Raw genomic sequence first — 144179 nt, 5'->3', positions numbered from 1 at the left:
TGTCCTCGAACAGTATTTTAAAATGAAGTTTCAAATCTTAAAAGTGTTTATAATTACTGTCTATGCTTAATGTGAAGAAAGGTTTTAATATCTAGCAGGTATAGTTCATACACATTTCAGGAAATGTAAACTTGCTCGTGTTAACTGAATGTGGTAGAAGCTCAACATACAGAACTTTTCGTCCTACTTGCTCTTACAGACTTTTATTTTGTCCAAGGATGAAGAGGATGAGTACCAGCCAGAGAATGTGACATTTGCACCAAAGGATGTAATGCCTGTAGACTTGACTCCCAAAGATAATGTCCATGGGCTTGGCTACAAGGGTTTGGACCCCTCACAAGCTTTGTTTGGTGCATCTGGAAGAGAGCACCTGAATCTTTTCACAGGTGGTTCTGAAGAAACAAGCAATTTACTTGGTGATCTGAGACACAGTAAAGGAAGAAAACTAGGTATTACAGGTCAGGTAAGGACATTCTTTAATGTGTTTTATGATCAGTGCAGAAAAATCCACATCTATTTTGTTTTTTCTTAAGTGAAAAGCTCCTGGTCATTGTAGTATTATTGTAAGAAATGTTAAGTGTGGTTTGAGAATAGGATTTTTTTAAAACTTACATTGAAGATGTGGAAAAATCCTTAGAACTTTCAAATGCCTTCACTTACTGAGACTATAAAATGCAACTATAAAAACTACCTAACTCTGAGTAGCTGGACAGAAAAATGTTCTGTGTTACTTTGATTACATGAAGTTAATATTCAGTATGTTTTTAGTTCGTAATTTTTGTCTATTATACTTTCAGGAAGGCTGTTTCTGTCAGCTAGAGAGGTTTTGTGTTGCTGCAGGGTATCTGTAGTTCTTATCTAGAAGCTCTGTCAGTTTGTATTTTCTGAGAATTCTGCTTGTTTAATTTCCCTTCTGACTGACATATTTTTTTTCTTTTGAGAACTTAACCTGCTCTTAGATTGCACAAGTTATTTTGGTGGAACTAGTTTGCTGTCCTTGTCTTGTACACACCAAACTTGCTGTCCCTCCTTGCCAAGGGAATGGAATGTGTTTGATTTGTGCTCACTGAGGTGTGGGGTTTTTTTCTGTGGTGAAACTGTACATTTTTCCATAAATATATAAATACTTTTTTTTTTTTTAATTTTTTCTTTTTTTCTTTTTTTTTTTTTTTCTTTTTTTTTTTTTTGTGCTGTAGGTTTTATATAGATGGATAGATAGCCATGTAGATGTGTTCTAATATATGACTTAGAAGTATTTTCCCACTTTTGAGTTCTCATTTAAAATATGTATTTTAGGCTTTCGGTGTAGGAGCTTTAGAGGAAGAAGATGATGATATTTATGCAACTGACGCATTGTCAAAATATGATACAGTTCTTAAGGATGAGGAGCCTGGAGATGGCTTGTATGGCTGGACAGCACCAAAACAATACAAATCCAAGAAAAGTAAGAACTGTGGTTCTCTTTAAAGAGCAAGTGTAATATGGGTGGGGAAAAAAATAATTATAGTCTCTGTTTGTTATGTATTTTAATTTTCAACCTTGGTATATGAAAATTCAACCAGTCTTCCTTCTATATTGAGATGTTCAATTATGGAAATAATTTCCAAAGTTCTCCATTAATCCTAGTGTATATTAAACCCTAACAAAAGGAGAGTATGTGCTGCTTTGTGAGCTACAGCATTCAGTTTCACTGAAAAAAACAAGTGGTTGTCAATCACAGTTACAAAATATGACCTGGCACTTAAAAGGTACTTTTTTTTAGATAAACTTCTGTATTTTCAGATAATTTTTGGTGTCTTGGTACCACTTTATTTTTACTGTGCTGTGCAAGTGCATGGAATATTATCATAATTTCTGGAGTACATGTTCACATAAGTTGTACACATTAATGGCACTGATGTTGTTAGCTGTGCACAGTATGGATACTGTTCCTTCACTAGAAGCCATGTTCAGCCTGCAGCAATCACTCTGGTAGCAGTTCTCAGTTGTATAATACTAACCAAAATCAGAACCTTTAATTTTAAATGAAAGATGGTGAAGGCAAACTGCAATTATGATTAATAATAAATGGTGACATATGGAAAATATTCAGAAAAAAAATGCCTAATACACATGTTTTAAATATTGACCAGCTCTGTGATCATTTTGTAGGGCCTGAAGGAGAGGTTAAATATATAGGCAAAATCCTGGCTGGTTTTTCCTTGGCATCAAAACCATCAGCTCCAATCAAGGTAAGCAGATAGTGAGATTTTATATATTAAGAATGACATGATTCATCATGTGAGCTGTGCAGACTCTACTGCTTCTCAATGTTTCTCTATTCTTAGAAGTAAATGTTTTGGTCAGCAGTAAAAATTGCTGAATGAACAAAAATATAGGACTGGGGGCTGTTCAGTAGAAACCCAAAATTTATAAGACTCCTGAAGGTATTTCAGCTTTGCCTGAGTACTGGCTTTGAGCAAATGTATTCACTGCTACGTGCCATAAAGTTGGAGGAATGGTTTAATCTAACTTAAAAAGAAAAGAAATTACATATTTTGGTTCTAGATCTTTCATATGTAACAGTCAGTTTTCTGTAAAAATCAGACCTTGTCCATTTTTGGTATTTTGGTGACAATGTCTTAGTTCAGTCTTCAGGTTTACATAATTTATGCCATGTGTATTTGCATAAATTATAATGACAAACAATTGTATGACAGGGTCCTCTTTCTGAGGAAGACTTTTTGTGTGGTATAGAAAATTGCATCATGTAGGGAACACAGAGATAACCTTTTAAGTAACAGCTTGAATGAAGAACATGGGAAAAGCACTTTGAAAGATGTTAAAATAAAGCAGCACAGAAGTACTCAGTAGTCCAGTTAATTGATTCAAGCATTTGACTTCAGTTTAAAAAAATTAGTAAGTAATATTAAGAGGTATTTTCTCAAATAAAAGCAGTATATCCTAAGACTCTTGTTAATGTTTCCGTTGCTTAATGTGCACATTTTCGCATTCTTTCATAGTTGTAAATATATTGTCAATATTTTTGTTCCCAGAGTTTATATTACAATGCCACTTAGAGGCTGGGTCTAAAGGCCTTGGTAGCTTGTACTATCTGTTTCTGCTGCTGAGATGTAAATTGAGGAATTCTTAGGTTGAGCTGACTTTTTCTGAAACGCATTTTTAAGTGTTGCATATAAAGTTCTCTCTCAGTGGGTTTTTTGTTTTGTTTCCCCTTTCCCCCCCACAGATTTATCCACCACCCAGCCTGCCACGAAATTACAGACCATTTCATTACTTTCGACCTGTGATAATAGCTGGGAATGAAAACTGCCATTTACAGAAGGCATTGGAGCAGTCAACTGGGAAACTTGAGAGTGACCCAACACACCAGAGCAGGCATGCTTTGAATGCAGCTCAGAGGAGGGAGCAGCTAGGAGAGACTGAGCTGAAAGGTATTAAGACACATCACCATAGCTTTGCTTGTGTTTCAAGCATGTTTGTATATTTATTTATAGAACAGTAAGAATTTAGTCTGGCCTTCAGTGCTTGTTTTCTAACATAAATATATCAAATCTGTTTACCATAGCTAGTTACAATTTAATTGTTCAGTTTCCTCTCAGCAGTTGAATTGTTGACATAACTGTCTGTATTTTCATTTACTTAAATATTTTAAAGACAAAAAGTATATGTTGGATTGTGTTTTGTTGGGGAGGGTTGTGGCCTTTTATGAATATAGTAGGCTGTGATGATTTTTCTCTGTAAAAATGATGTTTCACTGAAATACATGCAAATATGCTAAAAAAATAATTTGTAACTGTGGCTCACATTTGTATCTACAATAGCAAACTTTATTGAGTTATATGTAAATACCATAAAAGGTGTAATAGTGGCCAAATTTTTATTTGCCATATATGCTATTTTATTGCTAATTTCTGCTTTAGAGCATTTTATCTGAATGTATGTGCTTGTAGTTGGGATTTTTCCTCTACTAAAGTGGAAGAAATAGCTCTAGTAATTTTTCATTTCTCTTTATCTTTTACCATTTTTTTTCTGCTTTAGGCCCGGCTCCTTCTATTTTGGAATATCTGTGTGAGAAAGATAGAGAAAGACTCAAAGAAGTGAAACGAGCAACTGAACAACAAATGAAAGCAAGAGTAGAGTCTCAGCAGTCAGCAAAAGTAGTGTCTCAGCAGCCAGCAAATAGCAGATTCCAGTCAGCCCCCCCAGAAGATTCTGCTCTCAAATGGCAAAAGCTGTTGGAGGGGCAGTTAGCAAACGCTGGTTCTAGTGACTTCAAACCATTTGCAAAAAATCCAGAAAAACAAAAAAGATATGAAAATTTTGTGAAAAGTCTCAAACAAGGAGAAAAAGGTAAAATATTTCTTGAGTAATTTTTTTTACTTCTCCCCTTTTTTTTGTCCCAATGCATTTTATATTCGCTCGGAGTTCTCTTTCTGGATTCCACAGCATTTTTCCTTTTACTTCTTTTCAGGACTAATGTTAACAGAAATCTTTACTGATAGTTAATCGTGTTGATTTCAGGAGAACTGCTCAGTTACTCAGTTGTCAGCAAGTCATGATTTTAGACATTACATTTTATACTTCTATGATGTAGCAGAAGTGAAGTTCTACTTAATTTCCTGGATTTCCCTTATTTCATTTGCCAAGGTACATTTCAGCTTTGGTCAATGGAACAAGCCTTTTAATTGTGTTTGTTTCTCTTAAAGGAGTTAAACTGATAGATCATATAAAGTCAGAAAGATGTTTGGGTAACAGTAGAATCAAACCCCATACCCTTTGCAGCAGGGGAAGAGAGAACCCTAAAGTGAATGAAGTATTTCACCCTTGTCAAAGCTTGTATTGTATGTCATTTGGATACTCAAACTTCTGCTGTCACTTATGTTCTTCTCAGAAAAATTTTTGACTATAAAAACACAGCATACATGCAGAGCTTTTAGTCAAAACCAAAAAGCATCCAACCTCCTTCATCATGTCTTTTCATGCTGTTTCAGTCTCCTTCTATTTTGTTTAGGGTTTTGCTATTAAATGATACTGTGATGTATCTTTGATGTATCTTAGATTAAACTTGGCACTTGTGGTGAGTTCTCCAGTACTGTGATTTTTCTGTAAGAAAAATTGGTCTAGGAATTGGTCTAGGGAGTTCATCATCAGCCCATGACGTTAAATTGCTTTGAAATAAACTTTTAAAAAAAGGGTTGGGTTTTTTTCAAACTTTGAAGTACACTGGATCTATTGGGGAAGAAGAAAATGGGAAAATGGGCACCAGGGAAACTTGACAGAAGAAAGCATATAGTGACAGATAAACAACAAACCCAGGTTTTTTAATTGTGGTTTGGGGGATTTTTTTTGTTGTTTTTTTTTTTTTAAGACCTTTTCATTATATCAAATAAAATAAATACTTTCTGGGTCAGTAGCCTCTTCTGGATACCACATTGAGACAGACTACTTGAACTTTGAACCCATAGTCCTTCTGTTCAGGACTGGGATTTTCCCTGGGTAAAATTGAGTGTTCTCAGTTATGACTGTAAGTGCCTCCCTAGTCATAATGATGAAAATGTAGAAATGTAGAAATAACTGGACTGGTTAAAGGTCTGTTTTACTGTAAGTGTATTTGCTTTGCTGGTGTTAATTTCTCTTTTATTTGGGAGAAAAAGTGAACCTGTTGCTGTAGACCTGTGTGCAACCTCTGTATTTTTCAGTGGGCACTATAGACCATAAAGCAAGTTATGAGAAAGCCTAGCCAGGCTTAAACTCTTTCTTCCTGTGTTTTAGTTATTTGATAAAGCCTTAGGTTGTACTTTTTGTTTTAAACACATGTTAAATCCATTAACTATTTTGAACATCCTTTAAAGGGCAATGAGTAAGAAATCAGTTCTACAAGCAACATTATTTAAAATACCGATTTTGCATTTGGCAAATACTGTCATTCTTGCTGTCTTGAAAGACTTCAACCATTTATCAGGGATTAACATAGTTGAAATTAATACTACCCTTAAGCTAAATACTCATTAAATACTTGCAAGAACGCTTGCTTACTACCTTATATTTTGTTTGAAAAGTGTTGACCCAAAGTGTGCTGTCATCTCTGCTGAGCATTTCTCTCTTTATCTTACAGTGGAGACACTGGAGCGCTTTTTAGACCCAAATATGACAGAGTGGGAGCGAGGAAGAGAACAGGAGGAGTTCTGCCGTGCTGCCATGTTCTACAGATCCTCCAATTCAACACTGGCATCCAGATTCACACGGGCCAAGTATGAAGATGATGTTGATAAAGTTGAAGTTCCTCGAGACCAAGAGGTACATGCTGCCTGCAGTGTTTTAATGCATTGGAGCTGCAGTTGTTGCTTTAGCCCTGACCTCCTTGTTCTTAAACTCTTAGCAAGATATGTCACTCGTTTGTTGTCCTTCTGTTTACCAGCTTTTGAAAACACTCAGTGTATACAGAGTAGTGATTTGTTAAACAGCATTTAAATATTCATGGATTTGTTCTGCTCATAAATCTTACAACAGTTCAGTCAGTTGTGACTTATCACCTGTAAATGACTTTTTCAGAATGACATTGATGATAAGGAAACAGCTGTGAAGATGAAGATGTTTGGCAAACTCACAAGAGACACATTTGAATGGCATCCTGATAAGCTGCTGTGTAAAAGATTTAATGTTCGTGATCCATATCCTGAGTAAGATAATTGTGACTTATCTTTTTAAAACTTTTTATAAATTCTGAGTTTTACATTTGCTTGTGGAAAATCTGCCTTGATGTTTTCTTGTGTCATAAGGTGATACAGGATTACCCAAAGTTTTTATTTGTATAATGAAATATAGTGACCTCTGATAAAATAGCATGCATTTGAAGGATTAATATAGGGGCTTCAGTTGTTGTAGCTAATTTGAGGACTTTTCTGTGTTAAAAAAAATTAATCAGCAAATGATTTTATTTCCCTCTAGTTCTTCTATAGTGGGTTTACCAAAAGTGAAACGAGACAAGTATTCTGTTTTTAATTTCTTAACTGTGCCTGAGCCCACCACATCTGTAACTCAAGCAACAACCAAAAAGATCCAAGAGAGCAACAGTGTCAACAGTAAGTTTGTTCTTACTTTATTAATTTAGCTATACATGAGATAAAAATACAGAAAAAGCATCTTTTTCTAGCCACATGATTTTTTTTAATTTAAAAAACCCAAACAAAAGAACTGAAAATAAAAATTCAGTGACATAAAAACTGAAGTTAGTGATACAAAGCTAATTTCTTTTACCTAAAAGACATTTATAGGTCAAGTATTCATTAGAAAGATTTAAAAAATGTCAAACTGAAGAAGGAGAGTAATTTAAAATCAAGTAGGCCATGAAATGCAGAACAATGTGGCATGCAGGTGATTTGAATATTTTGAATGTTTTAGAACCAAAGAAATCTTCAAGATGGGATGTGTCAGATAAAGAGCAGGAGAAGAAAGATTCCATCAGTGAATTCATTAGTCTTGCTAGATCAAAAGCAGATAATCAGCAGCAGCCACCAGTGCCAGCAACAGAGGAATGTGGGGCTGGGACAACTGAGAGTCTTCCCTCTGTGGTGAGTTTACAACTGGGTTTGAACTTAAAGGGAGTAGCTGTAAACATTGACAACCCAGAAATAAGATGGGTTAACATATGAATTGTTCTAATACAAATTACTTCACACAAGAACCAGCTCAGGATGAGCAAAGCCATAAGATGGCACTTTGAAGAATTTTGAGGTTATAAGTCTGGGATGCAAGATGTTTGCAGCTTACCTCTGATTATACTTGAAGTAGAACTTAAGAAGAAATTTAGCTCAGTAGTCTGGGAATTAAATTCAATAACTTTACCACCACTCTTCTCACAGGCATAGAATATATTTATTTCTCCTTCCCATAGAAGAGAGTGTGTATTTTGTTTTCCTTTTGCTTAAATTTAGTATTGTATAACTTGTATTGTATAATTGAAGGTTTAATTAATGAATTCTAATTTATAATAGCTGGGGATCTATTTTCACAAACTGCACTACTCTTTCTAGGACACTGGCTTAGTTCCTCAGTGTTTCAGAGCTTTACTATTTGGGACTAAGATTGTTTATGTCACAGATATTGTGCCATCCAGATGTTTTATAAATACCTGTCAGCATGCTTGAAATTATTCCTTATCAGAGAGAGATTGTTAGTGTCTTTAGTGTTTAAATATAGTTTATGATGCTGTTTAGCAGGTAGCTGATGAAGATAAGAATCAGGAGGAAGAAAGTGGACGACCACCCATGGACTTATTTAAGGCCATTTTTGTGAGCTCCTCAGATGAAAAATCATCTTCCTCTGAAGAAGAGAGTGATGAAGAACAGCAACCAACTACTTCAGAAAGACAGTCAGAAACCACCAAGCAAGTTGACATACCAGACAGTTCTTCCTCTAATTTACAAGGTAGTACTTAATGGATGTTCATTTTTATGCAACATAGAATAAATACTTTGTAAAAGTTTCATTTTTGAATTGCACATTCTTGGACATTTAGGACAATTCTATGCTCCTGTGGAGATGATCTAAGACTGGTGGAGCTGGTTGTGTAGAAAATGCAAATAATACAGCACTGAATGAGGCTTTGCATGTTACAGTATTATTAACGTTGCTGTGTACCTTTTGTGCAGATTTTACAAGCAAACTGCTTATGGAATATGCCTATTATACAGTGGGGGGAACAAAGCATCTAGTGTAAAAACATACTTAAAATGAAAATACTTTGTTCACTTACTGTAAAAGTTGGTTCTGTTAACATTTAATTTTTAGTCTTTATGAACCTTATACATCTCTTTGGAGTTTTTTATTCGTTCTGAGTAATGGAAAAATAGTACTGTTACAAAAGGCAAACGAGCACTGATAGTAATTTAATTAATAATTTGACAGTTGAAAATGTAAATTTTTATTTAAAGGAACAAAAAACCTGCAAGTATGTTGACATGTTTCAGAATGTCAGCTATTCAGTTGGCCAAAGCAGTCCATAGAGATAGAGGATGATAACAGTCTGCCTACTTAAAGGTTTTTAGAAAGCCTCCTTGAACTTTCTTCAATACTTCTTGGAAAAAGTATTTTCTTATTTTCCTTTCAGATATTGCAAGTTTGTTTTTTTTTATAGAGACTGTGACTGCCACAGCTGATTCTGGTATTTCTTTGTTGCCTGCTTCAAAGCAGGAACTGGATTCAGCAGAGGAATTTGGACCAAAGTTGCCACCAGCTTTTTCTTCTGGTAGGTTCTGTAAGCATCTAGAATGTAAATTCTGAATGTCGAAATTGTATATAGAATACATAATATCTCTCTTTAAAAAAAGCATTTGTAAATAGGCCATCTATCTCTTAAATGTCTGCTATGTAAACAAGCATCAGCAAATGTTTTGTTGCCAGACTGTGACCCACCAACAAGAACCTCTTTGCTTGAGTACCAGTTTTGTTTTAAGTCTATTGAGGCAAGGATAAAAAACGGATGTAAAAATATAGGACAGCCTTGCAATTTCATTTTTTAACAGATTGTGAAGGCATTTAATTACAATAGGGATGTTGCAGGCAGGAGTTTTAGACATGTAACTTCCTTTTTAAAATTAGGGGGTTTGTTTATTTAATTATCATTAGGTTAAAATTAATACAGAATGTAGTAAATAAATTACCCTATTTTTGTCTTTTTTTTTTGATTCTTCATGCATTTGCTTTGTACTTTAGGCACTACTTGGCAACAACAAACAGTGGTGCCAGCAACTTTTCCTGGGCCTAGTAGGAAAGAAAAATATAGGAAAATCAGAGAGAGGCACAAGACAAAGAAAGAGCGCAAACGGAAAAAGGAAAAGGTATTAAATTTAAATACTGTTTTTTTATTTCTAGATTCTTTGATCTGTCTTTCAGAATGTTTTATTATTTTAACTTGGTTTTAGAAAAAATATATACTGGGACTAGAATTTAATCAACAGAATTTCTCTAATGTTTTGAAGCCAGAAAATTATCTCACTATGATGCTGCTTTTTCCATATACATGCATGTGACTACAGGTACAAGGTTGTAGGTAGTTTCATGTTCTGTTTAGAATGTATCAGATACATTCTGGGAATTGCATTCATGGCTTATATACAAGTAAATGTAATGAAACATCTATTTTAAGGAGAATTGAGTGTTGGATTAAATGAATTTTGGCTTACAATTTTTTTTTTAAGCTTAGTCTGAGTAGTGGAAAAGAGTCATTGATAAGTGTTCTGTTTCACTTAAGCTTTGAGTCCATACTGAAATTAACTTCTTTGTTGACATTCAGAAAAATCCAAGTATTTCACAAGGAGATAAAGGATTATTTCTGTTCTTTTTACAGAAAAAGAAGCACAAGAAGCAGAAAAAAAAAGGAAAACACAAGAATAAAAAATCAGAAAAAGACAGCAGCTCAGACACTACAGATAGCAGTGACAGCCTTAGTGATATGGATACCACAGGCTTGTCACCTAAAGAACTTCTAAGAAGGTAAGCAGAAAGGTTATTTAACCACTTGCACATTTTACAGTGAATAACTAAAACATCGATTTATTTGCAGCAAATGTGAATAAGCCAGTTTTTTTATGAAGATAAAATATTGCTCACTTTGGTGAGGAAAGAGTACAAATATTATACATTTTAATCTAGAGGATAATTCATTTTAGAATAGAAACCTCTTAAGGTAAAGATCACTACACACACAAGCCTAGCAAAACTGGTGGACATTACAATTAAAGATGGCTGATATTTTTGGAAAGTATTTTGAATTGGAATTAGAAATTGAACTAGTACAGGTGGAAACTCATATTTTCATTTATCTGCTTCTCTTTACTTGGGAACATTGGAAGAAACATTGTCTGCTAAGATTCCATTCAGATAGATCTGTTGTGTGGCTGATGCTTAAGCTAGTCTGTGCTTCAGCAAGGGACAGTGAAGCAAGCAGAACAGTGCTTGAGTCATGTACATGTCTTCTAAATTTGGACTGTGCTATTATTGCATTTTTCTTAACTAGACTTGAAGATAGTGCTAACATAAATGTGAAAAGCACATTTCACAATATTTTGCACACATACTTGAAGTAAAGTAGGAATAAACATAACTGTCTCTAGTGGAGCTCACAGTCAGCTTCAAAGATGTCCCATGTGGAGCAGTCACTGTGTTGGTTTCTGTATAGTTGTTACTAGCTGAAGAAGGTGTCTCAAGGCATTTGTTGAACATCACATCCACCTGATCTAATGGCAGAGTGATTTGGGTTGAGGTGTGGAGTGCAATGGGCAGGGACCAACTGGCATTTGAAAGGACTCTGCCTTCCATTCCTTTGGGACTGAGTGTCACTTATGTATAGGTGTGTTCATACTACTTGGATTTCTGAATGGTTAAAATTTATTTTTATACATTTTGCACAAAATAGATTTATTTGTACAAGCAGTTATTTTGGCATCTTCACATTTGCATGTCTCTCATCAGTGAGAAAACGTTTTTATCTAATACAACTCAGATCTCTGTCTGAAACTAAGGTTTAAGAATGTGGTGTGTGACTGTTTAGTGTGACCTTTCTTCTTTTTTTCCTCCCTTTTAGGTTAAAACAACTTCAGCATTGAAGAGCTCTCTTGCATTCTTCAGTACTGTGTGACTTGATCTCAGATTTTTGATCTCCTCTGTGATGGCAGATCAGTGGTGTATAATGTGAAGCACTATAGATACAGTATTCATATTGAATTTCTCTGAAAGTAAATGTGCATATGTTTATTTTATGATGTTTCATGAGTTCAAAATGTATGGATTACAGAACATTGAAAAGACTCCTTTCTGAGAATAATAATCTGAAGTACTGTAGGCTTTGTTTTAATTAATTAAATAAAGCATTTAAATAAACTTATTGCAAATAAGTTTTGTATAGTGATATTTTTTATGCCTAGGACCTCTAAAACACTGGAGTAAGTTTCAACCTAAGTTAAGTTAGGAAGTTAAAACTAAAGCAGTGTAAAATTTTTATTGGGTGCAGTATTTTTATTGAATCTAATGCAGAATTTCACACTGCAGTTTTTGAGTATCCAGCTGCTATTTTTGCCTCTCCAAACTGTAGCAGCTCTAAACCAATAACCTTTGATAGAATCTGCTGAGTTGAAAGGGACCAATAAGAAGGGAAAACCAAAAACACAGTCCCCATCCAACAGCAATTTTTTCCTCAAGCAGCTTCTGTATATCTGCTCCAAGGTAGAATCAAGGATGTGAACTGTGCTCAGCAAGTAGAATTTGGAGTTTTGGATACTTTCTCCTACAGTTCCTGCTTTCATACTCCCCCTTGTGGACTAAACTAAGTTCTGTGACCCTGTGAGTGCTGTGCAAGCAAATGAGTGTGCCTGTGCTGAGCAGGGGCAGGCATTGAGATCTGCCATCCCTTAAGCAGTCAGGACTTAATATAAGAACTGATAACCAGTAGTAGTGCATTAATGTCATATGAATTCAGATGAAACAATTTAATAAAGTATCTAAAATGTTGATTATGCAGTGCTATGTTTCTACCATAACCAGAAGTTCTTCCAGGCATACTGAGAAGGCCCAAGAAGCCCAAAAGCAAAATAAGTCCAGACAAGGTTCAGCTTAGCAGCATTGTTAGCCAAGACCTGTGGATGGCTAGCTCAAAGAAACCAGGAAATGTAGAAAGAAAAATACATCTTTTAATGGCAAATAAACATATGGTGACTTCTAATACTGTAGATTGGAGATACAAAAATGTCTCAATGTGTTAGTCATGACATGTACAGTTCAATAACTGTCAGATTGACTGTTCCAAACTTTCTGCTTTGAACTCAGAAGTGCAACTTTTATTCTTCTGTGTTCAGTGAAATGCTGTTCAGCTCTCTTAAGTACAAGTAAACTGAAATAAAGACCAGAAAATAAGAAGACAATCCATTAATTTTTTAAAGTATAGATCCTTGAATGTTTTTCTTGCTGAAAAGGCTATATTGTGCCACTTGCCCAAAGTGTCTAATTTCTATTTAAGAAGTTTTATCTAATTTTTATTTAATGAAGTTTTCTTGAACACTTCTTGAGCAATATTTACTTTTCAGAATCTATCTAAAAGTATTTCCCTGAGTATTGGGAACTTTCTGACAGTATAGGCAAGATTATTTAAAATATATTAGGCCTAATTTCCTCCCCTACAGGAACAGCTGAAGCAATTAGAGTTCAGGAGAGTATGGTGGATTTGGATCATGGGGGACTAGGCCAGCCTGACAGTTTTCACTCTGGTGTTCTCTTTTTTTCCCTTTGAAAGAGTAGTAACCAAATGATGGCTGTACTGAGAAAGAATTTTAAGATCTTGACAACAAGCAGTGTCTCTGTGAACTGACAGTCTGTGTATCTTCTGTAAAACAAAGATTAATTGTGCATGCAGCAGACAAAGACTGGGTAAGTCTAGAAGGGCACTTTTGACTGCAAGACTTTTTTGACTTGACAGAACATAAACATACAGTAGCTTTCATCTTTTTTTTCTTTCATCTTAGAGACATTCCTAATCATTCTGGTGTCAGTTAGTACATTGTCACACACTGAGAAGTGAAAAAGAATTTTACTTAAAAGTTTTTGTCTGTTGTCAAGAACTGCCAAGTTATTAGGATAGCTCCTTCCAGTGAAAGTCCTTGTGAGGGAGCAGCTCTAGGTTTGGCTTGGTGTCAAAAAGGGCAGTTATAGTCAGAGGTACAAGATTTTATTCTCATATTGAAGACCAGTGAAAGAACACATCATGAAGGGAGTTTATGTTGCCTCCTTTCTGACTGATTCTAAAATCTCTTTGTACTTACAAAAATCAGATTGAAGTAATTGGGTTAACCATGGAAATGGAAGATGGTTTACCTAGGTGAAGATATGATGCCTGATGCTGTGATACTCTGAAATGTGAGTTACTCTGCATGTCAGCAGTCCTCATGGCATTTTGTGGTAGATGCTTACAGGTGAGCACTATAATCCATTTGTAAATTTTGATTCATGTTTTGATTTGTTTTACTGAAGAACTTCATAGAAACATAGAATTGTATGGGTTGGCAGAAGCCTTAAAGATCATCCAGTTCCACCCCCCTGCCCTGGGGAGAGACACCTTCCACAGTCCCAGGCTGCTCCAAGCCCTGTCCAGCCTGGCCTTGGACACTTCCAGGGATGCAGCAGCCAAGCTGCTCTGGCCAACCTCAGGGCCAGGGCCTCACCACCCTCACAGCAGAGAACTTCCTCCCAATATCCAATCTAAACCTGCCCTCTTTTAGTTTGAAGCCATTTTCCCTTTTCCTGTAAGTAAGTCTCCATCTTTCTTGCAAGCTTGCTTCAGGTACTGGGAAGGCACAGTTAGGTCACCCCAAAGCTTCTCCAGGCTGAACAATCCCAGTAATCTCACTCTTCCCCCATAACAGAGCTGCCCCAGCTCTCTGATCCTCTTCATGGTCTCCTCTGGACCTGATGCAGCAGCTTCATGCCTCTCCTGTGCTGAGGAGCCCAGAGCTGGAGGCAGTTCTCCAGGTGGGATCTCACCAGAGCAGAGGGGCAGGATCAGCTTCCTTGGTCTGCTGGTTGTGCCTCTTTTGATGCTTTATTTCAAAGCTTTATCTATGGGCTAGGGCTGCCTCATGTTTTGAGTATCATACAGATACAACAGGAAGATAACCCTTTTCCTGAAATCACTGAACACTCTGTGACAGGGTAAGTAGATAGAAGGTGATGGAGAAGTACAGGGGCCTCAGGTTTCCCCATTGGAGGTTTAATATGGATATATGAAAAAAAATTCTTCATGGAGTGACTTGTAACAGGGCAGTGGTGGTGCCATCATCCCAGAGGGGTCTAAAGGGAGGGATTGTAAATGTGGCACTAAGGGACATGGTTTAGTGGTGGACCTGGCAGCAGTAGGTAATTGGTTGAACTTCATCACCTTAGAAGTCTTTTCCAACCGAAATGATTCTGTGGTCAATGAGCCAGTAATTCAATATGGGTCATCATCTCAACACTTCAGCAGTCTGTTGATTGCTACTGCAACAAAACAAAATGATGTGTAAGTAGCAATGCCTTAAGTTTTAGATTTTGTGTTTTTCAGATTCTGTCCTGCACTAGTGTGTAACTGTGAACTCCATATAGTGTGTTATTGGAGAATTACTTCGGATGGGAAATTCAATCTGAAACATCACAAAGTTCGTTTTAAATTGCAGTGACTACTGCATTGTTTCCTGTAAGACATGCTCATAATCTTTTCCCTCTCTGTAGATTTCAGAAAGCAGTAGAGTTCTGGAAAATCCAGAATTCTTTTGACTGCTTTAAGAATTTTAATTTAATGTAGAATTTTTTAATCTCTTCCCCCCCGGCAGGAGCCAGCAGCGCCCCTGCCGGCGGGGCCCGGAACTGCAGCCAGGGGGGGCTGAGTTTGGGGTTTGGTGCTGTTTGTTGGTGCTGCTGTTTGTTTCTTTGTTTGTTTCCCTTATTATACATACATACATGTATAAATTCTAGTAAAGAACTGTTCTTCTTTTTCCTTTATCTTGGCCTGAAAGCCCAGTGATTTCAAAATTACAATAATTCAGAGGGAAGGGGGTCATATTTTCCATTCCAGGGGAGGCTCCCACCTTCCTTGGCAGACACACATCTTTTGAACTGAGATATTGTGTGTTTGCTAAATGTATGTGTTAATATTTACAAAACTAATACTATTAAGAAGTAGCCAAAAGGAGCAACTACTGTCTTTATAGGGCATGACTAATAGCTAATTATTTAATTTTTTCTTTTTAATAAATTCTTGACTTTTTAAATTCTTGTCTTTTTGTAATTCTTGATACGTTGGAAGGCGCCTTTTTTATTAGTCTGTGCGACAAAGCAAAGCTGAAACATGGTTCAGAGTTTACATGTAAGCATCACTTACATCTGGCATATATGACAAAATCATAGCTTCAGCTATATAGCTTTATAGATATGGGCAGGAATATTCACACAGTCCATAAATTATTCAAACATTCTTTAATTGACAATGATAATACCTTTATAGATAATTGCCTAAAAATATACTTTCTAGGAAATTAAATCACACAAACCCAGGATATATGTGTATATCGTGCTTTCATTTTTCATCATTAGAGACGATTTTTTGAACCCGATCTTCCCTTTGTATCCCGTGCATGAACCGCGGGCAGCCGAGGCACTGCGGGATGAGGTAGGGCTGAGCCGTTCCGCCTATAAATGTGCGAAACGCCGGCATTTATGCATTTTCCTCATTCTCCACGTGTGTTGTGCCAAAGCCAAACTGCGTGTGCGGTTGGCGGTGACACGCGCGGCCGGGCCGGAGCGGGCAGGGTCCAGCAGCAGGCCCGGGCCGCGCTGGCAGCTCCATGAAAGGCGCTCTGAAGCCGCACTCAGCGCACGGCGCCGTGGCTTAGTTGGTTAAAGCGCCTGTCTAGTAAACAGGAGATCCTGGGTTCGAATCCCAGCGGTGCCTGTGCGGCAGCGCGGCTTTTTGCTGTGGGCCGGTACCGGAGCGCGGCCCGCCCGCTCTGCTTTATGGCGCGGAAAACCAGGCTCGCTCTCCCGCAGGTTTGGAAAGTTTTGGTAAAAGAGAGAGACAAACAATGAAGCGAAAGGTTGTAACAGCTGGGTGCTTGACATTCAACCAGGATGCTTTGGACACACCCCGAAAATTCATCAGCCTGTTGCATATCCATACACCTGTCAGGCATTTTCAAACTCATCTATAAACTATTTCCAATATTCCAAGAACATGCTTTACATGGCCACTCCTTGAGTCCACCCTTTTAGAGCATGCATGTTTCTTGGCTGTGGTTTTGATTTCTTTTTCTTATCAGTCTCAATTTGGGCTGTGGTCTTCAATTTCTCCAGTCAGTCATGTTGGTAGCTGGTGTATCAGCATCAGGTGTCTCCACTGGGTGTTATCCAACCAAGCAGGCAGTTCACTCACTACAAACACACTTTATCAGCCTATCTTACTCCTATAGAAAATACCTTAAAAACCATTCCAACACCACATATACAGTATTCACCCTAAAATTTGCCAAAAGCCAATACCATAATATGTATTTATAACAATTTTTCCAGGAGTGTTTATTTACATAGAGTCAGGAAAATCCTTTTCACAATTATTTTTCTTCTTATTGCTACATCCCCAATAGCCCCTAGGGTAAACAAAGCTATTATTGCCTGATTTTCTCCCTCTTCCAGCTGGAGTGCCTGCTGACTCAGTGTTTGCTGTGAGGGTTTTTTTGTTGTCCATCAGCACTGAGGCCCTCCTTTCCACTCTTACCTGCTGTCACCTGCTGTCACATTTAGTCTGGATTTTCCAAGTGCAAGTTGCAATTAGCACTCTGTGCTACCACTCATTAGAGACACAGCAGAGGGACAAAGGGTTTTCCTAGAAATCCTGAAAAATCAAAAGCCAAGCCTTGCTCTGTTAGGCTCGGGAATTAGGTTCAGTGAAAATATTCCAAATTTGTGTTACTCTAAAGAAAAAGGCAGAATCCATCCCTAAACCTAAAGATAAAAGGCTTAAAAGCAATTAATACAAGTTCCAGCCTAGCAAACATATCCTCAGGTACTTTTCTTGTGCTCACACAACAGTGATGGGAGTAAATGGATTCACAGCCACATTTGGGTTTTCAGGAAACCTTTCACAAAGGTTTTCAGAACTCAGGTCACAGTTGTTGGTAGCCTCAAATGTAATGTATAAGGCTTAATGTCTAGGATGAACATTTTGGTTATAACATTTACCTGCAGGAATCTTCTTTGAGTAGCACTTAGAGTAAAAATGCAGGCTAGATAGTATTTGATATGTCATAATTATAAGTAAACCATTTTTTTCCTTTTTCCCTATGATTAAGGCTTCAGGTGTCCTCCTTCTGTTACAGGTAATATTTAGTTCCTAAGATGAGAGTAGAGGGAGCATCCAGAGAAAAATACTCACCAACGGGATTGTGTAAAGTGCTTTAATGCATATGATTTCAAAAAAACCTCTGTTAAAACATCAAGATACAAAGAATGCCAAAAGATTTGGTATTGCTTCTCATTTGACTTTCTACAAAGTTTTTAAAGGTAGCTTAAAGCTACTAAATAAATTACTAACTCTTAAGGTAAATGGATATGTTGAGTGTGTATGGGGGTTTTGTTTTTTGTTTTGCATTTATATGTGGGAATAGACCAGAAGCAGGATTGTAGAAACAAATTTGTGACTATTGTTGAAATTGCATTAAAGCTTCTACATGGTGTGCCAGGTAGCAGGCAGTAACAGCTGTCATTGCATAAATATTTACTTTTTTATTTTTAATGTGAGCTGAATAAGCTTCCTTCTCCCACTCCTCACCGAAATGCTTTGTCATCACATCAATATCCAGTGAAGCAAAGCAGTTGTACTCTGTATATAATTATATTATCAACTGCTCTAAAATACAGCATGTGGTGCTTATAGGCCCCTGGCCCTCGTGCTGCTGTTGTTTGCAGGGTTGTATTTGACAATCCCTATGAACTCAGCTGTGATCTGTGTAATTTCCAATGAGCAAGAGCACCTGCTCAGAGCAGCCCTGAGCACCACGAGACCTGTCCTTGCCCCTCAGCTGCTCCTTGGCTCTGCTCACTCTGCCCTCAACTTTTCATCTCTTCTGCCATCTGCAAAATTACAACACCACCTCCTGCTCTCACAGAGTTGCTGGGAGAGTTAATGAATGTAGTATGAAGCACTCTGAGCTTTCAGATGAATCAATGGTATTAAAACCATGTTTTTGTTTTTCTCCTCAGTGAGCTCAGGTCATGCTGGGACGAAGCCTTTTCCATAATGCTGGCAGCATTCACAGATGCATTTAGACTGTTTCTGAGAAAAGGGGCCTGACTGACTTCATCTCACAGATGAGATGGAAAATCAATAAAATAAAATAATAAAATAATTTATTTTGCAAATAAAACTTTTGAAATTATTAAATAAGAGAGTTAATTGCAAATTCAGCATGTAGGAATGTTTTAGCCTTCTTGTTGAAGGTGCTTATTAACTGTTCAGATTATTTTATGTTTATCCACAGAAATATCTGTAATATATGCTTTCACAGGCCAGGATTTTTCTGACAAGATACTTCTCCTACTTTAACCTCTCAAAATATTGCAACATTTTACATGGAGGTGTGTGATTATGATGTCAATATATGACTGATATTACCTGAGAAGGGTTAACTGTAATATATAAGTTATCATGAGTATTTAAGAAGCACTTCAAAATCTTTCCAATTGCAACATTTAAACCAAATGGCCACAGCCTGTTAGAAAATAGGATGAATACCCAATTTCTTATGACATGTTCCCATTATGAGTGCCTCCTTCAAATGGAAGCTTAAAATGCTCTCCATTATCTATCAGTCCTGGCTCACCAGGGAGCTCCCAGAGGACTGGAGTGCCAATGTGAGCCCATCCCCAAGAAGAGCTGGAAGGAGGATCTGGGAACTCCAGACCTGTCAACCTGACCTCAGTGCCCAGCAAGGTGATGGAACAGATCACCCTGAGTGATCACACAGTTACAGCATGGCCAGGGATCAGAGCCAGCCAGCAAGGGGTTAGGAAAGGCAAAACCTCCCTGACCAGTCTGATCTTCTTTTACAACCAGGGGACCTGGCAAACAGATGAGAGAAAGGCTGGGGTGTGTCTACCTGGACTTCAGCAAAGCCTTGGACACTCTCTCTCACAGAATTCTCTGGAGAACCTGCAGCTCATGGTTTGGACAGTGAATCTTCACTTGGTTAAAATCTGGCTGGTGGCCTGGCCAAGGGAGTGGTGGTTGTCCTGGTTTGGAGGACGTCTGTCTGCCAATAAAGGCAGAAACTTCTCTTTGAAATGGAGAATGTAAATCCCCTCCCTCCAAATTATTGTAATTTTGAAATTAAGGGGCTCTCAGGCAAAGATATGGGAATTAGGAATAACAGTTCTTTACTAGGAAAATTGAAATAGAAATACAGTGTTACAAAGAACAATCCCAAACCCTGCCAGAGTCAGAATCCAAGCTGACACCCATCAGTCAGTCAGGGTGTTGGCAGCAGTCCCATTCAATGGTGGCTGCATCCTCCTGCAGTGGCAGATGTGGTTCAGCTGGAGCAGTGCTCCTGGAGAAGGTGCAGTTTTCCTCTGAAGCTCCAGGGATGATGTGGAAAGGTCTGACTTTCCTCTGAAATCCAGTGGAAAGAAGGTACCTTGCTGACCAAAATCTCAGTTTTTATCTGGGTAGGAAAGGCTTGGCTGCTCCCCTGGCTGGAGCATCTCCCAGTGAGATGATGTAATTTTATCAGTCATGCACTGGGACTCAATGGGCCAGCAGCAGATGATATCTTCCTGGAGGGAGGATGGGTTGTGGAAAAGACAAAGATGGTTGCCCCAGCTGGTTTAAAGATAGCCCATTAGCAGATGATATGTGCCAGGAGATCAGGGTCACTGCCCCACCCAACTCAACAGATGGTGACAGAATACACATTGCTGGCCACATCCTGTATTGCAACCCAAGACAGTGGTGAATGGAGTTGAATCCAGTTGGCAGTTGGTCAGTCCTGGAGCCCTCCAGGGCTCATTGCTGTTTAATACCTTTATTGATGACCTGGCTGAGGGAATCAAGTGTAACGTGGGTGACACCAAGCTGGGTCAGAGGGTGGATCTGCTGCAGGGCAGGAGTGCTTCAGAGGCTGGACAGGCTGGAGCCATGGGTAAGACCCTGGCAGGAGGGTCCACAGGACCAAGTGCCAGGTTGTACCCTCTGGCCACATCAGCCCCCTGCAGCTCCCAGCTGGGGGAAGAGTGGCTGGGAAGCTGATTGCCAGTGGCTGAACCTGAGCCCAGCTGTGCCCAGGGGGCAAGAGGCCAATGGCACTGGGCTGGATCAGCAGCAGTGTGGGCAGCAGGAGCAGGGCAGTGCCTGCCCCTCTGTGCTGGACACTGCTGAGGCCACACCTCGAGTGCTGTGCCTGCTTCTGAGCCCCTCAGTTCCAAAAGGACACTGGGGCCCTGGAGCGGGTCCAGAGAAGAGGAAGATGATGGAGGGCCTAGAGGATAAGTGTGATGAGAAGCAGCTGAGAGAGCTGAGGAGCTGGGGAGGGCTCAGCCTGGAGCAAAGGAGGCCCGGGGGACACTGTCACTGTCCACAGCCCCCTGACAGGAGGCTGCTGTAAGGAGGGGATCACGCTTTTCTCACGGGCAGCCAGGGACAAGACAAGAGCACACAGTCTCAAACTGGGCCAGGGAGGTTAAGCTGGACATCAGGAGGAATTTCCTCACAGAAAGGATTCATAAACATCAGAAGGCAGTGGCAGGGAGGTGGTGGAGCCACCATCTCTGAATGGCTCAAGGACCAGCTGGATGTGACACTCAGTGCTCTGGTCTGGTTGACAAGGTGGTGTTTGGTCCAAAGTTTGACACACTGATCTCAGAGATTTCTTACCACCTAACTGATTCCTAATTCTTTGAAATTAACACCACAAAGACAGGGAATCCTTTCAGGTTAAGTATGATAAATGCTTTTGTAAAAGGATTTTACAAGAGCTCCCATATTATCCTGACCAATCTATATAGATAGACACAAATTCCTAGAATTGTTAACTGTTGTCTTTTTATCCGCAAAGCACACACTGTTCTACAGTTTTAGACCTATAATGAATCTCTGAAATCATATTAAGGTGGAACCAAATAATAATTGAATTGCCAATAGCAAGAATCCTGTTAAATTATTTGAGCAGGAAGAGCAAACCCTCCTGCCTTTTAAAATTTATAATAAAAGTTAATGGTATAAGTTCTTCAGCAGCAGTTGTTTGGGTTGTCTGTGGATATAACACACAGGTAATTTAACCATGATTTTCTTGAATGGTTGGTAAATTGCACTGTGTTTTCTTAATCATTGCACATGTTTTTCCAAATTTTCTAGCTTGTGTGGGCAAGAACAAGATTGTTCACACATAATTTGTTACCAAAGCCTCATGTCAGTCACACAGCACAATCTCAAGCTCAGGAAAAAGATTTTCAGCCTAGAAAAGCAGAGCTTTTACAATCAAATGTTACCTTTATGTATTTAATGGTTTTTTCTATGATGCCTGCCTGTGATTTGCTCTTGCATGGTTTAAATGCAAGACACTCAAAGTACATGCCAAAAGTCAGGTGGGTGCAGCCTGAGCCAGGTACACCAGTGCTCTGGCCAGAATATTTTTCATGTTTTCATATTTTCATGTTTTCACATGACATTCTCATCTGTTTCAAGCTGAAAGTGAAGATTTGTCTTGAATTAGTCTAATAAAACATTTTCTGCCTGGAATAGAAAAGACCATAATTCCAATCTTTTATGGAAACCTTACAAATTAACTTAGAAAGTATAAATAAAAGATCATTTCATGTATGTAATTGGAAGAAAATTCTGTGTTCTAGTACCTTCTCCTGATTTATTCTAATGTTGACAAATTTATTGAAATGAGAAAGAGTGAAACAAGGAATCTGCCTGCCCATATCTTTTGTCTTGTTGTCTAACAGCAGCTGCATCACTGGAAAATGTGTTCTAAGGAGAATATTTTTTTTTTATAGAAGACTAAACTGCTTTATAGAGTTCTGGATTCAGCCAAACGACTTTTAAAGCCCAGAAATTAAATTTTGAAATGTGTCAATTTAGATTCTAGTTTTGTTTTCAGCTGCTGCTGGTTTTCTCTTTTGGTGTCTAACTGACATACTGTGTGAACACTTAATAAATAAGTTGCACATGAGGTGGGGGGAAAAAGATGATACATTGCCATACTTTCTTTGACTTAATCACAGCCTATGCAGTACCTCTCTGTAGGGAATAAATTTAATTTATCCTGATAGGTCTATTTTTAATAAGCTTTTACCCTAGACAATTGCCAGAATGTGATCTGTATCTGTTATTGATTAATAGCTGAATTAAGAGCACTAAACTAACCAGTTCTTGACAATCAGCTCCTGGGATTCTATCAAGTTGCTATGGAAGAATACCATGTGAAATAATATATTACCAGCTTAGTATTTATATAAAAATTTGAAATGATGAAATAGAAAGCCAGTATCTGACAATTCAAAGAATTCTTAAAGTACCAGAATTGCTGCAGAAGATATTTAACTCCTGTGTTATTGTGATTAATAATTTTCTTAGGCATTTTATAGCCAGCTTGCTCTGTGAAATTGTATCCAGCACTTACCACAATAACAGTTCAGTATTACTTAACATAAGGAAGCATCTGGACTCAGCTGAATCAGACTGACAGTGTATCTGGCCCAGTGTCCTCTCCAATAACAGTGCCCAGCAGCACATGTCTAGGGCAGAGCAGGAGCACAGGGCAAACAGGCAGCAATATTTTGCCAGAGTACCCCACCAGCCTCTGGGCATTTCCAGCTCGGGGTCTTGAACTTTCAAACACAGACCTGATCAAATTTAATTTTTCATTCTTCCATGTCTGTGAATAGGAAAAAGTGAAGTGACTCCTGAAGGCAGATTTGCTTATTGGAGATATCTTTTATCAAAGTGGCAGTTGCCTAAAGAAGGGAAGTATTAGAGGCTGCCAAATGTTTAGTGGCTGTTTATTGCAACACTGACTACAGGCCTGGGGGAAGATATCTCCAGCTTGCCTGGGAGCTGGCATTGCTGCCTGCACGTTACTCACAAGGATTGGGGTGAAAACATTTGATAGAAACATCAAGTGAAGCCACACTGCCTGTTAACCCCGTTTTCAGGGCTGCTTTTCTCTCTCCTGACATGCTGTGCTGTGATGTGTCATCCCTCAACAGGCATGTTCTGCTCCACAGTGCCATGGCTGCAAAATGTGATGTGTGAGCTGTGGAAGGATTTGCCACAGTGTCAGCTCTGACTTTTGGGGGAGAGGGAGGGGAACAACTCTCTGGGACACTGCAATCTGCATATTGGAAAACAAAGACAGTTCCCAGTTATTCCTTTGCTGCTTGTAGAAAATATTGATATGAATAGTTTAATCTGCAAGTAATTTGCACAACTTATACCTATTGCTTGTAAGCTTGTTTTAAGGTTTTCATTGTCTATTCTTACAAAGTAAGCAATGACATCAGAGTGTCTTATTGAGAAAAAAGTCACTTGCCTCCATCACCCAGCAGAGAAGTCCCTGATGCATTTTGCTATTGATGTTTACAGATAGATGTTTACAGAGATGAAACTGGCCTGTGAACTTGGAGATAGACATGGTGGAAATCCCATAGTGTCACTTAAAAAATACAACAGAGGCCAGGAGGAGAGAGAGCAAGGGGACACTGAGCAATTTAGAGTCTTTAGGACCTGTGCTGCTCCATTCTCCAGGCAGCCCAGCTCATAAGTACACCAGATTAAAAGAAAGAAAGCTTGGCTGTATTTTGGTTCATAATCAAACACAAGTTTGTTCAAGCAGGGAGCAGATTGCTTGTTGTGTGCCTTCCTGCAGCAAAACAGGGGTTTTTTTCATCCAAAAGGCTGAAATCCATAGCCACAAAACTTGAGGTTCTGGGGGGCTGATGGGACAAGTGAGGTGGTGTTGGAGGTGTTCTTTGACCTCCTTGAAAGATGTTTTTTCATTAGCTGTGCTTGGCTCATGTGCAGAATTTTGTCTTTGTGTACACTTCTTACCTTTTAAATGTCTATTACCCCACCTTGGCAATTTGTGTTTGTATTTTTTTAAGTGGTGAAGCCATTACACTTCAGTTTATTTTCAGTTTACCCTTCTACTTTTATTCCAGTGGGGAAGTAGTCTATAGGGATTCAAATAACAAGCAGTCCAGTGTACAAACAACAACAAACTAAAAAAAAAAAAGCAAAAAACCAAAAAACATTGAGAAGATTTCCTGGTACAGCCTCCAGGCTAGAGGAAGGGAAGGGAAAAAACCTTGCTTCAAGATAGCAAAAACCAAATCCAACCAAAGGAGCAATGTAGTGCCCCAGAGGTTTGCAGGGAGCCTGCCCAGCTCTCGGGCTGCAGCCCCCACCCTGGCTCACCTTAGAGCTACAGCAGCCTGTCTGGCCATAAAGCAGATGCTTAGGGCATGGAGCACCATCATAAAATCACCCCAAAATGAGGTAACCTGATCCCAGAGCACAAAAGGAACTGGGAAAGTGGAAACTCAGCTCTGCCCTGGGAGCACAGGGATGGGAGTTGAGAGGAACAACCACCACAGGAAATTCTTCAAGGATGCCATGGAGACCTGCAGGGGCAGAATCCATTTATTTCTGGGCTGACAGGGGTATCCCCACAGCTGACTGCTGGAAACTGAAGTGAGCCTGACTAGGAATGAATGGCTAAAACCTCCATCATGGCTCTCAAAGGCCCTGTGTGTATCCTTGGCATTGATTCCCTCAGGAGAGGGCATTCCAAGGTCACAAAAGGGGCATCACTGAAGTTTGGGATTGCTTCTGTGGATACAGAAGAAATTAAGGAGCTGAATCCTTTGACTGCTATGGGGCTGCTGAGGCTTGAGGAACAACAGGCACTGATGGCCACCCCAATATCCCCTGCCAGCAATATGGCACTGACTGGGATTTTGGACACCATACATGGGATGATCCATGAATTGAGAGATGGGAGTGCTCAGCAAGACTGGCATAAATCCACTGAAGATTGAGAGTGGACTGAATGATGTCATAAACCAAAGTAAAGTTAAGGAACCTGCCCAGGAAATTCAGTTTCTAGGAATGAAGCAGCAAATAGACATCATCAGATTCCAAAGGACATGATTAGCAAAATCTCAGTTATGTCCCCACAAACCAGCAGGAAGGAAACAAAGACTCTGTGGTGTGGGGGGCAATGGTGGAAATACAAATAATGGGCTGCTTTGGAAAAGAAGGGCGTTCCCTCCTGTTGAGAACCATTTTGGACAGAACAGTCTGGTGTTTTGTTTATTGTTGGTTTTTTTCCAAGTAAGTTGTGCCTTTGTCTTACACCTTTTGTTATTAGTATTGTAGCTGTTACTGTATGTTTTCTTACCTCATTGCTGTTTTCAGTAAATTTGTCTAACCTCAGCCCATAATCTTTGCATTTTGTGCTTCCAGTTGGAGGGGATGGGGGCAAGTGAGAGGCAGTGATGCTGTGGTTTTAGCAGGAGCACTAAATTGGAAATACTATCCCTAAACCACAATCCATGGACAGTGAGCATGGATTGCTCAGGTAACACTTGTGAGCTGCTGGTGCAACTTGCAACCACCAGACAGCACACACTCTCCTCCCCTCCTCTCTTTATATATATATATTTATTTATATGGGGTTATCCAATACCACCCCACACCTCCTGCAGTGGTGTTGTGCCTCCGTGGTTTTCTGGAGTGTTTGGGTGGCACAGGGTTCTGTAAGTGATTGTGTGTGAATAGTTCCTCTGTTTTGTACATGCTGTTATTGCTATTCTTGTTAATGTTAATTTTCTTACTTTGTTGCTCTTTCTAGGAAATAGTCTTTAACTCAGCTCGTGGTCTTCACATTTCTGTGCCTGCAATTCTCCTCTCTGTCCCACTGCAGGGGGAGGGAGCAGTGAGGGAGTGGCATGTGTTCTGGGTTGTTTCATTAGGAAACACTAAAACTTTCCTGAACCATGACACAGGCTCTCCTACATGTAGCATTCCTGTTTGGCCAAAGAACCTTTCAATCCACAAATGAGTTTAAATTTGGTATATCTTGAAGGCATTTATTAATGGTTATGGCCTCTGTACATCTCTTTCATTATGATAGAGAGCTGCAGGCAGACCTGTGGAACCTGCAGCACAACTCTTGCAGGTTCAGGGCTTTTCCCTAATCCTGGAGATGTAAGGTTGCACAGATTGCATGGGTGGAACACTGAAGGGCAGCATGCATGGTACTGTGCGTTCAGAACTGTCAGAAAGCCAGCAGCTTCTCTCTGTTTCACATCATTTAATGGAAATACAACACCTGGGGGAGGCACCTTTTTTATTTTTTTTTACAATAGAACTTTTCTTTCTTTCAAAATCTGTAGTTAAGCTGTGATTAAGGTTTAAATACACAAGGTTATTTTTAATATAATTTGGAGAGGTAATCAAGCAGTGACCACACGTGATGCCAAAACTCCCACGGACTGAGCCATAGTGAGCTTTTCATTCAAGAAAAAGGCAATAAAGAGTCTGATTCACAACGAAGGGAGGAAAAGATGAATCAATCCAAGCTGTGTGGGCATATTCTTTCCTGTGCTGTTAACTGTGCAGTGCCACCAAAACAACAAGGTCTGTCCTTATCTCCTGTGGTATTTATGGTTATTCTTTATTTACAAATGGCTAAACAATGAGCCCCTAGAATTAGCAGTTTCTTATCTATGGAAACTGTTGAGTGATGGCTTTTTCTGAAAAACCCCTTTTTAATCCTTTAACATGAGAAATATTTTGAACTTTTCTGAATTACAGCTTTTTAAAAATGATGCAAGTCTTCACCATGTATTTTTTGTAAACATTTTTTAAAGCAAATGTGGTTTTAGTACGTGTACTGTATACATCAGAAATCTCTTTTTTTCTCCAGTGGTAAAACAATAGTTAAGATAATTGTTATAACCATGATAAGAGCAAACAATATGACAATTTATACATATTATTTCATTTGACATATCTTGCTGAATGAACATGCTAGAAGGCAATAGCTCAGAAATAATTTAATATAGTGTCCCTAATTGCTATGTATGGCTTAATATTTGAAAAAATTACTGACATGAACTATTCAATTAACTCTGCATGTTTATTTCTGGTTAATTATACTATATCTAGTGCTTCTTTATTAAAATAAATACTTACTGTAAGTAACAAATATTCAAACACAGGTCTATTGGCCAGCCCTGTGGTTTATTCTTTCAGTACTAGACTTAATTTTTTTTTAAATTAACATTTTTATTTGCATGTCATTTTCAGGCAGAACAGAATCATTTTCTTTTTTTTCCTTCTTATGGGTTATGCTCTTTTATTATGTGCTTCTCAAAGTAATTTGCATTACCTTTATGATGCACTATCTTAATTGATCAGGGTACCATTATCCTATTATTTCACTACCTTTAATACAAACAAAACCAAATCCTTATTCAGTATTATCTATACTGCCTGAGTTCTAAAGTTTGCATACTGAATGAAAAAACCACTCAAGACTTTTACTTCTCTACTCTAACCAGCTGAAAAGATCCTCTGCAGTTCTTTGACTACAATCTTTGAAAACTAAAGAGTTGGGGGAATAGTTAAATTGGGACTTTTAGTCAAAATGAGAAAACTGCCTTGGTTGCCATGGCCAGAACCTTCTAAGAACAGGATGAACTTCATGTGCTACTTAATATTGTTTCCCATGAGGTCAATTGTGATTTCTTTTGGCATTCTCTCTGTGGAAACAAAACCCAGAAGATTAGGAGAGAATCAATGAATTAGTAGTTGCAAACACAAATTTGGAATTATTGGAGCCCAAGGGTGTCATGAGAGAGCACATCTCCCAAAAAAGGTGCTAGTTAGACCTATAGCACTGTTGTTTAGATACTGTGGTCCAAATTCAGTGTCACATGACTATAAGAGGATTTAGTCACTTCTTTTGATACCATCTTGTTGAATCTCTGACTCAATAGTTTCCAAATGTTTTCACATAAACTGATTATGCAGCTGCTGCTGGTTTCTGGAGTTCAGCAGCTCTAAATGTGGGGCCCTTAGGAGAACATAAAAACAGATTTGGGGCTGCCTTGGCACTACTGGTTTTAGGCCAGCCTGCCAGTGATCACAGCTAATGTGGCTGCAGAGCTCTTGGTTGGTACTGTACAATCTGAAATTGGGCAACATATTTGCTCTGCATCTGCTCTTCCCTGTAAAGAACTTCAGGAAGAATATTAGTAATGACCATGGCAGTGAAAATTGCCCATAAGGAAGAGGGGCATATGTTATGCAGTAAATACAAATATTTCTGAAATAAAGTTACATTGTGGGAATATTAAGATGGCAAGGTTTGCATATCAAGATTTACATATCACTGATGAGTTTTGTGTTAACTTTTTGTTCCCTTGACCATGGATAGACCTTTGCAGAAATCCAAGCCCTTCTGAGCTAGGATGCCTCAAGTAAATTACCAGCAAAAAGAGTGAGACTGATGCCAAGCTAAATGTGGGCACTGCAATGAATATTTGTAATTGTTTCCAGCTGGGATTAATATACTTACAGTAGATGTATAGACACAGGATGAAGTATTTGAAATTGCTTGACAGTTAAATATTTGCTAGTGTGGCTTGCTTTTGAGAAATAGGAAGCCTTTGTGATTTTTCCTTCTGGGTCACTGTAATAAATGGACACTGCTTTGCCATTAAGTGCAGCAAATGTAGGATTGAGAACAAATTAACTCATCACTATACCCAGTTCTTTACAATAGGGGAGGCAAGGAGAATTGAATTTGTTGATTGCTGTACCTGTGACTGTGGAAAAGGATCAATGCCATGTTGGCTTATTAAATAATAGTATCAAATATTATCTCTTTTAATCACTATCTTTGTTCAAGCTAGTACAAATGCCATTTTTATAGACATAACTTGTAGTTACAGCAGAAGAGCATGATTAAAAAATAACAATTGTTGTAATTACTGTCATTTATGAAAGCTGGCAAATTCCTATAGTAAAGGAATATTTTAAAAGGAGTAGTTTTTCCTAAGTTACATGACAATTATATGTGAACTGCCATATTTTTTGTAGTCAACAACACAAATGCATACACACACTTTTGTTCATTTGTTCCAAGAGGTTCTGTGAATAATGATAGAGTCATAAAAGCTAATTACAGTTAAGTCCCAAAACAACTGGTTGTGTGGGATAGTAACTGAAAAATCTATAATCATCTCAAGAGTCTGTGAGAGAGTCTGACAAAGTGAATACAAATTTAAGTATAAATTAATACTTGGGTATTTTATTCAAATAGCTTTTAAAACTGGTTTAATCTTTCTACCACTTCCCCTGACATGGACCAAACAAACACTCTGCTGCTCTAATGAAGCACTAATTTGAACACTGATCACTGTAGATGCATGCACCAATCTGGGGATCACAGGGTTTTCTGTGCTATGTATACTGTGTTACCCTGGAGTCCTCTCAAATCTGTCCAAAATCAAAGAACTTCTCTGTTAGCTACTTTTAATTTAGAATTTGTGACCCCAGTGGCTCTATCAGCTTGATTGCTTTGTGTTTGAAATAATTCATAAATGTGTAATATATAAATATAGAGCAACATATGTATAAATTGATTTTATTATTGTTGCCTGCTGCAGGATTTTCCCCTGTGCCCTCTGAAATATGATTGGTTCTGAGATTTTCCAGAGTGAGAACTCTGTACAGAAATTATTTATTCAGAAAAGTTGTAGTTTCCTTCACGTAATTCTAATTTCAAGTAGGTACACTTTTGCAACATTCCTGTTCATTTGCCACTACAGGCACTGGTGGATACTCCTAAGTGGTTTCACTGCAGTTTTCTTTGATTTTATTTCCAAATTTTTATTAAAATAGTATTTTTCATTAATTTAGTTGGCTTCCCTATCTGGCACCTTTATCTTCAAGTAAGGAAATGGCTGGAATGCATTGAAGCCACATGGATTCTCTCTTGGGGAGCACTGCATGCAGCCCTGCCACTGCTGCCCTGCAGGAGAAACGAATGACAGGCAGCTCAGGGGAGCACCACTGATCCTCCTGAGAGGCTGATGCATATGAAAGAGGATCTCAGATCACTCAGCCTTCAAAAACATGGAAGTGCAAGGGCAGAAATTTTATCAATTTTGTCATTCAGTTTCTGACAAATATCTCACTGCCCCAGGCATTGGGTTTACATATGATGTTGTATCTTAACAATATGTATGGTTAAACCTTTGAGAAAAAAAAGTACCAGTGCTCTCTTAAAAGTTTTGATCATCCAAAATTTTAGATGATCAAAATAAATGAGATCAAAAAATATGAGATTACCCTCATATTCAACTTTTTTTTCCTTCTCTCTAGGCACACTTACAGCCTATATGTATATGAACCCACAGGGCTGCCAGTCTTGTCCACTCATTGTTGAACTGTTGAAATGATTTTCCCTTCTTATTCTTCAATCCATTTATCACAGGCTCTCCTTTTATTTTCATGCTTTGGTTGGAACATACAAACTAGGATCCAGAGCTCTGCTGCACAGACTGTGTCATAGTTAAAGGGAATATTGGATTACAGGGTTTTCTTTATGCACAAGAAATCTGACTTCATGGTTTTAAACTCCATTGAATGTTGAAGCAGCTTTGATTATTCTACAAATCTCTGACAGTAGTTTTGTTCCATGGTTTATGCTTATCCCATTTTTTTTCCATCCTCTCTGTAATGTGGCCTGAATTAGCATGCTGATTTATAAAAACATTACTGGGTTTTATATTAAACAGATACCACTTATATGCTTCAGACAGATAGTACTTTTTAGAAATTTTGTACAATGTGCCATAATAAAAACAGCCTAAGCAGCATGGAACAGAGATGAAAACATGACACCTTCAGAGCAGGTGTAATTTCCTATGCCCAGCTGTGAGCCCACCATCCTTGATGACCTGCTGCCAGTTTTTTACCATTCTAGCTGTTACTGTCAACAGCTGGCAGAACCACTGAGGATCCAGAAAGAGAGTGTTTGTTTATCCAGTGTGACAAACCAAAGAGAGCAGAGCATTTTGTGTAATAGAAATCCACCCCATGACTTAGGAGCAATGGACTTTGACATGCTCTGTGTCCTGTTCCTGGTAGGTGTTGGCTCACAGCCTGTGTCAAGATCTGACATCCACACTTCAGCAAGATGGAATTTCTTATTTTCTAGTGCTTTAAACTCATTTTGTCTTTTAGTGAAATACCTAAACAGATTATTGTCCTGATGCACCAACATTGTAATTATGTCCTTTTTAAAGCAATACTAGGAGTAGACTTTTTTTTAGGTGAGTTCATGTGTTCATTTATATCCTTTTCCACTCTTTCTGTGGAACAGTTTCACTGAGGCACAGTTACAAATTCTTGCTGTGTTATCAATTGTTGGGGGTTGAGTGTTTATCTGTTACTCTGTCAACTGGAAGAATTTTTCCCATTATCATGCCAATGGAGCTGGCCGGGCTACACCCAGGGTCCCTGATGGGTCCAGACAAAGGGGGTGGGTGGGGACGGCCCCCGGAGGGGCCTCTGAGGTTTCCAGGAGGGCACTCGCGTTTCCGGCGAGCCGGGAGGAGGACGCCTGGGATCGTTCAGCCACGCGGCCGAGCACAGCAGAGCCAGACCCTCTGCGATCACCTGCCCTGCATCTGCCCCGTTCCAGCCTCCTGCCTCTGCGGACACAGCTGATCCCCCGGACACACACGGTGAGCGAGGAGCCGCCGCCCTCGGTGAGGGTGAGCCCGTTCCCGCCCGAGACCGGCGTGGCCGCTGCCGCCCCTCCCCCCCCCCCCCCCCCTTCCTGCCTCTGTTCCCGCTTGCCCTTCGGCAAATCCGGGCTCTGGACTAAGCACAGAGACAGCGTGCTTGCATCTAAAGGGACTGACACCGAGTTATCTATTCCGTTCTGTTAGCAATTTTAACTGTTATTGTTTTCTGTTTATACAGTTAGATATATTAGTAAAAGAGCTGTTATTCCCACCCCCCTTATCTCTGCCTCAGAGTCCTTGATTCAAACAATTATAATACTTGGGGGGGGGGGAGTGGAACCAAAGTCTCCATTCCAAAGGGAAACTTCTGCCCTTATTGGCAGACACCTGTCCTTTCAAACCAGGACATCAATCTACTCATGTTAAGAAGAGCTTCAAGAAATAAGCTGTAATTTGCTCTTTTATGAACACAGAAACCACTGTGCCATGAATATGTATTGAGAAAATTGAGAAGAAAATTTAGAATTGCCAATAATAATTATTCTAGTTGATTCCAAGGATACTTTGTTACTGTAAAATTATTAGGACTTTTAAAACTATGTGGGGTATTGCAGTGAATAGGAAGTGCAACACTTCATGCAGAATGGGTGAAAGAGAAATTTATACTTGAAAACATACCATTGGAACTTTAGAAATATAACTATAGTAGACAAATAAAGGAAACAAAACCATGTATCAGTGACAACTCTTGAGACAGGTGAAACACAAATTGCATTTCCTAGGACTAAATAAAACCCTTAAGTATCTGGGCCAAATTTTAACAAAGACTAGCCAGAGGTGCTAAATTTTAGTTATTGGTAACATAAGTAGAAAAAAATTTAAAAATAAAAAAGTATTTAATTGTCAAGGAAACAGAAGAAGCCTGGTTATCCTTACCCTCTACTGTGCTTTTCCTGCTGAACTGGTAACTGGGTGCAAAAATGGCAGTCTATAAATATGCTGTGTAGTATAGACTGCAACTATTATTCAGTTTACAAGGGAATTGCTGCAGTGCATGTAGTCTGGTTCAGAACTATGCTGTCAGTATTGCTGTGATTTTTAACCCAGTGCTTCTTGGTGAAACAGCAGAGCACCAGCTCTGAGTGATTTGCTGCACCATTCCTCAGACAGCAGCTGCTCAACACCATGCTCTGGCTGACTTGTAAGTCTTTGCCCAAATTTCCCAGTTGTAAGAATGAATGGAAGACAGCTCCAAAAATTATTAGTGCTCCCCCCTAATGGGTAACATTACAGCAAAGAGCATTCTCTGGGTTTGCAGGGGGAGCACTACAGGGTGGTGTGCCAGGGGAGCTGCTCTGCAGCCTCTGCATCTGCACTGCAGTAGTTCACAACCCTTCTCCACAGTACAAAAACCAGCCACTGAACTAACTGGAAGGTGTCTATCAGTCCTAACTAATATGTTTTGCTTTTCTGTGTATGCTCCATTTTAGACAAGCCTGATTGTATGTAACACTTCAATTAATTTCTAAATTTTTTTCTTTCTTTTTAACAGAATTGGAGGCTGGGAGCCCATTGCTGACCAACCTCAGGTGGCTATTTTCATCTGCTCTGATAACAATATGCATTCTAAGCAAAGATATTTGTTCTCTCCCTAGGAGATAACTTTAATGCTCATTCACTGTCTTCATTCTGTGAGTTGAAGGAGCTTTCATGCTTCTAATTCCAATCTGTTTGATCTCCTACTTAAATTCTAAAATAAATCTAGTAACTCTTGCAGCTAGTATATGTTGACTAAGAACGTATTGATAGTTTGCTCCATTTCCTCCTGTAGAAAAGAAGTAATATAATAAAGACAACCTCAGGCCCTGCTGAGCCTGTTATTTCTCTGAATTTTTGTAGGTGAAGGGGAATCTGAAAATACATTAATTCACCTAAAATGTGATTCAGCCTTATTTTGGCACTGCTCTTTTATCATTTACAAGCAGAAGATTTACTTCTCGAGTGACTTTAGCCCTCATTTACCAAACATTTTGTATGTCAAGGAAAATAGTAAATCCTTTAAGACTCCAGCTACCAGACAGTAAGCCCCTAATATAACCAAAGCACAAAAGGATTTATCATAAACTAAATTAAATCATCCAAACTCATCACATCAATAGATATGAAGGAACAGCCAGAAGAGAGAAATCAGTTTAGCATCTTAGCAGATACGGGGTCTCACTGTTGTCTTGCAGTGCTTTTCTACTGTGTAGATAATAAAACCCAGCATCACCACAGTTTAAATCAATCCAGATGCATCTATTAAAAGATAAAGTCACCAGGGAGGTAGGAGATGTGGTGTGATGTCTAAACAGCCTTTCATCTGGTATCACAAGTGAAATAAATTGTGTAGAACTCGCTGTGCTTGTGCAGGATGCAGGATCCCTGTGCTGTGCAGGGCTGGGGAGGTGCTCAGCAGATGCCAGGCACAGAGCTGAGGGTGCTGCAGAGAACGAGCCTGGGATGGATGGCAAACTCTCAAACAGCTGACACAACTGCTGACATAAAGCAGCAACCTGGTATTGTACTTGAAAAATGGAATCACACTGAAAATATTTAAAGCCAAAAGGAAGAGAGAAAGAAAACAGTGCTGGTTGTGGCCTGGCTTTGTCTTTCAGGAGTCTGGAATGACTTGTTGTCCAGTGGAGCTTATAATAAAGTGTAGTTTTAAAAATTTGTCAAGAAACCCTGATAAATTTCCTCCAATTATTTCTGTAAGTATTTGAAATGCAGACAATTCGAATCTTCTGTAATTATGCTGCATGTTTCAAAAACCTGATATTAATAACAAAAACAAAAAGGAGACACATAATTTACTAAATAGAGCAGGTTGTGTGCACCTTCAGTTTTGTTAAGAGAGCTAAGTTACAAGTGTAAAAAAAAACCCTGATATGCAATTAATGCTGCCTTGATAGTAGTTACAAAGATAACTGAACCCTTTCAAGAGAGAATAATTTCATTTTGTCTTTCAAGCAATTACCCTAATGTAATTGCTGCTCATAATCCGGTCTGTTGATACAAACTCAGGATTTCATAGAATGTTCAGAGTGTCATAAAGGAATATCACAGCTTTGCACTCTCTTTGGAAAAATGTCTATTCATTGGTGATGTTCTTACAAGTATTTCCCCATCAAACAATTTGGATTTGTCTTCCTGTGATACCAAATTGCTCATATTTATTCCCATCACATTTTATAAAATCAATGAGAGTTACAACAGGGTTTTTTCAGATCTACACAGAATTCATGAATAAGAAATTCCTAAAGAATAGGAAGAAAAATAGATGACTGTGAAGTTTAGTAATGATATATAATGGATCAAGGCAGAAATAGTGTTAAAGTTGGTGCAGCAAAGTACCCTTGAGAATTTTCTTCTCTTTCAGGGAGAGTGTAGTTGTCACTAAATGTAAACCTTATTAAATGCAGCTAGACAGTGCTGTGCAGTGATGCAATAAAGCTAGAGATGAACAGTGTGAGGCTGAGACAAATAATGTGTTACCACATCTAATGTTTTGTACCCAACTTTTCTTTATTGCTGGCTGTCAAAAGAGAACAGTGGTGATTATATGGCATCACAGTCTTGCTGATCTGCACAAATCTGTACATGCATTGAAACTGATATATGCTGAAAAAGATACATGCATATAAATTATTTGTGGAACTGGTAAAATTACAGTCTTAGTTTAAAGAAATCTCAACCAAATTGATCCACAGATAGAGATGCTTGTAAAAGAAGCATAAGCATTTACTAGTTACAAAAACTAGATACAGAGGGAAGTAATGTGAATAAAGTAATTAAATGACATGTCATCAGAGTAGGACAGAAATTACACACATGGACAGGATAAGGTTCCAAGTTATTTTAATGTTTTTAGTACTAATATTGACAGAATCCATAATCTTTAGTAACATTGTTGTAACATCCTGTCTTCATTTCTGTACTGTGTATTTTAAAAAACTGTAGTATCTTTTGATTACAGTCAGTAAAACTTTATCAAAACATTATTTTGGTGGTGTCACATGACTTTTTTTTGTGATCCAGTTCTGTCAAAAGCATTAAAATGAATATTTATAATGCACAATGTCTACTCCTAGAGCCATCTCCATATCACTTATTTTGAAATGTGACATGAAGGCTGATGCTTGGCTTGAATGATGGTTTAGTTTGGTGCAACTCTTTCCAAGTGATTTAAAAACAATCTGCAAACTGCCCAGAAGCAGAGCACCTAGGATGGCTTCTGCTGGTTATATTTTCAGGGTGGATGTTGTCATGTGATAATTAATTCCCCTAGGCCAGTAGATGCTGGAGCACACACATATGTACCTTCATATAAAGTTTTCTATTATAGATATATATTTATGTGAACACCAAAATGTGTGACTAAAAATTAGGTCTCAAAATTTTAAATTAATCCTATGTGTACGTCAAAGTATAACTCTAAATTGAGTGGATTTTACCTCAACAAGCCAGTGCATGGCCACAATCTGTTATAAAAAGAGTGTGCATCCATCATTTTGCCTTCAATCCTACAGAGTCTAATGTTTTGGTGAGATGCAAGGGTGTTATTTAATGGAAATGAGAGATGCAATTTAATCATAATTATCATAAAAAGGGTTAATGCAGAATGTAGAGGTTACTAGATATGTTTTCTTAAATTACAATAATAGACTCACAGAGGAAAAATTATTTTATGAAACATTCCATTATTGCTTTTACAAACCCATAATTTGAGGATTACTGCTCAAAAACCCAGATGAAATGATTTTACAATCATGGATCCATTAAAGGTTTAAGAATTGTCTGGTTAGATTAGGAAGAATTAAGTTGTGAAAAACTGTTGTGTGTTTTCCTATGCCATTTAAAATTGCAGACACGTGTGAAATAGGCTGTATCTGCAGAGCAGGGAGGTCACTGCAGTGCTGAATGTGGAACCTTCTCACCTACAGGTTAACTTTGTATTCACCCACTTATTGCTGCATCTTTAGCACAGTACAAGTATTTATTATGACATCCATTTCTCTCCTTCCAGGTACAGATGATGCTATTGATCCTCAGGCCAATCATCTATCAGGCATTCATTAAGAGCCAGAGTGACAGGCAAATATAAATTACAATAATACAATTATAATCATTCCAACAAAGGAATTGATAAGGAAAAGGCACAGGTCTGTAGCTCAGCGAGGGTAGGGATGTCCTCAACCCCTGACGTACTTCTACAGCCACATTTTATATTGTTGAAATATAAAATTCTAAAGCACTGGTACTGGATCTCAGGGGCAGAACGTGAGCATCTACAAATAGGAAAACGAGGAAAAGTTCAGCACGTGTGAGGCAGAGCTGGTTCACTGCAGCTGTTTATGCAACCTGAGCAGGGGTACCTGTCACCTTGCACTGTTTGCAATCCTCTTCATGAAGTTCCCAGTTACCTTCTGTCGTCTTGCTGCTTGTAAACACATTAAGCTGTGTCCATTTTCGGTGGGACAGGACGGTTTTCCGTCGTTTATACCTTGCAGTGGATACGATACCTGTTTGGCGAGCAGCTGACTCGTTTCCTCGGCAGGGGTCCGGCCTGGGTCCCAGCCCGGTAGGGGCGAAGGGTCTGTGAGAGCTCTAGGCACAGCCGGGTTCTGGGAGGCACCGACCGCAGCGCCCACTCCCGGGAGCTGCAGCGGAGCCAGCTCAGCGCAGCTCCGGAGGAGATCTGCGGGGAGAAGATGGGGGTGAGTGCCCCGGCTGGGCCCGGCGGTGCGAGGGCTGCAGCGCCATGGCCGCGGGGGCGCGGCGGCAGCGGGGACGGCCGCGGCTGACAGGAAGCCCGCGGCCGGCGCTGCGCGGGCGGGCTCGGCCCTCGCCTTCCCTTCCGCCCGGCCGCGCTCCGCCCGCCGCTCCGGCGGCCCCTCCGGTGTGCGCGGCTCGGCTCCGCTCGGCTCGGCTCCGCTCGGCTCGGCGCGGAGTGGGGCGGCGCTCGCTCGCTCGCTCCGGCCCGGCCGCCGCAGCTGCTCGGCGGGCCTGTCACGTGGGGAGCGGCGCTGCGCTCTGTTCCGCTCTGCTCTGTGCCACCTGCCCCGGAGCGGGAGCGCGGGCCGGCCATGGGGCCGCCGCCGCCCGCTCCACTCCCGGCTCCGCGGCGGGCGCGGGCACCGCGGGCCGCCGGCTCCTGCGGCTCGGCGTAGTGGCTCGGCGGATGCGGGGCCGCCGCGGCTCCCCCCGCGCTGAAGGGCAGGCGACAGCGGCCCGCCATGGAGAAGGCAGCGGCCGCGGAGCTCCGTCAGGGCGCGCTGGCGCCGCTCACTGCCATCTGCCTGGGTGAGTGCGGCCCGGCCGCTGCCTGCCGGCGGGGCATGTCCGGGCACGGCGGGCATGGCTCTGGGGACTGCCGGGCCGCCGCTCCCCTGCGGCAGGTGACCGGGACGGGACGAGGCCGCCCCACGCAGCGAATGGAGGCGGCGGGACCCCCTCCCGGCACCGCGCTTCCGAGCGGGGCTGGGGCGGCGCGGCCGCGGGTCGCTCGGGCTGCCCTTCCCGCCGCTATGGGGCCGTGCAGAGCGCTGCCAGACCCAGCAGAGCCATCGCCTTGCCCTTGGCTCTGGAAACGCTGCCGTAACCTCGAATAGCTCTAAAACAAAAAAAAAAAACAAAAAACAAACAAAAAAAAAAAAAAAACCAAAAAAAAAAGTTGAGGAGACATCACCGGTTCTTCCCGGGCTGTAAGGTTGTGCGGGGCGCGGTGCGAGCTTAGGGACTGCCCGGCGCTTCTCTGGAGTGGCAGCGGCAAGGAACATCTTCTCTTCCTCCGTGTCTCTGCCGTGTTCTGCTCTCTTCCCTCCCTTCTGCCTGAAGCCGTCGCTCTCCGCTCCGCTTCTCAGCAGGTGTTAAGTTATGGCAGCGAGATGAAGCGTGTTACTGGTTTCCAGTCTGTCAGCCCGTTCTGTCGGGGAGATGGGTTTTGTTCGGCAGAGGCGTTGGCGCCTGGCTGTGACTAGAAGGAGCGAACGATAGGCCCCGCTGCTATTTAACAGGGCACGTTAAATAATTTGAACATTTAACAGGGCCACGTGAAGTTAGGAGTTAGCAGAGATGACTGCTCCGTTCCTGCGCCCTGCCAGAGGATGCTGGCGGGGCAGCTGAGCAGGGCTGGGGCTGCGCTGAGCCCTCCTGACACTGCCTTGGCAAACTGTCACAGCTCCTTGATACAGAATATTTTAACCCATGTCTGTGCTAATGAAGTGGATTAGAGTCAATTTTTAATAATCCCAAGTGACAGTTGCTGTTCGTTATGTAAACGATCACAAAGGGATATCTGTGGCCAGACTGCTTGTTCTGTTTTTGTAAATGTCCTTTCTTAACATCAGTGCTTACCTAGAAAAATGGAGGAAGTTGAAGTTTAAAAGTTGCTGTGGTTACTTCAAATGTAATATTCAAATCTAATTTTTAATTAACGTAAGTACAATATAAAAAGCAGCTAAACTGCCAAACAGTTCGAACATCTAGGTCATACAACTCTTGTTTTTTGCAGAGTCTTAACAGTGTTTCAGAGATGTGCACAGCATGAGAATAATGTGCATATTTAGAGGAAGATACATATTTTCCCTGTATCTATGAATTTCTACTTTTTGGACTTTTTTCACTTTGTTTAGGTTTGGTTGGTTTTTTTTTTTCTTTTTTGTGCCTCAGTCAGACCTTTGTTAAACCTTTTATTAGTTGACATAAATAGCATGGTTATTGTTAAAATGACTAATGAGATAATAAAAGATTATGTAAACTCCAGAGCTGAAGTGACAACACTTCTTGTCTTTAGGTGTGGGTGATGTCAGGTTGAAGTTTAGTAGATTTCTGCTTTCTATGACTTCTAGAATTTCACTGTCTGGCTCTTCAGCTGGAATGTTTTATTTCTATTCCTTGCACAACTGACAGTAGCAGAAGTTGAGAAACATGAGAGGTGGGAAGCTTGTAAGATATTTGGCTTCAGTGAACCAATAAGAATATAATGCTGCTACTTTAACTATATTTGTATTTTACTTCCTGCTTGTCTGTCCTTTCCTTTCATCCTTGTTTTTGGTTCTTGTTTCCTGCCATTCTTTTCTTGTTTTCCCATGGCCTGTGTGTGGGTGTTTGGTGTCTGTATCAATTCTCTGCCACTGACCATTTCTGTGTGACTTCATCTGTAAACTGCTGCTCCAAAGGCTGGAATTGGGTTTGTTTCAACTGTTCTTTTGTGAAGCCATTTTCTTTCTCATTCTTGAGAAATTCTGGAGGACATAGAAAGTTATCAAATAAGAAGGAATCAGTGAAGCTGATGTCTCTCCTTCTGGCTGTGGGGAAAGCCTGGTAGCTGTAATTTGTTTGGAGGTACCAAGACATGAATTTCCCTTTTGATCCAAAGAGCTGCTTTTCAAACTGCAAACCTCACCCTGAGATTGATTTAGCAATCCAGATGAATGGCACAGTAAGTTTCTTACATGGAGTTCAAGCCAGCTGAAGCACTTCTGGGATCTTCTTCTGGCTTTCCCACAACTGCTCAGTAGTTAAGAAAAAGGGCATTTAGAAAACTTTATAATATTCTAGTCTATCACCTGTTTTTATTTTGGCAAGGCTTTGTTTTGACAAGAGACAAGAAAATCAGCAGGGAATGACTGTTCTTTGTTATGAGCCTCTGACAGTTTTGAGAAATGTGTACTGGTTTAACAGTGCTCTTGTGGTTTGATTTGATGGTCTTGAGTGAGCAAAATGGATATTGGAAACTGTAAGCTTATTCAGTTGTTTGAGAAAGTATCTGGTGTGAGACTTAGATTTTATTTTAAATAACTGCTTTTTGCTGATTTCTTGGTATAAAAGAGTTTGAAAGTGAAAGCAAAGAACTTGCAACTGCAGCCAGTAAAAGTTTTTTTCAGAGATAAATGAGTATTTTTGGGGGTTCTCTTTCTTAGGTATCTGCCAGGTGTGGTGTAAGTCGTCAGTAAGGTAATGTAGCTCTGAGTTGACTGATTCCACTCTATTGTGCCCCTTGTCTTTATCCTACTTATTCTGTTTAAAGGACATAGGGGCCTCTTATAAGCCATGTGAGGAAACCTCTGCTTCAGAGCTGGTTTCTCTTATGGCTGTTGGGAAACCATAAAGGAATGTTACAATGGTACAGATACAGACTCTTCCATACAGTGTATCTTCAAACACTGCTTTCAGTTGTGCTGATACTAGTTATGCAGAGTGTATTAATGTACATTCTTGGGAGCAAAGCCAAGTATTTTAATTCTCATGAATATAATTCTGTGATATAATCATGGATTAATTTCATCTCAGTCTTTAGGACTATATTACAATGGTTACAGAAATAGTGGCACTTTAATGTTGTATGAGGAAATGTTGTGTTGGTGTTACTGCTGGGATCCAGAGTGTGTCACAAACGGATGTGCTGCTGTGCCAGAGTTAACAGAGCTGTGTTGTTTCCTGCTACAGGATGATATTGTTGCTCCTAGGTAGGCTTACTCACCTAACAGAGCAAAGAAGAAATAGTTATATGGCACACTGTTATTATCATATAACAATGTTACTAATGTTAGCTAATTATATAATAAAATCAGTGCTGTTAGGGACCTTTGAACATCATAATAATGCTTATTAACACAAATCTGTGGCTCAGGCATGTTTCTCCTCAAGCTGTAGCATTGCATACACTGTCATTTAGTTGCCCTCCTTGTTTTGGGTATTCCTAAAAGCTTAGTCCTGACTACTTAAGAGGAGGGAGAAGTCAGAAGTCACTGCCCTTGTTCCTGTGGTAGAGCCCTGAAGTCTGTGATGAGTGACACCAGGAACAGTCTTCCTCTCTGTTTTGCAGGGTCTGGCTTTCAGTCTGAGGTCTGCAGCAGTCCTCCCAAAAGGAGAAAATCCAAACTGTGGATAGCCAGGTATAAGTCAGGGAGGGACAGCTGTAAGCACCTGGGCTGCTGCAGTGTGATGACTGGGCCTGAACTGGAAAGCTAAGGGATTGTTTTTTTATTTCCATTCCTCTAGTGTCTGGTACTTTTTGTACCTCTTGTGCTAGTTTAAGTTACAGCAGAAGGTAGTCAGGACAAGGGTTATTGTTTTGTGGAAGACAATGGGGGCCCACACTGAGCCATAAATAGTGTTAATTGTCAGCTGCTTCCTAAATGACTGTTGGGAACAGGGACGGTTTCTCTTCCTCTCTTCTCCTATTGTTGATTTCTAAATGATGTTTTTAGCTAAATTCTTGCCAAGAGATCACCTATTAAAAGATTTAGGACTTCTTAACATATGCAGAGCAAAGCCAAAGTGAGTGCTTGGGCTGGGATGATGTAAATTAAGTTTTTGGTAACATATTAAACCTTTCTAATTATTTTGAGCATTTGTCATTATACTAATAGGCTATCTTTGTAGATTACAGATCACTGTTGGAATGAGAGCAATCCGTGGAAATGCTGTAATTTTTAAAGAAATACCTTAAAGAATGTGTGGGGAAACCAATAGGGAACTTATGTTAATGCTGACTTTTGGAGCAACAATGGCAGAGGATGCATTTTCTTTGGCATTAACTACTCTTTCCAGATCAGTTGAATGGTATATACTGTGAGAGAAGACTTTTGAGAAAGTGAAGAGTCTTTGGAACTTAATTTGCAAGTCAGATATGTATTGCAGGTACTGCCTCATCCCGTTTTGATTGTATTAGTGGACCTTGTTGAAAACTTCATTGCTTTTGCTTAGTCAAGGCAATCATGTTAGCTTTATCAGCTGATTTTCAAGGTCACATTTACCTGAGAGGAACAAACTTTGCTTTATTCAGAGAAGTATTTAAGGGTAATAATCACATTAGCTATCCAGCATTTAAGCAGGTAAAGTCACTAGTTGTGATGATGAATGTTAGAGTGTGATTGTTCTTCTGTGTTCCTCAATTAAAATTAATCCTATGGAAGATAATTTAGAATAGACTGGCAGTTGTTTCTTTTCCTAGTGTGCTTCAGAGATACTAAACTTACATTGTGTATTGACTTATTTTAGCTACAGTGAAGGATAACAGTTGATTACTTGACTTGCCTGTGCAGATAAGCAAAGTTCTTGTTGGAAAACTGCAATGCATTTATGCAAACACCCCAGCAAACACCTAGGAATGGTTAGCTATTGACTGCCACCCTGTACCACTGGAATTTGTCTGAACGTTGTTTTTCTGTTTTTACACAGTGAATCTCTTCCTGACTGGGAAAATAGAAAGTGCTGTTCCCTCATTAGGTAAGACACACCTTCCTTACCTTATTTACTGTTCATTTGAGCTGTCACTGCTTCTTCCCCATACAGAGGGCTATTCTAAAGGAAGAATGACGTTTAAGACTGACTAACTATAACATCATAGGAAGTTTAGGACATTTAAGTCTTCCTGGGGTTTGTCCCGCTGTCCCCAAGGCCAGGGATCAATGTCCCGGTGCCAGCCAAGGCCCTGATCTCTGTCCCCAAGGCCCGGCTCTGTCTCTGTCCCGCTGTCCCCAGGGCCCGGGTCGCTGTCCCTCTGTCCCTGTCCCTCTGTCCCTGTCCCTCTGTCCGTGTCCCTCTGTCCCTGTCCCTCTGTCCGTGTCCCTCTGTCCCCGTGCCGGCGCTGGGCACAGGCGCCGCTGTTTCCTTCACCTCTGTCACCGCCGCTGGCACCGGCGCTGCTGCTGTCACCGCTTCCTCAGCTGGCCCCGTTAAACTGTGAATTGTTACAGTAACACCGAATTGTTATCTCAACCCATAATCTGCATTTGGTCTCTCACCTGAGCGGGTGGGGACGGGAGTGGCTGCCTGGGGTTTATTTTCCAGTTGGCTTTAAACCACAACAGGATTATAGACTGCATCATTGTCAATGTGATAGATAAAAATGGTAAGCTCGAGGGTAAGGTCATAGCTCATGCTGATATGTTTAGAGGAAAACTGTGTTTAGGAAATGTGCCTGGGAGCATCAAGTCAGGGAGAGTGGCTCATTCCTGAAGAAGCTGAAACAAGAATATTAAAAATGTCTCATGAATGTCAGTGTGGAAATTTAACCAGAATTGCAGCACTTAGTGTATTTTCTTTCTAGCAGTGCTGTGACTTACTGACATTATGGGGATATTGCAGTCAGGGTCCTCTTAGTGGTAAGGACCCCCCTTGTGACTGTCAATACACCATCATATGTGTAGATGTACTTTATTCCCAAAGAGGCTGCAACTTATATTAAAACCAAAAATAGCAAATAAGGAAGATGGGAGGAAAGGATATTGGAAAACAGAAAAATAATTCTAGGACAGTAGATCAAATAATGTGGGAGCTTGAGTGTTCCAAGTCAAATTTGAAGGTTAAGAGGAGGTTTAGATGAGGAGAAGGTTGTCATTTTATAGTCAGGTAACATGCTTAAATTAAGCTTAGAGGAAGTGTGAATAAACCATGTGGACAAACATGTGTTGTTTGCAACACAGTATTTTCCATTCTTTTATTGGAAAAAGTACAGAGTGTCATTTATATCCTAGTATGTTCTGCCTGGATGGTTCTTTAGCTTTTGATGGAGTTTGGCATCTGTTTGGTGAATGGTCCGTGAGTTTACAAAGTGTAAATTAAGTAATTAAACAGTTGCTTACTTAGACTGGTGATAATGCCTCAGCCTAAAATATGTAGAGCTTCTTTCAGTTGGCTCTGCTGCTTTCTAACACTTTTTTTCACCATAAATAGAGTTGTAGCATCTGGCTTTTATTCCACAAATATGCTGATAACCTCCGAGTATTGTAGCCTTCATGTTTTCTTGTCTTCACACAGTTTTGAGTTACCTTGTCTCAGTTACTGTTTAACTGGCAGAGGAAATCTACTGCTGTTTACAGTAGAAGAAATCCATTTGATTGTTACAGAAAGCCTCATTAGGATTTATGCCCTCTTGACATAAAAATGAAACTCTCTGAACTCAAATCTCTTCTGGCATTTGTTTAAAGTGTGTGGGTATTTTGGGGGGTTTTTTTCTCGTTTTTTGTTGTTGTTTAGGATTGGTTTTTTTAACTGTGCAAGAATTATTATTGTCTGTCTTTATAATTTATCTTTCAAAGAAAAGCACCATATTAGTAAGATTTTTGGTGGGTCGGTTTGCCAATCCAGGAATTGGTATTTCTATGTTTTTTCAGTAATGCTAAATGTGGGAAAATTAAAAAGTTTGGAGTTTTTAAGTGAATTGGGATTTCACTTCTAGATTTGTGCAGAAAAGCTGTGGAAAGACACAGAATTGTTGAAAAAGTGTTATCACAGCTATTCTTATGTGTTGTCACTGATTATAAAGTCTTCAGAATCCAGGACTGTACCTTTCTATTTAGGAACTTCCCTTTCCTTTAGATGTTTTGGTAACTTGAACAGGCTTTTGTTTATTTTCCTTTAAGGAATCACAGTGTCAGGATGAAGCCCATCCCAATAGAACAGTACTTAGGCGTGTTTGTGATTTTGCAGATTTCAAGGTCAGGAGCTGAGTAGGGAAGTGGGACCCTTTTACTGATATTGAAGCCCCAAGAGTACAAAATTCTGCCCTTGTGTGGTTTTACCATTTTGTTGTCAGCACCAAAGGCTGTGTTTAGTCAAGGTTTTTCTTTCAAAATGTATGTGTGTGAAGAAAGAGCTGCTGAAAGCTGTGCTCGGGTGCTTCACCTTTCCTGCCTTGCAGCAGTCAGTGCACCAGGAGTAGAAGGAACTGCTCTAGGAAGGAGCTCGATTGATGTTTGCAAGTCTGCAGTAGTGAGCATTGGTGGGAAACGACCCTCACTTTTAGAATTTCAAAGGTTTGTTAAACCTTAACACAAATACAACAAAAGACTAAATAAGGACAGAGAGCAGCACTGGGAGCACAGGACTAAACTGGCATGTGCTCACCTACAGAATGGCTGCTCTGACTTTTATACCCATGTTGATTAACCCCTTCTCTGCCATCCACTGCTGGAGACTGCTTCCTTACACCTTGGCTGGGGGTCAGGTGCAGCACCAAGCCAGCCCTCCCCAAATGCCTGACTACCCCAGCAGAGGAGGAGGATAAATTACAATAACATATACACCCACAAAACTTAACATACACACACTGTTCACCCTTTAATTGTGAAGCCAGCCATCACAGTACTCACCTATAACAGTGTGCCTGGTAATGTTTGTTTGGGATCTCTTTTTGTTTTGGGGAGCCATTGTCAGATGAGCTGCCAAAAATGGTACGTAGTTTCACAGCAGCCCTTAACTCGCTGTGTCCTTAGATTTGCACAGCTACAATTCTTCTGTTAAAAGGAAAAATCTGTTTCTTTTGTTGCTTGTTTTTTTCTTGCCTTACATTTATATCAGATGTGTAGTGTGAATAAACAAAAACATTTCTCACTGAAGACTGAACTGTGATGTTACAGCAGATCTTTTAGGTTAGCAAGCTACATTATTCCAAAAGAAAAAAATGTAGTGATACTGCTTCAAAAAAGCTGGGATACTTAAATAACTATTGCTCAGAGTTTTGTAATTACTTTCTAAAACTGAGAAACAAGTCTTTGGGAGAATAGCTCTGCTAACTACACTGATGAATGTGTGAATGGAAGTGCTCATGCAGAGCCATCAGCCTGGGGAACTTCCTCAGAATGGAAACTAAATATGTTTTGTGTAATTTTTATTCTGTTCTATTGCAAATACTATGAATAAGGGATATTAATCCAGAACATAATTTGGTACAAGGGCAGCAGAAATACTTGCACAGGTCTTACTGGAAGCTTCTGGATAGTTCTGCTGCTGTATTTGTTCTTTCACTTTGTGCAGTTTCCTTCCTGTTTTGAAGTGTTATTAATCTGGCAGTTAGGAAATGCAGCCTTTGTGTTTGCTAGCTCTTGGTCCTCTTCTGCTGCTGTGATATGTTGATGCAATAACAAGTATGTGGAGGAGCACAGTTATAAAGAAACTGAGAACTGGAGTTGGAAAGTTCTGTGGATCTTACATAAATTGCAATTGCATCTCAGTATTTTCCATCATCTGGCATGGAACCACTCTGGTTTTAGAAATGTGATAACCAAAATATTATTGTTTTTGTAACTTCATTGCTGCAAAATGTGTGTTTAGAAACAGATGTTTTCATGTATTTACATATTCTGTATGTTTTTGTGGCCTTTGAAACTAGTAGGAATTATATGCATGTATTTCAGTGGAATGCTCTACCTGGAGAGTGAAAATAATAGCATTTTTATGTTTTGCCTCAGGTAAGTTACTCACCTTATGCTTTTTGTATTCCTGTGGGTCTCACTTCAGAAATGCTTACTATGAGCAAACAGAGTAGTGCCAGGCCTGGGTTTCCTGGAGGGGACATGCTGTAGCCCAGCCCCAGGAGCTCCACAGGCAGCCCTGCCACCTGGCTTGACTGCAGCCAAGTAGCTTTGCTGGTAGTCCATCCCTCCATCCCTCCAGTGCAGCTAAATCTGATCCTGACTGGGAATTGAAAATGGTGTATTTGTGTGGCTGGATTTCACACAGTACTGTAAATCTCTCATTTATAATGCAGTGTATTTGGATGCATGTGTATATGAGCTGACAAGGTATAGGCAACCTTTTTTTTTCCCTTGCTATATTTTTCAGCTATGCAAGAATGTAAGCTTCTGTCAGAAACTGAAATATTCAGTTGCAGTCCACAAGTCATGCTCTAGATAGTAATGTGTTTTAAAAATAGTTTAAATAATATTTTTGGAGAATGTTCAGAATAGCTACTGCATTACAGAGAATTTTCCCTCTTGTAGTCTGCTTGGAGTACATTTTCCTATCAGAACAGCTTTTCAACTTGTCCTTGGAACATTTAATTTTCGTCTCTGAATTGCTTAATTACAAATTATAAGTATTTGATATAGCCTGCTGTTTGCCATAGGAAGAAGTAAATGTGCTTTGAAAATGCTGAGCTTTATTTGGCCTTGTTTGCTCCTTTCCCTGTCTTGAGGATTTTTCCCGTCTATGTGGGTTCAGAAGGAATGTAGAGTACTTTAGTAATGTTCAGTGAAAACATTTAACATTGGACTGCAGTTTACCTTTTTGTGGGAGGAGTGAGAGTGTGGTGGTTGGTGGTATTTTTTTAACCCTTACAAACTCTTCATGTGGTTAAGAGAATAAACAACATATCCAGGAACATGTTACAACAAAATTAGCTACTAGCTACTTCACAGTTAATATGGATCATCTTCACTTGCTGGGTGACCTACCCAGGCTTTGGGAAGCTGGTCAGAAGGATTTCTGTATTACACCCTCTTGGCAGATGCATGCAGTAATATTGATTGCAGCCTGTGGTAGATTCGTGCAAGATTATTGATTGGTCCTGCATTGAAATGCAGGTTATGCTTACCTACACTTGGTGTGGGTGTCTTAAAAAACAGGGCAGGGAAGAAAGCAGTAAGAGGATAAAGCTGCTGATTCTCATATGTCTGCAGTCTCCAGAAACTGATGAAAGCTCTTGAAGCTAATATGAATTGTTGATTAGGCAAAGCATTAACGATATTATTTTTCTCTCCTTACTAACAGCTGCTTGCAGTGGAGAGCTGGAACAGCACACAGAGAGACGGGGAGTCATCTATAGCCCTTCTTGGCCATCAAACTATCCTCCAGCCATAAACTGCAGCTGGTACATTCAAGGAGACCATGGAGATATGATAACAATTAGGTATGGTTTGATATTTGTGGAGTAAAGGATTGCTTTGCTGAAATAAAAAAAAATTACCTGATACACCAATGTGAGCCACTTGATGATCGAATTGATAATTGGTTACATTGGAACAGGGTTCCAGGCTGGGCACCTCTCTCTTTTTAAAAATGCTTCACTGTGTCTTGTTTCTATAGGCCACTTTTGAAACAAATTATTACAGAAGTCACTTGTGGTCTTTTAATGTATTTGTCTTCACAGTGCCTCTGTGGGATTTCATATACCCCTGACTAATGAGGGAGTGAGAAACAGCACTATATTTATTCACATTAAATAGTCCCTTTTCCATTCATTGTTCATAACTAGGAGTAGGTGAAGGCTATAAAACATGGAACAGCTTCAGTGGGCATGCAAAATTTTTAGAGAAAAAGTAGCATTTTTGCTAATGTCTTGAAATGGTTCTATGTTTGATAGACAGTTGAAGATAATTATTGCCTGCTGTTACTCGTTTAGCAAAAGACACACTTTTCTGCTTAATATTTATTTCCAACAAATCAAATAATAGTTAGCATTTGTGGTACAATTTCAGCTCATTTCTAGAAAAATGCTATTCAGTAAAGACTAAAATATACTGCAAATGGTTTGTTAAGATTGTTTAGGGTATAATATGAGCATGCTGTGAATGTGCTTAGTTTCTCTAGGCTAATGGTCGGATCCTTCACAAACCAAGAATTTCTTAGTTACCTAGGAAAAGTTTTTTTGGGGGGTTTTAGTACTCTTATATTTGACACCATCTGCTCATTTTTTGCTCAGCTGCTTAAAAGGACTGCAAAACCTCTTCAACTGCAGATGCTCAGAAATCAAAAACAAATCTGCCACAGATGAAATAATAGGAAGGCTCCACCATCCATAGTTCAAAATAGGAACTACTCACCAAAAGTAATGGAGTGAACACCTGCCAGCATTTGAAATTCATAAATAGAGTCATGCTTTTAAACCCCATTACATTGGATGTGGGGAATTTGTTTCAAAGCAGAGGTTATTGGAAACTGAGAAAGCATACAAATGAGATACAGACTTGACTGGAGAATAATGCTGCAGTTTGTGGTATGAAAATGTCTCAGGACTCCAGTTAGAATTAGGACTCTCTTCTGCAAGTGTGAGTGTAGCAGAGGCTAAAGAAACAAAGGAACATGAGGTGTGGCAGCTGGTAATAATGTATGTACAGTTTAGATGTATGCACAGCAATATGACTTGAAAGATTTCTTCTTAATGGGTTTGTTTTCTATCACTGAATACACAGCCATATCCTACCCCCCTCTGCACACACAGACAATAGAAACTATGTGTTTACATCCCAGGGACTGGTGCTGTGGTGTGATGTTTCTGACTATAAATGTACTTGGAATGGCTCGCTCTAGTGTATGAAATGCAAAATGCTACAGCATCTGAGGATTTCTTTAAAAGGCTGTTGCCCTTGCAATCCAGGATGTGAAAGGAGTTGACTTGCCTAGGCCAGGAGGTTTCAAATGCAGGCTTGTTTTCTGCTTTGCAGTTGGATATGCTTCTTATTCTAACAATGTGTTGCTAAGGGCATAAGAGTAGCTTTTTAAATTTTCCTAGGAAAATCACAGTTCTTGTGCTAACATCTGGATTTTGAAAAACTCAAAAAACCCCATCTCCTTTGTGTTGTGTCATACAGTCTGCACTTCCTTTGATCTGGAATTCTTGTTGACAATAAGACAGCAGTTATGTAAGTGAGATAACAGCAGGAGTCATTAAGGGATAAAATCGCAGTCAAAAGTTTTTTTTTATTTCTAAACTGTTTGCACTTGATGGTTATTTTTATAAACCTATTTTTCAGCAGCTTTCAGTTGAACAGTGACCAGATATTCATGTGTATGTCAGGGGCTGACTTTGTGTCCATCCTATATAAGCTATGTCTTAATGTCTGTCTTTCATGTGTACATTGATTTTCTTCATATCCTCACATTTCTGTGCTTATTGTTTTGCTTTATAGTTTACTTTTTAGAATTCCTTGAGAGAGCTTTCCCATGATCAGGATGTATATATTCTTTGTGCTTATTCCACTCTATATGCATATTTCAGTATTTTCTTTCAAGTTTGTGTGTCTGATAGAATGGTTCTATTGCGACCTGTGAACAAGTCTGTATCCACTGTTTTCCAGGACTTTGTTATGTCTCTTTAAATTCAGGTAGTCAGTTGTTAGTTATGGTTTTGGAAACCACTTGATTTTTCCACCCATTTTCTCTATTTTTATGCTTCTTTTCATAGAGAATTACATAAAATCATGCAAGCTCAGATAAACGTGTCATATGTAGTAACTGCTTTTGTATCATTGTTTTATAGGCTTTATAGGTTTATGCCTCCTCATGTCTAAGAAAAAGATTTTAAAAATTTTTGTTTAGAAATTTCTCTTGATGGTTGTAATTAACCCTGGTGTGGGTGGAATTTATTTTTTTATTACTGGAATTTAGGGGACTGTGAGTAAAATGTTCTCCTTGTTCAGAATTCAAAATAAGGGTATTGAAAAGCAATCTACTTAGTGCCCCACTCAAGCTGTCTCTTATTAATTGAGGTGAGGGGATCACCTTCATTGGCTTTCACTTCAGTGATTCCCAGCGCTGGCTTTGAAGAAAGAAGTTGTCAGATAGCATTTGAGTTTCAATTTCTGCATAAAATTGAGGTCTGTTCCTATATTCCTGCTGATGTGTAATTGTGTAAAGAGTTAAAGGAACTGCTTCACAATCTACTTACCAAACTCATAGTGTTGCAGACCTTGACATTAATTGGAAAAAACCTCATAATAGCCATTTACTTGCTCAGCTTTTTTTTTCAGAAATAGCCTCGGTGTCTCTTGCCTAAGGTTATGCAGTTAGCTGGTGCTTTGGAGCTGGGAGTAGAATAGAGCTTTCCTGACTTCAGGTCCTTGTGCTTCAGTGGTTAAGTAGAAGTTTTTAATGAGCCAATTAAGTAATCAGTTGTTCACAGTCTACACTTTCTGTGAGAAGCTGGCAAATAGAAGTAACTTTTCTTGCTTAATTGGTTGGTTGGTTTTATTTTGGGACTGTGCTTTACTGACCTATCCATAATATTTATTCTCCAATTTTTAAAATGAGTTTAGTTTATTTATTTGCTAATTGCTTTCATTCAGATTTTGCATCCCATGTTTGTCCTTTTGCAGTTACTAAGAAAGCTTTCTTTTTCTTTAATCTCTCGTCCCTCGTGCCTAAATTACTGAAAAGGTTGTAGAGAATTCCCTACATTATTTATAGATGTACTTTTTTTTTCCTAGCTGCTACTGTTCCTTTCAGTGCAGATGGCAAAAACACTAAGCTCTGCTAAGCATTAGTTTAGCAGGAAGCATGTTTTTCTCATATATATAGATTATTAATGTGTATTTATGATACTCTGATTTAATGAAGTACTTTCCAGCAATGTGAAAGTACTTGTCAGATGATAGGAAAATACCACTGTTAGTTCATGTGAGTACATAGGTGAGACTGAGATATGACTTAACCTGTAATTTTCTCTAAACTCCTGAAGTTCTGCTAGAGGCAACCTCTTTTTCAGTATCATGCCACTTAAAAAGAATCAGAGGAGTTTACATATTTCTTCAGAATTCAGTAAAAACAAGACCTAGTGCTGTATTTCTCAGTTCACATTGAGTTGTTCTGATCCTCGAATTCTGAATATTTTCATTGTTTAATAGACTATTGTTTTACTTTTCCATAAAAATGTGAGACATTCCAAGAGCAAGACTATAACATCCCTCAGGAGAAACAAAACCTGCAAAATTTGGTCCAATAATTTTGATCTTGTACATCAGTCTCTCTCTATATTCCTGTATTGTTTTGGAGATTGACAGGTAGCAGTGAGGGCAGCCTAAGGGCCAGAGCATTTTAAAGGATGCCCTGTGATGGGTGTTGCATTTTGTTTACATTGTAGTTCTGGTGCTGGAAGTACCCATGTTTAACTGCCTTTCCTCTCCCTGCCCTGTGAATCAGGGCTGTGTGCTGTGGTTGTGAGAGGAAGAAAGCCTGGAGGAAGGCCAGGTTCTCCCTGCCTTTATCAGTGAGTGCCAGGATGCTGGAGCAGGGGAGCACTGCTCTAGGAGTGAAGCTCCTGTGTGGGGGATATCTGGAGCAGGTGGGGTGCAGGGGGTAAGGCTGTGCTTGAGGGGTGCAGGGCTGGGTTTAGATGCACTGTGCACTGCAGCTTGCATGGCAGGATGGACCTCTGGGTCCCCATTCCAGTCCTGCAGAGCTGTCACAGCCCTTTGCTGGAGAGGATTAGTGACTGAGCACACCTGTCTTTTGTTTTCCTCTCAAATCCTGTGCTTCCCTGCCCAGAGTGTTTAAAAATCCTGTGGTACTGACTGGTGCTGCATGAGGTATGGATGACATTATACATGAGTACTCTCTGTTTCAGTATGGCTCCTGTTTCTTGTTCTAGTCACAAAAAATGATGTAGTTTTTGAACCAAAGGTCTGAGACTTCCCTCAAGAACAGCGGCTACAGACTTCTGTACTTTTCCAAAGACTGCACAGTGTCTGAGTACAGGCAACAAGCACAAGTCTTTGTCCCATATATTCACTGTATACCAATACTCATTCAACCACTGGACTCATTCTTTTGGCAGAAAAATTTGCATTCCAGTTTGAGAAAGCTCAGCTGAATAAATAAATGTTTTGTGGGTAGTAGGATTAAGCTTCAGACAACTATAACAGAGCAGCTCTAGATCTAATTAGAGATTATGAAAGAAGTAAAGCAGCAAAGGCTGAGTGCAATATTCAGGACTCTTGGCTAAAATAAATCAGTTGGCTACCTAATGTCAGAATAGAATGGAAGAAACTTCTAACACAAAACCTTGTTGTCACAAGCACATTTTAAAGTGAAGCCAAATTTTATATACTTTTAAGTGCAAACATACTTCCTCATATTGTTTTGGTATTTCTTTAGAAGACTGTGATTTTTGTGGTGAGGGCTTGTTCAGGTATATCATGCTTTTGGTCTTGTGTAAAATCACCATCAATTTAAATGAGGAAAAATTTGCTTCTAGTAGGGACAATATAACTTAAAAGGGTGCTGAAATAGTGACAATGCCTTAATCAAAGGAAAGTTTGTTGAAAATACATCTATTGATTAGTTTGCATAAGGGGCAACATAATTGCTTTGAATTTGCTTTGGCCCTTAGCAGAATAAATTTTATAACTGCTGTGGTATCTATTACACATCAAACTTCACATTAGAACTAGAACATACGCAGAGAAATTGTGTTTGAAACTTCTAGGTAGGCACTTGGGATTGAGATGTTTGTTTTTGTAAAAGAGTTGGTTTTTGTGAATATTCTGTATTGCTGTTTTTGAATACCAAAGCATTTTTTTCAGTGGCTTGAGGCTACTGAAGAGGCATAGGGAATCTGTTAAACACAGTGTTGGGATTTGTTAGTGAAGAAGTGTGGGATTCTGCTCTGAATCTGTCTGAGATCCACAAGTGACACTCAGGAAAATCAGTTTTCCTCTGTATGCCTGGGCTTCTGCACTGCAAGCTGGAACTAAAGGCTCTTCCTCTTCCATGACTAAAAAAGCTGTTTATTAGCAATTTACAATACTAGATTTTTAAGGTGCAAGTAAAAGATATTAATTATACACAAATGCAGGTTCTTGAGAGGTATTACTGTCATCTGCAAAGGAGTTTATAAACTATGTATGTGCATGTAGCTGACTTTCCTGTGTTCTTCCTTTGTATGAATTTTAAAAGTGTTAATTTTTTTTCTATGAAGTAATGCATTTTAAAGTAAGTTATAGCTTATTATAGAGGCAAATTCTCCCTTGTGCAGTCTGTTGTGTAACCATGCTATGGCTGAATTATTTACTTGATAGAAAAAAGTAGCTCTTCAGCAGAGTGAGGAAAATGAGTGTCTGTGGGAGCCAGCTGGAGTGCTGGGAGCTGGGTAAGATAGGAGAGCAATTTGTTTGCCTCTTTAAGGTTGATCCTGATACATCTAAAATAACTACAAAAGTAAAAGATCAAAAGATTTAGTAAATGAGCTTCTTTGTGTCATGCAAACATAATTTTTTCTGTTATTCACACCCCCGCCTTCCCAGTTTTGAGTTTCCATTTCTTGATTTAGTGACTGTTCCCTTTTCTTAAAAACTTCTGCTGTTGGGCAGATAGTAAAAAAGTTTTCATTAAAAAATTTCAATGAAAGTCCTCCAAGCAGATGATAGAAACCCTGCATGATGTGTGGTGCCAACATGAGTTATAGAGGGCAAAACTGATATGGGAGCTCAGTAATGCTGTCTCACATCTCATGTAGCAAACACTTTGTGTGAGTACCTGTAGCCTCTCTGATGCTTTGGATAATTCCTTTCCATGATGCAGTGGCTGTTCACTTTCTTGGTCATTAAAAACATTTTATGCATGACACCTGTAACAGAAATACTCTGGTTTGTCTTTGAATGGCTGAGTGTTTAAATCTTTTTATTTTGGCTGCACAGTCTTCTAAAAGTTCCTTGCAAAATATGCTGGTTTCAGAAGCCTGATGAGATTGCTTACAGCAAAGAATAAAGTGCTGTGGGAATATTTCTGTAAAGTTCTAAAAACACAGAGGTTGGTGGGAGAAAGAGAGTTAGAAGAGGAAGGACATTTCTGGTGGATTGTCCCATGCACGTACATTGTTTGTCATCTCTTTATTTCCTTTTTAACTTCTTACTTTCAGTGCTCTCTTGTCATGCTCTTGCTGATAGATTTTTTTTTTTTTTTTGAGAGTTATGAAGCCACTGTGTTTGGCAGAACCTATAGGTAGGCTGAGTCTCCTGCTTAAATGAATTAGCTAGTTTACATAGTTGCTGTTCTTTCCCTTTCAACTTCAATGGTCAAAATCTGGCAGGTATTGACAGCCTTTTGTAAATACACATTGGTATCAGAAAATTATATTTCCATTTATCTTTTTTAAAGAATTTTTCTTTGTGAAAAATGCTTTAGGGAAGGAGATCTGTATTTTGCAGCAGACTGTCTGAAAATTCTGTCTAGATGTTTATATGGAGTATGCACAAACTTCTACCAAGTTAATTTGGTGTAGCTGAATTACATAAAAAAGGACCAAAATTCATTTCTAAGTGTTCTGAACAGTGTACCCTTTGCTAATGAGTATGATTTTCTGTGCAGTCTGCAACCTGCTATTGTCATTGCAGATTGCTGAATAGAAGTGTGATCTGTTTCATCAGAAAACTAATACCACATGTGGTTCCTGAGCCACAGGTTAGGGAGTATTGTCCAGTTGTGTTCAGTGTTCTGCAAACAGGTACCTCTTTGCACTAGATAAGCTACTGTTGAATAATCACTTGGCTTGTGTCAGCAGAAGGGTTAGAAAATTGACTATAAAAGGTTATAGCCTTGTTTGCTCTGCATTTGTGCTGCCAGAAAGGGAATATTTTAATATTTGAATTAAAAGAGAATGGATTTAGATTTTAGGTTCCATTTCCACCCCTATTCTCTTCTTGATCTCTCCTTGCCCATCCATGGCTCGAAGAGTGGATTTGTGTCTTCCATACTTAGCCCCTTAGTGTTCTTTTTTCCAATACAGTAGTCCACCCTGTCATCCCTAGTTTCATAGCTTTTACAATTGGAAATTACTGCTGAAATTAATCTGCTTTCTGTCAATGTATTCCAGAATTTTGCTTTTCCTCATACCTGTATTTTAGGAAGCAGTTTTATTTAAGGACTGAGTAAAAGAGGACTTGTTCTTTCAGCTTTTGAAGCTATTTTGGTATGATGTTTATGCTTGTGAGATGGGTGCTTTTCCAGATTGGAGGATGTGCTTTGTTTCTGTACATTCAAGGCACTGTATAGAAGGTAGATGTTTCACTGTCTTTGAATGCAGATAGCCTTATGCCAGCACTGCTTCATGCAGAAAGTCAGCCATTAGATTCTGTTCTTTCTCTGTTAGCTGTTGTTCCAGATACATGTCCTCTTTGTAACTTGTGCTTTCTTTTGTTCCTAACAGTTTTAAGAATTTTGATTTGGAAGACTCTCAGAAGTGTGCAGTAGACTGGTTGATGATTGGCCCATCTTCCAAGAGGGAGGAGTACAAAGTGTGTGGATCTTCCATACCTCCATCTTTCATCTCTGCAAGGGACCATGTGTGGATATTTTTTCACTCAGATGCATCAAGCTCAGGACAGGCTCAGGGATTTCGCCTTTCTTATATTAGAGGTAGAATCTCTCTTTTGTTTGTTGGCTCTGGCAAAACTTGGAAGACAGCAGTACTTTTTTTTTGACAGGCATCTTGGGCTGTTGATGACTGTAAAGTATTGATGTGGTAACACTGATATTTTTTGCATGTGGCTCTTTAACAGCATTGCTGAAATGTACTGGCCTGACTAATTAGCTCATGACATGCATGGTAGATGTTGAAAAGTGATATCAGATAGTTCCAAAAGTTTTGATACTGACTTTTTTCTCTGTGTCCTCTTTCACAGGAAAGATAGGTCAGTCTGTGTGCCAGTCAGATGAATTCCGTTGTGCAAATGGGAAGTGTATTCCCAGTACTTGGAAGTGTAACTCCATGGATGAGTGTGGTGATGACTCAGATGAGAGAAATTGCACTGTCCCTCCAACAGACCCTCCATCCAGCATCTGTCCCTCAGGAATGTTTCAGTGCAGCGCAGCCCACTCCACCAAATGCCTGATGAACGAGCTGAGATGTAATTCAGTTAAAGACTGTGGTGATGGTTCAGATGAAGATAATTGTCCTGATCTTTCCTGTGGCAAAAGGCTGGGTAATTTTTATGGATCTTTTGCTTCCCCAGACTTATTCCGTGCTGATCACAGCAGGTCAGACCTTCGTTGCACGTGGTATGTGGACACGCAGGATAATCGGCACGTTCTGCTGCAGCTCGATCTGCAGCTGGGCTACAATGACTATGTCAAGGTGTATGATGGCATAGGGGAGAGAGGTGATAAATTAATGCAGACATTTTCACACCACAACAACAGGCACTCGGTGAGTGTGGAGTCGTCAAAGGGCCAGCTCACTGTCTCCTATCATGCCCGCTCCAAGAGCACTGGCCATGGGTTCAATGCAACCTACCAGGTGAAAGGCTATTGCCTTCCTTGGGAGCACCCTTGTGGAAGTGATGAGGAGTGTTTCACAGATAAGCAGCATTGTGATGGCTGGTGGCATTGTCCAAATGGCAAGGATGAGGAGAACTGTCCTGCTTGCCAGAAGAATGAGTACCCATGTGAAGGAAACAGTGGGCTTTGTTACTCAATACTTGACCGCTGCAATAACCAGAAGAACTGTCCAGATGGCTCAGATGAAAAAAACTGCTTTACTTGCCAGCCAGGAAATTTCCATTGTGGGACAAACCTGTGCATCTTTGAGACTTGGCGCTGTGATGGCCAAGAAGACTGCCAGGATGGAAGTGATGAGCGTAACTGCCTGGTGGTTGTGCCCAGGAAGGTCATCACAGCTGCTCTCATTGGGAGCCTCGTGTGTGGCTTGCTGCTGGTGATAGCACTGGGCTGTGCATTTAAATTATACTCTCTGAGGACCAGGGAATACAGGTAAGTGTCTTGCTCTGTTGTTGTTTTCATAGCTGTGGTGGTTTTTTCCATTGTGTTAAAAGGAAAAAAAAGTTGATTCTTAACCAGAGAATTTGCAAAATACTGTGAAATCAAATCCAAGGACTTGATGACAGCTAAGCAGTGGTCACTGCATTAGGCTTAGAGAAGATTTCTGGGAGTAGTGAGCGGAAATATCAGCTCTTCTGTGGTTGTCTGTGAGAAGCACATGTTCATTGTGTGGTATGGCAGAAGCTGTATCTAACCTAATTTGTCTCGAGCAGTTTCCTTTTCCTTCTTATCCCCTTACAATGAACCCCTTGCCCCTGCCAAAAACTGAATGCTGAGCTGCTACAGTCAAGTCTTCACTGAATCTGAATTGAATAACCCTTCACCCCTTCTCAGATTCTCCAATTCTCAGTTCTGCTAGAAGTGATGTCCTGCTATGGTGGGGCCTGTTCCGAGCAGGAGTTGTCCACGGTATAAGCTGTGCCCCTTTCCTCTGTTCTGTATGCCTCATTTTAGGTGTAGGGTATGTTTCTTTGCCTGTGTGTTATGTGCAAGTGGGGTTCTGCCTTGTAGGAGAGAACCAGAAGGGACTTCGTGGTTCCCATCTCATCATGTGTGCACCAGCTCTGCTATGCTGCTGATACTGTGTTTAAATAGTGTGCTTTACTTTCTCTCCTGATAAAATCTGCATGATTAAGGACTTGCAGAAGAGCTGCTGTGCTAAGGTGGGACCTTCAGTGCCTCTGTTGTGGCAGAACTGGCAAACCTCTCTGCAACTGCAAGCTGCCCCTGTTGTGTGATTGTTTTCAGTTCTTAATGTCTTTTCCAAAAATAACCTTTGGGGCCTTGCTGAGCAAGTTACTGCTGTTACTGGCACAACAGCTACTGGCCAGTTGAAAAAACTTCAGTTGCCACAGTGTCCAGCCTGAGACTGCACTAGAGAGTTTGCTGATTTGATTCATTTGTATTTCTACCCTGTATTCCTTTTGTTTATTTTTGCATCCTGATAAGCTTTTCACGGAGCTTAGTGGAAAGTGTGTGGTTTCACTCTTAGCATGAGCCCTTTGGCAGTTACACATTAGTGTCAGGGAGGCAGGACAGGCTGTAACTTCTCTTGCATGTTTTCCCTCTGGTTTTTGCAGAGCATTTGAGACTCAGATGACACGGCTGGAGGCAGAGTTTGTGCGGCGGGAAGCTCCACCCTCCTATGGACAGCTGATTGCACAAGGACTCATCCCCCCAGTCGAAGACTTCCCTGTGTACAACGCATCACAAGTATGCACACAATGAGTATTTCAGCTGCCAAACTACTATATAAGTTAGATAAAATCAATTTGGGACTGTATTTCAGTGGCTATGCTAATTATATGGAAATAATTTTAAAAAGTGTAAGTGTTATATGGAGCTGAAAAGCCACAGTTCCACAGGTGCTGTGGGTAGTTTTGAACACATTAGATGTGTTTGTTGGGGAACAACAGTGAGATAAGCACTTTTGCTGTACATCAAGACAGAATGAATAGAGACAGAAAGGTCAGAAAGTAAATAGAAAAGAAAGGCTTTTCAAGCTGAAACTGTAAATGCACCTGAAATAATAAGAAAATAAAGTCTCTAGCAGCATTTTTGGAAAATTCTTAGTTTTCCAAGGTGATTGATTTTCATTTACAGGTAAATTACTCTGGCAAGTCATTAAGTCATTCTGTTTCATTGCTGAGTACTCAGGAAACTCCTGTAGCCTGTCATAAGTATCCATCTGAGATACAGTTCCTAATGTGATAAAGCACTTGTAGTTTGGCACTCCAGAAAATTAACTTCCTGGGCAGACAAGTAGGGCTTAAACTCATAAAGGAAACACCGTGAGAGACAGAAGTTGTGGCTGCCCTTCCCTGGCAGCGTTCAAGGGCGGGTTGGATGGGGCATTGACCAACCTGGTCTAGTGGGAGGTGTTCACAGCAGGGAATTTGGAATTCATTTGGATCTTTAAGGTCCCTTGCAAGCTAAAGCATTCTGTGAATCTGTGAGAGTCGTTTAGTACGGGCAGAGCTGTCTTTAGTGTTCTCAACTAGATTGTCAGAAAACAGTCATTGAGGAAGGGAGCCAGGATGGTGCTGTGGCAGAGGTGCTGTGGGAGGGGGTTTGGGAATGTTTGAGCAGGTGTGCAGTGCTGTTTGCTGTGTGTTGCAGGCGTCGGTGCTGCAGAACATCCGCACGGCCATGCGGCGGCAGATGCGGCGCCACTCGTCGCGGCGCGGCGCGTCCCGGCGCCGCCTGGGCCGCCTCTGGAGCAGGCTGTTCCACAGGCCCCGGGGGAGAGGGCAGATCCCCCTGCTGACCCCTGCCCGCGCCTCACAGACTACTCTGGGGGATGGCATCCTCAGCACCGCTGCTGGCCCTGCCCCACCCTCCCCGGAAGGAGCCGCCTTGGAGGCAAATGGCCAGGCCAGGGCCGCAGCAGCAGCTGGATGTAGCAGCTCGCAGCCGGAGACTGAGATTCCAGAGCCAGCGCCTCCCAACGCCTGCCAGCCAAACACCTGCACGGCAGCACCTGCAGAGCCCCAGGCTGGACACACCAACAAATCTGCAAGTGCTGACTCTGACAGAGAGCACAAGCAGTCCAGTAAAGTAGAGCCAGGAAAGGCTTTCAGAGATCCTTTATCTGAAAGCGTTACAGAAACGATCCATGGAGGGTCAGTATCCAGGACTGTCCCAGAGGACAGTAGTTTAAGTGGAAGTCATCCACTGAGTGAAGATCCATGTAGATTACCCTTAAAAATGTGGGAGTCTGGTTATCCAGACAGCTCTGTGAATGTTCATATCCAAGTGAATGGACAAAACCAACGTTGCCCTAACTCGCACCAGGAGGAGCCTTTGGGTGTTCATGCAGCTTGTTGCCATTCTGTGGAAGTGCCAATGTTACAGTCATCTACTTCCCTCTCTGAAAACAATACCAGTGATGATGAATCTTTACTTGTTTGCTAATAAAACTTTTTGTTTTGTCCATGTAGATTTTGTAACTTCATTGTTTTTGTGGCAATGCACTTTGATGGTAGGTGGGATGTCTGTTCTCCCAACGTTCTGTCTTGAAATGAGTGTGCTTTAATCCCACAGAGAATGCAGTACAAGACTAAATGGGATAAGTTATGTCACCACTGCTATTCCTGAAAGCAGCAGGCCAGTATGTGATGTTAGGGGCTAGAAGAACAGGAATGTGTCACTGCAGTTTGGAGGCATCTCAGTCCTCTGGTGTTTCTTTTGTACTTTTACTCACTCTGCATTCAGTGCTTCTTTGCCTTTCGGTGGTCTTACTGAACTAGAGAACTCTGTTGGAACCTGGGGCAGACACCAATCATTCTAACTCTGAGTTCAAACTACAAATAACATTGTCTTTTTAGGCATGATAATTTAATTGAAATTTAATAATTTTAATTAAGCATACTTAGAAGGAATTAAAATCCCTTGTAACTTCCTCTTTTATGGAAACTGCTCACTTCTTTTGCTCCCTTTAGAAATGTTTTGATGGCCATATGGAGCTCAAAGCATCCACTAAATGTGAAGTCTCTGTATGGAATACCCAGAATGAAACCAGGTGTCTTAGCTGCTAAAGCTTTGTCATGAGAGTGTAGCAGTGTTCAGGAGAAGTTGCAGCAATATTTATTTTTTGCATTTTCTTCATAGTGATGTTGTGAGTGTTGCAGAATTGTTTCCTCCTTCTCTACCCTTTGTCCTCTCCTCCCTTGTGTTTCCATGGACTCTATGCTGATACTTTGAGTGTGCCTGAAGGACACTGAGTCTTTACAGCTCCTTGGAGCTGCACTGGCGAGCACTGAGCACTTGGTCAGGACCAGACTTCTGTTTTATTTTGAAACAAAATCTGTCTCACAAGTTTGCTTGTAAATCTGCTGTGGAAGTGCAGATGTATAAGCCAGTGACTTTATTTATCTTTTATTTTTAGAGAATGTTACATTGCTTTTTTAAGTTCGTTTTTTTCTTTGAAGAACTGAAATACATCAGTGCCATTTTTAAAGCTGACACTGTGTAGACTATACATTAATGTAAACTAGTGCCTTTTTGGTTTTTTAGAGTGTAATTAAAAGTAAGCACATTATTTACTTGTAAGAAGGTGGCACTGCTTAACAAGGAGTCCCTGCAGAATGACAGAACTGTGATGTGTGATAGCTTGGTCCTGTTCTGATGGCTGTGGGGTGGTGGCCAGGCTCTCCCTACTCTAACAAGAGCTCTGCTTCAATTCCCCTGTGATACAGTGACAAAAAAATGCTTTATAAAGGAGTTAACAAGGAAATTGATGCTGCTGCTCTGTAAACTTCTGAGTGCTCCAGAACCTGTTTGTAGTTGTAGGAATTCAGGTTGTCCAGAGTTATTAACTGAACTTGTGAAATTGGGGTCTTTGGCATCTGTGGGTCTGAGTTCTGCTGCTCACAGGACTTTCCTGGCTGTAAAGGCAAACAGACTTCAGCAGTGAACAGTTAAGTTTACATCAAGTGTCAAAGATTTTTTTTCCTTTAAATGGGCTGGATCTTTCACTAGGACTCCCTTTGGGGGAGTACCTTGAAAAATACAAGGAATAGAACTTTGGTCTACTAAAATGTAATATGGAAGAATTAAATAGAAGTGACTTTTTTCCCCCTCTTGTATTGCAAATTGGTTTCATACTGTGCATTCCAGAGTTAGAAGATTCAAATTCTTAAGGGCATTAATACCAGGAAGGGCTTGTGGCAAAATGCATAATAAGAGTTGTAATTGCACTAAATAAATACTGCTCAGTAATTTTTTTCCAGGTTCTTCTGTGATCCGAACTCATTTCATAAAAAAAAAAAAAATGTAGTTTTGAAAGAGGTCTTGCTTTCCTAGCATTTGTAAACATTTTTGGGTACATTGCACCTTTGCAAGGCCATGTACTGTAGTCATTGCACTGTCAGAGTAGTTTCCATCAAAGCCTACAGGTTTTAGTGTCTTTTTTTTTTTAATTTTTATTTTTATTCCTAAAGTAATTTTAAATCCTTAGACTTGTATGTGTAAGGTCGGTAGGTAAGTATAGTTAGGAAGAAGATTAAAGGTTTGTATTGTATGGATATGAAGGACCTGAAGAATACATGTATATTTATTTCTGTTACAGAAAAATATTTCTATAATAAAATAATGCTGATCATGCCATGCCTTAAACCATCACCATCATAAGGCTCATAAAGTTGAAATATGTACTTTGGAGTACTGCTGTATTTTGGGAATAACCCTGAACACTATTTTAAATGTGTAACTTCACATTATTTCTTATGTTTATCATATATATTTTATGTATTGATTCACTCACTATTAATTTTACAGAAGAAATCTCTGTGTTTGCATTATGAACACAAAGAGGTAAATTGCAGTGCCCTGGAATGTCAATAGCTGCATAAATCACAAAGTCTGCCTTAGAGCCATCTCTTGTTAAATGTTAAACAGGGAATCACCCATCCTCAAAGGCACCTCGGTTCTGCTTCATATGAACTGCCTTCTTGTATTCAGAAATTCTTAAAATTAGAAAAAAGTAAAAAAAAGTGGAAATGCAACACTTTAAGGACTCTACAACCCTAAGTTAATCAGCTAGTAAACTTGTTACAATTTTTGTTACTTCAGTAATGCTTTTCTGCACTCTTTAAAGATTTTTGTAGACAGCAAACAAAGTGTTTTAAGTTTGGGTTTGGTTTTTCAAGATACAAAAGTCTCTGTCCCAGCAAGCCAAAAAAACCCCAAACCAACCCTTCCAAAAAAACCCTCTGAATAGAGAGGAATACTTACTGGTTTAAAAACAATGCAGGCTCATAGGCAGTACAAAAGGGAAAAGTGATTCCCTTAATATTTTCTCTACTGCTGTTAAAGTGGGGAATATTTCTGTTAGAAATTGTTACCTTCCTGCTTGTCTATTACTCTGCAACACCCCTTAAATGTAGTTGTTCTCTATTTCTGTTCTCTGCTTTTTGGCTTTGTTTGTTTGTTTTTAATTTGTGTTGTATTTATTAATTGAGTTACATTTTCCATAGTGTGTGCAGGCACATGATTCAGGTATGGCATCACATTTACCTGGACTGAGCAAGATACTAAGCAAGAAAGATGCTGGACATCATCATAATTTGCCTTGCTTTGGATCTCTTAATTTTTAATAAAATTTCACATGCCCAGAGCCTGTGGGTTTCTGACTGTGACTCTTAGCACCTAAGCTTGAGGATTCCTGAATTGTACTCCCAGAGTCAGTTTGACTCAGACTGTTACATGTCAACCCATGACTCCATGTATTGACATTAATTTGGGGGGAGGAGGTGTATTTTGGTTTGGTTTTATACCTCTGTTTTTTTTTTTTTTTTTTATTAATAATCTGCTTTTTCTGGTATCTGAAGCTGGTTGAAGGGCTATCACTTTTTAAATAATACCTTGGTACTAGGAAATGCACTGTTGCATACAGCTGCCTTTAATATGTATGTGTGTGTGCATTTATCCCAACTAAAACTCTTCAGATTCTGGCTCTTGTGTTCTTGGCTGCAGAGATTAAATGGTTACCAAGGCTGGGTGAGAGGTTTATATTTTATTCCCTTTCATTCTCGTGTTCCCTGCTTTATGATCACTTCTGCATCTCCCTCCCTTCTATTGCTGTGTCTTACTTAAAGACTTTAAGAAAAAATTGGTTTTGACCTCTCAGCATCTTCTTACTCACTTTGTCATCCTTTTTCTTGGATTTTCCTTTTCCCTTTTCCAAGTGCAGAGGTTTCTCATGGAAGGTAGAGCACTGGTAATAGATGTCAAGGACCAAGGAGAGGAGGTTTAAAAACCAAAGTTTGGTTGCCTGTACTCACAGCTGGAGGTGGAGGCAGGACCCAACTCTCTGAACTTTAAAGCTTTAGGAAAAGAAATTCTAAGCAAAGTTTAACCTTCATTTTTCTTTCAGTACCTCTTATAGAACAACTCAGCAGGTGAATAACTGAGCAATTTCTGATTTGGTTCTTGGTACAAAGGAGCTGGAAACCAGATGATTTTTTCCCAAAGTTTAACAGTAAGTGAAACCTAAGAAATACCTTGACAAAGGCAAACCATGTAGCACAGTGATGACTGTGCTCTGTTGCTGCTTTTTTCAATCTTGTGACAAATCAGGTAACAACAATCCAATCCATTTTTTATTGACTTTGCCTTAGGCTGACTTACAGGTAATACTCCCCAGAGTAGTTTTCTGCATTACAACCTCAAATTTTTTATGCTACATAAATATAATAGCACATAACATATAGTCTTAGATAGTGTTGCATTTCTATTCCAGCTTTATTTAAACTCCTTTCTGTTGGAAACAGCTTGCCTTTCTATATCAAGTATCACAATACTCTCAACATGCTGATAGTGTCAGCTGTTTCAAGTTTTTTTTGTTCAGTGGGCTTTAAAATATTAGTAATTATGTCTCCTTTGGGGCTAGTTGTCTTTAGGAAAGATCTCTCTTAGATTATATGCTGCTAAATTTCATTTAACATATGAATTTATACTTCTAATTTTATACATTGATTTCTGTGTTTAGAAATTCTACACATTAGGCACTGATCTTTGTAAAGCCTTCAGTGTATGTGATGCTGGGAGCAGAGATGAAGCTGTTCCTAAAAATGAGACATCATGGAACACTTTTTGGGGTTTGGTATGTAATTCAGAGATGAGGTCTAGTAAATCATCCTGTTCTAAATTAAGCCTTCTGATTAAAGGCCAAGTGTTGTTACTTTTAAAGCATGTCAGTATAATCAGGGAAAACAAGCCAAATACGATTTTGTTCTTTAATTTTGCTTTTGATTTCCTTATATAACAGCCAAGAAAAGTCTTGGTAGCTGTTGCAGCATTACTACCATTACTATTATTAATTACTATTACTGTTGCTATTACTATTACCTTTCTCATTACCATACAGACTTGTCTCAAGAGCTGCAAAGTTTCCACGCTGGCTGATTTCCATTCCTTAACTGTTTAAACAAACAAAAATAAACCCACACCAAAACGTAGCAGTGCTGAAAGCTATCAGTATTGCTGATGCTGCAATACATTTAGTTTTCCTACTAGCTAGCAAAGGTGTTGGAAGAATTAATCTGTTGGAAATCGTGTCAGAAAATGGATTTTGAGGTGTGGAAAAGGAGACTTAGTCATGATAACTCTGACATTAGTTACAGGTTCAGGTGCTGCTTAGCACAGGGAGTACTGCTCTGAACTTTTTAAAAAAATCAAGCTGAATATTTATTATTTCCATTAGCAAACTATATCTTCATACTATTATTTAAAATGTGGAATCTTTCTTTGCATGTGTGCATATATGCACACAAAACCACACCTATTTTTCCAGCTAAATATATATTTTAATCTCTTAGAGATAACAGCTTTATAAAAAGAGAAGAATATATGCTGTGTTTCTTTTTAGTGTCTACCATCTGAAAGTTTGGAGAGAGATGAATAGAATTTTAATATATAGATATAGATACAGGTACATATATAGATAGATATATATTATTATTATCATACTACAAAAGTATTTCTGCATAATTAACTAAGAGATAATGAATCCATATTTTCTTGTGCCAGGGCCATGGAAAGATACTTTTAAAATTACATTCAGATGGCTGTTACCAAGGCTACTGAATGTGATAGGTTTTGTTTTCAAATAGCTGCAAAAGAATAGTAGCTCAGAGCTTTTCTCACATTTTGCATTTTCAGAAGATGCTCTGGTGTGAACGTGGCCATATTGCTACAGCAGCAAATCTCTATATATTATTTGAGTGCATGAATGAGATTTTTTTCCTATGTAAAATATGCAGAACACTTTCTAAGGAGCATCTGATGTGTGAGGGATTGAGGCAGGGCTGGGATGGGCAATGATGTGACACCACCTGGCACATCAAGAGGCAGCAGGAGCATCAGGGTCCTTCCCGTGCTGAGTTCCAGTGCTGAGCCCATTGCAAAACTCTCCAGGTGTTCATCCTGCCCTGCTCCTGGCTGCTGCTGAGCTTCCTGAGGAGCTCTGGGGGTGCAGGGAGCCCTGTCCCCTCCACCTTGGCAATGCTTCCAAGCTGACACACTCACAGCAGATCACTACCTCTGTATCTTTTTTCAAAAATGGTGCTGGGATGCTCCAGGGGGTTGCTGGTGTTGCAGTTTTGACTCTGTGGCTGTGCTCAGTGCAGTGACCCTGCCCAGCTGTGGGAAGGGCTGGTCCTTGGGATTGTAACTTCAATACTTCTGTTCTGTGGACCCCACCCAGGGACAGCAAGGGGTCTCCTTGCTTTCTCTTCATTTCTGTACCTTGATCTTGTGTTGGGAAATGCCTAAGGTTGCATGTCTCTGGTGGACCCTCATGGTGACTAAAATCAGTATTCCAGAGCTGTGTCTGTGCTGCTTTCTCCGCTGAGCAAGATTGCTGCCAGAAAAAAACCCCAACCAGTGCCTTATTTAACATTTTATTTCTTTTCTTTTTTCTTCTTCTTCTTTTCTTTTTTCTTTTTTTTTTTTTTTTTTTTTTTTTTTTAGGGAATTACTAAAATCTACAGAGGCCATAAAGGATGTAGCTCATTTTATGGGCTTCACTATTGGTGCTCTAAAATAATTTTTTTTTTTTCAGAAAAAACTTTTTTTTTTTTCAAAAATCAGCATGTAAACAAGAAGCCACTTCAGCCTCACTAGGCCACGCTGTTGTTATTTCCTCACTGCTGTGTCTCTCCCCAGCTTCCAGGAGTGGGCTGAGGATGCTTCCTCCTCAGGACTTCCACACTGAGGGTACACCACAAAACACAGCTTCTGCCCCCAGCACGTCACAGACTCTGCAGGGAGCAAAGGGCCACTGGTTAATGGGTGGTTCGTGGGGTGCTTGGGCTCTGCTAAACAAATCTGTGGTGCTGGAGCAATTTTACTGGGAGGATGCACAGCCCTGCTGCCACTGACTGCCCCTTCCAACCCTTCTCACTCCAGCTCAGTGGGAAAAGTTCCTGAAGCAGGGGCAGATACAGATGGGACAGCTTTAGGGACACCTTTCCCCAGCCCCTCACAGAGCTGCCTGTGCTGCCCAGGGCAGGCGATGGGATCGATGGGATGGGATGGGATGGGATGGGATGGGATGGGATGGGATGGGATGGGATGGGATGGGATGGGATGGGATGGGATGGGATGGGATGGGATGGGATGGGACGAATGGAATGGGATGGGATGGGATGGAATGGAATGGAATGGAATGGAATGGGATGGGATGGGATGGGATGGGATGGGATGGGATGGGATGGGATGGGATGGGATGGGATGGGATGGGATGGGACCAATGGAATGGAATGGAATGGAATGGGATGGGATGGGATGGGATGGAATGGAATGGAATGGAATGGAATGGAATGGAATGGAATGGAATGGAATGGAATGGAATGGAATGGAATGGAATGGAATGGAATGGAATGGGATGGGATGGGATGGGATGGGATGGGATGGGACCAATGGAATGGGATGGGATGGGACCGATGGGATGGGATGGGATGGGATGGGATGGGATGGGATGGGATGGGATGGGATGGGATGGGATGGGATGGGATGGGATGGGACGAATGGAATGGAATGGAATGGAATGGAATGGAATGGAATGGAATGGAATGGAATGGAATGGAATGGAATAAAATGGAATGGAATGGAATGCAATGCAATGGAATGGAATGGAATGGAATGGAATGGAATGGAATGGGACCAATGGAATGGAATGGAATGGGACCAATGCAATGGAATGGAATGAGACCAATGGAATGGAATGGAATGAGACCAATGGAATGGAATGGGATCAATGGAATGGGATGGAACCAATGGAATGGAATGGGATGGTATCAATGGAATGGAACAGAATGGAATAGGACCAATGGAATGGGATCAATGAAATGGGATGGGACCAATGGTATGGAATGGAATGGAATGGGATAGATGGCTATCAGCCCTGCTGGCACTGTGTCAGCCTGGCTGCAGTGAGCACTGGCCTTGGGGAGTGGCTGGCAGCAGAGCCAGCTGCAGCTGATGGAAACCCTCCAGTCAGAACAGAGGGCTGCAGTGTGCTTGTTTCAAAGTCCTCAGCTTGGAGCAAAGTGATTAAAAATCAAACACTACCAAAACATAAAAGACTATTGGAAGTTTTAATTTTGCATGAGGGATAATGCAAGGCTTTAGAAGAAACTTTGGAGTATGAGATAGCTCATCATGTCACACAGGGCTTGGTGCACAGTGAAGAAGGCAGGGCAAAGGTCTGACAAACTCAGTCCCTTTGTGATTGCTCATTTAGTATCCATGTGCATGAAGTGACACCCTGGTGTATTTGCCACAGGACAACTGCTGTGAGCAAGCTGAGTGAATGGGCACAGAGGCATGAGAGGAGGCAAATGTACCCAGGAGTGAGCAAAACATCCGCCAGAGAAAAGCACCGCCTGGCCACTTTGTGCCAGCACTGCCCATGGCTGAGTGGGGGCCAGCCTCATACAGGCAATCTCCTGGCTCTTCTGGTGCCAGATTAAGCAGAGTTTAGGCAGGGAGGACAGGGAGGCACATAGTGCTGGCTTACCTATTAGCCTATTTACACACTTTGGTTTGTTTCTCCAGTAGACTCCAAGGAAGAACACTGGCACTCCAGTCAAGATGATGATCAGTCCGATCCCACAGACGACTGGCTCAGAGTACAAGCTGAAGGCCAGGAGAAATGCCCAAAATGCCAGGTAAGTGATGGGGATGAGGAGGTTCACCTGCAAGGAGAGAGCAGAGCAGGACTGTGCAGGGCAGCAGCAGTGGCTGCAGGCACTGCAGACCCCCCAGGCTGTGCCCCCTCCCTCTGCTGCTTGTCCTCTCTGCCCATCCCAACACGAGATCTGCCTGGGCATCCTTCCTTTCCACTAATGCACTCTGGGACATGGCCTGGGAGCTGTTCCACCCACCCTCTGCACCGCTATTGCAACCAAGAAATTCAGCTTTAACAGTGTCACCTTGATTGGTCTGAAGATTTTGGGTTTCCTCCAGCGTAGAACAATCAGGCCCATAATTGTCACTCCATAGCAGAGGTAGTTAATGAATGACACGTAGTTGATTAGTGTGTATGTGTCCCCAACAAGCATGATGATAAGTGTGGCCAAGCACTGCAAAGAGAGGAGCACAGCCTTCTTCAGCCATTACTAGAAAAGGTAGCTTTAAAACAGCAAAACCAAGCAAAAATCCCATTAGAGCATTAAAAATCCTTTTGTTTATGGCACCTGCTGGGAATGTGCTGCTTCCTGTGGCTCTGCTCCTTATCCCTGAGCTGTGCCACCAGGGCTAAATGGGTATTGAGGGTGATTTGGGGCATGCTGAAGGCAGACACTAGAGGGTCTGTCCATAAATTCCCTGGGGTGCTGGCAGAGGTGTCTCTGCTGCCCATGACCAGGCAGGCAGGGCTGGGAAGGTTGGCAAAGCCCCCACTCCACCTTTTTCTGTTAAGTGTTGTAAAAGCTATTGAACTTTATGGTGAGGACTCCAGGTGAAAGGGTTTCTTGGACTGCACATGTTGTGTTTCAGGCACTGTGTTATTGCAGGTGCTCTGTATATTATAGAGAATTAAAGGTTTGCCCTTTCTCCTGCTGGCTCATGTCACAGGTGATCAGTATCATCAGTATTATCAGCATTATCTTATCAGCATCAATCTTATGGTGGGAATTTCTGTGCTTTGGCTTGCTTTTTTGAACTCTGTGTCTGCCTAATACTGATATTTCACCTTTTTTGCTTTTATATTCTGTACACATACATTTGTAGCACTATAGTCTATTATAGTATTTGTATCTGGCTTTTTACCTACTCCATTAGACAGAAAGACAAACTAAATTCCCCAGTGGCTCCAAGCTGGGGGTTTAAATTAAGATATCTGGGAAGCCAAGGTTGAAACTAGCTCTCTGAGACACATTTTCATTCACAAAGTTTAGTTCTTTTCTAAGTGGTGGTGGTGGGTGGGGGGATTCAGAAAGGGCTGAACTGAGGGGGAATTACCTGATCCTCTAATTGAGGACCCTTGTCAGTGATGCTAATTTGCTAAACATATAAATATTGTATGCACTTCATGTTACACATCCATCTTCATCACTTTCCACCTAGCAAGTTGAACACCTGGGGATCCTTATAAAGGTGACCCCTTTTCATCACCCAATTGTGTCTGGCTTGTGACTTTAGGACCAGCAAAAAGGCATCAATACTGCAGCCTGGGGGCCAGAGCACTGCTGCTCTTGGTTCCACAGGGGCTGAGCATCACCTGCACAAAGCACCAGCCTGTGAACACTGGCTGCTGCAGCCCAGAGCCTGAGAGAAGCTCAATATCCCCATCCCTCCAGAGACTGCTCAAGATTTGGTTTGTGTTCATCCATGCTCTCTTTGTGCTTTGTCCCCTTTTCTTTAATTAGCTGTTTCAACAGTGAATTTCTGCCAGGAGGGAAGGTTTCTGCGCCTCCAGCAGCAGGAATTAAGCACCTCCACAACCAGACACCCTGTTGGTTCCCCTACTCAAAGCCTTGCAGGCTTGGCAGGGGCATTTCCACACCTTGAAGTGTCTCAGCACAAAATGGATTTAGAATTGGCCACCATCTCCTGTGCTGCATGAACGTGGCCCCTGCTCTGCCCTGAAGTGTGCACTGTGCCCTGTGTGTGTACAACTCCCTGCAGTGGCAGAATTCCATGTGTGGAATCTGTGTCAGAGCTGCTCTCGGGGCAGGTGCCACCCCAGTGGCTCCTGGCTAAGAGGGGGTGCTGCCCTCAGGATGCTCTGGCCCACCATCCTCCCAAAAAACTGTAAAACTGCAGTCTAAATTTGAATTATAGCTTGGCCCCTTGATTTTTGGAAGTAAAGGAGTAAATCAGTAAAAATTAAGGTCTTGCTGGTAGTGTTAAAATAGCAATTCTTCATGTACAAACTTCTCTCCGTGTGTGATTCAATGGAAGAGACAAGGAACATGATGCATTAATTAGGTTTGCCTAAACTATTATATACTATACTATTTTTATCTTTCTATTTAAGAAACAAATATTTCCTAGCAGCATTTGATGTGCACTGAGCTGCATTAAAACACCTTTGACTGATGAATTAACCATGCCATGCTGGTTCTGTGATTTGCACTCTGATTCAAGGGGGATGGCATGGCATGGATCAGCCTGCTCCTGGTGAGGCTGTTCCACACAGAAACAGCCTCTGACACCCAGTGATGCATTTTTAAGAACAAAGGAATTCTGCATCATGGGCCCCTGTAGGACACAGGATCCAGGGCAGTTTACCCCAAGCCTTCAATGGGCAATACATATGATGTTTGTGGTGGGCACTAAGCCCCAGGAATGCTGCAAAACCTCAGCAAAATGCACATTTTGTCATAAAAGTGGAATGAGTAGGAGGCTTATTTGGTGAAATTTTGTATGGGTGTGCTGTGCCAGAATTGCTGTTAGAGCTGCAGACATGTAACCATGCATCTTTCCAGAGCATCTGGGGTCAAACCCTCGTGGTTTTGATATCAGTGGCAAATCTGCAGTTGGCAGCCATTGATGCAGCCAAGATTTCAAGGAAATGCCCTTTGGGGAATTGCTTTGCTTGGGCCCTGCAGCCATGGACAGCAGCAGTACCAATCATTTTCCTCTTTATCATCTTCTGTGCCACTGTAAAACCATCACACATTCTAGTTTCACTATTGGCAAAAGCAGCTCTTTGTCTCAAATAATGACTTCCCTGAGTCATTAGGGGGGTGGAAATTTATCCTGTCTGAAAAGAGAGGGGAATATTTTCCCCATGGGAGCCCCAGCACTGCCAACATCTGCCCAGGGTCTGCTCCTTGTCTGCCTGATGCACCATTCAGCATGACCCAGGGTCACTGTAATCATTGTCCCTACTTATTTTTTTGGAAATAAGGAATTTCTGTGGAAAGAAATACCTGTGGCCATCAGAGAACTGTCTGACTACTTTGTCACCCACCATGTCTCTGGCTTTGGTGGCAGCATCTAAAGCAGCCTGGCCTGAGTGAGATTAGCAATGGAGATTTCCAAATGCTTGTGGGAAGCAGGAAAAATTGGTCTTTTCTTGAATGAAATATCCCTGTTTCAAAAGCCAGTCCCTATGTCTTGCTGCAGGACAAGAGACAAGCTCACACTGCAGCTCAGGTTAAGAGGGAAACCCTCAGGGCTTGGGAGAAGGAGGAATTGTTTCTGAGGCTGAAGGCTGTAGGAGCTTCACAGCTGCAATTCAGGGTGACCTTCTGCTCCTTTTCTGGGGTAAAACCACCTCTCAGGGGATTTCCAGCTCATTTTCCCAGTGGTTTAGTGTTTCCTCAAGCAGGTGGCAGAGCAGGGACAGTAACTTACACAGAGGAGGAGGGCAGGAATGGGGGTGCAGTTCTTGACGTGGATCATGGCCAGCAAACTTGGCAAGTGGCCTTCTCGAGCACCAGAGAAACACAACCTGCAATAAGAGGGGTGATGATAAATGCACTGGGTGTGCAGCAGCCCCTCCAGCCCCTAGTCATGCCACAGCTCTTATCTCAACACCTGCTCTGCTCTTCCCATGGAAGGGAGCTGTGGCTGCAACTGCAGGGACAGCTAGAGATGAGTCCCCTGGGGAAGGGTGTTTAAACTAAATTAAATAAATCCTCCAGCCCTTAACAGCTAATGTCACCTGGGGAAAGACCTGCTCTGAGATGCCAAAATGCCTCTGAGGGCTATCTGCTGGCCAGCACTGTCCCTTTACCAGGGAGGGATGAACACTCTGAGGATTTACAGTGTCAGGAGGGGTTTGGATAAGGTTTAACATGCCTTAGCATTTCACTTTTAAGTGTACAGCCTGTAACACATGCACTCCAATTTGTTGCATTTCATCATACCCATGAAAAAAGGGTTGGGATAAATAAATTCCCCAAGGTTCTTCAGCTGTTTCCTCAAAACACTTTGTAACTTCTAAATTAGATTCAGACAGGTCAGTTATTATGAACAGACTTTATTGATGGCAGTCTTACAGACTTTACAGATTCTGGCCCAACTATCAGCAGTATGCCTGCAAAGCATCTTGCTTGAAAAGTGATTTTCCAGCATGGAAATGCCTGAAACTGAGTACAGCACCAGGCCCTAAAGCTCCTCTTTGAGCAAAGCACAGCTTAGCTGTGAGCTTCTGGAACTTGATGGATATAAAATGACTTTGGTTCCATGCTAAAGCTGTGTTTGGCTCCTACTGTGAATTATTCCACATCTGCAAACACTTTCAATAACTCATGAGGATTTAATTTGCAAGAAATTTCATGATTCAATATTACATTTGCTGATTTGAAACACAATAATCCATAACTGATTGTATCCAACATACCCAACAACAAACTCCTGCTCTACAACATCCAAAATGTCTAGCTAGCATTTCTCCAGCAAATGCAATTCAAACAGCCCCTCCCCAAATTAGATAATGTTCATAAAATTGTACTCCATCTAACCTTGATGAGGTAAAAAGGTATCCATTTATTCCTCCAAATGTAGATAGGGCCACTGAGACTGGCATAACCCAGGAAAAATAGCCCAGTAACTTTTCACCAAATGTCTAAAGCAACAGAAGGCAGAGAAACTGAAACACACTGCAAAGCACAGTACTGAAAACAAAGTGTATTTTACACGTGCAGGGAATGGTTTACTTACTACAGCCACAGCGTTGGAGGACAAGAGCTCTTGGGGTGACATGGCAGTGAAATATGCAATGTTGGTGAACGTGTACACAAATGTCACCAATGGGATGGATATGAATATGGCACGAGGTAGGTTCCTAACAAAAGAATTGGGAGGGTAGATAAGAAATCACAGTCATGTACAGGGAGACCACAACAGCTGTCTATGGGCTGGCAGGGCCACTCAGCTGGGGGGTCACTGGCTTTTCTCTGTGCTAGGGAAAGCTGAAAGGGCTCTGAAATGCTCTGGCTGCAGGGAGCTCCCTGACAGACACCACGAGCTGCCTTTGGGCTCAGACTGTCACTGGAAAATGAACTTCTCCCAGAAAATTTCCCCAGAGCCCTGGGTATGGCACTGTGGTGGGATAAATTGTCTTGCTTTGCTTTACCTTCCCCTGCTCTGCTGTTGAGCTGCTGCCCTGGCCCCCTGTGCACCCTAAACCTGACCTGCTCATACAACACATGGGAACTCACTGCACAGATGTACCTGATCTCCAACCCAGAGACCTCCACAGAGGGGGACACCTGAACTGCTCTGTGTCTAACACAATGCATCTTTCTCTGTGTGTCAGATTTGGGAAAAAACGGTATTAGAAAGTATGTTTGACCTTGTGAATTTGAATAGATTTAGTGAAAGTAGGAAGTGGTTTTGATCATCCAATTTTTTTAATACCTCAATTTCTCCACTAGGGATGCAAGAATAATTTTGAAAAAAACAACCGTTTGCTCCATTCTTTATTTCTCAACTAAGGCCGTATTTACCTTACTTAGGTAATAACTTTTTATTATTCAGCTTTGAAACCATGGTGGTGCATTAAAATATTGTTGTCTAATAAGGAAACACACTTTCTTTATTTTTACCAAGATCTCATACACTTTGTCACTCACTGGTCTGCAGAGACACTCATGAGCTTTAAGTCATTCCCACCCAAGCTGTAATAGCTCACATTTCTTCTTGTTTAATTGCTGTGTGCATTGGATGCCCAGAAGTAACTAATGCTCCCAGAGCTGCTCTTGGTGTTTGTCATTCCACTTTACTAACTCAGAAATGTTGAAACATTTGAGCTTTGCTGAACTAACATTCCCTCCAGCCTTCTCAGCCTGTGATAAATCCTTTGCAAGCCCTTGCCATGCCCAGGATCAGCAGTGACCCAGTGGAAGCTGCCCGGGCAGTGACAACTGCACAGCTGATCTTCTTTTTCAGGTGTCTGTGGGACACCTTTGGTTAAAAAGCAAAGCAACTTCCAGGATTTTTGATGACAAAGTTCTTCCTGTAGATACTTGTGCAGTGTCTCCTCTAAGGTTAATTTTCTGCTATGGCAGATTGAATATGACTGAATAGTGACATAAAATATTGCCTTGTCTACAGGCTGCTTTGGTTCAGTTCACACCTTGTGCACTATTTTTTTAATTTCAGTGTTTCTGTAACCTGCCTGCTATCTGTTCTAACCAAAACTCTCTCTCCTTTAGAAAGTCCAATCCCACAGACAGGGAATGCCATTGTAGCATCTTATGGAATGAGCAATATTCCCAGGCAGCCCCAATGTCCCAGCACTTCATGAAATCATGGAAATGGGTACTTGCCTGCGGGGATCCACCAGCTCTTCTGTTACATAGTTCAGGAAGTTCCAGCCACTGAATGCAAAGGACCCTTGAAGAAAAGCTAATGCTAAATGCCCCACGGATGGAGTCATCCAAAATCTGAATGCATTGCTTGGTGCCAACTCTTTGTAGTTTCCTGCATGGAGAGTGCAAGCCAGATGTTACACCTGCCTACCTCACACACTGTAAAAAAGGTAAGCTCTCACTCTTTATTCTTTATTCCTTATTAGAACTGAGGCTTTGTGCTGTTCATGTCACCATGGGCTGGCACAGCAATCACAGGACAGTGTCCTGGTGAGGCAGTTCAAGCTCCACAGCACCTTCAGCACTTCTCTCATGTCACTCTTTGTCACCCTGCACTGGGGGGGATCCTTGGCACTGGAAATTCCTAGCTGCTCTTATTGCAATTATCTTTGGTGTTGTTTAGTAGAAATCCTTGAAAATAAAATGTCTATGGACCTGAAAGATTTGTCAAAACTGCAGGACTAGTACCACAGAGAAAACAAGATTTCTGCTCTATGTAAATGTCATATTTCTTCATATGTCCTTTATATGACTCATCATATACACAATAAAAATATTGTAAGTCTTTTGTGCTTTCAGGTGAATCAGTGGGACACTTTGCACCTATGTTTAATCTTATGAGTGACTTTTTGTAGGAAATTTGAGTAGTGCCTGAAATAAAGCAGATATCTTCCTGCCCTAGGCAAAGCATTGCTTATTCATTTTACATCCAGAGCACTTAAAATTCAAGGAATGCACAACAGATTAAAAATTTTAAGTAATTATTCTGAAACACTGTGAGCTGCTCTCCTTTATTCTATCAAATCCTACAAGGTGGGCTGGAAAGGGACTTTTTTAAGGGGATGCAACTGATTTCTTCCTAGTCAGTATACAATTGCACAGCTTGGCAAAACTCAGCACACCTTCAGGTCAGTTTGTAAGGAGGAGACATTGCAGCAAGGGGGAAAATCAAATCTACCAACAGTACCATACCAATGTTAGAGCTGTCTCACAGGGTACCTTTAAAGATCTGCATGAAGCCCACAATAATGATAAGGGCCAGGGCTAAGAGTTTTCCTGCTGTGAATATATCCTGGATGCGTGTTGCCCATCGCACGCTGGAGCTGTTCACCCAGGTCAGGAGGACTGGAGAGAAAAAGACTGAATTCAGTGACATGAAATTATGTTTATTTCAGAACATACAGTCAAATATTGAAAGCCACATGAGTGTTCCTGCAGGGAGGAATTGCCTTTCCCAAGGAGACTCCCCTGGCAGCTTTCAGCCTCTTTGTGCTGCCAAGCTCCAATAAATAATAATTGTGCCAGCTCCCATAACTGTGCCTGAGTGTGCTCAGAGTGCAAGGATCATTGCCTCCTCACAGGAACAGTGAAACTCTTCAGTCCTGGAGCTCAGGTTTGCTTCTGCCAGCTCCAGAAGCAGCTGGTGCAGAGCTGGCTGCATGCACACTCCAGTTTGTGAATGGGAAAGAAGAATCAGGAGAAGGGCTCAGAGGGTGCTGGGTCATCTGTGCCAGGTGCCTGTAAATCCACAGGGAGCACAGTGCTGTCCCATCCCACATTCCAGCACTTTCCCTGCTCCCACAGGGACTCAGGTGCTTTTGTGCCTCCCTCCAGGCGACTGCACTTGCTGCAGGCAAGTGGAAAGGGACAGAATATCCCACAGTAATCACAGTGGGATATTCTCCTGGGATCTCCCCACTGGCCTTTGGAGTTCTGGCCCTCACCCCAGCCTGAATGGAGTGGCCCCTCAAGCGGTCCCTTTAAAACCAGGACAAGATTATTGTGTGTGCAAGAGGCAAATACTTACGTAAACACAGCATGGAGAGGATCCTAGAGGCATTGTAGGGGGGAATACAGTTAGGGAAGACAGGCTGCAGGACATAGTTTGAGAAGGTCAGTGCAATGACAGCCAGGCTAGTTGGGTACATGATAAGAACTGCACTCCACAGCAGCAGAAACCTGCAAAGACAAAGAAGAGCACAAGAAATCAGTGCTGGTGCTGGAGGAGACAGCACACACCCAGCTGTGCAACACATCAGGGCTGAGCACCTTTGTCCTGGCCACACAACACTCACTTGTCACTCTCCTCATCCCTTCTCCCATGCTCCCAGCACAACCAGTTTTTAGATGAGACACTGTAAAGCAAAGCATGGTTTAGGAATGTGTGGAAGGGTGAGGATTATGACCAGCAGGCATGATTTGATTTAACCCTGTGTCTGGATGGAAGGAGCTCTGCTGCTCCTGCATTGACATGTCAGCACAGCAGCCTATAGTCCCTGCTCTGAAGGGAATCTGAAGGGTTTGGCAGCAGCTTTTGGGACTGCTGTCAGCTCCCTGCTGGTCACTGGGGGGTTTCTCATCACCAGTGCTGCTGGCTCTCTGACCTGGCAGGGCAGATCAGTGCTGCAGAGTTCTGTGGTGGATCACACAGCTGGAGGCCACAGCTGGCTGTTTGCCTCCAGCTGTGCTTAGGGTGGTTGCACCAACAAGGTATTGTGCAAATATAAAATGAGAGATATTTTTCATTCTGTGCAAAGGGAAACAAAACTTAAAAAGGCAGCAGTGGACCAGGTTAGTCATTAAAAATATTTGAAGCATTATTATTTCTGTAGTGAGAAATAGTCATGGCAAGAAAGTGAAATGTCACAGAAATCACACAGAAACACACTCAGCCATTCACTCACAGACATGCACAAATACAATGTGCAGGGACCTGTGACACAAATGAGGATTTGAAGTGATATTTCCAAACAACACAGTATAATTTCAGCAGTACATGGGCTGCTCTTTAAGGGTCTGCACCCACCCAGTGTGTTCCCTGTGAATCTGGCACAGCACAGGGAGCCTCTCTCTGTGTCACCACCCTGGAGGGAGTCCTGCCTGCTGGCTGCTCCTCAGCTGAGGTGGTAAATGTCTCCCAGTCCCACCCCTCACTTTGCCTTCTTGCTTCTGAGAAGTATTATTAGCAATTATTAGCTACCACAGTTAATTTTGATAAACCAGACCAGCTGGGTACCTTCCCAGTTGGCACTGTAGTTTTTTACAATAAACTCAGCAATTTTTTTTACTTCTCTTTATTCTGTTGTGTGAATCCATTTTTGTTTTTTCCCCTCAATTTCTGACGTTTTACATTGTGGTTCAGAGCAGTTTTCTTCAGTGATTGCTTTGTGCCATTTGGTGATGTTGATGATTGGGACAGCTCTGCAGATCCTGCTTGCTGTGTAAACTCAGCTGGTCCACACTGAAGAATAAATAGGACCTAAAGACCACAATAACAATTTATGGATATGATGAGGATGCTGATGGTGCTGCCTGAGATGAAGCTGTTTTGTATAGCTGCCAACTGGCAGGGCCTTTGCAGAGGCTACCCCCTTTTTCCCTGCCATGTTTATCTTCACCCATACAAATTACAAAGGTTGAGAATTGTGTAAACCATTCAGTGGGGAGAATGAGCCTGAAAAAAAATATTTCAGGCAAAATTGTCTGAATATATTGTTTCTATGCTGTAATATGGAGTGTGGTATTGGTTTATGGATGTGGAATATGGTTTATGTGGAATGTGGTTTAATGAGAATGGATTATTTATGACAGTCATGGAATGGACATCCAGGGTTGATAATACAAATTAAAGCAAATGCACAGTTTTAGCAGGAGGGGGACAAAGTTGCACTCAAATGTGAAGCCCAAAAGAGAGATGGGAGTAAAACAAGAAGGAAGCTTGTCTAAGGTGTAGGTCCACTTTTGTCATGTTTCTACAGGTAAGTTTTAGTCAAAATCTATTTCTGAGAAAAAGATCTCCATGCTGGTCACTCAGGTCACATTCACATCCCTAAACAAGCAGCTGTGGGGCCAGGGTGCAAGGCTGGCCCATGCCATGTTCTCACAGAGCCAGCAGCTGCCAGAGCAGGATGAGGACCCGGGGGCACAGCTGGCACAGCTGGCTGCTCCTGAGTAAAATGGCTTGTGGAGAGATGGCACAGCATGGCATACCTGGAATGACTTTGTTCTTCAGATGGAAATGGGCAGAATTATTGCCCTGAAGGCTGCGCTACAGCACTGGAGATGGAGATGGAACTCCACCCTACAGGTTCTCAGCTATATATTTAGGATGTGCCACCAGGATCTTGCATTAGACATGTTATGGATTCAAAGCAGCCTGTGAAAATATAAAATTCCAGTGTACCCTACCTGTGCATCATTAACAAAAGAAAATCGTTTGAACCAGGTGCTATATAGTACAGTTCAGGAAAAACTGAACTGGTTTAAACTGGAGCCAGTTTGAATAATGCCATCCTACATTGCTGAAAGACTGACTGCCTTTGGAAAATTCAAAATTTGCAATAACAAAAAAGAAACAGAGAAGTACATTTACTTCTTCATATTTACTTTACTTTAAGCATGCTGTACTTGCAGTTTGGAGTGACACTTATCAAAGCTTGGCTGAAAGCTCTTTGCTGACTGATTTTGAGAAGGACCCAGGCTCAGTCAGAGCCTCTGCTGTGAAGCAGCTGTGAAAGCTGCAGTGTTACTGCTGAGCACTCAGAGAAGTTGTATTGATCAGAAACCCACTGGAGGGTTTTTAATGAAGTTGAATTTATTCATTGTCTTCTGTGCAGGAACAAAGGACTCTCTAATGATAAAATAATGTGATTATGTAGAAGTTGATTTATTGTTTATTTTATATTTTACTTATATATTTTAAAAATACTTTTTACAACATTATGCTTTTTTTGATTGGGGTTTTTATTTGGTTTATGCACTTTGCAGGAAATATGATTGGTTTCAGTTTAGTGTTTTACTGTCTATTTTTATTTTTTTTTTTTTTTTTAATTTTGGTGTCCTATTTTTTTTTAATTTAGTATAATTTATGCTTCAGTAGCTTTGACAAATTTTAGAGTGTTTGACAAAACAGCAGAAAGACAGCTAAAAATGGCTCAGCTGGTGCTAAATTAATAAACCTAGTATAAATTATGCCTTAAACTATTCAAATGCATTGCTACACTTGTGCAAGAACATCTGTTAAGCTGTTATTTATCATTGGGGGTAATGTTCTTTTTGTGACTGAATACCTGGCAAGCCCATATGCAGGTAAGGGAGAGCTGTGACACATCCCCTGCAGTCTCTGTGCTCACACACAAATGTTCTTTAAAACCAACATGGTTTCTAAAGAGTGTCTTGGGTTGCAATGCAGGATGTGTCCAGCAATGTGTATTCTGTCACCATCTGTTGAAGCTGGGTGGGGCAGTGACCCTGATCTCCTGGCACATATTATCTGCTAATGGGCCATCTTTAAACCAGCTGGGGCAATCATCTTTATCTTTTCCACAGCCCATCCTCCCTCCAGGAAGATATCATCTGCTGCTGGCCCATTGAGTCCCAGTGCATGACTGATAAAATTACATCATCTCACTGGGAGATGCTCCAGCCAGGGGAGCAGCCAAGCCTTTCCTACCCAGATAAAAACTGAGATTTTGGTCAGCAAGGCACCTTCTTTCCACTGGATTTCAGAGGAAAACTCAACCTTTCCACATCATCCCTGGAGCTTCAGAGGAAAACTGCACCTTCTCCAGGAGCACTGCTCCAGCTGAACCACATCTGCCACTGCAGGAGGATGCAGCCACCATTGAATGGGACTGCTGCCAGCACCCTGACTGACTGACGGGTGTCAGCTTGGATTCTGACTCTGGCAGGGTTTGGGATTGTTCTTTGTAATACTGTATTTCTATTTCAATTTTCCTAGTAAAGAACTGTTATTCCTAATTCCCATATCTTTGCCTGAGAGCCCCTTAATTTCAAAATTACAATAATTCGGTGGGAGGGGGTTTACATTCTCCATTTCAAAGAGAAGCTTCTGCCTTTATTGGAAGACACCTGTCCTCCAAACCAGGACAGAGGGACAAAGGCAGGAGTCTTTCTCTGGTGCCAGACCAGAGCCCAGCAGTGCTGGAACCCTTCCTCACCCCTTCCCTCTCCCCTGGCTGCAGGAGCTGGGCAGTCTCTGCTCAGGGCTGTCTCCAGACAAGGTTTGCCACCATCACCACTTCCCAGCAGTGTTTAGTGCTGTCCTTGAGCTTGGCTCAGAGCAGGGCTGCTCTGCAGCCACAGCTCCTGCCAGCTCAGGAGGTGGCCCTGTCCTTCCTCTGTTGTTCCATTCACCTACTGACATCCTACTAGAAATGTGGCTTTTTAATACAAAGTTATGCACCCAGCTATCAATACTGCCAGACACAGAAGCTGGGGCATGTAGTGCTCCAATTTATTACAACCAAATAGTATTTCTTTGTGTCTTATATCTATGCAGGAAATAAAATAATAAATGGGAGAATTTTGGGAGACAGGGACAACAGAAGTGGAGTTCTTGTGGTCTGGGTGGGTACAGCATGTGTACATAACAAATACATTTTTATTAATAGATCAAACCATCCAATTGGTCCCTGGGAAAGCCATGGGGAAGGCAGATGCACTCAGACTTTGTGTGCTGAGTTGGATGTACTTGGCTGTAGAAGGATTCAATCAAAAGAGAGAAGCAGTGGTTTTATCTAGGGGAGGCACAGTGCAGAGCCCTCTGAGCCTGTGCAATGCCAGATGGGCACTCCAGGTGGGAAGCTGGAGGTGCTGCCAGGGCTCCCCAAAGCTGCAGCCTTCAGGGGTTGGCTCAGCAAAGTGCAGCAGGGCACAATCCCAGCCTGGCTTTACAGGAAAGTATGACTGAAGTCTCCCTTTTTATATCAAAACCTACCTGATGGCTTTTGCCTAATGCAACCCTTTGTCATAACAGTGTCTTCTTCTTGACAGAAGAGCTACACAGGAAGAATGGGAGCAATTTTTGACGTTGATGGTGCATTACAAGCCTGGACACCAAGTAAGTGCTGCCCAAGCAGAATTTCCTGCCTTGGGAGGTGAGACTGTGTCCAGGTCCATGCTGGGATCAATCAGCTGGTGTGTTGCTTTTTACAGAAGTTGCATAGCTTGGTGTTTGCAGGAACCAGGCAAGTTCTCTGAATGTGGCAGAGGGAGCTGAGCAACAATTTAAAGCCAAGTTTAGTTGTATTTGATTTCTAAGTAGTTTGATTTTCTCCCCTAGAAAGCATAAACAATTCTTTCGGTTTTGTGGAACTCTCATGCTCTGGCCTCCCTCACAGTGATGTTCCAGGGATGGGACTTGTGCTGGTTTGGGGGTTCTGTGCTCTCAGCTCCCTTGTCCCTGCTTGCAGACACTGCTCTGTGAGCAGCAGGAGGGGAGCTGCTGCCTGCCTGCTGCAGTGCCCTGGAGAAGCAGGAGCTGTGCTGTGCAGCTCCTGCCCCCACGAGAGAGCAAACCACAGTGGAGTTAGGTTTGCCTAACCAAGCCAATGTTGTTGTTATCTCAATCTGTTCTGTGATGTCAGTGTAATTTTCTATGCAAGGTGGGACAGCAGTCAGAGGAGAGATTCCTCACCTAAAGAAACACAGACTTCATGAACCAGCATAAGGCACTAAGTTTGACAAGCTCCAGAGATGTGCCTTGTGACCAGGCATGACTGAAGTGCTGGCTGTGCCCAGTGCCTGTGTGGCACTGAGCTGAGAACAGCCTTTGGGACAGTTGACAGACTGCCTGTGCTCTGATTTGTCCTTGCTGAGCAGTCAGCTCCAATGTTATAAGCTGGTTTTCCATCTCACATGAGAAGGAATCCTCTGCTTTGATGTTTTTTTTTTCTTACTTTTTCTCTAGTTTTCTGTACTGGTGCTCATTTTTCAGCATGTGGTATGGACTCTCTACTTACAATGACAGAGCTCTTCAGAACATTCTGGTGCTTCTCAAGTAGTCTGTGAGTACAGGCTGACAGCTTAATTTGTTGTGTTGAATACATGAAAAAGTGTACACCCAAATAAAAAAGATAACCTCCTCTCACTTGTCCCTTCCTGACTTAGCCACACCACTCCATTAGTAGCATTTTCAAAGAGAAATCCTTCCCTGAGATAGCATCCCCATACAACACTTGGTTATTCTGTACAGCTGCAGTAAGATGAGCAGCTTTGCTTTGTTTCTGCTGATTACTCCAGCCTGGCTTCTCTGATGGGTAAAGCTCTCAGTACAAGGCACTGATCGTTCCTGACTTGCAAGATCACTTGGACACAGCATCACTCTTGGAGGCAGTGAGGAAAGTGAAAGGATCTGTCCCCTTCTCTTGGAAAACAGCACTGGGAGGTCTGTGTAGGGGCAATTTGGTATTTCTAACAGAGAACAGAAAGATTGATTTTGCTGAAGCACTTTTATTGACAAACATCTCTTCCAAGCCAGGTGGCTCCCCCGCACCAAACACACAGTATGAATGGGATTTTCGTTGAGTTTATAGCCAGAGGGTACTTACCCAGCTAGCCCACCAAAGATCTCAGTGACATAGGAGTAGTCCCCTCCCGATCGGGGGATGGTGACGCCCAGCTCGGCGTAGCAGAGCGAGCCCAGCGCGGCCACGCCGCCGCCCAGCAGCCAGACCAGCAGCGCCAGCCCCACCGAGCCCGCGTGCTCCAGCACTCCCTTGGGGGAGATGAAGATCCCGGAGCCAATGATGTTACCTGCAAGGGACAGCGGGTCAGCACGCGGGTGAAAGAGGGAACATTTGCTTTTATTGGTTCAAAAGGTGACGAGCCCATAGCCCCCACTGGAACAAAAAGCACAGCCGCGCCACACCCACAACCCCCTTCAGATCTGGCATGGCTGCACTGCTTCTGATGACAGAAGTGACTTTGTAATGAAGATTTCTCATCCTCTCCTAAGAGGAATTTGAACAAGACCCATTTCCACAGAGTTTGGGAGGTCAAAAAAGAAACGAGCAGCATTGTCTATAACGATGGGCCCAAAAGGTATGCATGCCACCAAGTATGGATTTAAGGTTGTGTTTGAAAAAGTCATCTCTAAATCTGAAATACTAAAAGTCCATAAGCATTTCGTACTTGCAATACCTGTGCTGCTTAGTCATCAGCCATAAAATTTCAAGCTATAATGCGGCATGACTAAAATATTTGGTGAGACGATGTGAGTTGAAGCTGGGTATAGAAAAGGAGTGCTGGATACCACCAGGTGCTCTTTTTCCAGTGTGTGTTACATGGTGGGGGAGCAGCTGGCTCCCAGGTCAGGCACAAGGTGACACAGGCTGGGGCTGTCACCAGCTGGGCTCTGCAGGGCTCCATCCTCAGCCTGTGCCTCCAGAGTCTGCACTCATGGGCTGGACCCAGCACTCAAAGGAGCACTGGGGGAGTTTGCTGATGACACTGAATCAGGAGCAGCTGCTGGCCCCTGTGAGGGCAGAGGGGCCCTGCAAGGAGAGCCAGCCAAATGAGAGATGAGCAATCCCCAGGCATGAGGAGTTCAGCAGGCAGGGCTGGGCTCTGCTCTGGGACAGGACAGCCCTGGCTGCCTGGGTGGGTGGGCAGTGAGGGCTGGAGAGCAGCTGCAGGAAGGGACCTGGGGCTCCTCTCAGTGCCTGGGATCTGACCTGCAGTGCCCTGCAGCAGCAGGGACATCCCTGTCCTGGGCACCAGCCCTGCCCTGCCAGCCCAGCCAGGAAGGGAACTGTTCACTCTGCTCTGGGCTGGGGCCTCACCTCCACTGCTGGGGCAGCTCTGGCACCACAGCATAAAAAAGACATGAAGCATTGGAGAGTGCCAGAGGAGGCCATGGGGATGGGGAAGGGCCTGGAGGGGAAGCCTGATGAGTCTGGTACTGCTGTGTGCTGCAGTTTTAACAGCTGTGCTCATGCATATGGAGAAATGCCTTCAGGTGTAAAAGCCCCTTAAAAATGATCTGCTGCCTGCCAGCATACTCACCTGTGTACCTGCATTCTTCACAGATCAACTTGAAAACACTGCACTTTGGGGAGGAGCTGGTGGTATTTTGGGGAGCTTAATTAAGTTCAGACATGGTGTTTTTTACCAAAAGAGATCTGTAGGTTTCCATTGCCTCTTTGGGATGGAAACATATCCCCTCTTGGCCACTACATACTGAACAAATGCCCAAAGACAGAATAAACCCTAAATGGCTCCATTCATGCCATCTCCTCCTGCTCACCACTCTTGTTCACTTTAGCTCAGATTTGCTGCTACTTTTGTAATATTCTTCATGAATGAATGAAGAATAAGGCAAAATTACCTTCCAAACTCATTATGGATTTCATATTACTTTGTACTCACAACATGTGCAAAAGACAGAACAGTAGGAGTGGAAATGTTACACCCCTTCTGATAACAAAATGTTCTCATGAAAATCTGCCACGAGTGTGGTAAATGTGCCCAAAGGCACCTTCACTTGGCACAGGACATGTTTAACAAACAGGTACAGTGGAGATACTTATATGGTGCAGAAAACAGAATGTCAGAAACTGCCTGATGAGAAGCAGTTTTCAGGAGGTCTTGGTCAGCAGGAACTGGAGGGAATTTGGTGAGCAGCTTCAGGGGTGAGAAAATGCAATATGCACTCTTTCCCATACACAGCATGATATTTTGTCATCTCTTGTTTCTTGGTGTTTATTGCCTTTTTTTTTCTCCTTTTCATAATAATGTGGAATAGTTGGTATAAAAATACCATGACAACTCAGCTTTTGTTTAAAAATTTTGTTACTAACCCTTATGAGTCAGAAGGCAAGCAAAATAATCTGAAATATATATATCACTTCTGAGATCTTATCCAATGTCATGATTATTTCTTTTATTTTTGGACAATGTTGAGAGCAGTTTTCACATCCTAGAAAAATAGGAAATGGGGGAGGGGAATTAAAAAAAAAAAAAGGAAACTTGCCAGGTCCTGGGTCTGGTGAACCCAAACATGGGTGTGAGGTGGGTCCAGCCTCTCCTATCAGCCATGCTCCAGCTCTGACTTGGTGGGAGTGGGTTCCAAACCTGGTTTTCTGTGAAGAGAATGCTAAACCCCCCCATCCTTTCAAATCTCCAGTTGTGTATCTAATCATGTTTAGGATCTTTCGTGGCCTGGCCCTGGAATGGGTTTCCCACAGTCCCATACATGCAGCTTGTAGTTTGGCTCTGAGGTCAGCACCTCATGTACAGCTACACCATCTGGGAACTGTGGTAATTGTGTAAAAATCAGAAAAATTACTGAAAAATCCAGAGTTTTCATCTTGCCATAGGCTTTTGAACTATGAGAGTGCATTTGGGGTCAGGTATGGGGTTTTGATGTTTTCTAATACAACCACGAGAACTGAAACTTGTATCTTAAACAAGAGCTGAATTCTCACCAAAACACTTCAACAACTGCACTTAGAAGGAAAACAGTATCCCTGTGCTTGTGAGAAAATAAAGGGACTTGGTAAAACTTGGCTTATTCACTTAGTATGGAAAATCCTTAGGGCATCTTTTATTTATCTGCAGCACACAAGCTACAAAAACTATAAAAATAATGGATCTTGCAGCCTGTTGAAAGTATCCATCAGTTCTGTAAGAATGGACTAATTATATGTAGAGACCATATTTGGTCTTGCCTGGATAAAACCAAGAAATCCCCTGAATAGTCAGCAAAGAAAAATATCACTCATGTCTTGTTATTGCATGCACATTTCTTTAAAGATCTGTTGTACATCTGAAATTCTGAATGGATCAGTAATTTGCCTGAGCTCTTTCTCTTAAAAACTGAAGTGTTAACAACAAAGAAATTCTGTGCCTTTTATTTTTTTGCCACATTCAGGTAAATCAGTGTCAATGTGTACAAGCTGTAATTTTTTTTTTCTTTTAAAGTAAATGCTTGACACCAACCTAATTTCAGGTACAGGTCTCTCTTGATATACTGGTATATTGTATCCTGAACAGCAGATACAGGCAATTTTCATTGAGAATAGAATAATAATCAAAAAGTTCTCCCATACCTCCCACACCTAGGTAGAGATTGCCCAGGCCAGCAGGATGACAGTCTGTGTCACCCCTTGAAAATGCTCTCTTATAAACAAATTCTGAAGCTTTGCATCCTGCCTAGGAATTATAAATAAATATATATTTTTTCAACAGAAAATATTGTAAGAATTGAGAATCCTGTTTGGCAACAGCAATAAAAAGACTTAATCAAAAGGAATTGTTCTTTGCAAACTGTTTAAATCCAAATTAAATAAGAGGTGGATTATGTCAATAATGGTGATGATGTTACTCATCATGGATATTTATTTATGTATGTATTTATCAGAAATCTGCCAAATGAAGCAGCTCCTGGTGCAGCCAATTGCCAGTTAATTGTTTCCCAGCAGTTAAACACTCCAGCTGAGGATGCTGGTGGCAGGTTTTCACTGCCACTGCCTGTTTGTGAACTCAGGGCATGGCACAGCCACAAAACCAGCCAAGAAGTAAAATGCACAGCTCATAACTTTGGAGTGAGCTGTAAATTTGGTGCAGCACAGCCATCCCCAGTGGCTGTTTCTCCACAGTAAAAGGTCTTGCTGCTGTGTGCCTGGCTGAGCTCAGGCTCTGCCTGAGCCTTGTGCAGGGGAGGAGGCTGCCAGGCACTCTTAATAAAAAAGAATAAAAGGATCTATAGATGAAGAATACACATAAAGAATAAAAGGATCTATAAAGCCTGATATTAAAATTATAGCCATTTAACTTCATATGCAAGTAAAAAAAAATTGAACTTCTGTATCAGTGGAAAATTAATCAGGGCTGCTCTGCTAATATCCTGCAAAAAAACCCCCTCAAAAATGGATGTAAAAATAACAGTGATAATTTAATGTCTGCAGGGATTAGTATTTAACAAAATTAAACAAACTTAAAACCTGGCTTCAAATATTTGTTAAAATTCCTAGCAAGCAAGAACATGACCAGCCATTATAAACTGCTATTCCAGCATTCCAACTGGATTTTCCTGCATTAAGAATTTATAATCTGATTATACTACACACAACTTTAAAGATTTTAAAAATCAGCCTGCTTCAAATACTGACAAAAGTGTTTTCCTTAACTTCTGATAGATGTGAAAAAAAGATTATTTGCCTTCTGAGCACTAATATGCAGGTGAGGACTTGAAGAAGCAAAGTTTTCTAACAATGAAGATGTGGATAGAACAGAAAACTGAGTTTAGGGAAGTAAATATTTCAGGCACAGATTCACTAATAATACCTGATGCAGCCCTACAAGGTTTGCAACAGTCTGTTCCAGTGATAAGGGTTAGATTTTGCTATTGCATGAGGTACTGTGGAGATCTGTAAATAATTTAAATTTCTATATCTTAAAAATCAATACTTGCTCAGCAGGGCACAGCTGCATGAAGGACAGGGAAAAAGCAGTGGGAAATGGGCTGGAAATATCTGTTATCTGTAACAGATATACCATATAATAACATATCTGTATGGGTGGAAGTATCTACTCTTCACTGTTATCTGAAGAGCTGTGGCAAGGATGGAATATCATTCTCATCCTGAATTTTAGCAAATTTACAATGGTTGCCAAATTTTGGTTTGCTGTTCTCCCCAGTAATCAGGCAGTCTGCAGGATGATGGCATGCATCCTTCCCAGAGAGAGAATAACCTCTGCCTCCTCATCTGTTATTTTAAGAAAATATTAGACTTACTCAATTGCAAAGACCTCTGATAAACAGAACTAGCCAGTGGATACAACTTGTACATGCCAGCTGCATTGTTGTGATTTTGGGAGTGTGTTAGGCAGCTGTGCTGCAATTAGATGAAAAAAATCACTCTTAGAGAAGAGCAATGAAGGCAAATTTGTGCTAACCTCAGCCTTCACAGGAACTTTAATATATCTGGGGCCATTTGAGTAGTTGTTTAAAAGTAGTAAGCCAAATATTTGGCTCTGGCTTAAGGTATATAAAGTGCTTAACGATGATGGTTTGTTTGGATTCCCTTTCCACCAGTAGTGGAAGGCAGCCTCAAAGGAAAGCAATACTCTAATCCTGCAAGATGCATTTATGGGACTGCAGTGCTCTGCTCTCCAGCTGAAGACTGCTGCTTGCCACAGGAGACTGGCCATCCTCAGGCTGTTAGCAATCCAGCTTCTGCCAAAGTACTCAACACTTAAACCCACAGAAACGTGGTGGTTTGAAATTTCTATCTGTTTGTAAAATTAGTGATAATTTGTCAATTACTTTTCTTCTACAGGACCAGGTTAAGAGAAATTTTACCAAGAACCTCTGTTCAGGTAATATGGTGTTCACAAAATAACCTGCTATTTCAACAGCATTCAAAGGAGCTTCCTTTGGCATGTGTTGTCTACTCATAGGAAGTGTACAGCTGTACCATAAAGACCTCACTAAAGGAGATACATGTGGGGACATTCTTATTATAGCACTTAAGTCAAATGCAAATGTTCCAATAACCAAAACCAGCTGGAACCTCTGATCCAGTTCTCTGCTTGCAAGCATCATGATCTCTGAGTATGTATGTGGGCACACACTAGGTATCATAGATGAATTTACAAATCCTTTGTCCAAAATTGCAGTGCCTGAGAAGGAAACCTGGTTGTTCCTATCAGTCAGTTCTCGTCCTGACCTGCTGGAGACCAAACATTGAGGTGATGCATGCAGATAAATGGCCAGGAGGTGCTGGGGATCTTAGGAGCATATGAAATAGTAAAGATGACAGATATCTGCTAGTACATGATTTTATTCAGTTTTATTTGAATAACACCATTACAGTGTGTTTATTTCAAAGAAGAAATTATAGCCTGTATGATAGGATTTTGTTGTTGCTCTAAACTGAAACTCCTTTTATTCTGCTAATCCTTTCACAAGCTGCAGGCTCTGTCTCCTCTTTTCAGGCACACAGTCCACTGCTTTATTTCCTGCTCCTCTGTTCTGACTCTTGTACTTGGTCTGACTTCTCTACTTCCTTAACTTCTGACTTGTTCTCCTCTTCTCTTGCCAGCGTTGGGATATGTGGGCTGCATTTCATTACCATGAAGAGGAAACCTCAGCCTCCCTTGCCCTTCTCTGTACACTGCAATGATAAGGCAGAAATGTCAGGAAAAGCCTTCTCCCAGGGACTAGGTGACATTTCCAATGGGATACTCTCAAAGTGAGCTCCCAAATGCTGCCCCACCCAAAGCAGCCTGTGCAGCAGGACAGCTGTGTCCAGAGGGGATTGCAACCTGCTGCTTTTGCTCAGCTTCACACTGCACCCTCCTCTTCTGCCTTATTCCCTGTCAGCAGAGACCCTGAGCAGGGTTTCCTGCAGGGCAGTGCTGCCAGGTGAGGATGAGGAAGCCTCCAGACTGCAGAGCAGTCCTTTTTGGTGCCTCCCACTGCATCCCCACTGGCAGTGGTACAGGGGTCTGTGGGGAACAGAGGCTCAAACTTCCCCCCACGGTGGGACTTCAGCACATAAAGCAGCTAGTGACTCTTGAAGCAAAGGAGAGAAGGCTTCACCCTCCTACTAATTTCCAAAGAGAAATTGAATGCTAAACCTACCCTGGTGCTGTGAGAGGGATGTGAGGGAAACCCCTGTGATGCCCCTGAAATGCCTGGATTGCCCTGGTAAGAAAGAGCAGCACTGCACACTGATACTCTCTATAAATAGTGCAGCTTCATGTTGTTTTGGCCCTTGTTATCTGTCCAACATCTGGTTTCTGTGCTCTCTGGATCTCAATATCCTGACTTAGAATTTTACCTGCAAATGGCAGAAATGTGTTGTTAAATCCCCTGATGCAGAAATGGCCAGTGTGTAAAGCTCTGCGCTGCAAGCATGCTGGAGGACATTGGGGTTTTCTCTAGGACACTGTGATTGATTACTGATAAATTCTGATTTTAAGAAAAGCAACTGACAGTGGAAATTGGTCCTTCTGCAGTGCCTTAAGGGGCAGATGCCAGCCCATTCAGCTGATTCAATGCTTGTCCCTCTGCTGAGAAATCCCACAAGTGATAGTTGCATCTCTCACAGCACCCTCTACACCTGCAACAATTTTGGGTATTCACTGAGAAGGAAAAGTTACAAAATGCTTAAAAAAGTTAAAAAATGCTGCTGTAGATAAAGCTCACCAACTCAGCCATAAAAACAGCCAAAGAGTTCAGCTGTGTCAGGGAGTGCTGTGGCTCAGACAAGGACAATATGACAGATACAGCTTTTTAGCAGCCCAGTGGTAAAGACCCCTGCATCATCTTTGAAGCATAATTTGTGTTACAGAAAATTCTGGATTTCCCCCCTTTTTTCTCCCCCTAACTCTATTCTTTTTGCTCATTGTGAACAGATTATTCAGTCTGGAAAACTCATCAGCAGCTGCTGCCCAGTAGGAAAGCCTCTTGCTGTCCATTCCTGAAAGCTGCCAGTCCTCATGGATGTGTCATTGCCTGAATCAGGAAGATTAAATACCATCAGTGTGCAATTTTGAGACTTACAGAGCACACAGAAGGATTTTTTGTTAGACAAGTCTAGGCTCTAGCAGAAGGAACCAGACTGGAGGTTGGCACATCTCTCTGAACCCCACACTGCTCCCTGCTTACCTAGCACAGCATCCCTGCAGCTTTCTGCTGTGAAAAATGCTCCTCCTTGTGAATTAAAAACTTTGTTTGCATTTTTTGTGTCCTTGCTACTCTCAGCTATGGCTACCAAAATCCCTTGTGTGCTCTGCACCACCCAAGGGACAGTGTGAGGACCTATGGGGCAGCATTACAAGAATGAGCAAGTCTGGAAAAAAAACACAGCTTGAACGGCAAATAAAGCAAAACCTAATTCCCACTTGTGCCTCTGATTTCCTCTCAAATGACTGGGTTTATGCCTTCTGCTCTGATCCCACAAAGATGAGTCCTCAGACTCAGGCTGGTGGATTTTTGACTGTGCTTACACAGCTTCTGCAAACTTGGGATCCATTCAGAGCATCTCTAAACTAGGCATCACTTAATCCTTGATTTCTGAAGGGGTAGAATGGGAACTTCAGTATGCTAAACTTTTCAGGTAAAACTTATTTTTCAGAATTACCCTAACTAAATGTTAGGCTAAAATGTTCAAAGTGCCTTCCTGAATTGAAATTCCTGGCAATACATATTTAAAACAAAGCTATATGAAAATGGCAGTAACAAATCATCAAAATACAACTGATGTGTTACAACTCATGTTATGTTATTGAGAAGAAATTTAGAGTCCTACAAGGTCTACTGCCATTGCCTAGAATCTTACACAACCTTATTTTGAATGCAAGACACAAACTTCTTAGCAAAGCCTGGGGGTGCTGCAGGTTTCATATCTCCTTGAACAGAAATCATTCAATCTCTCAAGTTTACATTCTTCTGGCTGTAAATCTGTGTTAGTGTATTCTGTGTGTTATTTTTACCTTTTAGCATGGTAATTCCAGAATTTATGTTTCTCATTTACATCTCTAAGTGGCTTTATCTCTCTTTAATCAAAGAATACAAAGATAGGCTGTGGTCAATTAACTGAGATGGCATTTAAAAGCTAAAAAAAAAAAAAGGTATTTATGTTTCCTGGGGTGTGTACAACTATTGCACAATGATATTTGACTTAAAGCTTGCTCTTAACTTGAAGTGCACTTTGGTAAACAGCTCAATCTGAGTGTAAATGAGATTAACAAACACCTGTCAGCTCAGCATACACTTTGAGAGACACCACTTATGATGCTGTGTTGCTGTCCTCACATATTTAGAACCAGTGCTGACTTGTATCTTGACTTTATTTTAAAATATATCATTTATTTTAAAGAACATGTTTAGACAATTTTACTGAGGGAAACTAGAAACTCCTGGATTTCCAGAAGAAATGGCAGTTTTTCTTGCAGTTCTTAAATATCTATGATCTGGAATTTAGGGACCTGTTGTCATATGACTAAGAATTAGCAATATTGCTATATAATATGCTTATGCATATATGAATCTTGTATTTTCAAATACCACAACTATCTTTTGAAATTAAGTATCTTCAGAATTATGAGACTTCATATTGCTCACTGATGTATTTATATATCAAGTTTATCTAAGCAGTTGACTAGCTGTATTAAAAAATTAATCAAAAGAATGTTGCTCCTGCCCCCTAAATAGAAAAAAAACCTTGTCCACAGAATATTCTGAGTCCACAGAAACATGGAATTAAATCAGCTAATCCTGCAAAACAGACATTAACACAGACTTGAACACCCCTGCCATCACAGTGTATAGGACCCTGGTTATAATCCACACTTTCTGTTCTGGTTTTGCAAGAGATCGAACATCTGTCTTGTTTTCTTCTTTCCTAACTTCCTAAAGTAACAGACTTATGTAGGAAGCATGTTCTTTACAAAGAGCTTTATAAAGTTTGAAGCATGTTCTTCTTCACTTTACAGAAGTTTTCTCTGGGTTTGGGATTTTTCAGCTCTAGTGCTCCTGAGTAGCTCAATCTCAGCTGAGATCTCCTCAGACTATTTTGGAAGGTCTCAAAGACAAACAAAGGGATTTCAACAGGTGCAATATCCACAGTCCTGTCTTTAGGGAGGTTCTGTGAGTTGCTGGCTAAAGGTGAATTTGCTCCTTTTGGCCTTTGTGTGCCCCTTTCCCTGTCTGAAACACAGAGGATGATCCCAGCTGCTGCAAGGGCAGCCAGGATGCTGCTCCTGTCCCCTGGCTGTGTCTGGTCCATCACAGGTGTGCTCATTTGTACATCTGTGATAAAATGAGTGAATGGGACTGGTCTCTGCAACTTCAATTAATGAGAGCAGCTTGCACCTGTGGCATTGCTGTCAGCAAGGTTCATTCTCAGCTGCTTCATCCTGGTGTGACTGCCACTTGCTCAGGTATGTGGCCAATAAAGGATTCATGTCTTTGGCACCCAGCTGCTTTAATTTAATTTAGAGCCTGATCCTATGAGGCAATGAAGTTCTCCACTCTTGCTGCCTTCAGTAGGATTTGAGGGACTTGGGAGCAGTTAAGAAAAGGGTATTTAATTTTCTGTCAGGAGCACAAGCATGCAAAGGAGAGCTATTCCTTCTTTATGCACTCGTAATATGTACAGGATTGGGCACCTTTTGTAATAGTCTGCTTAAATCTTACTGTGTTGCTAGGGAACTGGCCCTGTCCACAACCAAAAAAACATGGAGACATTGTGTCCTACTGGTTTCTGGCAGAGTTTACCATAAGAAATGGCTTAATTGCAACAAGATCTACTAGAAGGAGTACAAAAAATGTGATTTGTCAGCTTTTTTTAAAATTGCAAATATTTTAATTCTATCACACACATGGAAATCCCTTCCAAGCTGAAGGCTAGGCATGTGAGGACACCACAAGAATCAAACACTTCTTTCCTTAATTCTTTAAAAGACTGATTCAGCTATTTTTAAATTTACTTGAGTCAAAGCACAGTGTTTGGAAGCTTAACAAGCCTGGATACTCTGCTCTTTTGTACTAACTAAGGCTATTACTATTTTCAAGACTCTTATAAAAAGATTTGACTATGGATGTTTCCAAAAGGTATGGCTTTTCAAGTTTTCAGACTGCATTTAAAAGTATGAGAAAAAAAGGAACCTGTAGGTATAGAGACCTAGAATGACATTTCTCATACAACTTCTTATCTCTTCCAGGACATCTGAACTGTCTATGTTGTTTTAAATTAGTGATAAAACAAGGCTTGAAACCCCAGATACCAAAGAATTAGTCTGCTATAAAAACAGGACTAAAAAAAAAAAGCTATGGGGAAATTGAAATGAAATATAGTCTGAAGTGACGTCCCTTAAAACAAACAAGTAAATCCTGTTCTATTAAGCTCTCAGGAGAGCTGCTAAAGAATTTTGAAATAATCCAGACAAGGAACTCAACCCCCCATTTTCATTTTTGTCAGTCCTTTTCTTGCAACTCCCTAAGAAAAAATGATCCCTTGTGTGTTTTGTACAAAAGGATGAATTTTTATGATATAACAGCACACACTTTAAAGCTGTAAGTCCTCATTCCTTGGCAGTCATTATCTTCAGGTTTATGGAGAAACACACAGTGATCCTTTTCAAGGCATGGGTGGGCAGGGAGACAAGAGACACCTCTGATCATCAGCCTCCCTTGTGGAGCCTGACAGGAGCAATCTCACAGCACAAGAGTATTTTAAACCCATCATATATGGCACCTGCCATTAGATTGCTTTCCTTCTCTCAGGATAGTTGCACAATTTAACAGCAAAAAGTGGAAGACACTGAGGAACTGGAGACTTGCCAAGTAAGGATGTTTTTTCTTGTCAGACCTGTAGCTCAAAATGTCATGCACGTGTACACAAGTGCAGGGGGCTTTTCACAAAACTCCTTCTGTTACAGAGAAGGCATTTCAATATCCACACCTCAACTTGTGTCCTCCACTGTCTGGATGCATCTTTATAAGAGAGCAATTTTTACACTGACTGCTCATCCCTGAGTGATTTTCTAACCCAGAGTTAATGTACAATAATTAATGCACCTGTCTGTTGATCAGTGCTAATGTGAATTAGAAATTTTGTGATGGGCAGCCTTGTGGCATTCATTGCCACAGATCACATCAATCTTGTGGATTTTAGCTCTCTGACTCAGTGTACTCCACAGAATGAGATTCTTCCTTAACTTGCTGTCTCCTGGTATTTGTGAGTGTAAATAAGGCCCTTACATTGTTCAGACATAATTTTTTTGTGGTATACTATATTAAGATGTTTGGCCTGATCTAGATTAAACAGCTTCATATAACTGATGAAAGAGCTATTGTTTTTCACAGCAGAAAAACTACCACTCATCCAGATCACTGACCTATTTCTTGGAGTTAGAAGTAACCTTTCTAAAGTTTTACTGATTTTAAATTGTATGTTTTACATTATTGATATTTTGGTCCAACATCTGAAGTGCAATTACGCCATTATTTAAGGATCAGATAAAATAACATTCAACTTGATTTTCAGATGCAGAAAGACTTTAGTTTTCTGTAAGTTTTGGTACTATTCTAAAGAAAGTGTTAAATGAATCAGCACAATTCAGCTCCATGGATTATTCCATTACTCAGTGATACAGAAATTCCTCAGGCTTAAACATCACCAGTATAGTCCTCACCACTTTTCTTGCTCTGAGATCCAGTGGAATTTGTCTCTATTGCCTGAAGGAGATGATGAGCCACGTCTAGGAGCAAGAATTTAAACAGCTCACCCTAACACTAGATTGGTTTGTACATTACCCTGCAATCACAAAAACAGCATCTACAAGTTTCTGAATGATGGGAACAATTTGTAGACAATCACTCTTCAAATCTTGCTTTTCACTCCTGACTTGCAAAGGCCAGTGCCAGAAGAAAACATTAGGAGAATAAACTAATACTGCAAGAAGAGATTTTGTGGAGGCTGACATGTATTTTCCATTATACATGTCTTTCCCCTGCAGGACAATAGGGCTTGCATATTCTCTATGCTTTCTCACTATACAGAGAGGGATACAAGCATTTAAAATGGAATTAGGGTGTTGAGATGCTCAGTCAATGTTGGATTGCTGGCTCCCTGCTCTTTGCCATGGAACATCTGCTAAAGAACTCTTTGGGGAGACTTCTGGGTTTTTAAGGAGCAGCAGAATAACATAACACTGTTAGGATGTTTTATATTTGGGGCACTTCAGTCCTGACAAATGCCTTCTCATTTTATCATGCTGCAATCAAGATGACAAAAAAGTGTGGCAGCTAGTAGAAACTCCCCACACAGTACAACAAAAAACAGGGTCTCAAAAGGAAAAGTTTGGCACATGGAAAGCTGCAAACAAAAAAAGAGCTAAACCTCCACCAAACTATTTCTGCTTGTTGTGAGCCTGCCAAAGCAGAACAGACTTTCTCAACAGAAAAGGCTACATTATGCTAGAAGGAAATGAGCTGCAAGGCACAGGAAAAGGGAACACGAGTGGAGATTTATGGCAGTGCTGAAAGCAGGCACTGTACTGCCAGATCAGGAGTGAGACACTTACCAAAGGATGCTACCTTTGTTAGTTCCTCTGTCAGGGAAGGGGTTTCTGTTATAGGGTACCTAAACTGCTGCATTCATTGCAAAGAGCTCATCACTTCAGCCCTGTGATCACAATCACTGGGTCTCAATCAGAATTTTCCACTGTTTTTACAAGGTAGGAAGGTAAAAACTCCCAAAAACTAGCAAAACTCACCCAAACGAAACCTGCTTAAACTGAAACCATGAGTCAATGAATACTTGATAGCTAATGATTTGGAAACAGAATTGAGTGATAATTGCTGCAGAAAAGTACAAATTTAGCTTTTTTTTGTTTATTATCTTCATATTGTACATGTGGGACTTCACATGCTGAATTCTCCTTGATATAGACTGCAGCAGAAAGGCAAATCTGTGGACAAATAAAACCCTTTTCTTTCTCCAGAAATATTTGGTGAAGAAAATGTAAAGTTAAGGCTTTTAAGGCTCTTTTTCTCCCCCACTCCCCTGCCAGGAATTTCTAATTACAGCTCCTTTTTAGACTTCCTCTGTAAGTAAGTTTAGTCTCAGAGGTAAGCTGCTAGCCTAGAGAAGCTGCAGAATCTCCCTGAATTTTTACCAGGCTTAATTTGAACTTTGCCATGGATTTTACTTTCAAGCAACACTGCAACTTGTTTTCAGCTCCCCGAACTCAAGTGAAAGGCTACCCCAAACAATTCTGATGGAGAACTGCAACAGTCTTGGAAGAACGTGGGAACATGGTATCACCCCTAAAATACCATGCTGTAAATGTAATTTGCATTTTGGATGGACACCAATACAGGTTGGATATTAGGAAAAAGTTTTTTATGGAAAGAGTGATAAAGTACTGGAATGGTCTGCCTGGGGAAGTGATGGAGTCACCATCCCTGGATGTGTTTAAAAAAAAGACTGGATGTGGCACTCAGTGTCATGTTTTAGTTGAGCTGTTAGGGCTGTGCTGGACTCAATGATCTTGAAGGTCTCTTCCAACCCAGTGATTCTGTGATCTCTAGCTTTTTTTTTTTTCCAAATGCAGGATCAGATCTTTTTCAGTAGTATGAACCCTTTTTCCTATTGGGTACCATAGCAAAAAATATGGATACTTATCATCTTAAATGTATATATGGAACCTGAACATGCAATTTTCAATAGTTTTGAATCTGAGCCTAAGCCTCTGGGCTATATGGGAAAAAAACATTCACAAGTCCCTCAAAAGTGTCTTTGTGGTTTCTCACTAGTAGGGAGTATGTGCCATTTGTCTTGAACAAAGATGGTCTGCTGACTTTACTAACCCATAATTTGCATTTATGAGAGGACACAATACTGAATTACAGTTCTTTATAGTCCAGAGCTAGATCCTGAACTACCAAGAAAAAACCCAGCTGTGCATTTGTAAATACTTTATGTTACATCAATAACCACGTGGAACTAAATGCTCAAAATATTAGTTAGCAAGGTGTGTAACAGGCTGACTCTTTTTGAAAGTGTTTAGAAACATTTTTTTTGAGAGAACCACTGAAGTGCAATCTGTATTACTCTCACAAGTCACCCAACAAAAGTGTGTCCTGAAACTTCAGCTAGCTATAAAAATGAAATGCTCTCGTGTGGATTCAGAGAGGGAGAAAATTCTTGCTGCAACAACACTGTTTTCTATGACTCCAGGCAGGATCACAGAAACCAGGAAAAATCATCCAGTGATGTGGGTGGTGGCTTTCTGCTGGTTTTTTCACACATCTTCCTTTCTGCTGCAGTCCTGTAACTTGAGTACTACTCCAGTGAAGTCCATTGGGTCTGACTAGGATCTATTAATGATTTGATATGTTACTTGATTAACAGATGGATCTGATTCAATGACCAAAACCCAGTCCACTTAAGCAATGGTGGCACATGAAACATGACCAGAGAGGACACAGCGAGCACTGTGCATTAATACCCATCCATGTCCACTTGCAAAAGAGGAATATGAGGCTATTCTCAGTTCCATGTGTTCCCCTTCCCCAGTGTTAAAGTAGCAGCTTGCTGAATCCTGTACCAGGTTTCTGCTGATAAATCATCTGTGGGATTTCAAGGGGTGTTAGAATGGCAAGAGGCACAGCAGTAAGGAGACAGCTAATTGACACACAGGAAAGCTGGTAAACAGCTTTTTGTTACTGACAAGGAGGAAAAATCACTGGAGTGCTGTACTTGGAAGTGATATTTAAGCAAATAAAAACTTCAGTGTACATGCATATGCAATTATTTGCATGCAAGTATGATGACAGGCAGATGCAATGACAACCAAGGCAACTCAGTTGTTCTCTTGATGGATTATCATGGTGTGGGCAGCAAATTGCACTACATACTAGGATAACCCTGACTAAGGAAGCATCTCTAATGGAAGGAGGCTTTTCAGCTTGTAGGCATTCTGCTGAGACCATTCCCTGGGTGGCTGACTGAAGTCAGCTATGTATTATATATTGATTGATTATTAGATATGTATATATTATGAAAATAAGTGGGTGCTGTTGTCTGGGCAATGTGGACAGACAAATTCCAGAAAGTTACTTTCAGAACTAGCAAAAACTGAACATATTGCTCACTGGTCAGCTGAACACAGTTTTGTTACTATCACTGGAGCTGAATCAGGAACCAGTTTATAAGGGATCTGACATCAAATTTGTGTGTGAGGAGAGTAATTACTGCAAGCATTTTTCAAGCAATGCCAAGTCAGCTGATGCAGATAACCTGACTGCCTGCACTCAGGAAAATAAGGAGATATATTTAGTTTTACATCACATATTTTATTGTAGTTGAATTTGTAAGTCTTCTAGTAGGTCTCACATAACCTGATATTAAATCATTCACGAGTATACAACAGATTTCATGATAATGACCCTATGGCTACTTTCATGTTGTTTTACAACCACATAAATAAAAGTTTCAAGAGATATTTAACTGTTTAGTTTATAAAATGTTACTTGATCTGTATTAAACAGTCAAACAACCCTTTTTACATGTGTTATATATGCAATTTATGTATACAGTTCAATACACATTTCTAATGTAAGAACACTGAATTTTGTTATCCAACCCCAAAGAAATGGCTGCTATCAGACATTAATCAGTCTGCACTTTCTAGTTCTTGCACTTTGGAATGGGGTAGAAATTACACAGAGACAAGTCATAGAACTTCTTTCTTAGCTTTTTATCTACACAGGCAAAATTCCATGGAAGGCACTGCACAGCTAAGATGCCTGTGCTCAAAGAAAATACACATGCAATAATCTTAATAACATACACAGTTGTACAAATGAGATGTAAGGCCAGCAATGTGTATGTGCATGAAATAACTGTTCAGTATTGATTTTTCTGTCTGCTAAATAAAATCTAGTGTGGATTTCAAAGAATTACATATTATCTATAAGTTACTATCTAAGAGATAGTAACACATGTATGTCACTACTTTTTAAGCTGTATAACTTTATCTAAGCTTGACTTGCAGTGCATTTGAGTGCATTAGATTAATAATGTCTGGAGCCATGAGAGATTTGTTTCCACTGTATATAACCACGTTTAAAACAGAGAAGTTTGGGTGCTTTTACAGCATGTCTCAGACACTTCAAAAGTGCTCTTTCTGTGACAGAGATAAATTGCCAGAAAGATTTGTTATTACTACTAAACACAGCTCAGTTTTACAGTCATTAACTACCAGTCTCTTTCTAGAGTTAAAAGGTTTTGTATTTAGTACCTGCATTTACATTAAGAAACTGAGAAGAGCTGTTGTCTGCCTCAGCATGAAATACACTTTGGAAATAGGATTCTTCTCTAATCAGGCTTGTTTGTAAACAAGTTAAAAATGAAGTAATGAAGGACAGACTTAGGTTGACTCTCTAATCAGGAGACTGTTCTATGGGGAGGATACAGGAAAGACATATTCCTAGTTTAATATAGTTTATTTTCTGCATATTTCTTTTTCAGATAAACTGGTATTTCTTATGGCAAAACCTTTCAAACCTCTATAAAAGGAGGATAAAACCTCTATAAAAGGAGGATAAAAATTTGAAAGGATGAGTTTTTTGAGTGCATCAAGACAGCATAGAAATTATTGTGTTGATAAACATCTCAGTTGTAAAAATAGTGAGAAAATTGCCCCATAATTCAAAACATGGCAAGAAGATTGAAAAGGAAGACCTGTTTTCCAGGGAATTAGCACAGGGTATGGGAGCTTCAGGACAACTGGCAAGATCCAGGCTGTGTGTACCCTCCCTGCTCCCTGAACCAGGATGTGCCCTGTATTCACAGGATGAGCCCCTCCTTAGCTCCAAGAGCTCTAACAGAGCCATGGCATGGATAACCTGGGTGACATGATGGACCTGTAGAGGTTGTTTTTATTCTCTTGGTTCTCTGTGATGGAGTACTAACAGACTACAAAATATGGGGAGATCCTGCCATTATTGGCTGAGTGTTCCATAGTACAATCTGACTCACCAGCTCTGCAACTCATATAATGCCTTATTTTAAACAAGCAGAATTAGTGCATAGAAGGCAATCACAAACTTATTAATAACGTATTTATAAACTCACATTTACAGTATGTTTTAAATACTCTCTCCCGTTTCCTCTTCTTAATTACGAGATTATAATTCTCTATATCCATCCTGCAGCTGATAGGAATTGTAGAAGTCAGCTAAACCAGAACATTTAGTGTAATGCTGGCAAATCACAGCATCAAACTTCTATCTGGCAATATAAAAATATGTTCATATATTTTCTGTACATAAAGAAAAATAAGAAAGCATAATTTTTACATCCATACAGAGCAAGAAGAGGTTTTCTCAAAAGCAATTTCTGGTTTTCTTGGTGTTCTCAAGCAGTCTGACTTTGCTGTGGGATGCATCCACAGAATCTGATGTCTAAACCCTTGAAATGGTTTGCCTTCCTCCACTCAAACCCAGGAAATCCAGTATGATGGCTGACATAAAAGTCCTGGTCTGTCCTTTGGTCTGTTCTGCAGGCTCTGACACACTGACTGCATCTGTTTTTTCCATGTATTCAATCACTTGGAAATAAGTCTTCTGCCTATGTTAAATTCTATCAAACAGAAAATTTGTGAGTTAACTGGTTGCCTAATATCAACTTGGATGAACTAATTTATTTTTTCAATAAAGGAGTCTTATATATAAGATTTCATTTAGTTAACTCCAGCAATGGCTGGCAAGCCAACCTTATGTAATTCACAGTGTCCTCTGATTTGAGGCTGTTTTATGTTTCATGTTTTATGTAGTGACACCTACAAAGCTAGACTATATTCCTACCACATACTACTTTGTTACAGAAGGCTTTGATATGTGGTGTAATTTCATGCATCTGCACACAAGAAAATCAAACTACAAAATGGGATCCTATGGTTGTGTTTCAAATGTCTTCTATGAAAATACGGGGGAATTTGCAGAAGAATTTTTAGGCTTTATGTGGCAAAGCATATGACCTCCTGTAATACTTAAACCACTTGAGAGTACTACAGTTTATGATAAATGTCAGTGCTTTTCCCTGCTGAAATATCCTTGATTAGATGAGAGGCTGTTTCACAAGATTTATTTTGGACAGGCATGACATATATGAATTCTGCTTGAAAGATATTGCAAATAAGGTGATGAAAGGTTGACTGGGAGAGAAGGGAAGCAGTCTCAAGATACCATTCTCTAATACCTAACAAATTATATAGATGCCATAAATCTTCCCTATGGCCAGTAGCAATTTGGGGAATACCTAACCCTGGAAGTGCCTTACCTGCAGCAATGTGCAGCATTCAATACTTCACTCTAACACAAGCTCATCTGTACTCCACTGAGATCCAGAACCTAGATTTATCCCCTTAAATATGCTGAGGGATTCAAAAAAAGGTATCTTTGTATAGGTAGAACACATCTTCCTACAAACTGCAGATATGGATTTTAGCGTTTCACTATGGGAATGGATTGGAATATTTTCCTTTCATATAACAGCCTTGCACACAATGATCCTGTTCAGTGGCATTGATAGAATTTTTTTTTTTTTTTTTTGCAAGACCATATCCATCTACATTGGACATAAAGGCATACATGACTAAGAGCACAGAACTGCAGCAGGGCATTATGATCAGCTATAGGAAGCATGCAGTGAAGTCCTCTTCCTCAAGCTTGGTGACATCAATCACAGGGGGTGTCCCAGCCAATTCTGCTACCGAGCAGCGTATTCCCGTGGATGCGGCAGGTCCTGCCGTGCCCGCCGTTACCCCTCCGTGCTGCCACGGACCCTGACACAATTGTCACTGCGAGTCTTGTCCGCACCTCTGCGGAAGGGAAGGGCTGGCTCTTCCTACAGGGTTTCGAGGCTCGCTGCGTTAGTACAGGCTGCTTTTACTCACCTGGGCAAACCTTCCTTCCCCACGCTTGCCCCGCATCCCCAGCGCACAGGGCAGGGGATGGAGCACAGCGTGCCCCAGTTTCCCAGTTCTGGCTGCGGCGGGAGCAGCGGCGCTGGCGGAGCGCGGTGCCAGCGCTGGCTGAGAGGGGAGCGGGGAGAGGGGCGAGGGGAGCGGGGAGAGGGGAGCGGGGAGAGGGGCGAGGGGAGAGGGGCGAGGGGAGCGGGGAGAGGGGAGTGCTGCCAGGGATGGCTGCGACAGCCCCCGCGGGTCCCGGACACCCCAGTGCTCCTGACAGCCCAGCCACCTCCACTCTGAACAACCCCATCCCAAACGAATCAATCTGCGTTAGCCTGAGAAGGAAGCGCCGCGGCAGCCTCAACAGCCCACCGCTCATGAGCAAAAAACTTTAGGAAAGCTCGCGCTCAGATAACGGTGGGCAGAGGGGGCTTACCCCACCTCAGCACAGACCGTGTGTCACAGGCACAGCGGCTCCCGGCCCAGCTCGACGCTGGCCGCTCCATGCACAGCGCGCTGTCCCGCGGGTCCCGCACACCTGCCCGCGGACCGAGCGCCGCCAGCCCGCGCTGTCCCCGCGCCGGCCGCTGCGAGCCCCCGCCCCAGCGGCACGGGCCGGGCCGCAGGGCGGCCGCGCTGCCCTTACCGATGATGATAGCACAGGCGCTCACCAGCCCGATCTCCTTCTTCAGCGCCACCCGCTCGGGGCCGCCGGGCGCGCGCTGCTCGCCGCCGGCCATCGCTGCCCGCGCTGCTCTGCCCGCGGCCCCGCGCATGCGCCGCCCGCCGCCGGGGGGGCCGCGCCGGGGGGGCGCGGAAGGTGCGCGGGACCCCTGAGGGCGGCGGCGCCTGAGGGCCGCGCCTCGCGGGGGGCGGCCGCGCTCCGACACCGCGGGCGTGTCCCGGGACCGCGGGGACGGCAGAGCCGGCGCTGTGCGCTCGGGGCTCGACGTTCGGGTTCTGCCCTGTCCCACGAGCCGGCGTGGCGCCGTGCCCGAGCCCCCTGGCACAGCCGGCCACCGCCTCCTCCTGCGCTCTCTCGGTGGAGGTAGCGCCACAACGTAAAGAACAAACATCTTTCTGCTTGTCATCAGTACTGCCAGAGTTAAAATCAGTGCCCGAGACTGGCTGGTTTCCGCACGTTTTACCTTAGTTTCTCCGCTCTTCCTCCCCACGCTGTTTCACGGTCCGAAGGGATGCGGCCGCGGTCTGTGGCCGCAGCGGCCCTTTGGCACCCGCGGGCGAGGGGCTGTGCCGGCGGCAGCTCGGCTTATCTCCGCGGAGCTTGACAGAAATGTCTCCTTTCCTCGCACGGGCGATGGAGCTTCAATCTGTGTCTGTTCGCAAATCTTTTGATGTGCGTTAGCCTGAGAAGAAAGCGCCCCAGCAGCCTCTACAGCTCACCGGGCATCAGAGAAAAACTTTAGGAAACCTCACAGATAGCGGCTGGGCAAAGGGGGCTTACCCCACCTCGGCACAGACCGTGTGTCACAGCCACAAACTACCTTCACTATAATGTCAATACATGAGGTCTCCTCTGCTCTCATACTACATCAAAAAGCTAAATCGTAGCTTGAGAACCTGGGCTCTTCCCTCCAGTTGTAACAGCTAAGGGTTGATTGATGGAAATGCCCAGTTCGCTGCTTGTGTAAAAGACGAACGCCTTGCTGAGAGCATTTCTGTGTTCAGAGGTGACTCCAGTGTAGGTGAGCTATTCTGAAAATGCGTAGGTTAGAAAAATTTCATAAGATTACATAGTAACTGACAAGGTGCATCAGTGGGGTGAACAGTGAGGCAGGGGAAATTGGTTGTAGCGGGGTAGAACAAGGAATGTCTGGTTTTTCACCTCAGTGAGGGAAGTTGGGAAGTTTCTGTGGTGACATCTATCTGATTTTCTTTGACTTTGGAATGAAAAGCATGACCTGACAACTGGTAAGCCTTTTGAGAAAATCCTTGGACTATTCTTAAAAAGCCGGTAATTGTGATTTTACTTTATATTGGTGGTTTATACTGCTGCTTTTATAGGAAGGCTTACTGATTTTCAGAGGCTGAGGCTTGTTTCCTAAGCTGATCTCTGTTCTGAATGAACTGCCTCACTAACCACTTCTGAAATGTCCTTTTATTGAATTACACCGTGATTTTTATATGAAGTTTTATGAGAAGAGTTACTTTTTGGACTATATAAACAGTACTACTGTTCACCTTTTAAAGACTAGGAAACATATGAGAAGACTGGAAACAAAGTTTCAGGTATTCAAAAGTAATCTGATGTATTAGGTGTTTCTTCTAGGTGCCTTAATTGATTGCTTTATATCTTTGGTTTTTACTCACAGCAATTAATGTATATTCCAGTAGATACTTCTGAAAGTCTATATTGTAGCCTTATACAGACAGTGTAATATATTTTGGGCAAGTTTTCTATCATTGTCTATTTATTTTGTAAAAGCTAAAAAAATATGGTAGTTTGAATGTCATTTTTAAAAGCATGAAAGTCAAGAAATATGTGAATGAATGATGTTTCTAACTCTGCCGAGTTTCAAGAAGCTAATGACATTTAGGCTCAATTAACCCTTAAGAAGAACCACACAGTCTGTTAAATAAATGACACTTGAAAGGATAACACTGTGCTTGTTTGGCATGGTAAAAATGTTGGTTTGCTCTGAAATGTGTGTGTAACTTTTGTGTATTGTGAAGAAGACAGAAATCCCAGTCAGCTCTCTTCTGCTGATTACTGAGCATGTTGTCTTATGGGATAATGAAAATGAATACTAGAATTCAATTAACTCTAATAATCATCTTCAAATCAACTGATCAGTAGCTGCAGGATTTTTAAAAAATTATTCTGGCCAGTTTAGAGGGAAAATGCCAGATATTTGTACTTGTGTGCACTCTGCCTGCTGATACAAATAATTTCTTCTGTAATAGTTCTTCCTTACTGAAAGCCAAGAGGAACAACTGACTATACCAATTTAAGAAAGTGCTTCCTAATGCTTGTGAGCAGTTTAGCCTGGTTGCTTGGTGGGCACAGGGGGTTTTGGGTGCAGCTGTGTTGGTGATGAGGGAGGCTGGGGGCTGTGCAGCAGCAGCACAGTCCCCTCCTGCCAGATGAGACTGACTTCATGCCATATGGATTAAAGGTTATGGGCAAGGGGGTGCAACCAGGAAATCTGTGCTAGCAACTTAATTTAGGATTGTAGTCCTGGACCCCTGTAGAGAGCTTAATTTTTCTTATTTATCCCTGGACAAATTATTTCCTTAAATCCATATAAAGAACACTGATTTACTGATTATTTTTCCAGGGTGTGCATAATAATTTACTTTCCCTTTCAAAGTTTTAAGTGTTTTGCTATTGCTAAAGGATGAAGCAGTTGGATGTTTACAACACAAGTTTTCAATATGCCCACATCCACAGCAGAACACTGGAGTGTAAAACAGCAGTGAGCCAGAAACCTGTTGGAAAAGACAGCAGTGACAAAAGTTGCCCACATTAACTGCCAAAAAATGCTCTTTTTTATTTTCTTCCTTTTTTTTTTTCCCCCCCTCCAGGCCGAGTGCCTGCCTGTTACATGGTGTTTTTTTCTTGAGGGTGAAGAGAGGACTTTTCTCCATTTGTGGGTAGTGTTGGCTTATTTAGGTTGTGTGTTTTGTCCTATTGTTAATATAGTTTCAAAATGAGCAAGTCAGAGGGCATGCAGGTTCTAATTAGTAGTTATCTGAGGCAACTCTCAGAGCAAAAAACTCATTTAAATTGTTTTGGATCTGAACATACTGTATCTACTTGAGTGACAAAACGTTAGAAAGCAAAAAAGCCAAAGTTCTTTGTCGGAAGGCAATTGCTGCATAGCAACTGCATAGAGAGGATGCAGTGAAGCTTGCATGTATTCTCTTTTGTTGCTATTTTTGTCCTTATTTTCTTCATGTTCTGAAATGTACAGAAATTATTGAAGTTGTTGGAATGAGTTATTTAATTCATTGCTACGTACACTCTAAAAAGAAAAAAGAAGCTAACAATACAGTTTGAGTTTTGTATTTTGGAAAGAAAAAAGGAAATTTAATATGCTATTTGTGAAGTGATGCCATGGCTGAGTTTTCAATGAATGTGATTTTTGATATATGGAAAGGAAGCAGGGTTTAAGAAATATAATGATTCTTCATGACAGCAAATATTTTTCTCAGTCTCTCTCCCTTTTTGTATCCATCTAAACATAAATTTGTGTTATCTTAAAATGTAACCAGCCTTACAAAACTGAAACTTACAATAGTTATTAAAATAGAATTCAACTTTGAATTTAATAGGGTTCACGAACAGAAGCTGGGAAATACTTGGAAGAAAAACCTGTTTGTTGTGTATCATTAAATAAAACAGTGGGCTGGCTGGTTAAGCAAAAGGAAATTTGGAGAGTGATGGGATTGTAAAGTGTTCCTTAATTGCTAATAAGCTTGTGAATAAGGTTTTCCATGTTGTGTAGTTCTGTGGAAAGCTCTTACAAAACATGGGAGACTGATCTTAACTGTCCTTTGGATGTGCCCTGCATAGGTGCATGTTAGAGGGGTTTGATTTGGGTCTTTGGGGTCCCCTGCAATGGGATTGCTGTTACTTGTGTTTCAGCACACTTTCTAGCAGGACAGAAACTTGTAGAGCATTAGGATTAAGCAAGAGTACGAAGAGGAGAAGGCCACCCTTTAGTGGGAAGTGACATCAGTGGGAGACACTCATAGGAAGCCTTTCCACTTTAATGTGGATGAGTCCCAACAGGTAACTCTAAACCAAGCCCAGGTGCAGGTGGATCAGTTACTTGGTGGAAGCATTCTACTCTCCATCACCTTTCTCTCTTGTGTTCAGTCTCTAAGACAAAGGTGGAAAATGGAGTCCTTTGTATTTCTAGTACTATTTTCTATTGTACATCTGTTTTCAGGAAGCTCTAGTAGAGGAAGATGCATGAGTACATGATTTCTGTGTGACTCCTCAGTATCTACACAAGAAAATGGGGGATGCACATTTGAAAAGGAAAGGCAGACTCTTTTTCTCTAATTCAGTAAAGTAGGAAGATGTCCAAAGTAGCTTTTATTGTGGGTGGCTACTCTTGTCTGTAGTAACAGCAACAGGACAGAGGTTCCCTCAGCTGTGGAAATGTTCTGGTGTTATGTGAGAGGCTCATGGAATCACAGACTATCCTGAACTGGAAGGGACTCCAAAGGATCATTGAAGTCCAGCTCCTGGCCTTGCACAGAACACCTCCAAGAATCACACCGTGTGCCTGAGAGCATTGTCCACATGTTTCTTGGGCTCTGGTGTATACTTTCTGAATTCTGCTGTGTATTGCATTTGTTGGGCATTGGGAAGAGGCACTGATAAGGTTGTCTGTTTGTGCTGATGATGCAGTGGTTCCATGACCTTCTGCAGGATCTGGGAACTTTAATTCCTTAATTTAGGAATCTCAAGAGCTTCTATAGGCAGTGTCACTGTGTTTCATGCTCCTCTAAGAGGAATGTGGGTATTATACACAGCAGGGGTTTTGCCTAGTGTTGATAACTCTGTAGCTTCTATAAAGGACAGCATTTTGACAATATACAGAAAATTCAGGGCCAGCTGCTTCACATCATTTGAACAGCACGTTTTTATCTGTAGATTCTGTTGACTGGAATGCTTGCTGTCTTTTAGGTAGATAATTCATCAGGTATGAGCTGCTAAATACTTAGATACCATTGGACACATAAATATCTGTGCAAAAACTATATTTCTAAATTTCCGTCTACATGAAATGGGTCATTTAATGTTCAAATTCTATCCTCCCTTCAAAGATATTTCACGACAACTCATAAGTAAGTAAATCATGTGAAGAGCTATTTGTGGGTTGTTGATGAATGGGGTTTCTGGAGGCAGAGTTATTGAAAGAACCTAGCTTGAATTAAGCATTGGTTCATCTGGTGTGTTATGAGAGTACCTTGAAATGCAGGGTGAAAGGGAATGAAAGGATGATCAATTTCAGAATAAGCATTTGTTTTATGCATGATTTTAAAGCTCTTTGACCACACTGAAGTATTTCAACATTTCACCATTATGAAAAGCAAAAAGATTGTCTCAAATCACCGATCTAAATTGTGTCTATTGACCCAGGCATTTAACTTTAGGTTCACTGGAACTTTTTCATATCCTTTACAGAAGGAAGAGAACCACCAACTCCTTTTCCCCTTCACTGCTACCTACCCTGTTCTTCCCTATTCGACATGTCTGTGCTAAATCCTTTCTTTCTTCTTGTACCACTTTTTCAGCTAAGCATCAGCATCCTTTATACCATTTCACTAGGCAGCTGTGATTGTCCTGAATTTTTCCCTCACTTCTGTATTAGGTGAACCCATGAATAATTAGTCCTGTTCTGTCACTTAAAGTGAATTATATTGGTCCCTGAATAGATTCCAGGGGAATCACTTAGAAATTTGTTTCTGGCTTGCCAGTACATTTTGAATAATTATATCAAGAGGGGCAGGGGTTTTTATTATTATGTTTTAAACTAGTTACACAGACAACATGACAATTAAAACTTGGCTCTTATTTCTTATCTTCTTGTTTATGAACTTAACATGTTTGGCAGAGTTAAAAGCTCTATTTTAAAGGAAGCTAGTTCATCTCTAACACTTCCTGTTTATCTACTGAAAGAAGTTCCCTATCAGACATGTAAACCACGACTCTCATAATACCCTCCCTCTGCAAACTCTTGTCACAGAAGTGCACTAGATGGCACTCTGGATCTGTATTTTACACTGAATGTGATTTCAATGGCCTCCTCTGATGATTGTTGTAAGTAGTTGCTTTTTTGAAGTTTGGCATCTAAGTTCAATATAAAAAATAGTGTAGCAGTAAAAGTCTTGTGTAAGTGGGTTTGGGTTCATGTTGTCATTGACTTCCTCCCCCCCCCCGCCCCCACCCCAGTAATTCTTCCCCATATATTTGTAAAGCACAATTTTATGCATGCCATTGAGGGAGTAATCCAGCTCTGTGAGGGCAGCTGGCACATGTTCCAGTGTTGGCTCTGGGATGCACTTGTGTATCCATGTTTGATGCACAAAAAGTGAAACAGGAGGAGCAGAGGATGGGGACCATTATCCCATGTGCTCTCCCAGTCTGAGTGTGGCTCAGATGTAATTTGAATGAAGGCATGAAGGTTGATGAGACCAACCATGATCCATAGGTCTGTAGAAAAGGTATAGTCTATGCTAGAGACTTCAAGTTACAGTAGTCTTGCTAATGGCATTAGCTCTGGAATTCTGTTTCTGATTGTATTTAAGTTGCCTGAAGCCATACCTACTGCTTCATTTTGAGAGCATCATGGGACCACAGCTTGGATCTATTGATTCTGCTCATGCTGGATGCTCTGTAGGCTCCTACAGTGGTTTGGGAAGTGGAGTCTGAACCCTGCTTTCTCTGGGGCCCAAGGCATGTCTGTATGGCTGTGTGGGTGTGCTGTGGGCCTGTAATCAAGGTGCTGGAGCGGTGCAGCTTTTCTGCATATAGGGGGCAACTCATCTGCCAGAGGAAATCTCCAGACTGCTACTTCAATGATTTACCACTGAGACATGATGGGCTACACTGCTGTTTCCTGCTTTTTTGAATACTGCCTTCCTGATAGTTGATTTTAAGGCAATGTCAGTGGTGCTTAACTTATCCTATCTTGACTTTGCCTTCAAAGGGCAGTGCTTAGGATGGCAAGTTAACTTCATTCATCTAGGATTTTAGAGCTCCCTCTTCACTCTTCCTGACCTGTGAACACTTCTTAGTCTTCCAGGACAAAATAAAACAAGTTAGCTGAGCCATCTGACAGTGGTTTGAATGAACTTGTTTGATTTTGCCCTAGAACTGACTAGAAGTGCTTACACAGCCGTTACTGGGACTCAGCTGTAAGATGTTAACAGCAGAGAAACAGAAAAGAGCAGCTTTTTAAAAGGCCTGTGAACTGTGTGCCCTGGGTGAGAGGCTTTATATTAGCCTATTCATTTTTCCTGGAAGAGATACAGTGTGCTTCTATGACCTGTTCCACCAGAGGAATTCAATAAAGAGCTGTCATGTCTCAGCTGCACCTTTCCTGCAAAGGTGTGTTCCTTACCTGTGCAGCACAGATGACATTTCTGTACCTCAGGTGTCCAGTGGAGCCACACAATGTGCTTTACAGGCCTGCTTGCAGTGGAGGCTCCATTGTAGAACCTTCTTTTGCTGTATACTTCAGAGAAAAGGGAAGGCAGTATGGCAGACTAGGTTTTATAACAGTCTCTGAAATACAGAAATACTTTTTGTTCCCACTTCTGTTACTAAGTGGTGCACCTATTGGATTGTGGAATAGTAAGGAAATTATAACACTTTTTATCTGTACAAAATTATAATTTTTTAGAAGAATAGTGAAGTTAGAACATGTACCATGTTCTTCACTTAATGTATTGGTGAATATGTGCACAGAGAACCTCAAATAAAGTAGATTCCCCTGTTGTCCACAAATCTGTCTGCAAGATGAAGAACTGTCTTACAGACAGAAATCTCTATTTGGTTTAAGTGGTGTAAGAGCCTAATAATAAGAGAAAGGATCCAAAAAGCGCTTTGTCATTATGACTGCTCGTGAATACCTGAGAACTACAGCAGTCTGGACCGTGGGTAGCCCACCTCGAGCTCATAGGAATGAAGCTGAAACCGGTGCAAAATGTGGAGGGGAAAGCGAGGGGCAGAATCCCAGACCTTTGCATTCCTCCCCAACATCACCTGCTTCCTGAAGCCCCCGGGAGCCGATGCCCCCTCGTCTGAGGAGAACCCTCGATGCTGCAGCCCTGGACTGGAGCCACGAGGGAGTTGTGGAACCCCTACCCTGCTCCTGCTTCTGCTCCTGTTCCTGCTTCAGCCCCTGCCTTTGCTCCTGCCCCTGCCCCTGCGCTGCCCCTGTCCCTGCCCCTGCCCCTGCCCCTGCGCTGCCCCTGCCCCTGCGCTGCCCCTGCCCCTACCCTGCCCCTGCCCCTGTCCCTGCCCCTGCTCTGCTCCTGCCCCTGCTCTGCCCCTGGCCCTGCCCCTGCCCCTGCTCTGCTCCTGCCCCTGCTTCTGCCCCTGCTCTGCCCCTGCCCCTGCTCCTGCCCCTGCTTCTGCCCCTGTCCCTGCCCCTGCTCTGCTCCTGCCCCTGCTCTGCCCCTGCCCCTGCTCCTGCTTCTGCCCCTGCCCCTGCTCTGCTCCTGCCCCTGCTTCTGCCCCTGCCCCTGCCCCTGCTCCTGCCCCTACCCTGCCCCTGCTCTGCCCCTGCCCCTGCCCCTGCTCCTGTCCCTGCCCCTGCTCCTGCCCCTGCCTCTGCTCCTGCCCCTGCCCCTGCTTCTGCCCCTGCCCCTGCCCCTGCTCCTGCTCCTGCCCCTGCCCCTGCTCTGCCCCTGCTCCTGTCCCTGCCCCTGCTCCTGCTCCTGCTCCTGCCCCTCCTCCCACTCCTGCCCCTGCCCCTGCCCCTGCCCCTTCTCCTGCCCCTGCTCTGTTCCTGTGGTGAGAACACCCCGAGGTTCGGCTGCAGCCATGGGGCACGGCTCCTACATCTCGGAGCCGCATTCCAGCCGAAGGACTCTGGAGATCGGAAGATAAGAGCTTCAAACAAAAGGGGGGGTGGAGAGGGTGGGGAAAGGCCAAAATGCTCCTCTCCCTCACCCCATCTCAGCAGCGTCGAATGTAGTACACTGTGGTGGTGACCTATCCTGTCCTTTTAAAAGTAACCATGGCTTTTTCTAAACTTTTCTCTACTTTTCTCTTTCTTTCTCTTTGCTTTCCTTACTATTAAATAAAAATATATCATTTTTTGGCATCCACATTTAATCTAGTTTGGTTTCACTATCGTTTTTGGGGATATTTTGGACGGGTCAAAGTTCTTTCTGCTCAAAATTCTTTCTGGTCTATACATAGAGACTTGACTTTCTTTGTTCCTCTGGGTTTAAGTCTGATCATAACAAGTGCACTGTGCTTAGAGTTCACACATGTCCCCTCCAGTACTTACTTATTAAATGAGTTCACAGAAACTACACTTAAACCTGCTGGAATAATTTTTATGAAATAATTTGCTCTGGTAAAGAGGGAAAACAGAGCTGCAAGGAAGTTAAAACCTGGGCTTGGCTTCCCTGCTAATGACAAACTCAGGCCCCAAAATTTGCTGAGACAGAGATGACAGGCTCTCGCAAGTACATTGGGTCATCATACCCCTCCTTACTGCTTGCTGCAGGGTACAGGTGCACTCAGACAAAAAGGACTCAGCTGCTTTTGAGCTTTTTTGTGCTGCTTTTTTTTGCTAACATGTGGAACAGAGCAGGAGTGAGATGTAAATAATGCTATACACCTGTCCCATTCAAGTGCACTAGCCCAGCACCACCAGACCTTTTTTTCCTCATACTGTTTGAAAAATATGGACTGCAAGAGTACTGCAGCACTGTTGGTGTTCTGTCAGTTCTGGGTGGCCATTTTTGAGTGTGAGTGCTTCCCAGTAAGAGCAATTTGTGTTTAAGGAAAAGCTGCATGGGAGCAGGGATGCTATGGGTAGGTTCGATTCACTCCCATCTGCTACGTGCACCAGCCCAGAAGCCAGTGAATGAAGCTCAGATACTGGTGCATAGTGTGATCTAGGACAAGTTTCTTACCTCTCTGGACTTGCTTGCCTGCCTCTAAACCAGATGCTTCCTTCCTGTTGCAATCTGCCTGTTTGTATTGTATATATTACATTATCCTTTGGTACTATCAGTGGTGAACCTTTTATAAGAGGAGGCACAGGACACCTTTTCTTTGTGCTAGGCTTTGACAGTATCATTGCAGGGCTTGGGGATTTGCTGTTGAGTGCAACATCACAAACATTTTTGGTGATTGCATCAGATTTTTCTCCTACTTGCTCTTTTCCTTTGGAAGAGGTTAGGCTCTTTGGGTGTTGCCTGACGAAATTCAGGACGTGGATGGGTGCAATGACATTTTCTAGAGTCACTGAGAGTGCAGAGGACCCTCAATCCAAACAGGGAGCAGCCTGCACAGATGCAAGCAGAAGCAGAAGGTTCTCCAAGGCAGCTCAATTCTTCTTTCTAGAGCAACTCACCAATAGAGAAGAATATTATTTTGGAAGCAGCTGGGCTATTCTCGTGTGTATGCATTTGGCTAATGATCCACCATGTAATCACATCAGCCTCATGGAAATATGCATATGGGTGTTGCTATTCACATGCTGTGTGGGTACATCACAGTAAGGAAATGGAAGGGGAGTTTGTAAACTATGAAAGGCTGTGTCCCCAAAAGAAAGGAGGATCAGAACCTAGAGATCATCCTTTGCTGGTGATCTCACTGATCTGTCTTCCAGCAGTATTCTGTATGTTAACAGAGCAAAGGCTGCTGTTTTTTCACTGTAATTTCAGTGGCTTCTTTGTGCCTTTCTTCACTATTCTGCCTTTAGTACTCCTTTCTTGATACCTTGCATATGCGCTTACATTCCTCCTGATGATCTTCATACTCCTTTCAAACTTGAAAGATGTGGACAGACAGACATACATGTAGCATGACTGCAAATCCTCATTTTCTTGGGAAATCTTGCTCAAAGGCTTTCAAGAGCAGCTAGTCCTAAAGTTCTGAGATGAGGAATTTGGCATTACATAATGCATAGTTTTGGAAATATTGATAATTTAGACCTTGTATTACCTGTGGAACTATAGGACAACAGACTGTTCAACAAGTCCTGTTAATGAAATGTGTTTAAGTGCTCTGTTGAACTGAAACCATGGTCCATACTGTGGCATAAGGAACCTTTTCAGCTGGAAAGTCTCAAATTGTTGAGTCAAGTCCCATAGTGTTTTAGGAATAGCTCAGGAAGATGCTGACAATTCAGACAGAATGGTGTTTTTCTACCTGAGTTGTTGACCATTCAAGCTGAGTTCAACTGGGATCTTTGGGGCTTTGGGGAAGCCAGTGACAAGTCAAAGAATCTTGTTTACATTGGTTGTGGCTGAATGCTGCACTTGCTTCTGAGGCTTGATATATTGTTTTAATTCACAAACAACATCTGCTTCTTTCCACTGACAATTCCTAAGATGACCTCTTGAAGGAAAGGGAGCAAGCACAGTTTTCTGCTGTGCTGGTGATTCTCAATGGAGCAATTTCAGGTGTGTGCAGAAGGCCAGAGCCAAGATGAACACCTGCATGCTTTACCTACTGCTCTTTGGTTACCCAGTAGTGATTGCTGATGGCACCATGTCCTGCAGGATTTCAGGGTGTTCAGCTCCTAAAATCTAAAGGGCATGGTCAAACTCTTTGCAAGGTCTGAAAACCAACATGGATCTGGTGTTCTTTCTGGTGCCTGTTGTTACATGCTACCAATACTTAACAACATCTAAAGGGTAGTGCTTTCATTTCTGCTAGTTTCTAGTCACAGTTTTTTCTGTCTTCATATACATATCTCCCATCTGTTCCTCCCAGTATACCCGCCATGCCTTATGTGCATTTTATCTTACATGGACAAAGTACAAGTGGACCTGGGTAGGAGTTTTGTTTGACTAGAGGCTTCCTGTAAATGGCAACCAGAGGGCCTAGCCCACCCCTGTGGCACAAGCTTTTAAAGTCCCATTATTGCTCTGAATCACACCTTCATCTCCACACCCTGAGTCATATATTAAAATAAAACTGTGGGAAATAATAAAACCCAGTTATATGAATGCATTTTTTATTATAAGAGTTCTTTTTCTTTCTTTATTACTGCTTTGAGGCTAACTCATCATCTTTTGTTATGTTCATTACAAAAGGGTTTGCTCTAGTCCTTATTAACTTGAAGGGAAAGGAGCAGAGTGCACAGACAGAACAGTTCCTTGCTGGCATCCATTCCCTTGTCCTCAGTATTCCTCAGTCTTTACCACAGCTGCTGGGTAAAACTCCTGGGGCAGGCTGGGTTACAGGGAGGATTGACAAGGCAAGTTTGCAGGAGACAGCTCATGAGAGGGGGGCAGATCAAGTTCTCTTTAAGTCCCATATCTACCTACTGGCCTGTTTTTCCAGGTAGTCCTGATACAGCTACTCTCCTTTTTCAAGCAAATAAACAGTTTTCAGCTTTACCCCAGCAAAGTGAGACGTTTTCCTCAGTCACAAAGAGGTAGAAGATGAGATTGGAAGGGAGAAAGAAAAAGAAAGTAAGAGGCAGAAGGCTTGCTTATATTCACTAATTAGAAAATGTTTCCATTTAAAAAGGAGTACTCTACAAGACCATGTTTTTGTTAAGTACTTGGGCTCTGTAGATTGGGGAATGGGTGGAGACCTTTTCGTTCTTGGGCTTTGTAAATTAAAGTGTTTGTATCTTGACTGAATCTTGAGAAATTCCTTTTCATCTTCAATTTTAGATAGTACTTGTTGATCACACCAGTACCAGGACTCTTTGCTCCAAATACAGCACATAATCTGTGCCTTTTCTCTCATCCTATGATGTAGCTGAATGCACAAGACTGAGTCCTGAACCACTACTCCACTGGAGCCTGGCATCATACCAAAAGAATTCCTTTGTGCACCTCTGGCTACAGTTTCCACCTTCCACACCACCACCACCTCTCCTTTTCATGTGTCTGTTTTCTCTGATATTAGCACAAGCCTTAGCCTGTGCTCCAGGAATAGTCTGATATTCAAGATCTGCCTCTTTTGCAGGACTTTCTGCTTCAGAGGCTACAGCCTGAAGGTCTGATGCAGCAGGTGAGTCATAAGGTGGCTTTCTATTTCAATGGGGAGAGAGAGGATGCTAAAATCTCCATTACAGATTTGCTGTAGCTTTTTTCCTGAATTTTCTCATAGAGGCACTACTCAAAAAGATATTTTTATGGCGTGGGCTTCTGTTATTCTAAAATTCTGCTGCCAAACTCTCTGTTCATACAACAGTTCTCTCCGTACACCCAACAATTCTCTGGTGGTGAGGACTTGTGGTGGTGGGTGACTTCCCAGTAGATTTTTTATATATCTATTTTTGTCTGTTTCTGAACATGGAATAAATAGTGCTCCATCATCAGAAATGTATTCAGTATTCCCTGACAGGCCATCCACAAATAATTTAAATACCATTCTTCTGTTTTACTGAATATATTTTGAGATATATATACTATTCTCTGCTTAATAAACAATGCAGGATCTTAAACTGAGACAAGTCTACTTGATCTCCAAGGATGGCATATATTTTTAAATTATTTTACCCATAGACTCATTAAATCATGAGACATTTTCTGCTTCACAGCTAGGATATAAATAGAAGTTCCTGTCAGGTAATTAAAAACCTCAACAGACTAAGGAACTGGCTCTTGAAAGGCACAATAGATCAACAGGATACCCCCATGTGGACCAAATGCCTGGAAACAGAGAGCAAGCTGAAAATAATGTACACAATGGTTTAAATCTCTATGCACAGTTGTGAATTCCCTGCAGGTATTTTATTCCCTGTTTCTCAGTAATTCAGGTGACTTTTCTAAGGCTAATGTCCAGAGAGCTCCCATGGAAACAAAACTAGTGATAGAAATAGAGCTGAGGGAAGCATGTTACAAAGACTTCATAAAACTCCTAATCCATGAGATCTAGCATATTCTATGGTGCATATTGAATAATGGATTTGCTCACTGTACAAATATAAGGCTTGTTACAGGCCCCTTTCACTTACTAGCATTCAGAAACTGTTCATCCAGGCTTCAATGCCCACTCTTTTTGGTACTGAGTTATTATAGGATATATTATGAAACTGAAATACTGGCTGCTTCATTCTTTCTGTTTCTGTGGTTTGTCAGAGCTTCTGCCTTTTTGAAAAGAAGTGTATTAAGGGAAGTAAATGATAGCTTGAATCTGGGTGTTTATCCACAGGGAAGCTGGTCCTTTTCTTTGTGTGAGTTATTGGTCTGGTCCTGGGCACTCAGTATGTAGCATTTTGGATACTCCAGTGAATGGGTGAACGACTTATATCCATGACAGTGAGGCTTGTGGGAAGATAGAATAACTGGGAAATTCAGTTCTTATAAATCTATAAAAATAGCTAAGAGGTGTAATGTACTGTAATACTGCTGCATTAACACACACTGGGCTGTCTTTTTATTGTTTTGATATGCAGTAACAGCTTTATAGCTGTTATAAAGCTTTGTTTCAGCATGGAGAATATTTCAAATCCAAATTTTGTTTCATTTTTATGTGGTTTCAGAAAAATAATATTAACTAGAATACATTTGCATTTACCCTGCTTGTCACAATTACAAGGTAGGCGCAGAAATAATGAAAGTTAGTTTCATTTAATAGCAAAGATTCAGCAACGTTTGTGCTATCCAGCTGTCTATTTTTTTCCCTTGTAAGTGAATTGAGAACCAGAGCTTGTGATGCACACAGTTTTCAGTTTCCTGGTCTTTCCTTGCCTCTCTTTCCCCATGTCTCCAGAGGCAGTGTCAGGAGAGCCTGTTGTGTAAGGCAACTAGCACTGAGAATCAAACATGCAAAAGGTGTCAGGGCCCAAAGCAAATGGAAGCAAAGTAGCCAAATGAGTGTTGTAAGGTGACAAACACCAGTGCTGTTTTATTCCTGAGACAGCACCTCAAAAAGGCATTTGATGGTCAGGGGTAGCTGTGCTCTGACTCCCCCCATTTCTTACTCCTCCTCCATCCCTTTCAATGGAAAAGGCCCACTTGTTTTCTTTGTGACTTGCATTCATTATTCTCTTCTTCATCATTTCCATCCTCCTCCTGACAAGGGAGTGAGGAGGAGGTGGTAAAACCTCTGGGTTTTATTATTATAGTTTGCATGTAATAATACATAGTGTTTCCCCTCCTGAAGTCCACTGTAGGCAACTGTCAGGTCTTTCTTCTCAGGTGTCTTGTGTCTCAGGTGTCAGGTGTCTTCTCCATCATCCTCTTGGAGAGCAACAAGCATTTTTTTGCATCAGTTCCCAGGGAAGAGGTAGCACAGAACACAGCAGAGAAGCTCTGTAGTGTGATAGACTCTTAATGGGACCTGCTGCTCATCTGCATGATGCCTAGACTAGGGGAAAAGCACTCCCAACAGGGGTAAGAGCAGAACAGTTTCCACCTTAATAATGACTTATTTTACTGTTTTCTCTCTCAAAAGGGAAACAACTTGGAGTGGTAAACTTACCTCACTGTGTTCCCCTGAGAAAACACCCTGACCTCTTCTCTTGTGGTTTTTTGCTTGTTTTTAGTTGGTTGGTTGTTTTTTGTTGTTGTTGTTGTTAGTTTTTGTTTGGTTTTTAGTTTGTTTTTGTTTTGGTGGTCTGTGTATTCTGCTGTTTTCATAAGAATGAATTTCTCTCCTGTGACCCTGAAAGCCTGACTAGAGCAGTGTCTGATTCCTACCTGGAAGTTTTTGTGCTTTTTTGTTCCCTGCAAGTGAAGTTGCTTGGCTTAGGCTGACTTCTTGCCTATCTCCATGGTAGCACCCCTCTCCCATCCTCAGCATATCACAAGTGATATCAGTTAAAGGGATGGGACTTCAATCCTCTCCTGAATTTTCAGTTGTTTGGTTCACATCAACAAAGAGGAGATTTGGTTTATTTTAGTTTGTAAAGAGAACTGATGTTGAGATACAGCTCATGCTCTTTATGAAGTGTCAAGGGAGGACAGCTAGAACAAATGTTTCCACTAAGAATTATTGCTATGCATTCTGGAAATACCATGTACATGTCATTCCTTAGTGGTTTAGGCTTGTGTCTGTCCAGCTGATTCTGGCTAATCCTGTCCTGTGGCTCAGATCTGCAAAGCAGTGAACAGTTAGCTTATTGTGGAGAACTTGAACTGCCTAACACAGAAGTTGAGAAAATAAGTTTCAACAGACAGTTGACTTAGCATTATGCTTGTATTTCCTGTATTCATGTACTCTGTTTAGTGTCACATGTACTTCTGGTGTTTAAAATAATGATAAGTTTACTTTTCAGGTAAGGAATGCCTTTTGAGGGTGAAGTTTTCTTATGGCTGGAGTTGTACAAGAACCAAATAAATTCAATGTCCAAAGCAAATCGTGCTTAGTGTTTTAATTACAAAGATGGCAAATGTTCACATGTATTTAGCCTGTACTTCACATTGTTAGAGAAATGAAACTGAGGTTTGGATCTACATTTGGTTGTTAAAAGGAATTGTTTTTATGGTAATCCAGGAACTTTGCCCAGTTTTTGTTTGTTCTCTTTCTGGTCACTGGAAATCTCAGGTCTCTTTCTCAGAATTAAAATGGGGATCATACGTCATTATTTTTTGTGTACAATTTGACATCCATGATTCTAGATTGATTGCTAGGTGATTCTAGAAAGATTGCTAAAAATCAGCAAACCACCTTGGAAATGATGACCTGCAGGTGATGCAGGCTGCTATGATGTCTGTAATGGCTATTTTGTGCAACTCTTTTCTAAGAGCTTGTTACATTAGAAATTTCAAAATACTTCTGAGACTGACTGAGAAAACAATATCATCTCATATCTTTTGACTGACTCTGCTTTATGTTGGTACAGTGTATATATGGCTGATCATTTGTCTTTTACATTATTCCAGCAGACAGTAACTCCAGCTGAAAAGTATCATCAAAGCAATATTGATGAGGAGAAGAAGGATGAGTACTGAAGACAGATTGTAAGTGGTGGGTGTTAGAAATTAGTCCTAGTCTTTTACAGTATAGGTAGTCCTAATTAATATCCACATTTCAATTTTAGTGATAATAACAATTAGATCATGCATAGATCATGTGATAATGCACAAATAGACATATTTTGCCAGAACTGTGGAACTGTGATAAAAGGAACCATAAAAGATGGAGTGAATTTTAGTCTGTGTGCTTTGTACTATGTCTCTGCATCTCTTCCTGTGCTGGTAAGAGAAGGACAAGCCTATTCCTCTCTTCTGACAAGAAAGACATTGCACACATTCTTTTCTCTCTACTCAGAAGTGAGCTAGGGTCAGTACTTTGCTATGTGAGTCAGCTTGCATTCTTTTCCTGCACTCTTCCATGCTTGTCTTTCAAACAAACAAAAAACCCAACCAACCTGAAACAAAAACCCAACCCTTCCCCCCACAAAACCCCACATTTGCCTAAAGCAGGCCTATTTCTGGTTTTGTGGTGTATGAAACTGTGATTTCACTGTTGATAAGGCAGCTGAATAAAGTCTACCTGCTTTCCATTGGGGTAATACAGTTCTTATTCCTCCATAGTAACCTGGAGTTCTGGTGGTGTTTCATCTGCTTTTGCACCACTCTTTACCAGAGTCACCCTTTGTCAGTGTATTTTCCTTGGAGAGGGGATAATACGGAGAAAGCATATTTCAGGTTAGTATTTTCTATTTTTTTTTTCTTTTTTTTTTTTTTTTTCCTTCAAACATTGTTTTTAATTCGATACAGGAGCCCACAGTAGTCAGAAAATCTGTTTTACTTAATGACAAGTGCAGATAGAGCTTGCTTACAGGAGAGCAATTTGAACTTTCTTATTACTGGCCCTATTGTAGAATTTGCAGAAGAGAATATAGACCTCTAGTGCCTTAATTTTTCAAAGTTCTAGTGTTATAAGAGTTACAAAAGTTCTTGTCACAGCTTGCTTGGATTTACTTTCACTTTTGGGATTCCTCAGTTATTGTGGATCACATGTACTAAATGAAGGGATTTGGGTTTGCTCTTTCCTTGTCAGCAGCATGTCTGAGAGAAAGTTCAGGAGGTTTTAAATGCTATAAGTTATTCCAAGGAGGGATTGCAAGATGGATGTAAACATGAATGTCAAGAATTTTGAAATACAATACCCCTGATGTGATTTCTGATATGAAACTGTTTTGAGGCCAATGAAGGCCACTGAAAAATCTGATTTGGTAAATGCAGAATAATGTCATGAGATGCTGGCAAACCAGGTGTTAAACTCAATAAGATGTATTTGGAGGATTGGGGCCCCAAATGTGACTCTCTAATTTCATCTTGAGCTGTGGGTGAGTATGCTATATGACAGCAAGGTTGCTGTAGTAATTATTCATTAGCTTTAAATAACAGGGTAATTATGAAGTTAAAATTCATATACCCCAACACACCCTTTTTTTCCTTGCTTTTCAATTTCTGAAGAATGCCTACAGCCGTCTCCTTTGTGTTGTAAAACAGGGCACTAGCCCTAGTTCTACCTGGTTGTTTCTTTGATTTTTGCATGCTCTTTGCAACAAGAATGTTAACTGGGGTGAAAAGGTAACTTGAATCAGGGAGGCCAGCACTAGAAGAAAATAAAAACTCATTTTCTCCTATGCCTTCAAGGATAAAGAAGATCACTCTGGTAGTCATAAACACAGTATACTCCACATAGGACAGGCTGCTCCCTGAAATTCTCAAATTACATAGTTTTGTTTAAATTTCTGTTCACTTCTATTCTTGGGCAAAGAACAACCAGCAGAACAGAAATGAAGAGGACAAATGGCAATATTTTGGAATGACAGGATCCATTCTGGTATTCTATATGCTAGATATTTAACCATCAGATGCTTTTGGGTGACAAGGCATGACCAGTAGATTTATGTTACATAGACAAAACACACAGAGCTGGAATGCTTCTGAATAAAAGTTCAGATCCAGGAGTTGGTTTATCTCACATAGATTGAACCTAATTCAGAATCTTGGATGGAAGTCTGCAAAAATTGCTCTGTGTGACAGGGGACCATTGGCTAGGATATGGTGTGGCTGTGCTCCATAGGCTCTGCATGGCAGCTCTGATTTACTGCACTCATGAAAGGCTGCTGCAGTACTTGATGTGATGTGATGTGATGTGATGTGATGTGATGTGATGTGATGTGATGTGATGTGATGTGCAGCCTGCACTGACAGAGGGGAAGGGCTCTCTGCACACCTGTGCTCCTGTGCATAGCCATAAACTAAGACAGCCTCCTCTACAGTGCCTGTACTAGAAACCCATAGCCAAACCCATAGGGGTGGGTGATTCAGCAAGGCCAGTGTGCTCAGCAGTGCTCTCCTGGCTGGCTTGCCAAGGGCACACTGCCACTGCCAGTTTCTTTCACTGAAGTCCTTCAGTTTGCTGTTCTTGACAATTTAATGCTACAACCACTGGCTAAGGGTTCATTCTCTGTTCCTTGCACATCATATTGTGAGCATCATATTGTGAAAGTCCAGTGGAATGTAATGGAGCTGATGCCTTTAAAGGTATATCTAGCTCAGAACCTCTCACAGACTAGGGAACACATGCCAGATGTCTTACATTGCAGATAAATGTTCAGTGCACTAAACTGATGGGATGGAAGGGGTCAGCAGCAGTACCATATTTGTTTGTTTTCAGATGTCTTCTTCAAGGTCCAATCTGGTAAATCTGCTCTAGGATCTGACAATGAGCTTTCTGAGCAAGATCAACAAGATGGTTCTGAGTTTGTAATCCCAGATACACCTTAAATGTGAAACTAACCTTAATGCCTAGTCCTCTTGCAATTTTATTTTTTTTTGCCACCTGATAATATTTGCAACTTGGTATCAGTAAATTGCGGATAAGTTCTAAGTGAGTCATCTGAGGAGTTAGGCAAGAATTTATGATTTTGTGTGGTAACTGCATATAATATTTTTTCTGTTCTAGTGGAGAGGATGTGAGCAAAAATGGGATTCTAAAGAGACACATGTGGACCATGGGTTCTGGTGTGTTCTGAACTCCAGAGCTGAAATAGTTCTAGTCTAGTGCATTTTCTAAGGTGAAGCACTGACAAGAGTAGAGAGTTGGATAGACTTGTGGTGAGGGAAGAAATAAATTGTCAAAAACTTGATCTTTCTGAAGAAAACTGTTGCTGCATTGGGAAGTATGGAGAGCTGATCTGTGAGACTAACCCTTTGAAAACAAAATGGTAATATTGCTTAGCTAGTTCTTGGAATCTAGTGGAGGCTTTTCAACAGCGAGTGCTTTCTTGCTGCGTCTGGGGGCTCTAACCCTGCACTAGGGTTTGTGTTATTTATTCAGAGATATCCTATTATGTTGCAAAATCTGGTTTTAAGAAAAGCTGGAAAAGAAACAAGCTGCTGGATATCTTCATGGGCAACAAATGGTTTTCATGTTAAAAAAAACTCCAAATCTACTTCTGCTAATTCAACTCTAGCAAAAAGTCTTTTTACATTGTCACTGAATTTAAAAAAAAATAACAGTAAGGGTCTAGGCCTGTAAAGAACAGGAGAACTCCTATCCAAGCAGCCTGGACAGGGTGATTCTTTTTTCAAATCCTCTGCATTTTGTTAGTGGAGCTTTATCTTCCTGCTTCTGTTCGTCCTTTTGCTTTTGTCCTCAAAGCAGCACTGTTATTTTTAAACACTTTGGCAGCTTGGGAAAAAAAAATCTTGTTAGGCTTTCAGTAACTCTCTCTCTCTATTCCCCTGCTCCACTCTGCACTCCATCAGAAATGGGACACTCTTGGCCATGCATTTGTAGGTGTGTGGAGGGCTGGGCAGCAGTGTTCAATACCACAACAGTATATTTGAGACCTCATTGAACTAAGGCTAGTGTAGCTGCAAGAAATACACTAAATAAACAGGTTTTACACAATAGGAAAGTGGAAACTGGTACAAAAGCAATTGGTGACAGATGATCTGTGGTTGTTGGCAAAATGCTAAGAGCTAAAATAGAAGGTTGTTCTGTTTTAACCCCAGCCAGCAACCAAGCCCCATGCAGCCACTTGCTCACTCTCCTACCAGGGGGATCTGAGAGAGCATTGGAACAGTAGAAGCTGCAAAACTTGTGGCTTGAGGTAAAGACAGTTTAATAGGGAAAGCAAAAACTGCACACCAAAGCAAAACAAGGAATTAATTGGCTGTGTCCCATGGGCAGGCCATCTCCAGGGGAACAGGGCCACATCCTGCATATCAGTGACTTGAGAAGACAAACAGCATCACTCCAAACATCCCCCTTTCCTCCTTCTTCCTCCTACTTTATACACTGAGCATGATGTCAGATGGTCTGGCATATCCCTTTGGTCATTTGGGTCATCTGTCCCAGCTGTGTCTCCTCCCAGCCTCCCATGCACCCACAATGTCCCTGCTGCTAGCAGCAGTACAAAAATCAGAAAAGGCTCTGGGTAAGCCCTGCTCAGCAATAGCAAAAATGTCTATATTGTCAGCACTGTGTTCAGTACAAACCTAAAACATATCCCCATTTCATTATGGAGAAAGTTAACTCTACCCCAACCCAAACCAGCAGAGAGACCAAAACCACCTAGATCATTTTCTTGCACAATATTGTAAGTTGCATACATGTGATAATATAAATATATACCTTGTTCTTATGTGTATTCCTTAGGCCTCACACTGTCTTATTTCATAAATAGAAGCTGTAAATGTTCCTTTACAACTACTACTAATGTTTATTTACTGCTACTTATATTAAGCTTTGATTATTTTTATTTCATAACCCTATCTTTTTTTTAATTATTTGAAAACATCTGAGAGCCAAGCAGGTGTTTATAGGAAACATGTTTACCTGTATTGCTGGATTACCAGTCAATGGCCTGTGATCCTATCCTAGAATCACAGTGACATTAAATCAACCTGAGAGTCACCTAAATATTTCAAGCACACATTTTTAGTCCTAAAGACTGAAGCCTTTATATTTGCAAAGTAAATCTTGAAAATTTGAATACCTAGCTTTGGATGATGATGACCATGATGGACAATCAGGAACACAGTGTTCTTCACAAGAACTATTGGTGCTTAGTATCTCTGAGAGTTTAGATGTCTTGGTCAGGATACCATGAGCTAACATTTCTGTGGATCTTAGCCTCACCCTGATGAAATGTACCTGTGATTCTTACAGACTGTTGAGTATCAGACATGAACAGGAACTTTTCTCTTTGCCTTTCAGTGCTCTGTGCTAACCATAGAGTCATCCTTCTTGTGTTGCTCCAATTAAATGATTGACATGCCAATCCATTTCTTCAGAGGTTAATGGCTGCATGAAAAGTAAAGCAGCAGGCCCTTGTGGCAAAACAGAAGCTTATCATTGAATTTCCTTTCTGAGCCCCTGAGTTTTGACATTCAAAAAAGAAAAACTTTTTGTGTCTTGATTTCTCTCAGAAACATTGGTCAGTGAAACTAGAATTTTTCAAATGGAATTAATTCAAATTTTGTGCTTCTTTTTCCTTTAAAAAAAACCAAACCAAAACCAGTGTGTGGAAGTTCCAATTATTTTGTTGATTGAAGTGAATAAAAATTGGATTATAGACTCTGAGAAAATGAGGATTGTAAAAGCAGAACTCTCATAAAGCGAGTGTCTGCTTATTAAATAGGATTAGCTCTGTCATGCAAGTGTTCAGGTGCAGCAAGCACAAGCAGCAAACAAGCAATTTTCTCACCTTGAATGGTATCCTATCATACTCCTTATGGTGTCCTGTGCCATCATAACACTACAATTTCAGGTAAAAACTCTACACTTACAAAACTAAATACATCTTTCCCCCCTCCCCCCTTCCCCTTGATGTAAAGACTCGGCAAAATTGCAAAATATGTTAAACAGGAAACATTGCTGGTAGAGTAAAAGAAAGAGGAAGCTTTATTGCTAAATAAGGAAGTAGGAAGTTCATCTGAGAGACGTTTTCCTCGAGGAAAGGATTGGGCAGATGTGAGCAAGGTGATCTGCTGCTGCAATATTACAGCTTTCATCTCTCACCTCCCCCCATCCCAGCACAGAGATTCTTCCAGGATCACAGCTTTGCTGTGTGCTTGTGTACCTAGAACCAAACAGTAAACAGCAAAGGAACTAGGCTCTATATCATGGTCTGGGTGGTGACTGAAGGTTCTGTGGCAGCAAGGTGTTTGTTATTAGTGACTGCAGTTATTGATGAACTACTTTGCCAGCTGTTTTTTGGTGCATTAGTTTACTTGTTCATTCTGTAATGCATGCTAAGGTTTTCCTGTAGGTGATTCCAGCTATTCAGTTTAATTGATTATAGTTTGCTCATAAGTCACATGAAATACCTAGTCTTCAATTCAAAAAAACTTAGGAAGAAAGGAAAAACCAAACATCCTTACTATTGTGGCTTATAGGGACAAGGTTCAAGAGTTCAGATACCAAACACTAGTCATGTCATTGTGAAAAAGGAGCCTCAGTAAGGAATTGTTTAATATCTCTTTCTACTCAGAGGGATGCAACAAAACACAAGGTCAGTAGTCACATATAACAACAAATATTTCAGCCAGATATGAGAATTTTTTCTTTCCACTAGAGTGGTGGTTCAGTACTAGAACAGGCTACCCAAAGAGAAGGCAGTCTCTGCTCTAGGGGTGTTCAAAAGCTGAGCCTTGACCAATCTGCTGTAGCTGGATTTGTGCTCAGCAAGGGGGTTGGACTAGGGGCCTCCAAAAGTCCCTTCCAGCCTCAGCTCTTCTGTGATCTGTATCTCATTCTGTATATCTTAGTTCCAGAAATGACTTATTAGAGACCAGAGTTTTAAATACTGTGATACAAAAAATATACATGGTTTTCTACTCATCAGAGTATGTAATTTTTCTAAAATGAATGGTAAATTCAGCAGACACACTTTTAAATAGACTTAAGCCTGTGTTATGTATTTTAGTAATTTTAAGCATAATGATTTGTCCTATGATGTCTATTGTAATTTCCTTAATCTTGTCATTTAATGGGTGGTTACAATCAGATTTGTAATTTTCTGTGCTGCTTTCCTTCATGTTGAAAAGACCAGTATATTAAACTGCATGTAAATGTTGTCAGCTTCAGTTGTTTGGCCAGTGGGAGTTATGTAGGATATAGGACTGTGAAAATTGAATTTTCTTTGGAAGTTAGATATAGTTTTCTCCCCTTTTCCCACATGTCCACATTATGTATCATAGTTGTAATGAAAATCAATGACATTTTGTATTACATTGATGAAATTAAGCATTCAGAATAGTTGGTTCTTGCAAATGAAATCTCTTCCTTGATGACCTTCACATAACTGCTGTGATTATTAAGTTTGCTGATAGTTTTTAAATATTGGATTTGAGGGATACTTAACAAGATTCACTAGTTGAAAGAAGCACTTGCTTCTACCTTATACTTTAAATAACTATAAGCTAAGAAAAAAAGAGAAAGAAAATCTCCTTTGTGGAGATTACATCTCTTGTAATGTGAAATGTTATTCTTGTGCTTTAGAAAGTGTTTATCTTTAGTACAAACAATTATCTGGTTGGCACCTTCTTTCTTTTTTATCTCCCACTGTCTTTTCTCTTGTCTGAATTCTTCAGCTACTCTCTTTCTCTCCCGAGAACCGACTAATTATTAAAAATCTAACTAAAATACAGTTAGTTAAATATGTATGTTTTAACATGTATTTCTAATGGAAAACACTACACGTGATGGCTGCTGCTATTATGTGTATTTTGAAATTTTTCTAGATTTGGAAAATGCATCTTGTGTGGACAGACAAAACCTTTCCCTTCCAGAGGTAATTTCTATCCTCACAGTGCTTGATTCAACATGCTTAGACTATGTATGAGATGAAAACCTGGGGAATGGAGAAGCATATATAGAGCCTGAAGAAAATAGCCAGTTATTAAAACAATTTAGCTCGTCATTAAATCTCAAATTTTGGAATATAAATAGGTTGCTTTTCCCTTTGCCTCATCTGTCATTTTATTATAGCAGAAAATCTGGTGCTGAACAAAAGAGGAAGGGTAGCTTAGCAGTTAAAATAGAACTTGAGCCAGGATCATGATTTTTGTTCTGCCTCCACCAACCACAACCTGTATCGTCCTGTGCAACTTACCAAACCTCTGAGTCTCACCTACCTCTCTAAATATCACATAACTATACAGGATGCTGCGAGGTTTAATTAGAATAATTTTAGTCTTTCAAGTACCTTGTGTTTCTCAGATGAAACGTGCTATTCAAGTGTGAAGGGTAATTATTATGTTGCATCTGTGTTTTTTCTGATACATTATTACAATTTTATTAACCATGTTTTGGAAAAGAAAAATACAAAACCACCGTAGTTACTGCTTTTCAGTTTAGTTTGTATGGTATAAAGTTAGTCCCTATGAGCACAGTAATAATTAAACTAATATTGACATTGAGATGTGAGTTGTTTATTTGAGAATGTTCATGACTATTAGTAGATTGTCACAAAATGTCTGTCTGTTTGGATACTTTGAGCACCTTAAATCATTCACTTAGGTGTAAGATGGTCATATTGCTTCCAAATGTAGTGAATTGGCCATCAATAGCATTCTGAAAAGTCTCTGCTGATAGTTTTCCTTGCAGCTGTCAGGCTTGACCCAGACAGCATTGTGGAGCAATGGTTCAGAAAATTGTTCTAGCAGTCAGTGCCTGGTGCCACCTCAATGTTTGCCAGTCTTGTGTGGACTGAGCCATACCTTATGCAACAGGCCACTCCTGTCTGTTTTATTTTTGCAGCTGTGACACTGGAGTCCAGGGAAAGCCAAGGCACTGGAGGATGACATGTAGCACATGGGAGCTCGCTGTCTTGGTGGATAACTGTGCTGTTCCCAGATGGAATCATGGCTAGCTGAGAAATAAAAATAGCTGACTGAAACAGCAACTCCACATCCCAAAGACATAATATTTCAGAATGTGTTGAGTTATAAACTGTTCTTGTACTTTAACATGGATTGGAGCATGTGATTGGGGCTTTTCTCATAGCTGGGAGTTCAGGAGCCTGAAAGTAGATAAGGCACTATTAACAAATAAGATCATTTGGGATAATGAACTTCTTTCAATAAGGTTATTGTTTTATTGGCAGGTCACATTTTTTTTGTCCTCACTTGCCATGTACTATAAAGTAGACTTAGCACACAGGACTTCTGCATTAATTGCAATTAGATAGATGTGTCTGGAGGAGACAGTTCTCTGCCAGTCAAGGTCACTGATGTAACCAACTTACCTTGCTCATAGGCACACTTACTGGAAACTACTGCCTTCCTCTTCCAAAGTAGGGTAGAGCATAAAAATAAAATGAAATTAACAGGTTTATGCTGTTCTTACAGTTTCTAAATGCAGCATGCAGTTCATACCACAATACTACCTAAGCAAAATGCAGACCCAACTCAATCCACTACATTTACTCCTGCTTTAATAAAGCCACTTATGAAGCAAAGTCCTTCAGAGCAGCACGTCGTACTGGTGTCATTGCCTTCACTGTCCTAAGTATAAAGTAGCATTTGATAATCTTGACAGATGTGGAGTAATATGGCCAATGTGAGCTTTGTCAACTTTATTCAAGAGTTCTTTGACGTCACAGACCAGATAGTCATTTCAAGGTTCCAAATTGACACAAAACATGTATCTTAATGCTAATCCAGCCCTGATTAAGGTACATTAACATGGGAACTCCAGGCTGACAGCTAGAAACCACATTTAGTTGGCTATTTTTTTTGGAAGTAGGCATCTTGTCTTTGGCAACTTGTGTATATGCAGGATAGGATGGTAAATGAAAAAGCATATGGACCTTGTAGGGCTTGTTAGATAAAAATGCCATTTGACACACATTGATGTTATCAGGACTGTTATGGTACCTGAACATTCTCAGAGTGGGGATTAGGCTCAGGTACACTTGGTGACTCCAGCACTTCCTTGTGCATACAGTAGCATGTGTTAGCCTGTGATGCCCATGCCAACACATGGGATTTGAGACCTGCAGTCATGTAACAAACTGAGTGTGCTGGAATGCCTGATGACCCCTTGGGTGGCTGGGATCTGATAGGTGTGGCACCATACTGGGCACACAGCAGTCTGCTGTCTGGCAATCTCCTGTTGAGGAATATGGACATGAAACTTAGCTGAGCCATTAACAAAGAGACTGCCAGGTCTGTGAAGACACTGAGGGACTGAAAAGAAATGCAAGATGGGCACTGTGCATTTGCAAATGTTTATTATTTAAAGTCAGGTACAGGGAAATAGATAAAATGAAAGGGTCAGAGTAAGACACTGTGCCTGGTTGGCTTTGCCTGTTAGATTTTAGGAGATCAAAAAGAAAAAAGGAGGAATATGTCCTATTGCAGGTAATTAAGGATTTCATCAGGAAATAAGGAAACTTGGTCCTTCTCATGGCTTTGAGGACAAAAGGTGAGGGCAGCTGGTATAATATCTTCCATCTGTGGCATGTAATTAGGAGAATAGAAATGAGGTATTTGGAAAGCTGATCTAAGCTCTTATAATGGAAATTGCTTTTGCTTAATGAGTTTGCTGGTAGGCTCAGTGCTTTACACTTGGAAATAAGAAAATATTTTGATTATATGTTTGTAAATTAGGGTTAGTCTACTTCTTGAGTTAGTCCTAAGGATTTAATAACTTAAAAGTGAAAAATGTGTTTTTTCTTTCCCTATAAATACTTGGGATTTAATGATGATTCCCAAGCATTGCAGTATCTTCTTACCAGTGCCTTAGTCTAGGCTTTGGGTGTTTAAGTTTTTTCCAGGGTTTTGAAAACCTCATGTTGGGAATGGCATACAGGAATAGTTTTTGTTTCTCAGATCTCAGAAAAGTGTGAGGCTACTTGGATTAGTATAGCTTTCTCTCTGAGGACAAAAGGACATCACCAACACTTTGTTCGATAGAACCCCCTGGCCCAGAAAACTGGGTCTCTGTCCAGGTGATTCGAGCCAATGGAAACACTTCTGGGTAGTTGTGTCCTGCAAATAAGAAGTTCTGGGATGGAGGAGGGCAGGTTCTCTGTGAAAGGGCTGTAAGGGAGTTGCACATTATTCCCACTAGGTGGCAATTAAAACCCTTTGGATAAAGGGCTGCTAACGCCAATGCTTTCCAGTCTTGTAGCTTACTTACTCAAAGTGCTAAAAGCTGAACTTTGGAGTAAGATTTTGGGGCATCTGTATTGTCCTTGGACTAGAACATGCAATAATTTCACATGACAAAGGAAATACTGTTAAAGCGAACGAATTTTGGATTGCTCCTTTTGGGTTCGTATTTTTTGGCATTTTTGTAAAGATGTATTGGTTCTGTGCTGTAGAACCCCCCACCTCCTTGGGGAGGGGGAGTAGTAGAGTCAGCAGCAAGTAGGAGAGCTCTGGCAGGGTGGCCAGTTGGAAATTGGCTGCCAGGAAGCCAGAAGAGCCCTAATTAGGCAGCAAGTAGAGCTGATCAAAGCCTGCTTGAAGTTAATGGACTATCTTGCATTTTTTCCTATTTCCAGGCAAACCAACCAAATGAGCCTCTCCTCTTAGCAGTCTGCTTTATATGCATTACATCATCTACTGCAATGTTAGTATACTAGGAATAAATGCATGTCTGTACTATTTGTAATGAAGATAGGGCATTCATTGTGCTCTGTATGAGTAACTTACCAGAGTACTTGTGAGGTAATTGAATTGTTTTTTCTATTTTTTTTCCTAATTAGACTTGCAACAATATAACTTTCTCTTTAACATGTATGTTGGAGAATTTAATTTCTTTTGAATGAAGTAATGGCAGACCTTTTATCCTGGCTATTCTCTCAATATATTTCAGCTAAAGTTCTAATTAAATGTAGAATATCAAAAGTTGTGCTGCCCAACATGCACCCAAGGACCTTAATAACAGCTGGCTTCTGGACTTCTAAAATGTCATAGTTAGCAAAATTCAGGCGAATTTTCTAACTAATAGAATTCTTGCTTCTCTGTTTAAAGTTGCCTCCAGTGCTGGCAGTACTCATCTCAGAGATAACTAATATAAAATACTGGAAATTGCACTCTATAATCAGAAAAAAATCCCTATAGATTGAGTGGGAATACTGCCTGGGTAAACCCACAGGTATTGTGTGCACTGTGAGATTGCGTGCAAAGGAAGATCATCCCTATAAACTAACTTTATGGCCTATTTCTAAAAAAATCTAAATAAAGATAATGGAAATAGCTTCTCTGATTACACCACCTGTTTTATGCTTATTTGAGCAACTTAAATAGATAAGAAAATATAAGTTTCAATCTGTGTCTGGTGCCCCAGAGTAGTGAAACTCCCCTTTGTGCAGGAGTGCTGGCTATAACCACTGTAAAACTGCAAAATGACTGCCAGTTATTCTTGCAGAATTCTGGCTTTGTCTGTCAAAGTTTTTCACCCTATTCACACAATGTTAGTGTAAATTTTATGCTTATTTTAAAAGTTACACCTAATCTTTTCATTACAGAAGCACAGCAATGAAAAGTTGAAAGATAGCCCTGTCAGGTTTTCATGCTGGTCAGTCACAGCTGGATTCAGGTAGCTTTGCACTAGGTTTTGTGAGTTGATTTGAGATTGCAAAAGGACACTAGTTTCCTGACAGCTGACAATGACTGCTACACATCACATACACAAAAAGGTTTTCATGTTATTTAGTTTATTTGAGTTGATGTTGCATCCCTGACAGGCTCAGTTTTCTTCTGCAGCTCTGAGGAAGTAAAGAAGTTCCCTGTTGGTATGGATGGGTGATGTAGCTGTCTTTGACCTTAAAGACAGATGAGTTTGTCTGTCACCATCTCCTCTCAGCCAACTCTAGATACTCTTCAGGTGGATACTTTCTTATTCTAGGCTTGGACTCCTTCCTTATCTTTTTCAGTTCTTCCATGTTCTCATTGAAATTCTGCCATGCCATCTTTTTCAGTCAGCATAGTGGACAGAATTGATCAGTTTGCAAAGGATCATGGCTAGATCAATTTGGAAGGGAAATTCAATATTTGGTGTTCATCAGCGTGTTTAGTGAGATGGGAGAAACTGTTGGTTGGTGTCCATCAGTTTAAAGAGGAAGCCAATATTCAGAACCTCCTCAGGCAGGAGAATCTTCAGTCATCTTTCTTCTCCCAGGAGAGCTGTGTCAGCTGCCTGTGAGGAACACAACATAGTGTAAGAAAGTGAGTGCAAGGAAGGGAATGAATCTGTCAGTTAGTGACTAAAGAATTCACCAGAAGTCAGGGTTTTGTCCCAGTTCCAAACAGTTCCCAGGTGAGCACTTTGACCACCTGGCTAGGGAGATACACTCCTGTTGGCTTCTCTCTCTTTTCTGCTCCAGTGAATTCTGAATTCTTTCTTGCACATGAGCAGTTGAACAGAATATGCTCTCTGCATTTTGAAAGAATGGGGTCTGATTGCTGTCAGGCATGAGACCATTTGCCAAGTCAAGATGGGCAAGCACTGGATTCTTGCATCCTGATTCATATTAGTAGTTGCATACATGCTGAGCAGAACTCAAGGAACAAGACAATATTGTAAAAATTAAGGGTTCCTCTGGAATTAGGGTATATCAGAGAATTACAGTATATGCTGAATTGTAAGGGGCCTACAAGGTCATCAAGTCCAATTCCTGGCCTTGCAGAGGACTATCCCCATGAATCACACCAGGTGCCCAAGAGTATTGTCTAAATGCTCCTTGAGCTCTGCCAGGCATGATGCTGTGAGCCTGTTCCAGGACCCAGCCACTCACTGGGAGAAGTGTTTACCCAATATCCAACCTAACAAACCCTGACACAACTTCAGGCTGTTCCCTTGGGTCCTGTCACTGGTCACCAGAGAAAAGAGATCAGTGTCTATGCCTCCTCTTCCCCTCATGAGCAAGCTGTAGATTGCAATAAGGTCTCCCCTCAGCATCTAGTTGAGGTATCAGGTTTTTGTATCACAGTTTTGTATTAAGGTTCCTTCTTCCCCTTGTATTAAGGCAGGCACCTTCCTCCTAAATGATACTGTGAAATGTCCACATCTTTCATGAAAGTTAATCCTTAGATCCCTATATATTTTTGAAAACTAAAGTGGCATCTTGTTTGGAATGCTTATATCTACTGCTTTAATTTACTTCAGTTCCTTAAGAATGTACTCAGGTCACAAAATACCTTATACTTTAACTAAGTTATTGCAAGGCCTTGAGTGACAGGTTCTTGGTAGAGTTGTACCATGACAAAAAGGAAGTATCAAAAATACAAGACAACATGACAGTATGGTCCCTGAACACCTGACTGTCAAAACTGAGAAAAGCATGTGTTCAGCCACTGTACCTGACATCATATTAACATTATTCCACTGGAGCTTAAGGATAAATTTTATAGGATTTCTTGTAGTGTCTGAACTAATTTGAGCCTCTACAGGACTGAAATGTGCAGTGTAAGTTAGTGCAAGACTTCTTTGCCCTGAATGAGGTGCTATGACAGATCCAACAAATAAAACATGTAAGCTTTCATTTTGTTGGCACAGGAAAATATGAGCAAAGCAAAGGCCTTATAGAATAGTGTGATAACCACTGGAGGATTCTCAGTCAGAGGCTGATGTGCTGATCCATGCTCTGGCACTCCGAATGATTGTGCTCCTTGTTGGCAATCACTTAATTGTATCAGTGGAACTGAGGTGGAAAAAGGCTAGGAATTCATTCTGGCTCTTCATTAGACTTCATGACTCCTGGCTGTATTCTGCATTTCAGTATCTTCCTGCTGCCAGAGAAGATTTTAAAGAACCATGTGGCAATGCTCCCTGCCAGCAGTGAGCCTGATACTGGATTGCTCGTGGGCCTCTAGCCCATCTTCTCAAAACCACAGGTGACTTACACTTCCCCTTTCTCTAGTAATTCCAGGCAAGTTAATGGTTGCTACTGGAGCTTATTGAAAAGGTGGAGACATGCCCAGAGAATGGAAGTCATGCAAGTAAGTCGTGGAACAGAAATGTGAAGAGACCTGGGTTTCACTACCAGCACTTCTGCAGAGTTGGTATTTGTTTGCTGTCTTTTCCCTTGTGTGTGAAATAAAGCTAGAAGTTTTGCCCCTGATTTGAGGCAAAACATTTGTGGATGAAAAGCTAAAAAAATATTGTAAATTGCTGTTCATACTGTGGGACTGTCTCACTTCAGATATAAACTCTAAAAATACATCCAAGAAAGTCTTCACTGTTTAGGTGAATTTATTTCTAGTGCAGTGAAGTTACAACAATATTGTTTCTCCATCATTGTATGAAGGGAGGACTTAATTTTGAAAATTGCCAGAGGTTGCCAGACAGCAGAAACAATGAAAACATTATTACAAATAATGGAGGTAACGTTATTAAAAGTAATGGGCAATATGATTGTACAACTAGTACTTAAGTATTTATCCTGAGCTGTGTTGGTTTTTTGCTTAGGGATGGCAAGGGAAGGTTTAATGGCTCAGCAGCCAGTTTGAAAGGTGCTTTTCTGAGAATTTTGTCTGATAGGGGAAGCAGAGGCCACATACAACACTCAATGTGTGAGGGGATGAGTTCAAAGCTGATCTGCTGTATTGCTGTGTTCCAGCAGCAGCTTCAATGGCTACCTGCTATGGTTCTGCTAGGAAAGGCTTCCAACTCTTCAAGTTATATATATAGCATGAAGATGTGTTTTAGTAAGAACATCTTCTGTGTATTATCCTCAGTGATATGCATTACTTGTGTTTGACAGTCAGCTGTTAGCTCTCTTTCCTGACATGGGTTATCCCATTTGAGATGTTTGGGATTTTTCATGGTTTAGTTTGTTAGCTTAAAAGTCTTTTATTTTCAAGTTACCTAAGGAAGGCCTTAAGTCAGCAAGTAAATACATCCCATATTATATGAATTCTGATGTATGCTCCAAATCCCCACTGGGACTGTGTCAGGAGATCAGCTGTGAGTGTTTGTATATGAGCATTCCAACAGAAACTCGTGTCTCCTTCCTTTGTTGTCTTGCAGTTACAAGTTTTCTGATTGGTATCCTGGAGCAGATAAGGGGCTAATTATGACAAAGAGAGCAGGTAAGTATGACAAAGAGAGTTCTTCCTCAGCAGCTTGTGTCACATCAATCCTGTGACTGCTGGTGCCAAGGAGGTTCCATCTGAGTACTGTTTATCTTCCTCTGTCCATGATGATTTTCCATAACTTCCAACTGGGCATGGAGCTATTGAAATTTCAGTAAAGGACCAGTGTGAGATGAAGATCCTTTGAGAACCACACTACTGGACCCCTGATAATTTCAATCTGCACACTTTGGTGCAGTGGAAAGAATCCACACCAACTCAGTCTGACTTGTCCTAAACTAAGTTTTCTAGGGCAGCTGCAATTGAGTATTATTTTTTTGGCATACTTCACCTTCAACTTGAAAAGAATGTCTCAGTGTTTAGATTTTTTAGTTTTATTTTTAAGCTTTTAATTCTTGCCTAGATTGAAAGGTGATAATAACTAAGTGTCATTAAGGCAATTTCCACAGTTTTAAATAGTCATTTTCCTTTCATGGCAAAATTCTGGAAGTTCAGTTTAACAGTAGAGTGAAGAAACACATTAAAAATTCAGTAGTTTAATAGTAGCTGCAATAAATAAAGCAGACATACCTCTGAATTTCTTGTGCAAACATTGTGTGACAGAATTGGGTACAGTATATATGTTTGTATACTTGTCTATGCAAATACCTTTATGGTACCTGTCCCTGCAGGTACTCTTATCCATATGTGGTATTTGCATATGCCAATTTGTTCTTTGCACAGAAAGCATTCTTCACTGTCTGGAAAATTTGCACATTATGCTCTTATTTTTAATATTTTCATGGGAGATTGTAGAAGAGTAAAAGTTAAATAATTGCCCTAGGAATTAAAGGCATTAAGATACAGACAAAACTTGAATTTCTGTTATGTGTTAGGAGAAAAGAAAATCTCAGCAGAGAAGTTCTGAAGTCAAGAAGTATGTGAATTCAGGAGGATCATGCTGGTCTGTGGTGGAATGAAACCTTAGCCAGTGCCAGCAGTGTGGGGACAGGGGACAGATCTCAGCTAGCAGAGCTGTACTGTTCCAACATGTTCAGCCTCTCTGCAGCTCCTCCAGTAACACAGCACTTGGCTTCCCCCTCAGCTTGTGTGATGCCCTCCAGGCCAGTCCCTGTCAGACTGAGCAGAACTGTCAGTGCAGAAAGGGTCAACAGGAAGGGTTTGATCCTGCTGAGCAAACAACAGCAGTTATGTTGCAGAAGATGACCCAAATCTGTTTCACGACTTCTTTGCTCATGAGATTTATCTGCCTTAGTGATAAAATCCCAAAAGGGAGGATGACAGAAATCTGATGACTGGTGTTCTTGCAGAGGTGATGTGTTTAGCACATATTGATTATGCCAGCACGATGACTGATTTCAGTGTACGTGCAATGGTTAATGTCACCCTTTGGCAATGGTGTGATTCTTAAATCCCACATAAGGTCCACATAGAGAGTTTCAGTGAGACTTTAGCAGTGTGTGAGATCTGCCAAGAGTTTTTGTGCTGGAGGAGTATGGGTTGACAGGATCAGCCCTAACACGTTAAGTGCTGTTTATGGTACTATTATTGCTTTGTGAATTCATTTCCCGTAGAGACACACTGGAGATGAAATGTTCAGATTCAAACTTCCTCTCTGCTCTGGGGTGTCAGCTCCATGGCTTAGATTTGTGCCCATATCATTCTAGTTATTAACAGCAATAGTCACTATTGTGATTATAGACTATAAACTGTATGAGGAATGCAAACAATTTTCATGAAAAGGCTAGGAAGATAGCATTTTCAAGAATAAAGGAACATAATCACCCTTCATAGGTAAGATATGTTATTTACACTATGGGGATTCATGTCAGTGCATTTTAAGTAAGTTGCTTGGCTGAACTTGTTATCTAGCTGCCAAGAACGGAAGTGAGAGAGAAGAGCCAGATAGAATTATTGGACTCCACACTCCAAACTTACATCATGTAAACATTTATAACATGACTTTTATTTTCAGCATTGGCCATTTTTGTGGGGGTCTCTTTGTTGCTTTATTGCTAGCAGACTGCTTTTGAAGGCACCTTTTGGCTTATTTGTGATGATGCAGCAAGCCAACAGACCTGGACCTACATGGTATTAGCAACATGTACAATGAAAACTTCTAGTCATGCCTTTCTCTCTCCAGGTTCACAGCCACAGCCAACTGCTTGGGTTTAAGCACTTCCTTATGCCCCTGCTGTTAATGCTTACTTCCAGTGATCAATGGCCCCATCCTGCTTTCTCAGCACATTGTGCTGAAATCAATAATCATGCATGAGAGAAAAGGTTGGTTTCCATTTCTCCTTATTCCCACAGTCTCACAGTTACAAAAAACAATATAAATTTGAAATATGTTGTTTTCCATTGAAAAAATAGTAACAGATAACAGCTTGCAGTATACCTGGCAACATTTACCTTGGCACAGGAGACAATCTTCTGTTGCAGTCCAGCCTTCCTGCTGGTATCAATAGTGCTTTTTCTTTTTCTTTTTTTTTTTTAGTATCAAGTTATGTACTTCCCAAATCTCTGCAGTTCACATTAAGGGTGAAATGCATAATTCAACAAGTTACTTGTTTCTTTGAGATAAATCTTGTCTGTAAAACAACATAGAGCAGAACAGTGGGGAAGAGGAGAATAGTTCAGGTTTTTTCCTTCATGCAGATTTCAGATTTCTGATGATGCTACAAGTATCTGACCCAGTGCAATTATGTGGGTAAACTCCATAAGTTTTTTTTAGCATTTTTTTGCAGTTCATCAGTTTGTACTATTTAGGCTGAAAGCACAGCTCAGTTTATACAGGAGTTTTGTTTGTTGTTGTTGTTTTCAGAGCCCCTTAATGCTCCTCATTGACCCTTTTATAAGCTATAACTTTTGCTCACACTCCATAAGTCAGGGAGTCTTTAGTAAAAAGAGCCTATCAAGAAAAAAAATCTGGGATGCTTTCCAGGGAAACACATGTATAATAGAGAATTCTGGCAGTTTTTCATCTGGCGCTAATTTATTACTTCAAGCTGGCTTGCTCTTTAGACTATAATAAACAGTATTTTACATCTAACAAATCACTTTTAATATCCCTGACCTTGACAATGGGTATCTAGTATGGGTTTAAAGGAAAAAATTGTAACCAGAAAAGCAGTGTGTCACAAACTGATGTAATCATGGTTCTTTGTTAAGTTTCAGAGTTTCTGGTGAAATGAAAGATATATGGAAGAATAGGTTGTTTTAATAGAGACATCTCCTATCTCCAGCTATGCCATATATGCTAAGTTTTGGAGAGTACAGTCTTTATGTTTAGTCTAAAAGAATTTGAATTATGTAGTCATGGAAGGAAACATTTAATTCAATAAAGTAAAGGCAGCATTTTGCTGAAGTCAGGAGGCTGCTGTTTGTGCACCCTTAAGAATTCAAAGAAATACTGTACCAACACACCTAATGTGTTTAGATGGAAGTTGCATTCATTCACAAATTCTTACTATGTCAAAGCTAAAAGGTTTGCTCTTACTTTTGTTAAAAATCACATGTGAACTCCCAAAAGAGAATGATATCTAAAGGTTCTTTGTGCCCTGGGACCTGCCATCTTTCTCTTTAAAGACAAGTGATAGCTAGGGAGTTGCTTCTCAAGTCCCTGGATGAAGAAATAATGAGAAGTTGAAATAAATCTTGATTAAAGAGCAGCAGAAGACTGATTGCTTCCTGACCCCAGCATCAGTTTGATTCTTCAACTCTTTCCTCTTTCTTAGGAGTAAATACACTCCTTGAATGCCTCAGATGGATTGAAACATGATACTGGTCATTAAGCAAAGGTTTTTCATCTTTTTCCAGTTTACATCATCTTCCATTTATAGTCCTAGACCAATTGGGTAACACAGGTAGATGTTTTGCATAATTCATAAGAATTTGCTACACATGTATGGACACACACAGAGAGTCATAGACAAAATTTGTCAGTTTATGTTGCTGTTGGGATTGTCTTAATCACTTAATTGATAAAAGAAAGCTGTAAGCCCTAGCTTATTAAGACCATTCAAGATGTAAAGAAATTACTTCTTATTTGTGCAATACTATTAGTAACCTGCTCCCAGAAATGCTAACCCACTGCTTTTCTTAATAGCCTGCAACTGGCTTCAAGGCTCACTGAAATTAAGTTTATTAGTTCTACTCATGTAGTTATTATGCAGACACCTGTTCAGTGATAGCTCTTGTACTTTTTTCTCTCACACCCTTTTCCCCCCCTTTTCTTTCTTTCTTCCCTTCTTCAACCTTTAAGGTGAAACTTGGCTCTGCAGTGCACACTTTTCATTTCAAAATAAGGATTGCTAGTTGTCTTTCTGGCCTGCACTGCTAATATTTTTCTGGGGCATGAAGATGGACAGTGGTTTCTAAAACAAATGGTAAATGTTTAAAGTCAGAATAGAAGACAGCCCTTTCTGTGATGTTAATGTGTTAGTGATTAGATTAGTTTATTAGTTTATTATTAGGTGTTGCTTCTCCTTAACGTTTCCTTCCACCGAGCTAAATGAGTGCATTGTGTTTAAAATATCTTTGCAAAGATTTTTTTTATTCAAAACTTTAAAAATATGAGGTATCCTTTCTTTATTATTCTAGAGATTAAATAGAGATTTCTTGTCTAAATTTAATGTTTTCTGAATATGCTATTATGAGATTTTAAGACCAGAAAAAAGAAGTTGTGACAGTTGGTAAAAGCTTTCCAGCTATTAATTGTTTTCTGCTTAACCTGTGCAACAGAAGGAAACTAGCTGGCTTTTTTAAACTCTGATCATAGGACCCCAAAAGTTTTGGGGACCAAATTCAGCAGCTCTGTGGTCAGGATGTGTGCACAATATGTTTAAAGAGAAATCTATTATGATTTTAAAAGGGGATTTTGGATAAATCCTGTGTATCTTATTCAAGCACACACCCCTCTGAAGCCAGGAGATTGATTTTCTGAGCAGAAAATAGTTGAATGTATACAAAGTGTAATGTAAAATTACAATACTAAAGAGAGGAATTAAAATAACTCTAGAATATGCAGACCTCTAATCATTTGGGCAGCCTGAGTCCAGTCATTGCAGAAAAGAAATTAGCTTTTGTCTCAGCTGTTGAGCTAAAGTTAGTAAAATGCTTGTAGTATGTGAATGTACAGAAAAAAAACCCCAACATCTTTTCAAAGAAACAATTTAGCTAAAAATGTGCCAGATGTTCAGACTAAAATACCAGTTATCCAATTTTCTTGTGAAAAGTTAATCTCCTCTTACATTTAAACCATGCTGTGTTATGTGAGGTTATACTGGAGTAAAACATGAAGAAGTGGAGAATGCCATATTGTCAGCAATACAATGGAATAGC

At 41.0% G+C, this 144179-nt stretch overlaps 3 protein-coding genes and 1 long non-coding RNA gene across 9 annotated transcripts in view; 2 read left to right on the top strand and 2 right to left on the bottom strand.

The window, feature by feature from the left end:
- GPATCH1 (G-patch domain containing 1) overlaps positions 1 to 11881 on the top strand; it is a 14890-nt gene extending 3009 nt beyond the window's left edge. For 2 of the 3 annotated variants that reach the window (XM_079315926.1, XM_079315924.1), the window contains 14 exons: positions 218 to 463; positions 1297 to 1444; positions 2152 to 2231; positions 3230 to 3434; positions 4042 to 4353; positions 6119 to 6300; positions 6556 to 6683; positions 6952 to 7085; positions 7405 to 7574; positions 8220 to 8430; positions 9140 to 9250; positions 9718 to 9842; positions 10352 to 10497; positions 11588 to 11881. In XM_079315926.1, coding sequence (XP_079172052.1) covers positions 218 to 463; positions 1297 to 1444; positions 2152 to 2231; positions 3230 to 3434; positions 4042 to 4353; positions 6119 to 6300; positions 6556 to 6683; positions 6952 to 7085; positions 7405 to 7574; positions 8220 to 8430; positions 9140 to 9250; positions 9718 to 9842; positions 10352 to 10497; positions 11588 to 11609 — 2220 coding nt within the window. In that variant the 3' untranslated portion in view covers positions 11610 to 11881. The remainder of the gene's footprint in view (positions 1 to 217; positions 464 to 1296; positions 1445 to 2151; positions 2232 to 3229; positions 3435 to 4041; positions 4354 to 6118; positions 6301 to 6555; positions 6684 to 6951; positions 7086 to 7404; positions 7575 to 8219; positions 8431 to 9139; positions 9251 to 9717; positions 9843 to 10351; positions 10498 to 11587) is intronic. The other variant, XM_079315925.1, reaches the window with a different exon arrangement.
- A 24378-nt stretch (positions 11882 to 36259) lies between these two features.
- LOC306806847 lies at positions 36260 to 37859 on the bottom strand. Its single transcript, XR_013775588.1, has 2 exons — positions 37761 to 37859; positions 36260 to 37673 (listed from the first exon to the last, which is right to left on the bottom strand). It is a non-coding gene; the product is annotated as an uncharacterized lncRNA (long non-coding RNA).
- A 529-nt stretch (positions 37860 to 38388) lies between these two features.
- Positions 38389 to 61603, top strand: LRP3 (LDL receptor related protein 3). Of its 4 annotated transcripts, XM_079315933.1 has the most exons (8): positions 38389 to 38688; positions 40259 to 40321; positions 43573 to 43620; positions 48886 to 49024; positions 57035 to 57243; positions 57510 to 58596; positions 59745 to 59877; positions 60784 to 61603. In XM_079315933.1, exons 2-8 carry the CDS (start codon positions 40315 to 40317, stop codon positions 61576 to 61578), a joined length of 2418 nt encoding a protein of 805 aa, XP_079172059.1. In that variant the 5' UTR covers positions 38389 to 38688; positions 40259 to 40314; the 3' UTR covers positions 61579 to 61603. The 4 variants fall into 4 exon arrangements, with proteins under 4 accessions (XP_079172059.1, XP_079172057.1, XP_079172058.1 ...); XM_079315931.1 differs by lacking the exon at positions 40259 to 40321; XM_079315932.1 differs by lacking the exons at positions 40259 to 40321; positions 43573 to 43620.
- A 6531-nt stretch (positions 61604 to 68134) lies between these two features.
- Positions 68135 to 105966, bottom strand: SLC7A10 (solute carrier family 7 member 10). Its single transcript, XM_079315936.1, has 11 exons — positions 105823 to 105966; positions 85289 to 85493; positions 78745 to 78896; positions 77937 to 78062; positions 76896 to 77049; positions 75286 to 75409; positions 75087 to 75190; positions 73975 to 74071; positions 70602 to 70751; positions 70187 to 70364; positions 68135 to 68426 (listed from the first exon to the last, which is right to left on the bottom strand). The coding sequence occupies exons 1-11, from the start codon at positions 105950 to 105952 to the stop codon at positions 68302 to 68304; spliced, it is 1545 nt and encodes a 514-aa protein (XP_079172062.1). The 5' UTR covers positions 105953 to 105966; the 3' UTR covers positions 68135 to 68301.
- Between the last annotated feature and the right edge of the window lie 38213 nt (positions 105967 to 144179).

Source organism: Erithacus rubecula (genome assembly GCF_903797595.1).
Source record: "Erithacus rubecula genome assembly, chromosome: 12".
NCBI classification, from domain to species: Eukaryota; Metazoa; Chordata; class Aves; order Passeriformes; family Muscicapidae; genus Erithacus; species Erithacus rubecula.
Note: the sequence above shows the minus strand (reverse complement) of the source record. Positions and strands in the feature narration are given on the sequence as shown.

Coding starts and splice junctions, on each gene's coding strand:
- LRP3 (XM_079315931.1), top strand. CDS start 38,622: ATGGAGAAGGCAGCGGCCGCGGAGCTCCGTCAGGGCGCGCTGGCGCCG. Junction 43,621..48,885: donor AAGTGCTGTTCCCTCATTAG/GTAAGACACACC, acceptor CCTTACTAACAG/CTGCTTGCAGTGGAGAGCTG. Junction 59,878..60,783: donor CTGTGTACAACGCATCACAA/GTATGCACACAA, acceptor TGTGTGTTGCAG/GCGTCGGTGCTGCAGAACAT.
- SLC7A10 (XM_079315936.1), bottom strand. CDS start 105,952: ATGCGCGGGGCCGCGGGCAGAGCAGCGCGGGCAGCGATGGCCGGCGGC. Junction 77,050..77,936: donor CTTCATGCAGATCTTTAAAG/GTACCCTGTGAG, acceptor CTCTCCATGCAG/GAAACTACAAAGAGTTGGCA. Junction 75,410..76,895: donor GAGCTGGTGGATCCCCGCAG/GCAAGTACCCAT, acceptor TTCTTTTGTTAG/GAACCTACCTCGTGCCATAT.